Raw genomic sequence first — 120,660 nt, 5'->3', positions numbered from 1 at the left:
GGTGTGTGTGTGTGTGTGTGTGTGTGTGTGTGTGTGTGTGTAAGTGTAAGTAATTCAGAGAACTTCTGTGAGTTAATTCTCCCACCAGGTGTGATCTAGGGATTAAATTTAGGTCATCTCAGACTTGACAATAAGCAAGTCTGGGCCTTCTGGCCAGCCCCAAAGCCCTTATCTTTGAGGTCCAGCTCTCTGTGCTCACGTCTCAGTAGGTGCATTTGCTCTTCCGGCATCATATGCTCCAGCTAGACTAGAGAGAAGGATCCAGAGGCTTATGCCTGCTGAGCATTGTACAACTGTTGGCAGACAACTAGGGTGTGATGAGGGGCTCTATCATTTGAGGTCTTTTAGTTTTGTTTTTTGTTTTTTTTGAGACAGGGTTTCTCTGTGTAGCCCTGGTTTTCCTGGAACTCACTTTGTAGACCAGGCTGGCCTTGAACTCAGAAATCTGCCTGCCTCTGCCTCCCAAGGGCTGGGATTAAAGGAGTGTGCCACTACCGCCCGCCTGGCCATTTGAGGTCTTTACAGAGGTTGCCTCTTACTTAAAGCTATAGACAGATGGTTTATGATACAAAGAAACACAGTGCGATTACTACTTTACCTCTGAGGAGCTTGGCCAGTTTCCCTTGTAAGTCCTACTCTCTGTCCATTTTTCTTACTTATATTGTTCTATAGCACAGTGGGCTAGGACTATGGAGGGACTCTGAGAGTCAGTGAATGGCTTGGTGTGAATGAACCTTTGCATATAGTTGGTACCTAGGTTTGCCTCCCACTCCCAACTTCCAGAGGTGGTTGCCTCTTTTTCTGTTGAATGTTAATATATGCTGCATAATTAATATAACTAATTGTAATATTAATATATGTTACAATTTTAAAATTGTATTTTTGTAGTTTTTTGTTTTTCAGAGAGAAATTCTGTGTCTCTTACAGAACAACCTTCATCTTTCTGGCTAAATGACTTTTGTGCCAGTGATACCAGAAGCCTACAGCCATGTTCTTGCAGAGTTTGAGTCCTTGGATCCGTTACTCACAGCCCTGAGGCTGGACTCCAGTCGTCTGAGGGTGAGCTTCCATTTTGAAACAGTCTCGTGTAGCCGTTACTTTTGTTTTCATATCCCTGTTTCATGTGCTCTGCCATTCTTGCCCCTGCATTAGTTCCTTGTTTTGTGGGCTCTTGGGGCTCCTGCCTGTTGTGCCTTAAATAGCTCATTCTTTATTTTTTGAGCTATCATCTGAATTCTTTGTCAATTCTAGAATATGATACTGTTTACTTATGACTTATTTCCCCCTCCTTGGTGAGCTTGCTGTCTCCTCTCAGAAAGGAACATACTGTATTGGCATTGATAGTATACGTGAGCAGACCACATTATGTTTTGGAGCAACGTGAACTACTGCAGTTACTTCAAGCGGAGGATTTTGATACATCTCAGTATAGGGAATAAGGCAAAACCTCAGATTCTCGACTACACACAGGGATGTCACAGTGAAGAATAAAGTCTTAATCAATCTCAGTCACAAGTGATTTGGTTTATTTATTTATTTATCTTTGTTTTTTGGAGACAGGGTTTTTCTGTTAGTCTTGACTGTACTGGAACCTGCTCTGTAGACCAGGCTGGCCTCGGCCTCGAGAGATCCACTTGCCAGTGCCTCCCAAGTGCTGGGGTTAAAAGTGTGCACTACCACCACTCAGCCTTATTTCATTTTTAAACCTTTGCTGCTGCTTCAAATCACCCAACCTTCTCTCTTTTCTTTTTTTATCTTTTTCATTCTTTTCCTCTCCTTCCTTCTCTCCTTTTGTCTTCTTCTACTTCCTTCCCTCCCTCCCTCCCACTTCCTTCCTTCCTTCCTTCCTTCCTTCCTTCCTTCCTTCCTTCCTTCCTTTCTTCCTTCCTTCCTTCTTTCCTTTGTCTCACCCTATAGCCCAGACTTGTTGGAAACTGTGCAGCCTAGGCTGTCCCGATTCTCTCGGTGGCATGCCTGCCTCACCCTCCTCAGTGCTGGGATTGCAGGCGTAAGCCTGATGTCTCAATGCAGATTTCTGTCCTCTGAGAAAAGGGAAATACTAGCTAGGCTAGTGCAGTCAACAGTGGTGAAGGTCAATATCAGAAGTGTTTTCAGCTGCAAGACACAGCACAGCTTACTGTCAGATACAACAATCACTACATCAGTAGTAGAGTTGTGTGAGAATTTTGAATGCTTGTGAGAAAACCAAGAAACAAGACCTCAGTGTCCTCAAAATACAGAATCATTCTTGGAATGCGTTTCATGCTCATCCCAGGTATAGTAGATAGGTGTTACAGGATATTGAACCTGTTTCTTGTTAGGACGTGACTCAGCCCTTGGCACACAATTTAATACCTCTGGCTGGAATACACTCATGCCCTTAGTAAACACTTGTAAGTGAGCAAATGATTGAAGTAGCTGTTTTGTCCCTGGTAATTATTCTGTTTCCTCCACTGTAACTAGCACTGGAATAACCAGGTCAAGTTATGAAAATATGAACTGTTTAATAACTGGTTTTAACAAAGAAAAATTACACATTTATACAATTGAGCCTATTCAGGTTTTGGAGGTTCAGCTAAAAAAAGGGCAATGTTCTTTGTCTGGCATATTTCAGTATTCTAGGACTATAAAGGAGTGCTGTTACATTGTGTCCCGGGCAGGGGAGAGAAGGAAGCAAGTGAGCACAGACCTGCAGTACTTATTCCAAGTGGCTCGGTTATTTTTAAGTGTTGGGAATGCAGCCTAGGTTCTCGTGCATGCCAGGTGTCCTGTAACCGAGGGGCATCCCCAGTGCATAGCAGATCTCACGATTGTCTCCTCATGCTCTTAGTGTACCAGCATAGCTGTGTCTCGGAAATGGTTGGCGTTAGGCAGCACAGGAGGAGGACTCAATCTCATTCAGAAAGATGGCTGGAAGCAAAGGCTGTTTCTCTCTCACCGGGTAAGACCAAGGACATTCACCCACTTTCCCCACAATGTAATCAATTATTTAGAGTAAAAGGAGGATGAAAACGAACTATTCTTGTCTGATGTTCTAGGAAGGGGCAATCTCTCAGATTGCCTGCTGCTCTCATGATGATGATTATGTTGCTGTGGCTACCAGGTAAGAAACCCTTAAAGCTGATATGTGTGCTTGTCAGGATGACCAACCATCTCATCTCACCCAGCACTGGCCTGGTGTCAGTTCTGAAAGTCACATCCTGGGGATCCAAGTCTGCTCAGTGCCCAAGTCATCTGGGAGGGGTCGTTGGTCACCCTGGTGTTTGTGGAAAATGCTGATTTGAGGCAACAACATCTAAAAGGTCTTAAAAGAGAAAGGGAAGGGTCGTCACCTCTCCCTGAAGAGCTAGTACATATCTGGATGTGTCTTACGGTCCTCTCAGGACCTGCTTCTTTTCTCAATCTTCATGCGTAAGCCTGTACTATCTCTAATCTTGCTGAGAGAGAATGGGAGCAGAGGATGTGCAAAACATTTCAACACTTAAGTTCTCCTAATTTATTGGTTTGATGGCCAAAACAAGGAAGTGAATACTTTGATTTATAACTCCTTCCCCTAAGAACAGAAGTTTATATTGTATTTAATATGGCTAATATTTTGCAGTTGAGTTTTGTTTTTTGGTTTTTGGTGGGTTTTTTTTTTTTTTTTTTGTGGTAACTTTTTGTTGCTTGTAACTTGTCTACAGTCAAGGTCTTGTAGTTGTTTGGGAATTAAATCAAGAGCGTCGTGGGAAGCCAGAGCGAATTCACGTGTCCTCAGAACACAAAGGCCGAAAAGTTACTGCCCTCTGTTGGGACACGGCTGTTCTGAGAGTCTTTGTAGGTGACCATGTGGGCAAAGTGTCTGCCATCAAACTCAACACTTTGAAACAAGCAAAGGTGAGGAAACACTCCAGCTCCTTGTGTGGCTTGTGAGGTGAGGTGTTAACTTGTGGAGCTTTGAATGAAGGATACACTTTGATTTGCTGTATTTTCTAGAAGCCTTGGAGAATTTATCTGTTATTGGCCTGCTTCAGTGTAGAGTCCTGGGAGAAGAAACATAACTTGTGTTGTCCAAGTTACTCGAATGGACATACCAGAATATTCTGGTTCATTCATAATGACTGACCAAAGTTATTTGATTTCTGATACAAGTTTGATTCGAAGTACAAGTAAGCTGGACATGGTGGTGCATGCTTTTAATCCCAGCACAGGGGAGGCAGAGGCAGGCTAATATCTGAGATGGAGGCCAGCCTGGTCTACACAGTGACTTCTAGGACAGCCAGGGCTACACAGAGAAACCCTGTCTTGAAAAACCAAAAAGAAAAGTAGAACTGATACTACTCAAAAGGAGAAATATTGTCAGTAGGTGAAAAATTCTCCTGAATACATTATATGCTAATATATATATATTTTTCATTCTAAGTTCACAGATAATTACAAACAGAACTTTGAGAAATTTTTGTAGTTAAGTATCAAATTATTTCACAGATTTTTATTTACTTATTTTGTTTTTTTGAGACAGGTTCTCTCTATCAGTCCTGGCTATCCTGGAATTTGCTGCATAGACCAGGCTGGCCTTGAGCTCATAGAGATCCTCCTGCCTCTGTCTTCTGAGTACTGGAATTAAAGGTGTGTGCCGCCATATCCAGTCTCACAAATGTTAAGTGATGGAAACTTTTATATCCTTGTATGCAAATTAAGTTCTGGCTTATTTTATTTCACGTTTTTACATTTATTTATTTAATTGTACATGTATGAGTATTTTATTAAATGTATTTCTTTGTTTTACACATTTTGAAATTGGAGTTATGGACAATTGTGAAGTACCAGGTGGGTTCTTGGAACAAGAACAACAAATGCTCTAACTACTGAGCCATCTCTCCAGTTTTTTGTTTCTTTATTGACAGGATCTTTTTACATAACCCTGACTTTCCTGGAACTTTCTGTGTAAACCTGGCTGGCTTCAAAGAGAGGATCAGCCTGCCTCTGCGACCCAAGTGCTGGTATTAAAGGTGTGCACCACCATGCCTGACTTTTTTTTTTTTTTTTAAGTTTTTTGAACTTTTAAATTTTTTCTTGATTTATCACAGCAGACCTTGCTTTCATAGGAGTCCTCTGGCTCAGTTTCCCGAGTACTGAGAGTACACGTGTGTGCTTCCACTCCTGGTGTATTTTGGCTTATTTCAACAGGTCAAGCAGACGAGATGGTGTGTGTTGTAAATATATTTCCTTCTCACATCCCTTTTAGGCAGCTGCTGCCTTTGTGATGTTTCCTGTTCAGACAATAATAACAGTGGACTCCTGTGTCGTCCAGTTGGATTATTTGGATGGAAGATTACTTGTGTCTTCACTGACTCGATCCTTCTTGTGTGACACCGAGAGGTACTCATTAGCTGACCACGACATTAGCTGTGTAGAATTCCAGGCTTTTTGGGTCTACGTTCTGCTTGTCACTGAGCCAAAACCCTTTGAATAATTTTGTAGATGTAAATAAGGCGCCGTTTACATGCAAGATGATGTCAGAGAAGAGGAGACAGAGGTAGTCTGGTGGGTGACTAACACAGGCAATCAGTGAACCCTACCCAGCAGCATCACCTAAGAGCCAGGAGAGTGCCGGGCGCCTGCTTCCATGTGTGCGGGCAGAAAGGCTGCCTTGATTTCGGCTGTTGCTCTTTTTAAAATTTCTTGTCTACTTAATGGCATTTTACTAATGGAAAAAATTGGGTAAGGAATCACTGTAGGCTTTGCGAAGCTGACAAAATCTCACTAAAGTCTGAAGGGTGGGGGCGCAGGTACAGTGAATGGCAAAGGAATGTGCCAGAGGCGCTGTGCAATACCAGAGCAGATCAGGACACGGCTTAAATGAGTAGTATCCGTCTCTGACAAAGTTCTTCAGTCACTCTCCGTACTCGGCAGTGTTCAGTGGCCGTTGTTTTCATGCTGGCTCTGATTGGTTTGCTAGTCACCCTATTTCTTAGATTATCCCTTCTTTAAAAAATTGTTATGCAAAACCTCAAGCTTGCTCAAAAAAAAAGTGAGAATTCTACAATAAACGAGGCCATAAGTGTGCATTTCATGGGGTACAGCTAGAGTTGAATTGCAGTAATGTAGAACCTGCTATGGAAATAGCATGTAAGATTGCTCCCTTCCATTAGCTGCAGTTCAGTTTGGGGGATCGTGGATAGCATAATAACTTAAAAAGTTCACACAATTTTTTTGTTTAGTTTTAACCTACATTCTACCCAATAAATAGCGTTCTCTAAAAACTGGGACTCCTGAGCTGGGCTTGTTGGCACATACTGTAACTCGAGCACTGGAAATAATGGAGGTAGGGGGATCAGGAGTCAAACTTCTCATTGACAATCTAGTAAGCAGCCTAATAATTAAACTTAGAACTTCTTATAGTGCTTTGTATATTTCAAAGCTCCTTCTTCCCACCCCCAGCCCCCAACAGGTTTTTTTTTTTTTTTTCAGTGTAACCAGCTCTGGCTGTCCTGGACTGGCTTTGTGGACCAGGCTGGATTTGAACTCACAGAGATCTGCCTGCCTCTACCTCCCAAGTGCTGGGAGCAAAGGTGTCTGTCTCCATGCCCAGCTATTTCAGAGCATTCTTACATCATATTCTTACAGTAAAACAGTTTTTTTACAAAGGAAATAAGTGGAAGAATATTTATTGACTCACCGAGGGTCTTAGCAGACTCCTGTAAGAGAGCATATTAGGTCGTTCTCCAAGAAGAAGAGACTGAATTCATGAACTGAGTGAGTGGGAGCTTGCCTATAATCCCAGCTCTTGAGGACAGAGGTGTGGACTAGTGGGCAGAGTTTGAAGCTGGCCTGGACTGCTTAGTGAGACCCTGTCTGAAACAAAACTAAACTGAGTGCAAATACAATAACTAAGGAGGGAAAAGACCCCTGTGTCCTGAAAACCCACAATCTACCATTGACGCAGACACAGTTGCCATGTGTAATGTGGTACTTTCTGTGAAAACAGTCTAAGACATGGATAGTTGAGCATTTCTCAAAGGAAGAATGATGCAGCCACGTCATGAAGGATTTATCTGGAGACACATTTTCTTCCATATGTAGAATCTACATGTGAATAAAAATACATATACAAACATGCCTGTATACACAAACGACCTGAAACAAGGGGAATGTTCGAGGGGAGGGAAGGAACAAACATTGTATGTTGTCTGTCATGGAGATTCTGGAATTATAGAGAGATGTGTGTATAACAAGCACTTGTGTGCATTTGTTTAACTGTATGTGTACCAGTTGACCTGATCAGAGGGTGATGTCCAAGAGACGGGGAAGGGCTCTGGTAGGAGAGGAGAGAAGAAGATTGGGGAGGCGAAAGGGTGATGTTGGCAGTAAAGGGCTGATGGGGGAATTGCCAGTAAAGTCCCTGACATTCATGTATCAAATGCCAGAGCAAAACCCACTATTTTGTTTGCCAACTAAGAACAATTGTAAAAAGGAAGTAATCTGAGCATATGGGAGGCTGAGGCATGAGCACTGCTGAGAGTTCATGTCCAGCCTGGCTACATAATGAGTTCTATGTTGGCTAGGGCTGCAGAGGGAGACCCTGTTTCAAGCACACAAAACCAAAATTCAAACAGACAGGTAATGGAAACAGTAAGAGGAATTTTTAGGAAGGCGCAGCTGGCTATTATCCCCTCTGTGTCCCATGAGCTCAGCTCTCACATCTGTCCTGCTAAGGGAACAGAATGTCCCAAGACACAGAATTTCAAAAGAACCTGGATTTTAAGAAAAGGAGGAGTTCACTGGATGTTTGAAGTGGGGCGGGGCCCTGGACACAGTTGGAAAGTAACTGCCTGCATGGAGTGTTTAAAGAATTGTGTTTTACCGTGTCTTGGAAAGCAGTCAGTAGGGTTCCTATGTGAACAGAGTGGTGTTAGCAGTAATGCCTTTCGGATCTGAAACAGGCCTTCCTCGTTGTGTGGATAGTAAACAGTAATGATGTGAAGAGCTTGGCTTCCTGTTTCAGAGTGGTTACAGGGTAACCAGCCCGGTTTGGACCCATCCGTGCCATTGTTTTCTAGTGTAGTACTGACAGAGCAGAAAGAGGAAAAGGGCATTGTGGGTAGGGTTATATGTCCATGTTGAATGTGAGTGCTTTGACATTTCTATTTTTTGTAGGTAAACCACCTTTGTCTTTGTTTCTGGAAATTAGGGAAAAGTTTTGGAAAATCGGAAATAAGGAAAGAGATGGAGAATATGGGGCTTGTTTCTTCCCCGGGCGGTGTGCTGGGGGCCAGCAGCCTGTGATCTACTGCGCCCGCCCAGGCTCCCGGATGTGGGAAGTGAACTTTGACGGGGAAGTGCTCAGTACGCACCAGTTCAAGAAGCTCCTGTCAATGCCGCCCCTCCCTGTGATCACTGCAAGGTAGCCGCTACATGGGACTTCCTGGAGACACTGCGTTAAAATTGGTGGTATTGTGGGCTGGTCAAGATTTGATTCTACCTTCTAAGAGTGAGATAGAATCTTTATTAAAAGATTCAGAGAAACCAGAAGAGTCCTTAAACAACTGTCTTCCTTGTGATTAGAGTGACTTGAGAAGGGGAGATGTGATTTAGATGTGTAAATTTGGCAAGTTGGCCCTTCTTTATATTGCAAAAAGAATGCTTTTAAGTTGTGATTCCCTCGTTAGCTGGTGTGTTTACCTTCTAGATCAGAGCCTCAGTATGATCACACTGTTGGATCCTCCCAGTCTTTGGCATTCCCCAAACTCTTGCATCTCAGGTAAGTTTCTCCTTTGCCCCTTTCTCTTTATTCGGAAGCCATTTGCATTTATATTTAGTTTTCAATTTTTGTTGTTTGTTTGTTTGTTTGTTTTTCAAGACAGGATCTCTTCTGTGTAGCCCTGACTGTCCTGGAACTCACTTTGTAGACCAAACTGGACTCAAACTCAGAGATCCACCTGCCTTTACCCCCCCCACCCCCCCGAGTACTAGGATTAATGGCGTGCACTACCACCACCTGGCTTATTTTACAATTTTAAAAAATGATACTAGAGTTTGAATACAGGGCTGTGTGTAGCTAAGTTATTTCTCAACCCCTAAGCTAAACTCCAGGGGTCAGGTTAAAATTTGTTGTTGTTGTATGCTAGGTAAGCAGCCTACCACTGAGCTGAACCCCAAGACAGACTCTTGCTATGTTGCTCAGGCTAACTGTACACCATCTGCATGTCTGGTGCCAGAGGGCATGAGATCTCCTGGAGCTGGAGCTACAGACATTTGTGAGCCAGTGTGTAGGCACTGGGAATTGAACCGAGGTCCTCTGGAAGAGCTGGTGGTGCCTTTTACCACTGAGCTGTACCTCTGGCCTCATTACCAGATTTGAAGGTTGATTTTATGTTAAGTTATCTTTGGGATGTTTGGAGGTGACTGTGTTAATACAGTATTCGGTGCATAAGAGAAATGAAGAGATCTCTTTCCAAACCAGTAGGAGAGTTTGTAATAGAGAGCTTTCTGGCTATCAATGCTCACTGGTAAAGGACCTCATTCTTACACACTCCTACGTGGTGGGGTGCTGTAGTGATCTAGTATGCCAGTGTTGGCCTGCAGGACATAAGCAGTTGTGGAGCCTGTTCTTGTAGGCTCACTGGAACTTCAGCTCTCTGCCTTTTAGGTCCTCCAACAGGTAACTTGCATGAAAGCTCTGCTCCAGGCTGGCTCAGCTCATTCTCACTTTGGGTTTAGCTCACCTCATGGCACTAGTGCAGAGTCAAGTACTGAGCAGCACAGAGTGCCACTCCTGGTGTCAGCTGCGTGTCCTGCATAGGCAGATGGATATGAGCTTGAGCTCCACTTTATAGTGAGAAATTATTTATTAGTATCTCTTCTGCTACTTAATATAGCTGACTGAAAACTCAGAGAGTGACAGTGGTTTTTATAGGTATGCTGCAGTGTGGACACCGACTGGGCTTTTTCAAGGGGTACCGACCTTCTAAATATAGTAAAGATGTCAACTTAATTTCCCCACAGGTTAAAACATACTCACGTCACGATGTGTATATATATATATATATATATATATATATATATATATATATATATGGTGTTCCTTTAGTTTCTCAGACTCTATGCATGTTACTGTCGAAGATTGCCCTCCTCTCTTAGGTGCTGTGGTCAGAGGCAGGTGCTGTCAGGCCCAGCTTATTTGATTTTTTTTTTAATTTATATTTTTTTTCTTTGACTTCTTAACTGATTCTTTCAGCTTTGGTGTCCCAGTTTATTATCAGTGAAGGAATGACACCATGAAGAATGTATGAAGTATAAGCATGGGCTCTTAAGTCTCCTTGTCTCCTTCACTGAATCCAGGCTACTATGTCTTTTGTTTTGTTTTGTTTTGGAGACAGGGTTTCTCTGTGTAGCCCTGGCTGTCCTGGAACTCACTCTGTAGACCAGGCTGGCCTCGAACTCAGAAATCCGCCTGCCTCTGCCTCCCGAGCGCTGGGATTAAAGGCGTGCGCCACCACGCCCGGCTGCTATGTCTTTAATATTAATTTTATTTAGGTGTGCACACACACACACACACACACACACACCCTGTATGTAGTAGGTCCTGGTGAGGTCAGAAGATAATGTGTTGGACCTCCCATTGCTAGTGGTGGCAGCAGTGCTCAGCTGCCAGGCATGGCTCCTGGGAAGAACAGAACACTCATATCCACTGAGCCATCTTTCCAGCCTCTGGGTTATCTCTTCCTTCCTTCCATCCTTTCTTTAATTTTTCTTTTACTATTTTTAAAATTTATTTTTATGTTATGTACATTGGTGTTTTGTCTGCATGCATGTCTATGTTGAGGGTGTCAGATGCCCTGGAACTGGAGTTACAGACAGCCGTAAACTTCCATGAACTGGGAATTAAACCTGGGTCTTCTGGAAGAGCAGCCAGTATTCTTAACTGCTGAGTCATCTCTTAGTCCATGGGTCATTATTTCTAAGGCATTTTATAAATTGGGAGTCTGAAATGGCTCAGTGCGTAAAGGTACCTGCTGCCAAGCCTGAATACCTGAGTTTGGTCCTTAGGATCCACATGGTCAAAGGAGAGAACAGATTCTTGCACGCTGTCTTCTGACTTCCACAAATGTTCATGGCGCATGCATTCCTGTATACGTGGATACAAAAGAAAGAAAAATAGAATTTTTAGCCTGGGGTAGTGTCACATGCCTTTAATTCCAGCATTCAGGAAACAGAGGCTAGCAGATCTCTCAGTTCCAAGACAGCTAGAGCTACACAGAGAAACTTTGTCCCAAAAAACAAAAGCAAAAACAAAATGTAATTAAAATAATAAATTTTGAAAGTTGAATACCAAACTTATGATCATATTTATCTTTACCCCGTGGTTGTCTGTATCTTAAAGGTATCTTTCTAATTTTAGTGATTCTGAATTAGGACTTTTAACAGTGCCTTCATCTTTGTCACGTTGGCTGCTTTCCATTAGGGATAGAGAGAACTCTTGACTTTCGCACTGACAGGATGTTTAGTATTTATACATGCACTCAAACACTGTGGCTATCACTGTTGCTTTCCTAGCCACTTTCCAGCTTTAATACTGTTAGGTATACATAAAGGAAGCTCTGAGTGTGTTTGTTTCTGGAAAAAAATAAAACAAAACCCCAGTGAGGTGCATGGTAAAGCCGTGAGTAGGGCGGGTAAGAAATAGCCATGTGCAGGGCAAGCTGCTAGGCTGTCTGGGCTTTAGAGGGAAGTGGAACTGCGGATTCTTTGTGAGTGCCTAGAGTAGGAGATTTCCTGCTCTGACCAGGAGAAAGGAAGATGTGTGTGCACTGTAAAGCCTGCAGCTGTGACACAGTGAGTGACAGACATGAGATACATTCATACTTAGAAGAGAAAGATGAGAGGAACAGAGAGGCCAGTGGAGGACTGGGGCTGTGTAGGGAAGAAAGGACCAGGAGCAAGGATCAGTTTTTGCCTGGGGCCAAGGAAATGGGGAATGGTCAAGGACTGTGGGTTGTGTAGTTAGGGAGTCCATTGCTTTTTGAGAATTCAGTAAAGCGGAGTGATGAGGATTCCAGGAAACAGGGAGGGAGTTTCTGGGGATAAAGGAGGGAGAAGGCTCTGTGAGGTTGGAGGGAAGCTCCAGCAGTGGAGCTGAACTCTGCAGTCTAGTGTGAGGCCTCTGCCCTTATGCTGAAGGGCCCTGGCTTGTTATTTAAGTTCCCTGACAAAGCATACCTGTACCTTGATGGGCTCTTAGGTAATAGGGCTGAGCCTTCACAGTCCTCCTGGCATGGTTGGCTAGTTGTTCTCAGCCTTTGTCATCTACACACACTGAGAATACTGCCTTTCCTGATGGGGACTCCTGCTGCTCTGTTTAAATGAGTGTCTGTGTGTTATATCTGAAAGGCTGAGTAAGTGTCATGTAAGTCCCTCTTATGGGTATTTCTTTTTCCAGATACCAGCCTTTTCTTCCTCTAGAAACTATGTGTGTGTGTGTGTGTCTAAATCTTCCCATTTAGCACCATTTGATGCTGTGTTTTTATTGAGCTTAGAAAGGAGATGGTAAGGTTTGTTCAGCTGGGTCATTGCTGTACATAAAGTACTATGCGCTAGGAAACCTGAGGGCTTGGTTTGCTTTGGTTATTTGACTTCTTTTACTTTCTTTTCCAGTGAACACTGCGTGCTGGCTTGGACAGAAAAGGGAATTTATGTTTTCATTCCTCAGAGTGTTCAAGTTCTTCTTTGGAGTGAAGTCAAGGGTAATTATATTTTTCTTTCTAAGGTAACTTAGTCTCATAATTATGTGTGAAAATTAATTGTATGATGATTCTTTTATAATGAGAGAAGTTGAAAATGCAGGGAATAATTGTGTGTGACTAACACAGAGAAAATCCGTCCCTGTACTCTTGGTTAAAACCAGACGCATGGGAAAGTTTGCCACTGCTGCTAAGATAGTTCCTTGATCTTGGCTTTTGGGGTCTTCTGAGAAAGGAGAGGGTCATCATTGATCCACAGTGTTTTCTTGTAGTTTTTTTTTCCCCAATTGAGGATGCCCCTTGCAAACTAGTTTGTTAAATTCTTTCAAGGTGTTTAGTCAAGACAGATACCTCTTCATGTATGATTAATTTTACTCACTATATTTTAAAAGATATGTAACTTCACTCTTTTAAATACTTGTTAAAATCTGTTCATATAGCCGGGCGTGGTGGCACATGCCTTTAATCCCAGCACTCGGGAGGCAGAGGCAGGCGGATTTCTGAGTTCGAGGCCTGCCTGGTCTACAAAGTGAGCTCCAGGACAGCCAGGGCTATACAGAGAAACCCTGTCTCATAAAAACCAAAAAAAAAAAAAAAAAAAAAAAAAAAAAAAAAAAAAAAGACATAAAATCTGTTCATGTGAACACCAGGCTGTAACTCTCTGGAATGTTCTTTAGCTCAAAGCATAGTTCCTACGTTTTCACTCCCAATTCCTTTTCATGGGAAATAGTGTATTATACATAAGACTTTTAGATCAGAGAGCTGTGGGCTTTTGTTTTGTAATTTTAGAAAAGTATCTAAATATGATTTCTTTATTGAAGTACAAGTATAAAAAGGTGAAATTTCAGTGAGCCAAATCTTATTCACTTTATAAGTATGATTACAGTCCATGTCAAAATGGTAGCATTTCCCAGTTCTCTGCTGGGAATCTAATGTGGGGCTTGGTACATTGTGTAAGTGCCCTTTCACAAGCTGCATCCCTAGCAGGGGCCTTACAAAAGCAGTAAATGGTGTTTGATTAATATCCTATCTGTTAACCCTTGTGGGCTTTTTTTTTTTTTTTTTTTACCTTTGTTGTTTTTAGATATTCAGGATGTAGCTGTCTACAAGAATGAATTGTTCTGTTTACACTTTAATGGGAAAATCTCACATCTTTCCTTGTTGTCTGTGGAGCGCTGTGTAGAACGCCTGTTAAGGAGAGGCCTGTGGGACCTGGCTGCTCGCACATGCTGTCTCTTCCAAAATTCTATTATCACCAGCAGAGTGAGTTAGAGTTTACTTGTGAATGTTAATTATGGGTTGGTCACACCATCCAGGCTTTCAGGGTTGTTTTAAAATTGCTTGTCATTATTAACCTTTCTATATGTCTTACACATGTAGAGATAAAGTCTCCAAAAAAGCATGGCAGATATATCTAGGGTCGGTGAAGGGTAATAAAGATGGTGTGGTTTTGATTTTAAGAAAGTATCAGCTGAGCTGTGGTGCCATATGCCTTTAATTCCAGCACTTGGGAGGCAGAGGCAGGTGGATTTCTGAGTTTGATTCTAGCCTGGTCTACAGAGTGAGTTCCAGGACAGCCAGGGCTATCCAGAGAAACCCTGTCTTGTAAAAAACAAAAAACAAAACAAAACAAAAGAAAGTATCAGAGCAGGGCATGGTAAGACACTCCTTTAGACCTAGCACTTGAGAGGCAAAGGTAGGTGGATCTACATGAGTTTGAGGCTAACCTGGTCAACAGCGTGAGCTCCAAGACATCCAGAGCTACACAGAGAAATTTGGTCTTAACAAACAAAACAAAACAAAAATCAGATTAACTTATAAATATAGTTAAACTGTAGAGCTTGTTTTAAGAGGGCTGATTGCACATATATTAACTCTTAATATAGAATATATTCTAAGTCTTGCTAGCTTACTCAGCCTTCTCAAAACACCTGGGAAGGCTTCTTGTGGGTGTGCTTTTAGCCCTTTGGCTCTTTGGCTATAGATGCAGTAAAACAGTAAGCTGTTTTGTTGGGGTTTTCTTATCCTTTTATTAGGCAAGAAAAACATTGAGTGCAGATAAGTTGGAGCATTTGAAGTCTCAGCTGGACCTTAGCGCCTGCAGTGAACTAATTTCTCAGCTGGATGAGTTGATCTTAAGGCTCGAGCCTTTGGAGTCCGCGTGCAGCAGCAGAAGAAGCTCCATCTCATCGCATGTAAGTGCGTTTCTCTTCCACTTAATTATTTAGTGGGTGTGTGTTGTAGGGACATGGGGGACAGCTTCCAGTCGTCAGTTCTCTCCTCCTTCTGTGTAGGTTCTGAGGGGTGAACTCAGGTTATCTTACTTGGCATCAGGTGCTTCACCCACTGAGTCATTTGCTAGCTTAGTAACTTTTAAAGGTGTTTGAGATCTTACAGGGAAATGTAAGTCCAAGGATCTTTTTTGCTTTCCATGTAGTACTTTTTGGGGCGATAGTGGCACGGAGATGTCAGCTTTTTTGGTTACTTTGACCGACTGCAGGGAGCTAAATAGTTTGTAAGAAGGGAAGAGTTATTTTGGCATGTGGTTTGAGAAAGTTTAATACATGCTTGGTTGGTATTGTCCACTTTTCTGCTGAGCTCCACTTTAAAGGCTTCCCACCTCCCAGTAGCACCTTAGATTGAGCATCAATATAGAACACATTCAGAATCCAGCATGTAGCAGGGGAGTTTTCTTCCATGATGCACAGTGAAGGAAAAGCAGGTGTGTCTTGAAGCTGCATTTGTTCACACCACTGTTTACCGCTTGCCGGTCCCAAATGTTCTTCATAGTTTCCTGTCTAGGTGAGGTTGTGTTCAGTTTGTGATTTCAGATGTTTTATGTCACCTGAGGTCTCTGGACTATCTCATTCCAACGGCCTTCCTCCCTGCCTGCTTTCCAAAGACAGGACAGGCTGAGCAGTGTGGTGCGTGACATGGTGGCATTAGCTTATGTGACACCCCCACGCAAAGCGCTCAAGCTCTTCTTCCCCTGGTGTGTGCTGGGGAGCTGTAGCTGTTGCTGCCGCTGACCTTAGACTCTAGCACTGGTGTTATTTGAGAAAAGCTGTGTTGTGTTACCTGGGAGAACTTTGATTTTGAGGGGAATTCTTTTCATTTTTAGGAAAGTTTTAGCATCTTGGACTCTGGTATTTATCGTGTCATCAGTAGTAGAAGAGGCAGTCAGTCCGACGAAGATTCTTGTTCCCTTCACAGCCAGACCTTCTCAGAAGATGAAAGACTTAAAGAATTTGCCTCACACCAGGAAGAGGAGCAGCCAGAGCAGGGCTGTGGTGTCAATAGGAATGAAGGTGATGGCTGTGTCTCTTGTTGGTCACTGACAAGGAGCAGTTGCTCTCTGGGAATTGACAAGATAATGTTATACAAAGAGTTTCTGTCAGGTCTGAGTAAAGTTTACCATGTTAGAGACTAGCTGCCTGTAGACCTGCTGGTCACTAGAAGATGGTGACACATAGGTTGTCTTTTTTTTTTTTTTTGGTTTTCCGAGACAGGGTTTCTCTGTGTAGCCCTGGCTGTCCTGGAACTCACTTTGTAGGCCAGGCTGGCCTCAAACTCAGAAATCCTCCTGCCTCTGCCTCTCGAGTGCTGGGATTAAAGGCGAGTGCCACCACGCCCGGCACATAGGTTGTCTTTAACCTCTTGTTTGAACTAACATTTGTAAAGGGCCTAATTTGGGTCATGCATCAAAAATGCTGGACAGATGAAGACAGATGATTAGCCAGAATCATGTCGCTTTTTACCCTCACTAACCACATTATTTTCCACCAGGAATGAAAGATGGCTCCGGGTTTGGGAGCCATCGCCTTCCCTTTTCAATGCTCCAGCATTCCTGTGACTGAACTGTTGAGAAGAGATTAGTAGAAACTCTAAACTACCTTTGTGGCTTATGGGGATTCAGGGTTAGTAGTTGGATGAAGGTACCTGGCTCAGTGTTTCATGTGGACCATCCATGCATCCCATAAACCTGTGTTCTGTGCTCATTTGTATCTGGGTCAGTTATGATTTTGGTATCGAATCCTTCATTTCCTTTGGTTTATTCATTTCTGAATTTGTTTAGCTTTTTAGAAGTCTTCCATGTGATTAGATGTTTGTTTTTCCCTTCTTCCGTTTACCAGAGAGTGCTTCCCACAGTCCAGTGATGTCTGAGGTAGATAAGAGTGAAGCTTTTCTGCCCTTCAGCATTGCACTGCCATTTCGTTCTCCATCTCCTCTCGTGTCTCTTCAGGCTGTTAAAGACAGGTAAGTGAACCATCTTGCCCTTTAATCCCATTTCTCACTTGGCTTTAGTTGTCAAATGACGTATTGAGAAGGAAGACATTTTAAATGATTAAAAAGAAGGCCTCTTAAGTTACTTCTCTAGTAAGCAGTTACTATAAACTACTAATTTCTCCTTTTAACCTTGGGGAATTGAGTGTTCCTCTTCATTTGCATAGCTGAGTATTTAGGTTGTTGTAGATGAGCCCCCACTTCCACCCCAGACACAGCAAAGATGAAATACTTTGGTCTCATCTCTGGTGTATGCTGTAGTGTGTCCACGTAGAGGAAGAAGACCACCGTGTCTCATCAGTTCTCTGCTGTGTGGATTCCAGGGATGTCACTCGTCTTGTCAGGCTGGGCGGCCAGTGCCTTTACCACTGCAGCCGTTTTGCTGGCCCATTTGCTTTTTCTGTGTATGTGAGGATTTGTGTGTGAGTTTTATGTGTACTATGTGTATGTGGGTGCCTGTGGGAGCAAGACCATGCTGGGTCCTCTGGAACTGGAGTTAGAGGTGCTTGTGAGCCTTCACGTGAGTGCTAGAAGTGAACCCAGGTTCTCTAAAAGAATAGTAAGTACCTTTACTTGCTGAGGTGTCTTGCTGGCCCTTTAAGTCCTTGATCCTTTCTCACTCAATGGGTCAGAATTGGAGGATTTTTTTTTCCCTTCTTGAGGCATATCCTCATTACATAGCTCTAGCCGACATGCAGCTCCATATGTAGAATGGGCCGGCCTCAAGCAGAGATCCACCTGCCTCTGCTTCTTGAATGCTGGGGTTAAAAGTACATACCATCATCTGGGAGAAAGGAGATTTTTGAAAGTTTTTCCAGTCTTGGCCCTGAGAATGAATGAGAAGACGTATCTTCTGCTCGGCTACTTGCCCGAGTCCTGCTGAGTACACATTCCTCTTGTCTGTCCTTCTGTATCTGTTGTGAAAAGTTGGGAGCTAAGACCCAGGAGGTGATCCTTGTTTCTCTGACTAGAAAGTGGCTGATGGTCACATGTTTACCTTGCTTGAGTTGAAGGAGGCATGACATTGCAGGAACAACTGGATTAGAGACCTGCCCCTCAGCAGTGACTCACTGATCTCAGGACAGGGGCTTGTTGTTGTTGTTGCCATTGTTGTGTTTTTGTTTTTGAGACAGGATTTCTATGTGTACCTTTGGCTGTCCTGGACCTTGCTCTGTAGACCAAGGTCAGCATGGTCCCAAACTCACAGAGATCTGCCTCCCTCTGTCTCCTGACTAAAGGCTGGGATTAAAGGCATGTGCCGCTACCACCCAGCTTCAGGGCAGTTCTATAAACACAGTGAATCACTTTATCGTAAGTTTATATGAGACTCATGTGAAATGTGGTTGACTAGAGAAATTGTTACGGCAGAGTCTGTCTTTTTATTAAGTTCAAGCTGGCTTAATAGTACTAATGCAAACAGAAACATCAGAAACAAGTGTTAGAGCAACCATGATATATAACTAGTGTTATATATCAACTCTTGACAGTGTTGATATAATTTCATGTTAGATTTTTGGTATTTGACTTCCAGTGTTTCTAGCTTTGTGCGTAAAACTACTGAGAAGATTGGCACGCTTCACGGAAGCCCCGAGCTGAAAGAGCCATTTGAATCCAAGGATGCTGACCGAGCACATGAAGAGGAAGTGAGTGCAGTCACCTGCCCTCTGGAGGAGGACACTGAGTAAGCCTGTGTCTGTGTCTAGAATGCTAGGGCAACTGGCAGTGTGCAGAAGCCATAGATGGTACTGTGGGAGACCCTGTATGTGTGACGCTGCTCATCAAAGACTGTTGCGTAGCGCAGATTCTGCAAATTCCACAGTTTACAAAGAATTAATAACTGTTGAGACAGAACTTCAGTCTCATACCTCATTCACCTTTCGCCTCATCTGTCATCTTGTCACACTTCTGGAATGACAAAGGAGTGCTAGATTAAGAGGAGATGACTAAGATCAGGTTGTGTTCTAGCCTTCTGACTAGCTTGTAGCTTCACATCTTTAATGCTGTCTGGCCTGTCAGCTCTAGGATGTGCCATTGCTTGATGAATTAGAACAGAATAGTTAATGAAGATACGGGGTTTGTGGGGAGTGACAGGAAGACTCTTTAAGGCAATGCAACATGAAACATACTTGCCATTGAGTAAGTAGCAGAAGTCTTGGTCTTAAGAAAGCTTTGAAAAAAGAAAAAGGACAAAATAAGAAAGCTTTGGTTGCCCCTATTGCCTGTGAATAGGATTCTTTCTTTTTCATGCTTTTCTAGGGAGAAAGAAATTCATCAACCTCCTGAAGAAGACAGGCTTCAAGAACTCACAGCAGCGACAGCAGAAGCAATGTGAGTGTGGAGGGTCTACAGTGCGTGGGGGTGGCCTTTGCACTGCATTTGCACTGGTCCTGATGTGAGTGTGGAGGGTCTACAGTGCGTGGGGGTGGCCTTTGCACTGCATCTGCACTGGTCCTGATGTAAGTGTGGAGGGTCTACAGTGCGTGGGGGTGGCCTTTGCACTGCATCTGCACTGGTCCTAATGTGAGTGTGGAGGGTCTACAGTGCGTGGGGGTAGCCTTTGCACTGCATCTGCACTGGTCTTGACTGTCTAGGTCAGAGGTAGCCTCATTTGCAATGGCTGTTCCAAAATTAGTAACAAGCACCAGAGTCAGTGTTGTCTGCCTTGTAGGCTTGCGGGATAATTGTCATTTAAAATGCTCAAAAGCAACATTTATTCTATATGAGTATGCTTTAATCAGTTAAGTTTGTTTAAATTGTTTTAAAAAAACAAATGAAACAACTTTACATTCATCTCTTTTATATAGGACCAAGTTATTGGACCCTCTGGTTCTGTTTGAGCCCAAGGTGCTAAGAATGGTCTTACATGAGTGGCTTTCACAGTTAGAGAAAACATTTGCCATGAGAGACTTCACTGGCATTTCCAATACCAGCAGTCCAACCGTGAAATCAAACCTGGGTGCACACCTCCTCGGTGAGACAGAAAAGAGAGTATTAGATGAAGAGAGTGGAGAAGAAAGAAGGGTCTCTTTAGACACTGAAGAAACTGGAGGTCAGATAACCTGTGACCCTGTAAGCAGCCTCAGTGAGCCCTCGGCTGACCGTTTTCGAGTATGTTCTCCATACGCCATCGCAAACAGCCTTCAGAAGGACCTGGCGGAATTGACAACGTTGTGCTTGGAACTGAATGTGTTGACTTCAGCAATGGAAAGCGTAGGTGGGCATGTGGACCCGGCTTCACAGCAGCTCTCTCCAGAAATCCTGGCTTGTCGTTTCCTAAAAAAGTACTTTTTTCTTCTGGACTTGAAAAGAGCAAAGGAGAGTATCAAGCTTACTTACGACAGCCCTTGTGTTTGGGACACTTTTGTCGAAGGACTAAAAGGTAACTATCAGGTGGCATTGCCAAATGTAGAGGTATTTTATAATGTGGGCACTAGACAAAAGATTTGGATAGAACTCTCTGTCTGGCCAGACTGCCTTCTGTTTTCCACTCACTCTTTTAAAAAATATGTATTTGTATGTATGTGTGTATGCCTCTGATACATGGAAATACACACTAATAATAAGTGAAGTTACTTTTCACGTTAACATAGGAAGTAAGGGGTTTCACCATGGCATCTTTGTATGTACTTTTCCTCATTCATCCCTGGCCTTCTTTTTCCTCTTTTCAGCGGATGCCTTTTTCCCTCCAGTTCTCCTCTTCTGTTCTATTACTTTCTCTACAGCTGCGCAATAGAAAACATGCGGCATTTCTGAGTCTGACTTATTTTGCTTAACATGATTCCCAGTTCCATCCATTTTCCCACACAAGTCATGATTTCATTTTCCTTTATGACCACATACATTCCATATTCTTTATGTAGCACATTGTTTTTATCCATTCATCCTTTGATGGATGCACAGGCACGTTCGGTTTCTTAGCTGTTGTGAACATCGCAGCTAGCTTGGCTGAGCGGGTACCTTTGCTGTGCTGACTTGCGATTCTTAGCATGGATGCCTGGCTCACATGGCAGATCTAAACTCCAGTGTCACAGCAACTGTAGCAGTTTGCATTCCTGCCAGCAGTGGGAGCTCTTCTCTCCCACATCAGAGGCAGCTAGCTGTCCTGACACTGTTCTTTGGTGTGTGCCTTCAGGACCATTGAAAACTACCAGAAAAAGCCAACAACCACATTTTACTTAGGTCCCGAGTCATACCATTTTTGCTTTCTTTGTTTAGTTAGTTAGTTAGTTAGTTAGTTAGTTAGTTTATTTTGAGACAGGGTCTTTGTACAGAGCCCTAGCTGTTCTGGAAACTTACTCTGTAGACCATGCTGGCCTCAAATTCATGAGATCCACCTGCCTCTGTCTCCCAAGTGCTGGGATTAAAGGCATGCTCCACCACTTCTGACCGTTTTTGAAACCAAAAAAGTTTTTGTTTGTTTGTTTGTTTGTTTGTTTTGGTTTTTGGATTTTTCAAAATAGGGTTTCTCTGTGTAGCCCTGGCTGTCCTGGAACTCACTCTGTTCCTGGTCTACACAGAGTGAGTTTCTGGCCTCTAACTCAGAGATCCGCCTGCCTCTGCCTCCCGAGTACTGGGATTAAAGGCGTGTGCCACCATGCCTGGCGAGTTTTTGTTTTTCTATCTAGCTTGCCACTCACTTCATTCACTGAGGTTGGCTGTGAATGATTCCTGAGTGCTCCCAAAAGGCAGTTCTTCCTTCTTAGGATGAAGATTTGCTCGATTGCTGGTGTGTGTTTTGGTTTTATGTTTTAAAGGTCAACTATTTTTAAATCAATTTTACTGAATTTAAATCTAAAAGATGATATGGGATACAGGGGATACATGTTCTGTAAAACCTGAGCAGGTTGTCTTCAGTAATAGAGATATGTGACTCATAAGTACACACATGCATGGTACACACACACACAGTGCACACATACATGGTACACACACACACAGTGCACACATACATGGTACGCACACATACATGGTACACACACACACAGTGCACACATACATGGTACACACACACACAGTGCACACATACATGGTACACACACACACAGTGGACACATACATGGTACACACACACACAGTGCACACATACATGGTACACACACACACAGAGCACACATACATGGTACACACACACACAGTACACACATACATGGTACACACACACACAGTGCACACATACATGGTACACACACGGTATACACATACATGGTACACACACACACAGTGCACACATATATGGTACACACACACACAGTGCACTCATACATGGTACACACACACACACAGTGCACACATACATGGTACACACACACACAGTATACACATACATGGTACACACACACACAGTGCACACATACATGGTACACACACACACACAGTGCACACATACATGGTACACACACACACAGTGCACACATACATGGTACACACACACAGTGCACACATACATGGTACACACACACACACAGTGCATTCATACATGGTATACACACACAGTACACACATACATGGTATATACAAACACAGTACACACAGAGTCCTATAAACTTACTTTTTCAAAGCATAATAGTCCCTTCCATTTCCACTATTTGTGCTTTTGTCCTCTGACAGTTTGCTATATGTGAGTCTGACAAGGAGACTTAGAGGTTAGGAGCTGGCACTTGCTGCTCTTGCAGAGGACCTGAGCCTGGCTCACAGCACCCACATCAGATGGCTACCACTCCAGCTCCAGGGGATCCCGTGCTGTCTCCTGGGCTCTGGGTACACCAGTACACACATACACAAAAATAAAAATTCCATGGAGTTTTATCTCCCAGTTTAACTTATCATCTTTAAAAGTTGAGCTTAGATCCTGGTAGGTTTTATTTTTGTTTCCTGCAATGCTTAGCCAGTCTTGGGGTCTTGTACTGGTGGGTGATAGCAGGCCGTGATAAAGGCTGTTGAAAGAATGTGTCCATGGGTATTTGCAGCGAGGTGATGGGAAAGGCTATGCTTTACCTTTCAGAAATGGCAAGTTCTAATCCTGCCTACACGGAGCTGGAAGAAGGAGACCTGCCCACGGGGTTACAGTTACTGGATGGCTCCGTTCCTTCTGATAGTCCCTTGTTGATTGCATTTGCCACCCGGTAGGTTGCCCTGTATGTTGTTTATGGGAGCTAAAGCATCTGCAGTGTTTTTATGGCTTCGTATCTAGTGTTTGACTCATTTGCATATTGTGCATCTTCTTATTAGAATATTTGGTTTTATTTCTAATGAGTGCTAAGTATGACCGAGCCATATGATGGCACTGAAGTTGGAGACTGACGTGCTCTGTTTTCAAGTGCAGGTTGTATGATAGATTTGGGGAGTCTGCCCTTCGAGCTTGCAGCAAGTTTTATCCGTCCATTTCGCCCTCCGACATCGCGCAGCTTTGCCTTCATCATCCTGCTCAGTTCTTGGCCTATCTAGACAGTCTGGTGAAGTCCAGGCCGGAGGACCAGTGGTGAGAGGGCGTGTGTGGTCTCTGTCACCACTTGTCACGTTTTCACTGTCAGCTACTCTGGAAGATGGCGATTTGGGGAGTTTTAATCCCCTTTCTCCCACCATACACACCGCAGATGCACACATACCACACTTCACCGCCTCTCTCCGAGAAGGTCTCAGATTCTCTGTGGACGATTAAGTCCTTTGTGCTGTCGAGGTGGCTCAGCAGTTAAGAGCACTTGCTGCTCTTGCAGAGGACCCAGGCTCTACTCCCAACAGTCACATGACAGTTTACAGCAGTCTGTAGCTCCAGTTATAGGAGGTCTGAGGCCCTCTCGAGGGACCTGAGGGTAGTGCATACATGTGGTGCACATATAGGTAGGCAACACACATATAAAATAGAATAATTTCCAAAAAGGAAATACATTCTTGGCATAGCAGGGCTTCAGCTAAGGCAGACAAACATGTGTCAGTCCCCGCCCCCCCACCAGTGAGTGCTTTTCAGTGTAGTGGCCCAGCTCTCCTCAGTGATCGATTCCTGCTTCTCCTCTCCCAGGTGGGGCCATCATTTCTCTGCTCCATAGCAGTAAACTCCCATTTCATTATTAGACTGAGAACTTTTCCTTTCTGTTTGTCACACTGACCTCCTGGCACCTACCCCCCTTTAGCTTTTCCTCATTGTCTTACAGCGTGGTTACTCCTTTAGCAGACTGGTACTCTCAATAGCGGAGCTATCATTTTCTTTACATCCCCACACTTTGTTTTCTCTCCAACTTGCTCTCAGGCCATCCTTCCTTGAGTTCCTTCTACAACCAGAGTCTTTAAGACTTGAATGGCTGCTTTTGGCAGTGTCCCATGATGCTCCACCAAGCACAAGTACAGTGGATGATGAAGGGCATCCCAGGTAAGCAAGCAGTCTGACATGTTCACCCACTGTAGGAACAGCAGTAGGAAAGCTTAACCGCGTAGCGGGAGCAATGAGCGCACATAACCTTGTAAATCCTAGTGGTTCTAAACACTTGGGAGCTTACAGACCCTATATGGATCCCACAATTCCATTCAGGAAAATGCACACTCATGTAAAAATGTGCACATAACTTCAAAGAATTAAGCTAGCCTGTCTGCAGCTCTTTTACAGACCCACAGTGAACCCCGGGTTAGCCTATCTGAAAGAAAAATGTGTGTGTGTTTGTGTTTTCTTTCAAAAGACATGCTAATTAGTTTAAAAATGTACCAGTAGGATTTGAAAAAAATAGAATCTGAATAAAACAAAAACAAAAAACCCACCAGTATGTAACTCAGAGACAGTCCTTGTATTTTCCTCTAAAGAAAGCGCTTTTGAAAGCACTGCCTCCTGGCAAATGTCTGTTTTATTTGATTTCCTCCTTGGCAGAAAGCCTAGGAAGACCCATAGTGGCTGTGAGTGATACACTCCGGGTTTTGATTGCTATTATGATTAAACTCAGTATCTACATACTAGACAGGTACCCTAACACTGAGTTACACCCTCAGTCCCTATTTCTGGTGTGTGTTTGTTTGTTTGCTTGCTTGCTTCATTTCAAGATGAACAAGTTTTAAGAAAAGTAGCTCTTTTTAATGTTTTAAGAGCACGAGAGAAATATTTGGACATATTGAAATATGCTTCAACTGTAGTCCTACCTACTAGATGATTCTAAGGTACTTTGTAGGGTTTATTTCCTGTCTAATTGGCTGTATTTTTGTTGTTTTTGTAGGCCCCATTCACACTTGCTTTCCTGGGGTTATAGTCAGCTGATTCTTCTTCTGATTAAACTTCCTGCAGACTTTATGACCAAAGAGAAAATGACTGACATCTGTAGGTCTTACGGGTAAGTGAGGGTGTTTATAGATACTGGTGTGGAGATTGGGATCCACAGATAAGCCTCTAGTTAAGGCCCTGCATTGGTGGCTTTATTATGCAAGGATCCAATTTAATACTACAATGTAAATGCACCTTCTACAAAAGTACTAACATTTTTATTTTCTGTGTTTGGCTCTTCTGCCTTCGTGAATGTTTGTGCGCCAGAGACCAGGAGACGTAACTGTGTTACATCAGGTTGTAACGGAGTTAGCCATGACGTAGGTACTAAGTATGGAACCCAAGTCCTGTGTAAAAGCAGCCAGGAATCTTAACTGCTGAGCCGTCTCCCCAGCCACATGTCTTAAGTGATAGTAAACACAAGCTTGCTTTGAAAGTTTGTTCCTGTATTATACAAAGGAGTGAATGGCCCTGTGAGTTCTCTGTGTGCCCTTTGCCTAGTTGCTGTAGCTAGTGTGTAGGTTGTTATGTATTATGTCCATGCCAGTCACAGTAGCTAAAACATTTCCACGAAGGCAGAAATCAGATTAGGCTCCCTGGAGGAGGTGCTCAGGAGGAGGAAAGGTTGGGGGTCAGCCCTGGAAGCTGTTGGCTGGGTGGGTCTGCTGAGGGAAAACCCACACATTCCTGAGAGGGTTGGTCACTGTCCCTGAGCTTGGCTTCTGCTCCACCGGAAGCGGAATCTTTTAGAGGGACCTCTGTCTTCCTTTCCCCTTAGATGGAACTCACACGATGGCGACTGTGTGATACTTACTTGTTCATTGATATTGAGGGATGAGACTGGCCAGGTGGCAGGTATGGGCGGGGGTGTGTCCATGCCATGTCGTCTGTGTGGAGGTCAGACAACAGTCTTCTAGAGTTGGTCCTAGAGATTGAAGTCAGGTTGTCAAGCTATGCAGCAAGTGCCCCAACCTGCTAAGCCGTCTCTCTGGCCCCTTTTAGACTCTATGGAGATTGTATCTAGTGTCATGCAGGAGAAAGCAAAGCCTGCAGAAAGGGTTGCATTTTTTACTAAGGATGCTGGACTGCTGAATGGGGACAGTGCCAAGGAAAAGTCCATGGGTTGAGATTTGTTTTGAATGTTTAAACTCATAAAAGTAGGGCCTGGTTCAGAGGTTAAGAGCACTGGCTACTTTTCCAGAGGATCCAGGTTTGATTCTCAGTACATCCATCTGTAATTTCAATTCTTGTTCTATTAATTATTTAAACTCAATCGGAGGTTTCTACCCCTCCCCCACCTTAGATCATTTAGTTCCTAATAAAAGACACAGAACTTTTATATTTTTTTTTTAAAGATTTATTTATTTATTATATGTAAGTACACTGTAGCTGTTTTCAGACACTCCAGAAGAGGGCACCAGATCTCGTTAAGGATGGTTGTGAGCCACCATGTGGTTGCTGGGATTTGAACTCTGGACCTTCGGAAGAGCAGTCGGGTGCTCTTACCCACTGAGCCATCTCACCAGCCCGAACTTTTATATTTATATTTACTTTTACCTTTATATTTTATATTTATGATAAGCCTCTAATGTACTAGAGCTGGGCAGAGGTCTGTCCTGGAAGCTATTAGGATCTGCTTCCCCATCAATAACCTCACCTTATAACCTGCCACGTCTCAAGTTCCATCTGGGCAGCTCTTTACTGCAATTGGCCAGCTCTCATGGGCATATTTTCATGACTCACCTACCCAATGGTGTCTTCTCTCTCCACCTTCTCTCCTCTCCTCGTGGTCCCTGTCTCAGACCCCCAGCCTGGGAACCAAAACACTGCCCAGCCTGTTTTTCTTCTGCCCAGCTGCAGGCTGTAGGCATCTTTATTCACCAATTAGGGATAACTTGGGGGCAAGGTTACATAGCATCACTTGGTCTGTGTGACAATCTCCTCATCCCTGGGGGCGACCAGGGTCAGTATATTTGCATTACAGTCCATGGCAACAGACCAGCCTTGGCAATTTCTGGGGGATCTGACATTCTCTTCTAGCCTCCACAGGCACCAGACATACATGCAGGCAAAGTAGCCATATACATAAATAAAATTAAAAGCTACTAGCAAAGTACATAAAGCTTTGTTTCTTAAGTTCTTTAAATCAAGGCTATTGAACAGAAGTTTGTGTGATAGTGGAAATATTCTGCTGTACTAGCCACTAGGGACATGTGACCATCAATTTTTAATTACAAAACTGATTTTTGCAGACTGGAGAGATGGCTCGGTGGTTAAGATACTTGCTACTCTTGCAAAAGACCTCATTTCTAGCACCTACTTGGCAGTTCACAACTAATGTAATTTTAGTTTCAGAGGATCTGATGCCCTCTTCTGGCATTTGGGGGTACCAGGCATGTACATTATATGTAAACAAGCATTCACATGACAATTTACAACTGTCTATAACTCCAGTTCAAGGGGGTCTAGTACCTATTTCTCTCCCCCCACCCCCTTGGTCAGCAGGCATACATATGGTGCACAGACTCACATGTATGCAAAATGCCATATACAGAAAAAAAATGAAAGGTTTTTTAATAAATAAAAAATTTTTTTAAAAAAGGACTTATCTCAAAACAACAAACGAAGCCTGTGTTTTAATTTTTACTGACTTTTACCTTAAGCTTACTGAGCACGTGTGGCTAATGTGGGCAGTGCGGGTCACAGACACTCACTGTCCTTCCTCCTTTCATCAACTTCCGCCCCTTTAAGTTTCTGGCCTGGATATCTTACCCTCTGTCTGGAGCTGGAGAGGAGGAGGGAGGCCTTCACCAACATTGTGTATCTGAATGACATAAGCCTGATGGAAGGGGACAATGGTATGTAAACCCCGTGCTCACTCCTCTTTGTGCTGTTCTGCAAGCCTGTCCTCACTTTCAGTAAGCAACCCTGAACCTTTCAGTGGTTGTCTACATAACCATGATAGCCGTTAAAATTGTGGGGGCTTTACCTACTCTTTGGCATATTCTGGCATCTTTCCTATTTAGCAACTGCTTACTGTTTTAGGCATAATACGCCATGTTTCCCGTACACTGTTGTAAATGAGACAACAGACTCTTGGGATAGACACTCTCATGCCTGTACAACTGGCTTTTATTCTTGCCCACTTTAAAGCACTTTTTGTTTCAGCTGCCAGAATGATTCTTAAACAAACAGGCAGACAAATTTAAAAAAAAAAAAAAAAAAAAAAAGCCTGGCAAGGTGGCCCAGCAGGAAAGAGTTTGGTTCCCATGGCCCCATGTTCAGTGGATCATACTTGCCCACAACTGCAGCTCCAGGGACTCTTGACTCCCTCTTCTGGCTTCTCTGGACACCCGTGCACATGTTCTCACAGTAATGCATGTGTGTACATCTTGCATGCATGCATGCCTGTGAGCATGTACACACACACACAGCAGTAAAGTAAATCTTAGCAACAGTTGAGCAGTGTGGCTCCTGCCCTGAAGGCCCTTGCACGGAACCTATACGACGTAGTTCATACTGTTAGCCGGTGCTGTGGCCTGGCCTGACCTGTCATCCTTACCGCACTGCCACATGTCACATAGGCTGTTGTGTTGTGTTGTGTTTTGTTTTTTGTTTTATGTTTTTCGAGACAGGGTTTCACTGTGTATCAGCCCTGGCTGTCCTGGAACTTGTTCAGTAGACTAGGCCAGCCTTGAACTCAGAGATCCACCTGCCTCCTGAGTGCTGAGATTAAGGGCGTCTGCCACCACTGCTGGCTCAGTGTAGGCTTTTAAACATCCGCTTAACTCAGCTGGTTCTTTGCGGTGTCACATTACCTTCTGTGTCGCCTGTGACATAAGTACAATCCTCTGCACTCCCTGCCTGCTCCTACTCCTCGTTTGGACGCCATGCAAGACATAAGCATGCACCCTCCCGCCTGTGCCCTTCTGCCTGGCTTAGCTCTTGCTCACGTGTTGCTTATCGCAGAACGTTTCTCAGATGCTCTGAGCGATGCCCACAGTCCTAAAGTTCACCATTCTTTCCCTTAGTACACTTAACATGGTGTGTAAGTAGCGATTTGTTTATGTATGTAAGGCCTTTACTAACCTGATTGTGGGGTTGTGTCTGTTTTACTCCTCGTTGAAATTCAAGGAAGTTTGAGGATAAGTTTTAGTTCTGTGTGTCAGAGAGGTTTGCGCTGAGGTGAAGAGACCCCGTTCTTGAGTGTGCTTTAAGAGTTCTTACAGTTCTGAGGCTTCGTGGATGGAGCCTGTGTGCTTTGTGGCCAACACCACTGTTGTTTCTGTGTGCAGGGTGGATCCCTGAGACCTTGGAGGAATGGAAGCTTCTCCTACATCTACTACAGACCAGGAGCACAAGGCCAGCTCCCCAGGAGTCACTAAACGGGAGCCTCAGTGATGGGCCAGCCCCTATCAACGTGGAGAATGTGGCCCTCCTCTTAGCTAAGGCCATGGGCCCAGATCGGGCCTGGTCACTGCTACAGGAGTGTGGTCTGGCTCTTGAGTTGTCAGAAAAGTTCACCAGAACCTGTGACATCCTGAGGATTGCTGAGAGAAGGCAGAGGTAATGCCAGCCTGTCATGCACTCTCTGTGATGCCGGGGCGCCCAGACTCTCGCAGATTCGCAGAGGTGGACAGATGGGAGTGCAGAGGTCATGTAGCCTGCTCCCTCCTTCCCTAGCACACGAGGAGACTGAGGTGTGTCTGCTGACCATGGTGTAAAAGAGGAGGCCAAAGTACAATTTACTCATAATCGTGATCAAGATACTCTTCAGTTAGTTAGGACGAGGGCCCCAATACTGTACGTCCTCGGTTCTTTGAATGATTTTGACATTGCCAGGCCTGATAGCTTGGGCCTATGAGCTAGCTCCATAGAAGGCCAGGGCAGGAGAACCATGAGTTCAAAGACACCCAGGGTGATTTAGTGAAATCCTGTCTCAAAAGTGAAAAAAGGCTGGGGATGTAGCTTAGTGGCAGAACACTTATCATGCATGAAGCCTTGGGTTCAATATCCAGTTAATAAACAAAGCAAAGTATTTATGTATATATATGCATGCATTCGAGCGTGTACACACGTGTGCACACACACACAAATATTTTAATCAAGTTTTTCTTCTATTCGTGGTAAAATAGATATGGTGGAAACAACAAAAGCAAGGCAAGCATGCTGGCACACACCTGTAATCTCAGCCCTGGGGATAGATACTGAGACAGGAGGATCAGCAGCTTCAGGCCAGCCTGGCTGTATAGCAGTAATGACTGTGTTGTAAAAAAGGAAAGAAAAGGAAAGCAAACCCATGGGAAATTACTGTCTGGAGCATTTAGTCATCTAGTGCATGCACGCTGCTATGCAGCTGGTCTCCACTGTGTTCTCTTCTGTGAACTGGGGCACTATAGCTATGAAACAGGCCTTGCGTCCCATTCCCTGGCTACCTCCATTCTGCTTCTGTTGAGTTTGAGCGTCCCAGATGCCTCATCTAGGTGCACTGGTGACAGGATAGCTTGACGGTCCCCTCTCTGATATGTCTGAGAACAGAGGCATTTCAGCCTTCTTAGTCTCTGGACTCGGAACAGTTACTCAAGTTTAAAAGTTTTAGGATTTTGCAGTAGAGTTGCTTAGCTGGTTTGCATTTTCCTAATGACGATTGATGCTGAATGAACATTTGTGCTTACTGGTTTTGATATCTGTCTTTGGAGAAATAACTGAGTTCATTGCCCATTTTAGAATCAGGTTGATAATTTAGTTGTGGAATTCCACCACATTCGAAGTATAAGTACCTGTTACCAGGTAGGATTTGCGTATATTTTCTTCCATTCCAGGTTGCTGGTTCATTCTGTTGATCCCTTCCTTTTTCCCCCCCAACACTGGGCATTGAACCTGAGGCTCATCTGTGCATGGCCAACATTCTAATTCCCTGAGTCATGATGCCCCACCCACTCTGCTGGCTTCAGCCTGGGTCGTTGGATCACAGAACCAGTGTTTTGAATCCTCTTAAGTGTACAGAGTTTTTAATTTGTTATTAAGAACGCATGAGGACAACTGAATTTGTTTCTTTCTGTGGGATTTCAGAGCGCTGATACAAGGCATGCTTGAGAAGTGTGACCGCTTCCTCTGGTCACAGCAGGCCTAGTGGGGGATCTACTTTGACCAAGTGGAATCCTGCTCTCGACCCTGCAGAGGGCTTTGGCACAGAAGGGAAGAGGACACCCCAAACCATGCCATCTGCAGACCGCCGCGCTGCTGCAGCTGCTGATGTCTCATCACCGCCTGGCCAGCCCTTGGCTTTTGTGGCTCTGTGACCTCAGAGTTTCTCAAGGAAGCAGTGGGCTGTCCTTCACTGGAAGCAGCCTGGGGGCGCTCCCTGCTGGGTGGGATTCTTTGTGAACACAGTGAATCAGGGAATTGGTTTCTACTGATGCAGATCTGTAGGGGGCAGAAGCTTTGGTACAGGAAGACAGATAACTAACATTATAAACTGGAGTTCAATACTTTTTCCTACTGAGTTAGGACCTGGAACGATGACATCATCCTTGTTGGCTTATGTAATAAATCCTGAATCTCCAAACTAGAGTTTTAAATAAAACTGCCCATATCTGAGTTGAGCTCAGTTTCAAGTGTTTTTCCAGTATGTATTTGATATTTTCTAATCTAAGCCTATATGTGCTGACTAACCCCTGGAAATATATTGTCTGTAATTTTGAAGAGCGGGTGATGCCCTCTGTTTTATTTTTTTTTTTATTGAGTTATGCACTTTTTCCTTCATTCCTTTCTTTCTTTCTTTCTTTTTTTCTTTTTCTTTCTTTCTTTCTTTTTTTTTTTTTTGTGGAAACAGTGTCTTAATTTATAACCCTCGCTAGCCTGGAACATGTAGGTATACCAGGCTGTCTCAACTTTAAATATCTACTTGCCTCTGCCTCCTGAATGTTGGGATTAAGGGTATGTGCCATCACACATACTTTAAAATTTTATTTTAAAAAGCTATAGTAAGAGAAAGCCACGAACTAACATAAATTATAACAAATAATTGTATTAGCCAAGCCATGTAGCTAGATTGTCATTTATGAAGCTTTATGTAGCCTATTATGTTGGTGATAAATGATGAAGGTTTTCTTTAAGCAGAACATGGATATGAGATTTATTTTAGAGCAATTAGAAGGAAGATATTAGGTAAATCCAGTGTGGAGTAGTGTTAGATACACTGAATGAGTGACCTGTTTCTTTTTCCCAATTTATAACAAATCAGAGAAGCCACACATTCTGCCTTAATTACGCATGACCTTGGATATGGTCTGGCCTAGTAGACTGAAGGCTTCACGGGGTGGTTTCGAGTTTTGTGGGCTGTGGCAGTCCTCCCCACCGCAGCACCTGGCTTGTGGATGTGTAGGCTGAAGCTGACCATGAGACTGGACTGAGGTAACAGTAGAGAGCTCTCCTTTACTTTCAGCTTCAGTCACTAGGCAGTGGCTAAAAGATGGTCTACAGCACACCTCAAGGCAAGCAGACAGCAGGAACTGGCACGGCTGCCATCGATCGTGTCATCATATCCCCTCCGAGGGCAAGTGACCACAAGGCTCATTTCCCAAACAGTATTCCTAGCCCACGCCCACTGACTTAATCTTCCAAGGCAAAGAGAAAAGAAAATCCTCTTCAGCCAAACGTTCCCATCTGAACACGAGGCAGTGTTTTCAAATACAGCTGCCGTTTGCTGAGAAGTTCCAGGCACACTTGCTGGGTGGTTGCCTCAATGTCATTTTGTGTCCAGATCTGAACTCTGACCATGATGGAGTGATAGAGCCGCCAGAAGACTGCTAATGAGGCCGACTGCTTGGGTCTGGATATCTCTCCCCACCCCCACCCCAATGACCTAAGGGAAGGTTCTATATTTGTTTTTTTAAGTTTTTGATTTTGTGGGTTAAAAGGTAGAGAGCTCTGCCATAGGACTGGCTCCTTGAAACAGTGTGGAGCCACCTGTCCTGGCTAAGGGCTGACACTAGCATGTAGAACAGGTAGATGGGTCATGCTAGCTGCCGTTAGAATTCGGAATATAACTGTCTCCCCTGGCAGTCACCATACCAATAGAAAATGTGTTTAGGGAACTGGAGGGAGGGGCAAGTCAAACCCTGACGTGAGTAATTTCCTGCACCTGTGAGACTTGTCATTGTGTAAAGCCTTGTCCCTATGCCCTCCTTCCCCCTAGCCTCACTTTTAATGAGATTAGTTAAACCCTCTGATCGTCTGTCTGTGCTGTTCTCCATTGGTCATTTCCCCTTTTGCTAGTAATGTAAAACCCCCACTACTTCCTGCCTAGCCCGCCTGCTGGGGCAGCGCAGGGCCTTTTGAAGACCATCCTTTCTGCCAGCGGACAATCTGAGCACATGAATAGGGAAGCAGCTTTGGTCTCAGCCTAGCAATGTGACTGTCACCCCAGCAGCTCAGACGCTGACCTGACTTGGATTCTGTACTCTGGGGCTTATTAACCTGCTTCCACCTGGTTACATCCTATGTCATTCCTCAGTTCAGATACAGCGTTGTTGCAGGGGTTGGTTTATGGAGGCAGGGTTGCTCTGTATAGCTCTGGCTGTCGTGGAGCTTGTTCTGTGGAGCAGGCTGGTCTTGGACTCACAAAGACCCACCCACCTCTGCTGGAAAGAAAGGTCTGCACCCCCACTGCCCTGTGGGTGTTCTTTTTTTTTTTTCCTTTGTAAGATACATATTTTTAAAATATTATGTCGAGTAATTTGTATGCATATGCATCTGTGCTACCAGATGTGTGGGGTGCAAAGGAACCTTTGGATATCCTGGAACTAGAGGTACAGGAAGCTTTGAGCCACAATGTTGGTACTGGGATTTGAACCCAGGTTCCCTGGAAGAGCAGCCAGTGTTCTTCCTTTCACTGGGCTAGTTTATTGTAAACCCAGGACCTAAGCAGTGATCGCCTTGGAAATGTTGTAGGAGATACACAGCGTGATCCTGGTCCAGTCACACCAGCACTGGGCCCCCAGCAGGGTCCCCTAGGGCTTGTGTGCTCTATGTACATTGACATCCCTGGGTAGCTTCCTGTTCAACTCTAACAAGTCCTTTACCTTGTAAGTCACCAGCTCACACTGTCCGGATTCTGTCCTAGGTTCTCTATGATAAGGACCAGAAGACTGAAAATCTCTTTTACATCAAGGTCACAGGTAAATCTAGGATTTACCTAGGTTTTCCTAGTAAGGAAATGCAAAAGGCCTGCTTGGTTGTTCTTTGAAGGGGTTTAGCATCATCATGTTTTTACTGTAGAGGACTTGCCCAGTCGAAACCTTCCCATGCAAGTGACTCTGCTTATTGCCGTGGTGGCACAAGCCTCTTAGGGGCATAGAGCAGCAATATCACCATGAATTTCATGCCAGCCCAGGCTACATTGTAAGAGTCTTTCTCAAAAGCAATCTTAAAACCTCCACGTGTCTGCATTCCGCTACCCATTGGGCAGCCAAATCTGAGTCTTTATAGTATTTCCAACCCCGTGTATGTGGTAATTTTTCTTAGTGAATTGTCCCATTTCATAGATGGGTGAGGCTTTGTGGAGTCCCTCAGAAGGAGTTTGGGGATGCCTTGGAGCTCAGTGGACCTCCTCTGTGCCCGAGGAAGCCCTATGTGCACCTGTAAGAACAGAGTCTCTTGCTTGGGAAAGGCAACTGCTCTTGGCTTATTAATCTGTTTTCTCAGTCTTGAAATTCTAAATACTTTATATACTGGGGCACCCACATTTCTGGTTTTCATGGTACCCACAAATGACACAGCAGATCTGGTGGGGAGCCTGAGTTTTTGTATATCTGGCAGGATCCAAGGTGACCCTGAGGCTTCTGATCTTCATCACTTGCTGGGACTCTGTGGGTTCAGCTTCCCAATGACTAAGGAAAGTGGTAGCTGAGGGGCAAGGCCTGGGAGGTGAGAAGGGGGTGACATGATTGGTGGGTTAGGTGGGAGCCTTGAGATCTGAACATCGCTGTGGAAATAGCCACGAACTAAGTGCACAGGTCTCACGCAGTACAACAGGGTAGAGGCTGCTGGGGTGGGCCCCTGGGGGTATGAGATCTGGGTTGCCAGAGGCAGAAAGTTAAAGAGCTCCAGGAAACCCTTCTATCAGTGAAGGGACAGGTGGTAGAAAGCAGACCAGGAGATGAGCAGCTGCAGGAATGAGTTAGGGCATACCTCAGTAGGATGAGGGTGCCAAGCATATGATGTAGGCCGCTGATCAGAAGGGAAAGCCCATTAGGGGTCACGAGACAAAGGCAACACACTGAGGTGTCAGTCAAGGGTTTGGAGTCTAGCATCCAGCTAAACCCCATGGCAATCAGCTCAGCTAGGGTTCCAGCAGCCTCTGGACAGGGCGCTCTGCCCTGCTGTGGCAGTCAGCGCAAGCCATGGACAGGTAAGACAGGTAAATCTGAATCCCTTAGGTAATCTAGCTGGACTACCACTGAATCTGTGCAGCAGACTTGGATTTTGCTACTCCTAAAAATTGAGAATGAGGGATTCTGGGGTGTTTCAGCAACACCATCCAAAAAGAAGCCAAGTAGACAAAATCAGTCTCATTCTGCCCTGTCCTTACCGCACCCTCTGCGGGGAAACCAGCTGGATCACAGCAGGGCCAGGACTCAAGTTGATAACTGCTTTTCACCTGGGAAGTGTAACTGGGGAGGACTCCTAAGGCGAGGACACTTGTGATGCAGTCACATTTACAGAAGAAAGACAAACAAGGAAAGGAACCAGGAATTGTGGTGCATGCCTTTAATTGTAGAACCTAAGAGGCAGAAGTAGCCAATCTCTGAAAGTTTGAGGCCAGGCTGCATTACATAGTGAATTCTAAGACAGCCAGGGCTACATAGTGAGACCCTGTCTACAGAAAAACTAAGGCGCAGACAAACGAATGAACGAATAAGGAAATCTGAACACGACCATGTCAGACCCAACAGAATGTCTGTAGTCCCTGGGGGAGAAGTCTCAGACAGAGGCGTGGGAGAGGAATAAACTCTGTCTCAGAGGGGTGACAAAGGAATTGGGGACGCAGCAAATGGAAGAAAGGAGACAGAGGTGGCAGGGTGGCTTCTCAGAGCAAGCACAAGCCACTGGTCTTGAGGGGAGTATGGCCTCGGCAGGAGATTGTACTACTGAGGGGATGTGCCATGGTGAGTTTGCTGAGGCAGAGTCAGGGGACAAGTAACTTCTAGATTTTTCATGGACGAAAGGAAACCAAGGATCAAACAAAGGAAGAGCTGTGAGGCGGAACCCAGCCTTCGAAGATTTTATACATATGAGAAATATTAAAGTCAGTGCATTTCAGGGGAAGATTGCTCAGTGGGTAGTGCTTGTCTGAGCAGCATGGAGTTAGGATCCCCAGAGCCCACAGAAAAGCTGGGCAGCTGTGGTAGCTGCCTGTAGTCCCAGTGCCCAGGAGCAAGGGCAGAGCTAGCAGGAGGCATGCTGCACTGTGAGAGACCATGCTGAGTCACAAGATAGCCATGCTGGCTGGCTTTGTCAACTGTACACAAGCGAGAGCTAGGAAACTATGTTCCTCCATGCTCTCTGTTTCAGTGGCTGCCACGAGCTTCCTTTGAAGACTTATAATCCTAGTGACCCTTTCCCCACTACTTAGTGTTTATTACAGTGAGTGAGAAGCAAAGTGGCACAATAGACTCTCCTACTCCACACACACGCCAATAGGAATCTCCACACGCTAGGGCTACTATTGCTGTGATGAAACACCACGACAAAAGCAAGCTGGGGAGGAAAGGGGTTGTTTGACTTACACTTTCACACCACATCTTTCCTGGCCGGCAGTCAGGGCCTGTCCTGACTCAGAACAGGATCTCGAACAGGGTGGGAACCTGGAGGCAGAGGCAGATGCAGAGGCCATGGAGGGCTACTTCCTACTCTTACTCCTTACTGCTTGCTCAACAGGCTTTCTTATAGAACCTGGGACCACCAGCCTAGGGTTGGCACCACCCGCAGTCACCTTCCCGACACTCCTCAAGCACTGCCATAAATCATGAACTCAGAAAATGCTTTAAGGGGTTGGGGACTTAACTCAGTGACAGAGCACTTGCCTACCACTGACTACAAGGTGCCCTGGGTTCAGTCCCCAACTCCGGCAAGAAAAAAAAGAAAAGAAAATGCTCTAAACCCAGATCTTAAGGAGGCAAGTTCTCAATCAAGGCTCCATCCTTTCTCATGACTAGCTTGTGTCAAATCCACATAAAACGAGCGAGCAAAATATACTCTCAAAATGCATACCCTTGAAAAACATTTTAAAAAGCACCTGGTGTGGTGGCACGTGCGAGTAATCTCAGAATTTGGGATTCTGAGCTGTTGTCTTTATCTCCTGTCACGGTTTGCTCTGGGATATTTCTCTGGACTCAGTGCAAGTCAAACAGACGTGTGCTTGCTGGTATTGTGTCAACTTGACTCAAGATCAGATCATTGGGTGAGAGGGAACCTCAACTAAGAAACTTCCTCTGTAAGACCCGATGTAGCCAGGCCGTAAGGAAAGGTTTCCCTCTTTTCTTATTGATTAATTTATTTATTCACTTTGTATCCCGGTCACTGCCTCTTCTTCTGGTCCCCCACATCACAGTCTCTTTTCCCAATCCTCCCTCCCTTTCTCTTCTGAGAGGGTAGAGCAACCCTCTTCAGTATCCCCCCATCCTGGAACATCAAGTAATGCAGGGATAGGTGCATCATCTCCATTTCCTTCAATACTGATTATTGGGGGAGGCCCCAACCAATGGTGGGTGGTATCACCCCTGGGCTGGTGGTCCTGGGTTCTATTACAAAGCAGGCTGAGTAGGCCATGAAGAGAAAGCCAGTAAGCAGCATTCTTCTTCTAGGACCTCTGCATCAGCCTCAGCCTGCAGCTTCCTGACCTGTGAGGTCCTGCCCTAACTTTCCCCAACACTGAGCCCACCTGTACAAGTCAAACGCTTTGCTCTCCAAGATGCTTTGGTCATGGTGTTTCCATACAGCAACAACACTCAAGAGGAAAGCCCTCCTCAATATTTCTTAGGATAGAGAAGGTGAGTAGCCTTGGGATTGTGTGTTGTAGAGGAAGGAGCAGGACCACGTTGATAGCTGCAGCACACCAGGTATGAGGTGGCCCTTGGGTGTGTCCCTGGTCCCTGGAGGCAGCACCACTGAGAACTAAGACTGGGGCACAGGAACCAGTCAGTGCATGCACTTGACAGGGAGTGGGGGCCTGGACACAGAAAGGCCAAGAAATAACAACAAACACACACAGACACAGGGCCCGAGAAAGGGGCTAGAGCGACTCATGTCAGAGTCTAGAAGAGTGGTGTCTGCCCCAGTGTTCCCCAAAGCGTCGTCACTGACAGATACAGAGGCTCAGATCCACTTCCAAGTTTCTGTTTATTACCCTCTCCCCATCAAGCAGTTACTACTGCGAGAGTAACACACTTCTGAAACCCCTGTGGGATACACACATGAGAGGTATACTGTTTTCCCAGAGAGCATCTTCAGTGTTCCTAGGTAGGAAGAAGCCTAGACCCCACCCTCAGGCCCCCAGCACTGCCTCCTGAGCTAGTAGGAGGACGCTCAGTATTTGTCAGGCAGGCCAGGGGGTCTGTAGTAATTGGGGTCCTTGCCACTGCGGCCATGTCTGTTGGCTTCCTGGTCAGCCATGGTGTCCTCGTGTCCTCTGCCAAAGAATTCCTGAAAGCCCTCTCTTGCATCACTAGGAGAAGCAGATACACAGGAGATCAGTCAGTCACCAAGCTGTGTGGACACAGTCTATCCTCCCAGTTCTCCCCTTTGCATGGGCTGGCTTCAGGAGGAACCAGAAAGTGCCAGGAAGGAGAAGCTGAGACACTGGGCAGCCCAGGCTAGTCCTCTCACACTAGATAAACAAAGCCAGAAACACAAGGCTGAGAGTCCCTCCCTGTCTACATTTGGGAGCAGGCTCACAGAGCATGGCTGTGTGCTGGATCTGCACACAGCCCAGGGTGTACACTGGGCATAGATGGACACACTAGCCTTGTGAGCAAGAGGAGGAGGGACCTTAGAGTGGCAGGATCTTCTCCAGAGTTCACCTGCCACTGCTTTCTCCAGAATAGTTGAGCCCTGCTACCCAGCCTTCTGAGTTACCTGATTTTCTCAGCAGCCCAGACTCCCCCGGGACCTCTTTGGGCAGCATCATAGTTCCCCCGAGCATGGAAGTATTTGTCTCCATCTTTCCAGCCAGCTTCCTTCATGTCAGTGTAGGCTCGCCACATGTCCCCAGCCCCTGCATGGGAAAGACCACAGGAACATGACCCTAAAGACTGCCCATGCCTTTGAGAGGACAGAGGCATTGAAAGGACTCCTGGCCTGAGTCTGTGCTCAGAGCAGCCTGAGAGCTTGAACTGGAAGATCATGGCCTGGTCCCCTCTGGCTTCTCAGAGTAACTCAGGAGAGCCCTTAGGGCATCTTCTATGGTCTGTGTTTGTTTTTCTGCCCACNGNGCTGCTGTGAGCTGCCCCTCACCTGGGTGGGAAGCACTCCACAGAGGCAGGGCAGTGACATCACAGATCAGGGCCTGCCAGCTGCAGCCCTGGAAGCTGTTTACCACAGGCTAACCACTTCTGTGCTTTCCAGCTCCTACCACAGACCCCACAGCACATTTCCCTAGTAGACTCACCTAAAGTCCTACAGCCATTGACAATGCCCCCAGGGAACACACTGCCTGTAGCCAAGGGACAGTGCTGTGGATGTAGCTCCCCTCATCTAGGAAGTTCCATCATGAGGTGACAAAAGGCAGAGGAGGGCTGCATACAGAGAGCATCTGCTCTGATCCCCTAGACTCTGTCCTGACAGAGAACATGCGCAGCGCACCACCGTGACCTGCTGACTGCCCTTTGAGTAGAATGCATGGGTCCTGTGCTGTCTTGCAGAAAGAAACTTAGGAGCAATGACCTCAGCTGTGGGTGCAAGTTCTGACCTCCTGAGGAGACATGGAGAGTCTCCATGCCAGGCCACATGCAAAGCCAGTCCTGAGACTCTAGGTGCAGGGAGGACTGTCTGGACCTCTGAGCTATCACAGCTCTTTAGGTGATGCCAGCAGTAGCTCATGTTCTTCATAAATGAATTTAGGAATTGCCAGGCCGACTTGTCAGTCAGACAGGATTGGCCTCAAGCATTCTGGGTCATAATCCTGTCTGCCTCCTGCTGTATGCAGTGCATAGCAGGAAGTCTTACAGGAACCCCTGGTCCTTCCAGCCAAGCAGAGCAGTGAGTCCAACCCCCCCTGAATGCTCAGGACACCCCTAGAGGTAGTGTCCCTCTCATCTTACCTTGGAAAGCCTCTCTAATAAATGAAAAAACCCCTCCATGGCAGACTCCCAGGAGCAAGGAGCAGAAGAGCAGGCTGGTGAGTAGCTTCATCCTGCTGGGGTGAGAGGAGAGGCTGCAGGAGACCCTCACAGACTGGCGCCTCCCCCTTGGCCTCTCATCCACACAGGCTCTGCTCATTTCTCCTTACTGCTGTTCATGGGTGTCCTAGCAGTGCCTCCTGAGACCTCTCAGCAGGACCTCCCCACCTCAGAGCCACAGGCCTCAGTTCTCATCCATCCATCCTGCCTGCTCAACTACCTCTGTCTAAGAAGGCAGGCAGGCAGGCAGCAGTGAGGGGTCTGGAGGGCAGGGACCACCCAGGTCACCACTTCCTCCAGGAGCCCCTGATTCAGTAGGAAGCATTTCCCATGTGTCCCCTCAGCCTGGCACAAACCCCACAAGTAAGCAGAAGCCAAGAGGTTCCACTGAGAGGAAACACAGCAATCAATCAGTTTCTGTGCCCGGGTCTGCCTCTCACCTGGTGTCTGCTGGGCAGATCTGGTGGTCTGTGGGTGTAGGTGAGAGGAGGCAGGCATTTATGCTGAGCCTCCCTGCTCAGGTGAGGGGCAAGGACAGCCTAGCACCGCCCTTGGGAAAACTCCAGGCAAGTCATTTCTTGTAAAGACTGTGACAGAAATCTTCCCGGTGTCCTGTGAGCTCTTCATCCACAGGTCATTCTCCCTCATTGTGCAATGGGAGCCCAGGAGACAGTTTTCTGTGCAGTGGCAGTCTTCTGGGGCTTAGTAGCCTGGGGTCAACACTGAGGGGAGAGAGGGTGCCAAGAGGAAGGCAGTGTGTGTCCTGGGATGGAATAGGAGCTCCTAGGAAAGCAGTCAGAACTGTTACTGCAGAAAACACTGGACTTTCTAATCAATGCTCAGGCTGTCCCTGGTTTTGTTTTGTTTCATTTTTTGTTGTTTTTGTTTGTTTGTTTATTTAGGACTGACACTTTAAACATTTGCTTCTTTCTGTCTGTCTATCTCTCCCTCCCTCTTTCTGTCTCTGTGCTACCCTTTCAATGGACCTGAGTTTTGGATTTTATACAATAAAATGACTAAAACACCAACTACCTTATTACTGAGCACTGAGCTCATTAGTGAATATTTTGTTCACAATGCAGACTAATATGGAGAGGGGAGGGCTAAATCTACCTTACAATTATGCAACAATTATGAAAAGCTATTAAAAATATTAAACATGAGTATAAAACTAACATTTAATTAATTAACTAATTAATTAATTAGGTTTCCTTTTTTTTTTTGAGACAGTTTCTTTGTGTAATAGCTCTGGCATTTCTAGAATTCTCTTTACAGACCTGACTGCCCTCAAACTCACAGAAATATTCCTGCTTTTGCCACCCTAGTGCTGGGATTAGAGGTGTGAGCCACCATGCCTGTCTGAGTTTAAACATTTTTAATATAACCCAAGGTATATACATTGCAGAGATGGCCAAGGGAAAATGCATATGTAGAGTGTGTTGCTGTTCAAACTGAAGGAGCCAAGTGACTATTCACTGTTTTTCACACAGAGGTGCCTGTGTACCAGGCTCCAAAGCTGGAGGTGATTCAATTCTCAGAACAGGGATGTGTGGGTCATTGGTGTGGTGCGTTTCTTTATGATGTGACGTCATTCTGTGTGTCCAACAGACTGTAATGTTTGGTGTCGATAACATTCTGAAATACTGGGTCACCTCTGTCTATGTGAACCAAACACAAAGAAGGGGAGGGTAGGCCTGAAGGATTGGTGTGGGCAGAGTCTGCGAAGAAATACCGGCTGGCTGGTGCCTGTGGTGGTGGGAACCTTTGTAAGTGTGTTTTTGATGGCTTCCTTTCCCCCCTGAAATAGAAAGCAAGACTGTGCTGAGAGGAAGGCAAAGGGTGTTAGTATGTTAGGAAAGAAAGGAAGAGAAGCTAAAAGATCTAGAATGTGAGATGAATGAGCTGCAGGACCCTGGTAGGTCTGTGGGGCAGTTTAATGTCATGATTTTACTGTGCGAATAGGCACTGGAATATTCATTTTCTGATGTCTTTCAGCAGCTACACTGAGGGTTAAAGACAGGGGAACTGGGCATGGCTGCTGGGTAAACTCTTGAATTAGTAAAGTTAAGGGTGAGTGAGGACCGTGGGGTCTAGAGGGATGCTAGCAATGGTTGGTAACTAGAGAGGAGCCACAGCATGAACAGCCAAGCTGGGAGCACGGGGAGCCCTGCACTACTGGGTATGCGGTTAACTCAGTACAGCAGGACTAGGTTTTGCTTTCTGAGGAGAGGAAGAAGACAAGGAAGAAGCAGTGTGAGACAGGAGCTAGAGAGCCGGAAGGAAACCCAGAATGCTGTCCTCTTGTGGACCAGTGGCTCCTCCTGTTGGCATTTGTGAGTCCTCTTGTGGACCCGAGGAGGACCTCTTTACACTGGTGAGTGCAGCTATGGGGCACACACAGTAACCAGGCAGACTTTTGACAAATTATCTGTGTGGATCACCTAACACAGTACCCAACTTCTGTCACATGAGATCTCAAATGAGACCAGCGTGAAGGAGAAGGGAATGGAGTGCCTGGGAGTTTCCAGCTCGCTCAGAAGGATGGAGAGGCCGCAGAACTAGAAGTATAGCATTGGCCAAATAGATGAGAGAGTGGGCAGTGTTCATACGAGAAGGTTCTGATCTATTTAAAATAGTTAAATTTATTATTTAAAAAAAAAATCAGCCGGGTGTGGTGGCGCACGCCTGTAATCCCAGCACTCGGGAGGCAGAGGCAGGCGGATTTCTGAGTTCGAGATCAGCCTGGTCTACAAAGTGAGTTCCAGGACAGTCAGGACTACACAGAGAAACCTTGTCTCGAAAAACCAAAAAAAAAAAAAAAAATCAGTGTGGGCCGGACAGTGGTGGCGCACGCCAATAGTCCCAGCACTTTGGAGGCAGAGGCAGGCTGATTTCTGAGTTCAAGACCAGCCTGATCTACAGAGTGAGTTCCAGGATAGCTAGGGCTACACAGAGAAACCCTGTCTCGAAAAACCAAAATAAAATAATAAATAAATAAACAAATAAATAAATAAGTGGGATCATCTCAAGTGCCCCTAACTGACGAGTGAATGAAAAAAGAAAAATGGTTTGTATATAGCCAGTGGAATATCACCTCACCAGAAATAGACAGAACATGCTTGTGAGATCAAGCCAGACTTACAAAGACAGTTACCAAAAGATCTCATGTGCAGAATGTAGAGACACCAATGCCATGGAAGTAGGGAGTAGATGTGTGGTTACTGGAGGCCGAGGAAAGGAGGGTCAACAGGTACTAAGTGTTGTATTATATTTTAGTGGATCCCGACACGGGGCTAATACCTGCCTCAGTGGTTTATGCTCCTGAATGAAAGACACACACACAGAGACTATATTTTAGTATATCTTAAACAGCACAATAGCAGGGCCACTGCTTAACCTCCATGTTGTTAGAATCTACCTCCCACCAATAACTCTGAGTTACTAAACTAATATCTGTGTTCCATCTTGACTGCTCTTGACCCAATTGAGTGGCGTGCTGGGCCTCGTTCTCTTGGCCCCTTTACATGGGGGCTCTGGTTATACCTCCTGCAGGTTTGTACCCTTCCATGGCCATTGTCTTCTCTCCTCTGCTGCACACACTCCTAAGGCACTGCAGCCTCTCCCTTCTTGGATCCCAAGCCTGGGAACCCTAAATCCCACCTCTCTATCTCCTCCCCGGCTATTGGCTGCTGCCATCTTTATTTACCAATCAGAATTAACTGGGGGCAGGTTCCCAGAAGCTACGTGAAGACGCTCTCTTGAAAACAGTTTTGGGGCCAATTAGCATTAGCAGCTACAGCTAAGCAAGAAGTAAAAAAAAGCTTGCTTCCTCTGCTAGGGTGTCCCCGGAGGATTCACAGATGACGCAATAATACACTGAGTACTTCTCAGAGGCTAGCGGGAAGGATTTTGAATGTGGTTTTTTTTTTTTTTTTTTAACACAGAAGACATGATAAACGTTAGAAGAGGTTAGCATACTTATCCTGATGAAAAGGCACAGTGGCCATGAATTACAATAAGTCATGTGGTCCTCCATACATGTTACAATTGTAGTAATTGTAGTAATTTCAAGAAGGGGATGCAGAAAGCAAACTTGTCTGCCACTGCCCTGTTTCTGCCTGCTCACAGACACCATCCCCAAGATCTTTAGAATTCCTCAGTGGCTTTTGAGTTTCCTCCTTTGCTCTCAACCAGTCCTTCCAAGGAGAAGTAACAGCCAACTGTGGAGACCTCAGACAGGGGAGACACTGTGTGTCAGGTCCTGTGGAGACCTGAGGCAGGGGTGACACCATGTGGTAGGTCCTGTGGAGACCTGAGGCAGGGGTGACACTGTGTGTCAGGTACCGTGGAGACTTGAGGCAGGGGTGATACCATGTGGTAAGTCCTGTGGAGACCTGAGGCAGGGGTGACATCATGTGTCAGGTCCTGTGGGGACCTGAGGCAGGGGTGACACTGTGTACCAAGGCCTGGATGAGGAGGTGGCTTCACTCACAAGCAGTACCCAAGCCTTCATGCTGGCTTCAGAGGCTGCTCAAATTGCTTCCCTCACTGTCTCTCTCCACTCCTAGTTCACTCCACTCATCCTTCTAGCTCCAGCCACACTGACTTCTTGTGTGTTCTGAAACCCCGTCATTAGGCACACCTTACCCAGGGGCCCTTGGCTTAGTGGCTTCTTCCTTCTGGAAGATACTTCCCTGTGTATTTTTGTATCAAGGCTCTGAGCAGAGCCTCATAAGGCATCTAGGTGTTGGAAGTTTCAGAACTGCTAACACTGCTAGCAACTAACTTTACTAGGGTCATTTGCAGCATATATGTTGGAAGGAATTTTTCTGCTTTTCAGTAAAAGTTGGGGAGCAGTAGAGGGTTTTGTTTATACATTGCAAACAGAGATGTGTTGGTCTCTAAATTCTACTGAACAGATGTTCAACATCAGAAGTATATGGTAAGTGTATCCGAATATAGATTCTTGGGCCAGAACTAGAAGGTCCTAGGTTGGCATGTTTGGTGGCCTCCAGTAAGGTCTGAATTTGAAAATGTGGTTTATAAGTTGCCTCTAAAGAGAACATTGGTGTGATGGGAAAGAAGCTGATAAAGAATCTACCAGGGAATTAAAATAGGTCAATTCAAAAAGACTGTTTGCACTCTGTCAGAAGAGGAGCCCAAAGCCCGAGGGAAAGTCTGCTTTGATTTTTTTTTTCCACATAGAAGAAATCAATAGAGATGAAGGAGAACATCACACAGAGCCTCCAGCATTGGTGATATGGTAACAGTAAGATGTAGGTGAACATGATCCTGAAATAAATGAGTGCTGTGCAGGAAAGCATGGCCAGGACGAGAGGACAGGGAGATAAGCAAAGTGGGGCTTCAGCATACTCAACAGGGGCAGCAGCCTGAGTGTGGGCCGCTAGGAATTCTGGGAGACACTCCAGGAGCCATTGGACGTGAGATGAAACCGTCTGATGCCTTCTGATCTCCAAGGAGTGTTCAGTCTACCATGCACAGGAGGCTAGAGACGGTGCAAGGCAGACAAAGCCATTTTAGTGTGTATGGTGCAGAGCTATATATCTGATAGGGGTGTTTACATATCTAAAGGAGAGATGTTTAGAACTGAGAAGTTTCTGAAGTTGTCAGACAGCGTGCAAATGTGAATTGAGAGAGCTTCCTACGCCAGGTCCCACTTTCAAGATCTCTACTGCACACTCAACTCGCGATTTCTCCAGCAGAAGCCCACTTTCTTTGTGAATAAATAGATAGAGTCATAGCCAAGTTATTAATCCTAAGGTTGATGCAGTTACTTAAGTACAAAAATAATCTTCCTCCAGCCTCCAGCCTGAGGGAGAGGCTGGAGAGGGCTAGGTGGGTTCTCAAAGGCCAGCACCCAGGACACACCATGATCTTTCTGGTAACTCACACCCCTTGAGAAAGGTTTATGGAAACTCCAGGGTGGATGATTTGGTTTGGGAGAAAGCCATGGATCACAAAAATCCCAACATCTGGCAGCAGAAGCCTGGACATTGTCCCATGTCACCACAACACACTGATTTCTAAGAGAAAGTCATGTTACAAAATTCTGGAGGCTCTTCCCAGGAGAGGCCATGACCCCGACTGAGTTTCCATTATAGACCCTTAAAATCCAGATGTCTGGACTTGGAAACTGCATAGCCTTGAGGCAAAGCACCACCTTGGCCCTAAGACCTCAAATGACTCCAGTTCTGACCTACATGGTTGCTGTGGAAAGTACTCCATGTCCTGGAGGAGAGGAGATGAGAGCTAAGGAAGTGTACAATGGGACGTGGCCCAATTTTTGTTTAGTCATGTTCCTATACTGAAGTGAATCCTGGAACCACATAACACAATAGATGTATATGTATCTATCATCCTTTTCAAGCCTACCCTGTAAACATATGGGCTACATTACCACTTTTATGTATCCAGGATTGAGCTGAGGAAATGTAAAGGCCCCTCCGCACATCTGAACCATGTTAGTCCATCTACTAACGTGCTGTGCTTGCAGAGCTAGCTGGGGACACATGTCCTAAGAACAGCTTGTCAGTTAGTGGATGCTCCTTTCTTGTGTCACCACAGCCACCACACACTGTCACCAAGCAGCAAGTATCTAGCCAACCCAAGAGACTGCCAAGGCCGACAAAACTGTCTCATGTGTTCCCGTTGCACAATTAGTGGAAGTGGCCCGAGGATGAAGAGCTCACTGGGCACCGGGAAGATTTCTGCAATCTTTACAAGAAGTGACCTGCTGGGAGTTTCCCCAAACACCATGCACAGTTATATCATTTTATTGAATAAAAATCATCGATGGGTTGCTGAATGTTTTCAAGAGGATGTGAAAATATTTATAAAGCTTAACAAAACTAGGATTATGTTTTATAGTTGTATATGTTTCTTACAGTTACTTATGTGTACATACATGTGTCCGTGTGAATTTGTCTGCATCATATACATGTAGAGACCCATAGAGTATTTCTGTCCTTTGGAACTGAGTTAGGGGCAGTTGTGGGATGTCTACGGTGGGTGATGGGAAGCAAACGCAGGTCCCATGAAAGGGCAGTACATGCTCGCTGCTGCCGGGCCATCTCCACAGCTAAAGACTACTATTTTTTTTCTTTCTTTTTTTTTTTTTAAAGATTTATTTATTTATTATATGTAAGTACACTGTAGCTGTCTTCAGACACTCCAGAAGAGGGAGTCAGATCTTGTTAAGGATGGTTGTGAGCCACCATGTGGTTGCTGGGATTTGAACTCCTAACTCCTGCTCTTGAACTCCTAAGAGCAGTCGGGTGCTCTTACCCACTGAGCCATCTCACCAGCCCCCTATTTTTTTTCTTATTAATAGTGAAAATAATTGGTGCTCAAATAGTTGCTATGCCTCATCACAAAAAATTCTTCCAAACATGCTCCAGGGCTGGATTAGATTCCGGCTCTGAGGGTCCATAAATAGCGATTTGTGCTATTCGTTTATTTATTGGCCCCGGCAATGTAAGCACTACGAGGCTGGACCTTTGGTACAGGAGATGTGTCCGCCTAGTGGACACCTCTGCAAGTCCCACTAGAGCAGACATGTTATCCCAGGTGATATGGCAGGCACCACACATCAGTCCCATGGAGACAGTGTAGCCCTAACCTCTGCTGTCACTGTGAAGTTACAATGTTAAAACTCCTTGGAATCGTTAGCTAAAGCAAAGTCTCAGAAGGTAACTAGACTGCAGCAAGCTTTGGTGCTTTGTTTTTCTTTTCTGAAACTTTAACGTTTAAAAAATAAGGGAGACTGGTCAGATGTGTAACTTGCTAGCCAGGTCACATTGGCCATAACTGCCTTCATTTGTTTGCTAATGAATGTGTGCCTATAAGACACCTGTAACAGACCTGTAGCCCGGCAGTGGTGGTGCACACCTTTAATCCCAGCACTTGGGAGGCAGAGGCAGGCGGAGTTCTGAGTTCAAGGCCAGCCTGGTCTACAGAGTCAGTTCCAGGATAGCCAGGGCTACACAGAGAAACCCTGTCTCGAAAAAACAAAAAACAAAAAAAAAACCAAAAACAAACAAACAAACAAAAAAGACACCTGTAGGGCTGGCGAGATGGCTCAGCAGGTCAGAGCACTGACTGCTCTTCCAAAGGTCCTGATCCTAGCAAACATATGATGGCTCACAACCATCCATAATGAGATCTGATGCCCTCTTCTGGTGCATCTGAAGATGTACTTATATATAATAATAAATAAATCTTTGGGTCGGAGCGAGCAGGGACTGAGTGATCAGGGCCAACCGGAGTGAGCGGGGTTGACCAGAGTGAGCAGAGATCCTAAAATTCAATTCCCAACAACCGCACGAAGGCTCACCATCATCTGTACAACTCCAGCGTACTCACATACTTAAAAAAAAATCTTAAAAAAAAAAAAAAAGACGCTGGGCGTGGTGGTGCACGCCTTTAATCCCAGCACTGGGGAGGCAGAGACAGGTGGATTTCTGAGTTCAAGACTGGCCTGGTCTACAAAGTAAGTTCCAGGACAGCCAGGGCTACACAGAGAAACCCTGTCTCGAAAACAAACAAAAACAAACAAACAAACAAACAAACAAAAGACACCTGTAAAGTCAACTACACTCTTGATACCTCTCTTATCTCCTTCAAAGCTATATTACCCTGGGGAGTTTGAAAGTCTGCTTCTCATTCATACCAAGAGAGAAGAGCAAGACGACAGGGGTGTGAATGGCAGAAGGAGGAGAATGAATGAGTTTGTCTGCTGGGATGCACAGAGCCCAGCAAAGGGAGGAAGAACAAGAAGCTATTTTCAGGCGGAGAATCAGCCTGCCTCCTCCATCAGTCTTCAGTTGGTAATGACATCATCTTGTCTAGACTGGCTGGGGTATGGAGAATCCTCTCCCTAGAATGTTTCTGGTTAAGAAGCACAGGACAGATTGTTTTCTGGATGGCATCTGTGTGTATCCCTATACATAGAGACTGGTGTGACACCAGCCCTCATCCGAGAGCTACCCTCAGCTTTCACCTGCCTGGCCCAGCCTTCCCCTTGGGTGTTGTTCCTTTGAGACACAGTGCCTCCTTCCTTGCCTCTGCTTGTGTGGGAGTTTCTTACTCCCATAAGCCTTGGCACTAATTTCATGATTCTAGGATTGTGCTAAGGAAGAAGTAGAGCACTTCTAATGCCTGTTCCCTGTGGGGCCAGTTTAATTCATCTCCTTGTCACATTAACAAGCAGGTGGGGTAGAGTTGTCTTCCCCAAGAGCTGAGAACTTATGCTAGTAAAATGCTAGTAGAAGCCTCTTCAAAAACACATATTGTCTGGTGGGTCTGGCTGGTCAGTTTTGCAAATCTAGTTTAGACATGCATTCAAAGAAATTTTAGATCAGTCAGAGAATGGTGATGCACACCTTTAATCAGAGACTGGGGGGGGACTGAGGCAGGCAGATCTCTGAGTTTGAGGACAGCCTGGTCTACAGAGTGAGTTCCAGTACAGCCAGGGCTACATGGAGAAATCCTTTCATAACAAATGAAAGAGAGTGAAATTGGCGGTGGTGGTGGGGGAACAGAGACAGACAGAAAGAGAGAGAGACACACACACACACACTGCCTTCCCTTGGCATCTTCTATCTTCCCTCAGTATTGACCCCAGGCTACTAAGCCCCAGAAGACTGCCACTGCACAGAAAACTGTCTCCTGGGCTCCCATTGCACAATGAGGGAGAATGACCTGTGGATGAAGAGCTCACAGGACACCGGGAAGATTTCTGTCACACTCTTTACAAGAAATGACTTGCCTGGAGTTTTCCCAAGGGCGGTGCTAGGCTGTCCTTGTCCCTCACCTGAGCAGGGAGGCTCAGCATAAATGCCTGCCTCCTCTCACCTACACCCACAGACCACCAGATCTGCCCAGCAGACACCAGGTGAGAGGCAGACCCGGGCACAGAAACTGATTGATTGCTGTGTTTCCTCTCAGTGGAACCTCTTGGCTTCTGCTCACTTGTGGGGTTTGTGCCAGGCTGAGGGGACACATGGGAAATGCTTCCTACTGAATCAGGGGCTCCTGGAGGAAGTGGCAACCTGGGTGGTCCCTGCCCTCAAGCTCCCTCACTGCTGCCTGCATGCCTGCCTTCTTAGACAGAGGTAGTTGAGCAGGCAGGATGGATGGATGAGAACTGAGGCCTGTGGCTCTGGGGGGTGGGGTGGGCGGGGGTACTGCTGAGAGGACTCAGGAGGCACTGCTAGGACACACATGAACAGCAGTAAGGAGAAATGAGCAGAACCTGTGTGGATGAGAGGCCAAGGGGGAGGCGCCAGTCTGTGAGGGTCTCCTGCAGCCTCTCCTTTCACCCCAGCAGGATGAAGCTACTCACCAGCCTGCTCTTCTGCTCCCTGCTCCTGGGAGTCTGCCATGGAGGGGTTTTTTCATTTATTAGAGAGGCTTTCCAAGGTAAGCTGAGAAGGACCCCACCTCTAGGGGTGTCCTGAGCATTGGTGGGGGGGGGTGTTGGACTCACTGCTCTGCTTGGCTGGAAGGACCAGGGGTTCCTGCAAGACTTCCTGCTATGCACTGCATACAGCAGGAGGCAGACAGGATTATGACCCAGAATGCTTGAGGCCAATCCTGTCTGACTGACAAGTCGGCCTGGCAATTCCTAAATTCATTTATGAAGAACATGAGCTACTGCTGGCATCACCTAAAGAGCTGTGATAGCTCAGAGGTCCAGACAGTCCTCCCTGCACCTAGAGTCTCAGGACTGGCTTTGCATGTGGCCTGGCATGGAGACTCTCCTTGTCTCCTCAGGAGGTCAGAACTTGCACCCACAGCTGAGATCATTGCTCCTAAGTTTCTTTCTGCAAGACAGCACAGGACCCATGCATTCTACTCAAAGGGCAGTCAGCAGGTCATGGTGGTGCGCATGTTCTCTGTCAGGACAGAGTCTAGGGGATCAGAGCAGATGCTCTCTGTATGCAGCCCTCCTCTGCCTTTTGTCACCTCATGATGGAACTTCCTAGATGAGGGGAGCTACATCCACAGCACTGTCCCTTGGCTACAGGCAGTGTGTTCCCTGGGGGCACTGTCAATGGCTGTAGGACTTTAGGTGAGTCTACTAGGGAAATGTGCTGTGGGGTCTGTGGTAGGAGCTGGAAAGCACAGAAGTGGTTAGCCTGTGGTAAACAGCTTCCAGGGCTGCAGCTGGCAGGCCCTGATCTGTGATGTCACTGCCCTGCCTCTGTGGAGTGCTTCCCACCCAGGTGAGGGGCAGCTCACAGCAGCNCNGTGGGCAGAAAAACAAACACAGACCATAGAAGATGCCCTAAGGGCTCTCCTGAGTTACTCTGAGAAGCCAGAGGGGACCAGGCCATGATCTTCCAGTTCAAGCTCTCAGGCTGCTCTGAGCACAGACTCAGGCCAGGAGTCCTTTCAATGCCTCTGTCCTCTCAAAGGCATGGGCAGTCTTTAGGGTCATGTTCCTGTGGTCTTTCCCATGCAGGGGCTGGGGACATGTGGCGAGCCTACACTGACATGAAGGAAGCTGGCTGGAAAGATGGAGACAAATACTTCCATGCTCGGGGGAACTATGATGCTGCCCAAAGAGGTCCCGGGGGAGTCTGGGCTGCTGAGAAAATCAGGTAACACAGAAGGCTGGGTAGCAGGGCTCAACTATTCTGGAGAAAGCAGTGGCAGGTGAACTCTGGAGAAGATCCTGCCACTCTAAGGTCCCTCCTCCTCTTGCTCACAAGGCTAGTGTGTCCATCTATGCCCAGTGTAAGCCCTGGGCTATGTGCAGAGCCAGCACACAGCCATGCTCTGTGAGCCTGCTCCTAAATGTAGACAGGGAGGGACTCTCAGCCTTGTGTTTCTGGCTTTGTTCATATAGTGTGAGAGGACCAGCCTGGGCTGCCCAGTATCTCAGCTTCTCCTTTCTGGCACTTTCTGGTTCCTCCTGAAGCCAGCCCATGCAAAGGGGAGAACTGGGAGGATAGACTGTGTCCACACAGCTTGGTGACTGAGTGATCTCCTGTGTGTCTGCTTCTCCTAGTGATGCAAGAGAGGGCTTTCAGGAATTCTTTGGCAGAGGACACGAGGACACCATGGCTGACCAGGAAGCCAACAGACATGGCCGCAGTGGCAAGGACCCCAATTACTACAGACCCCCTGGCCTGCCTGACAAATACTGAGTGTCCTCCTACTAGCTCAGGAGGCAGTGCTGGGGGCCTGAGGGTGGGGTCTAGGCTTCTTCCTACCTAGGAACACTGAAGATGCTCTCTGGGAAAACATAGTATACCTCTCATGTGTGTATCCCACAGGGGTTTCAGAAGTGTGTTACTCTCGCAGTAGTAACTGCTTGATGGGGAGAGGGCAATAAACAGAAACTTGGAAGTGGATCTGAGCCTGCGTGTCTGTCATTGACGACGCTTTGGGGAACACTCATGGCAGACACCACTCTTCTAGACTCTGACATGAGTCGCTCTAGGCCCTTTCTCGGGCCCTGTGCCTGTGCGTGTTTGTTGTTATTTCTTGGCCTTTCTGTGTCCAGGCCCCCACTCCCTGTCAAGCGTGTGCACTGACTGGTTCCTGTGCCCCAGTCTTAGTTCTCAGTGGTGCTGCCTCCAGGGACCAGGGACACACCCATGGGCCACCTCATACCTGGGTGTGCTGCAGCTGTCAGTGTGGTCCTGCTCCTTCCTCTACAACACACAATCCCAAGGCCACTCACCTTCTCCATCCTAAGAAATACTGAGGAGGGCTCTCCTCTTGACTTAGGAGTGTTGTTGCTGTATGGAAACACCATGACCAAAGCATCTAATGGTGTATTTGACTCGTGTATGTCTGCTCAGTATTAGAGAATAAGTAGAGTCCCTTGTATGTGATGGTTTCAACTGGGCAAGTCCTCTGCAGTAAAAACTTGGTGGTGCTGAACCCCTTCAAAGAAAAACCAAGCAGGCTTTTGCATTTCCTTGCTACGAAAATCTAGGTAAAGCCTAGATTTACCTGTGACCTTGACATAAAAGAGATTTTCGGTCTTCTGGTCCTTGTCATAGAGAACCTAAGACAGAATCCGGACAGTGTGAGCTGGTGACTTAAAAGGTAAAGGACTTGTTAGAGTTGAACAGGAAGCTACCCCAGGGATGTCCATGTGCATCGAGCACACAAGCCCTTGGTGACCCCGCTGGACCAGGATCACACTGTGTATCTCCTACAACATCTCCAAGGCGATCACGGCTCAGGCCCCACTGTTATGCCCCCATTCACATCAACCAGTAGTCCCCCTGTAGTCCCCTACATTCTGTACAGGATGTAGCATGTACTAATGGTACAGGATGGCTCCATTCCTGGATTATAGTATCAGTAAGCCTTCTTCTACTGCTTAAAGCAGTTTGTGTAGAAGACTCTCCTGTTGTGTTGGCAGCAGTTTCATGCACCCCATAGTCACTCTTTCTTTAAGGTCCCTGGGGGAACTTGGATGAATTCCCATCCTGGTAATTTGGATAAGAAAAGTCCCTTACTGGCTGTGGTAGTTGAACAGTTGGTTCCCTAATTGAAAGTGTCCTTGGGACAGTTGTTGATCCCTTGAGAGGTGGAGCCTTAAGAGAAAGTATGTCACTGAGGGTGGGGGGTGAGTGTTTATATACTCCTCCTACCTCCTGTTTACTCTCTGCTTCCTGCCTGTCTTTGAGCTTCCTGCTCCCTCTGCCATGACAGCCACTTGCTGCTATGCCTTCCCCACGATACCATTATTCCTCTGGAACTGGACGTCAAAAGTAAAGTTTTCTTCTGTAAGTGTCCTTGTTTACTGTGTTTGTCATGGCAACAGAAAGTAACTAAGAGCCTGCGTCTCTCACAACACCAACACGTGACTGTCTGTAATGGGCCGCAGGCTTCGGTCCGACTGATGGTAGAAACATCATTCAAAACATAAAACTCAGCACACTGCCAGCATCACCTGCCAAGAGCAATACAAAGACCTAATCCACCAAAGTCCATAGTTCCGGGAATGGCTCTAAATGTACTAACCTTGCCTTTTGGCCTCTTTAGCTTGCTTTATATTAATGGTTCTGGTGAACTGAAGTCTGTCAACCAAGCGTATGTATGGTCTTTCTCCTCAAAAGCTCACCCTAAGAAATGCTTGGGGCTACACGGCAATCCTGAAAACCAAGTGTACTTGCTGGCAATTTGATAAAGACTTTTTTTTTTCTTTCTAAATTTTGTCTTCCATGTCAGTGTCTCACTATCAAGACAGAGTCTCACTAAATAGCTCTGTAACTCACTGTGATGTCTAGGCTGGTCTCAAACTCACAGAGATCCACTTTATCTGCCTCCCATGTGCAGGTTTAAAGCATGTCCCCCACCCAAATCCTGGTTTAATAGTGAGGTTTTTTTGGCTTAAACTTGTGTGTAGTTACTCTTCTCTGGTGGGCACCCCACAACAGCCTCAAAGCAATACAGGAGTGTAGGTGACTATATCACTGGAGAGGCAGTGAGCAACCAGGGAAAGAGAAGCATGGATCCATTGCTGCACGATTTCCTAGGTTGTGGATCACAGTAGGATCGTGGCTGAACATATGGGGCTGCATTCCATCCCACCTTTACTGCACGCATTGTCTCTTTTACTGTAGGACATTGAGTGTCTTCCCAGAGCTTCAACATGGAGCACAACAAAAGCCAGTCTAGGTTCTTACAAACCAATGTGGCCCTTCACCTCAAGACCACGCTGTTTTCAAGTCCAAGTGCCTGGACTTTTAGATCAGGGCCCTGTTACAAAACACCAGAGAACATACCCAGGCCTTGCCTGGACACACTCTCTGGTGTTTTGTAACAGGTTCGTTTCTTAGCGATAAGCAAGACTGGGTATGTTAGGGACAATGTCAAGGTTTGTGTGTGTGTGAGTGTGTGTGTGTGTGTGTGTGTGTGTGTGTGTGTGTGTGCCTGCCAGAAGTTGGATGACTGTGATCCATGGCTTTTTTCCAACCTGAGGCACCCATCTTAGAATTCCAATAAGCCAGCCACCCTGGATCTTTCCAAGGGTGAACCAATTACCAGAAAAATTAGTTCATGGAGTTCTAAGGTAGAGAGCTGGGGTAGGGAGAACGCTGGCTGAGGGCTGCTGCTGGTCCTTGAATGACTCCCACACATTCCCTTATGCCTCCATAGACTCCCCACAGGATCTTTGACCAAATGGATTTTGAGATAGATTTGTTTCTTCTTTCTGTGTAATAACATCACGCCTACGACAGGTTGTGCTCATGACAGAAGTAATGAGTTGACTGTGATTCTCTGACCCATAAATTCCAGTCCCTATGGTGAAACTTGAACTCTCTGTGCTGTGTTTAAGCATTTCTGAAGGCTGAACTTCCCTTAAATTCCTAAAGTATGTATTTTTGTTTTGTTTGTTTGTGTGGTTTGAAACTACTGACGACTCAAAGCATAGAAAGCAAGGCTATACCATTGAGCCACGTATCAGGCTCCATGTTCATATTTGCATGCTGACTGTCATCTCTCAAAACAAAATCTTGTTCATCAACACTTTCTGTTAGAGAGGCCTCAAGAATATATCAGAGCTAAGTGCATCTTGCTAGTCAGCCTTTCTCAGCCTTTCTCTTTTCTTCACTCTGGGCCTTCCATTCCCTCCAAACTGCTTTTGAAAAGTAGTCGGAGCCCTGTTGGAGACTTACACACACATTTTTTTTTTTTTTTTGCTCTTTCTCCTTTCTCAGAGTGTGGTTTCCTCTTAAAGAATACTTACTTGTCTCCTATATTTATATGGTTTGAAGTTTGTGCTGGGCTGAGGGCGCAGGTGGGAAATGTCTCTTAGTGACCTGCAAGTTTCAGTAGTGGGTGGTAATCTGGTCTCTGTCTTCCTCTATCAGAGCTGCCTTGGTGTCCTCTCAGCAGACTTGGTTCAGGGCTGAGGGGATCAGAACTGGTCCTTGTGTTTTTGAGGAAGGTCCTGCTGCAAGGATGTCTGGGTATCCCACTGAAATTCTAGTGAGCAGCACTGGGACTGGACAACCATCTTCTTCCTGGATAACAGATGCTCGAGAGGGTGGTGAAAATCTGTGCATGTCTCTTTGAGCCTCTCTTTTCATTTCAGCAGGATGATGCTTCTCACCAGCCTCATTTTGTGCTCCTTGGTCCTGGGAATCAGCAGTTGGTTTTCATTCATTGGTGAGGCTTACCCAGGTAAGGCTGATGCCCGAAGTATGGCTTGCACGGTTCAGCCAACCCTTTCAAAGAATGGGGACCATCGACTTGGGATGCGATTGATTTCCTTTTGTGTTTGTGGAGGGCCATACAGATACACATCTGGGAGTTCTGATTGTAATGGCTTGAATGTAGCAGGTGGCAGAGCAGTTGTTTGAATCTTACTGTGCCTGAGACCAGTCTTGCCTGGTTGATGTGTGAGCTCACTGTCTCACTTGTGAGTTTGTTAGGTGTATGAGACATCCCCCACGGACCCCTCCCCCAGACCCCGCCTTGTAGTCTTCAATACTGCTAAAGCCTGTGTCCTCTTACTCCTAGAGTCTTAGGAATTGGTCTTGGGTATGGCTTGACCTAGGGGCTTTCAGTAGCTCCCTAAGGGATGGAATCTGGAGCCACCACTGAGGACTGTGGCTCTACTGCCTCTTCAAGCAACCACCATAATTCACAATTGGTTCAAAAGGACCAGAGGCGACACTAACACTGATGCGCAGCCTTCTGTCATGATGAATTGCCTAGGAATGAGGACAGAAGTCTTTCCATCTGCAGCATTTCTCTCCCTTTCCTGTCTTTCCTCACACCTGGGAGTCCCTAAGAAATGCAAATTCATCCTTGAACACTCATTCTGGATCAAGGGTAATGTGACAGTGCCTCCGTGGATAGTTTCAGTGTCTGGAAACTAGTAACAGTGCCCAGATATGTTAGATGACCCACTAGGGGATTATGCTGTAAAAATCTGTTGAAGGCATCAGGGATGCTGGAAAACATAGTGGTCAGATCAGCCCTAGAAACAAGGGGCCCAGAATTCCAATAGGGATGACACTGTGCAGTTGTGTTCTGTGATGACATCTGCCGTCTCTCCATCCCACATTTCCATTTGAGAAAGAACAGGGAGCTCATGGGTACACAGTGATGGTCATACTAACACAACACAGGAGTAGCCCCCAATGAGTTCAGCTTCAAACTGGAGAGACCATGTAGAATCAGACAACGTTCTTCTCTATCATGATCTCAGGCTGCTATGATCACAGGGTCAAGCCATGAGTGCTTTTCATCTTTTTCAACATTTCTAAGACATGGGCAGAGTCTTTAGGGTCATGTTCCTGTGGTCTTTCCCATCCAGGTGCTTGGGGACATGTGGCAAGCCTACTCTGACATGAAGGAAGCCAGCTGGAAAAATTCAGACAAATACTTCCATGCTTGGGGGAACTATGATGCTGCCCAAAGGGGTCCCAGGGGAGCCTGGGCGGCTGAAGTCATCAGGTAACACAGATAGCTGGGACACTGGGCCTGGTTTGCAGGGTTGACTCTCCTCGGAGACCAAATGAGCCCTAGAGAAAGTCTTGCCAGCTTGTGCCCCACCCCTTTTTGCTAATGCAGTTACTTCCTCCATCCATGCTCCGCGTAGATCCTGTGTTATGGGCAGAGCCAGCACACAGCTCATGCTGGGCAGGCCTGCCTCCAAATGCAGACAGAGAGTAATTCTCAGTCCTGCCTACCTGGTGATTCACAATAGGGTGACCAGCCTGACCTAAGCAGGACTGTGCCTGGCAAGATCAAGGTTCCAGCCCTCCTTTCCTGGCAATTTCTAGTTCATCCTAAAGCCATCCCATGCAAATGAGGAAACTAGGAGGGTAGACTGTGCCCACAGAGCTTGGTGACCGATCTCCTGTGTGTCTGTTTCCTCTAGTGATGCAAAAGATGGCATTCCGGCATTCTTCAGCAGTGGACACAAGGACTCCATGGCGGATCAGGAAGCCAACAGACATGACTGCAGTGGCGAGGACCCCAATCACTACAGACCTGCTGTCCTGCCTGACAAATACTGAGTGTCCTCCTATTAGCTCAGGAAGCTGTGCTGGGGGCCTGAGGACACAGCCTGAGTTTTGTATCCACAGCATTTATTAGATGACACATATTAGGTGTGTAATAAACACATATAAGAATGAAAACTTGCAACTGTGTGATTTTTCACACAGAGGGGAGGGGGGATGTCTAATACAAAAGCATATGGAAGAAAGAGCAGCTTGGGTTCAGCCTGTGCCTGATACAGTGAATAGGTGACATTGTGGAAATGTCACAGGGGACTGGTACAGTGATTCCCCACAGGGTTCAAACCTCAGGGTCTGCCATTCACACTCCGTGTCAACCGTCCTGTTACTTTCTCTACTTACAGTGTGTTAGTCTGATTACCACTAGCTGAGGTGACAGAGGATACAACCACAGGAAGACGACACTATGGAACCTTCTCTAGGCCACTGCCACTGTGTGTGGTCTTCTGTCTACCTCCTTGAGCTTAGAAAACCAATTATCTACCAGCTTGTATCTACCAGCTTATTATATATATATAACATATATATAATATATACATACATATATATACATATATATGTGTATATATAAGCTTATATCTTAAATATATTATATGTGTGTTTATGTATACCAACTTTATCTCAAATATATTATATATACGTATATATACCAGCTTATACTCCACCAAGAGACTCCTTCAGTCTTTCCCTCCCTGTCATTTTGCATTTATTTATTTGCTAAGTTAACATAAGATTCTTTTGTTGTGTATGTTTTGGGGAAGGGATTTCCTGGTCATTGAATACAGGAACTTGTCCATGCTAGGCAAGCAACTGTATAATTGAGCAACATACTTTGTATATTCTTGCTTTCTGAGACAAGATCTCACGAGGCATTACAGGCATGTCTTCACCTTGCTATATAAACAAAGCAGGACTCAAACCTGCCATCCTCCTGCTTCTGCTTCCAAATGCAGGGATTGCAAGTGTACGTGAAAGCACCTGGATAGGACTCTATTTTTTTATTGCTTATTTGAAGTGTAAATTAAATGCTATCGATCTACTTCCTCTGTATTGAAATGTGCCTTCCTGGAGGGAGAAGAAAGTAAATGAAACTTACAAGGCTCAGGAAGCTCCTGAAACTTAGGGCACTCATAAGCCATCGCCAAAGCTATAGAAGCAGCGACAGTTGCTGCAGAGAGGCAACCCTCCACTCAGCTGGGCTGAGTACTACTATGACCTTGACTCTACCCTAACACCAGATTTTGCTTTCAAAGAAATGACACTGGTCTTGGCATTTGCTTTTTCATGAGATAGGGTCTCACTCTCAAGACAGAGTCTCACTCTATGTCTCTGGAATACACTATGAAGACCAGGTTGGCCTCAAACTCACAGAGATCTGATAGACACCATTGGGAAGAGCTATAGTGGGCAAGGAACTTCCTGAATACAGCCCACGATCTTGCATGGCTGTGATGGTGAACCCTGGAAAGGCATGGCCCCAGGGGCTTCATGCCAGGATTGTTCTTGCAGCTGATATTTCTTCTCATGTTTGTCATTGCTGTAGTCCTCATTTTTCTCATATGGTGTGATTGGGGAAATAAAAAAAGACCCCTTCTGAGGCTGAAGAGATGGCTTAGTGGTTATGAGCACTGACTGCTCTTCCAGAGGTCCTGAGTTCAATTCCCAGCAACCACATGGTGGTATTACCATCTGTAATGGGATCTGATGCTCTCTTCTGATGTGTCTGAAGACAGCAACAGTGTACTCATATACATAAAATAAATACATAAAATAAATCTAAAAAAAAAAAGAGCCTTTCTGCCTATACTCTGTTATGATTGGCTCCTTGGTTTTTGTCCACCCTCTTTGGTCAAAATGAAGATGAACAAGTTGGAAAGGTTTTATTTCAGCTCACAGCTTGTAGTGTATTACTCAGGGAAATTGGGGCAGGGAGGTAAGAATTAGAGAAACTTGCCAAAACACAAACATTTTAGCTAATCTGGGGGGGGGGGGACCTACTATGGATGAAGAAATGCTCTACTCAATCTGCTAGCTTTTCCTTTCTTCCTGGGGCTGGCTACTGAAGTTAAGGTCTCACCACTCGGCAAGCACTAGGCCACTGACCTGTAGCCCCAGCCTGTAACTGTTTATTTACCAAGAAGGATTAAGCAAGAGGGATTCTGCCAAGGCTTGCTGGATTTAAAAGCACTCTTCTCATTAATGCTAAAGCCAGGAGAGAGAAAAAAGCAGGCGCTCCACAGAGAGAAGGTCCTAACCGCCCCAATTCCTCTGAAACTTCCGCCAGAGAAAGGGCCATCCATCGCTGTCACACTTCTCCAGGGAGGTCTTGCTCGTGACTCACTCCTGAGATCCGTTTCCTATAGAGTCGGTAAGTTCTAATTGGGAGAAATTATGTTTCCTGATCTTTTTTTCCCCCTCTTTGGAGATAGGGTCTTATGTAGCCCACACTGGCCTGGAAGTAGCCTTGTAGCCATGGAGGGTCCTAAACTCCTGGTACCTCTGCTTCTACCTCCTAGCGATGAGATTACAGGCCTGTGCTACTAAGCTTGGTTTTGAGGTGCTGGGGATGAAACCCTGGGGCCTCAAAATCATTAAAAAGGCATACGATCAACTGACTCGTGGCCAGAGTTTTCTGCATCTTTGGGGGTCTGAGCTAAGTGGACTAGAACACTTAGGAAAGACTTATTGTCAGCTTTAGACAGCGTCTCTAGGTACGAAGGGGCTATAAGCCAGCAACACCTTAGAAGGCTTCTTATCCAGTGATTTGGCTGGCTGAAACTCCTAAAGCCTGTTTCTGTTGTCTTTGTAGTAATAATTCAGAGATGAACAAATGGTTAATGCAGGACTAGCTTGTCTTTAAAAATCAAAGTGTGAGTCTGTTTTTGTTTGTTTGTTTGTTTGTTTGAGATGGGCCCTCACTATGTAGCCCCGGGTGGTCTGGAACTTGCCACATAGACTAGGCTGGCCTTAGAATCAGAGATCATCCACCTGTCTCTGCCTTGAGAGTTCTGGGAATGGAGGTTGTGTGACACCACCTCCCGGCCTGTAGGTCCGTTGTGACTGTTCTTTCTGTTCCTGCAGCACCATGAGGCTTGCCACCGTCATTGTCCTCTGCTCTTTGTTCCTGGGAGTCAGTGGTGATGGCTGGTATTCATTCTTCAAGGAAGCCGTACAAGGTAAGAAGTCAGGAGGAGGGAGGCCATGTTTAACTGACTCCCTCTGAGCACATGCCACATGCCCGTCTGGCACAGGGACCCCTTAAAAAGCTACAGATGAGTCAGGGCAGGAGTCTGGCTTTCTGCGGCTTTCACCCTACACTGGTCACCTGGCACCCTCTGAGGGGTCTTCAGACATGGTTCACAAGGTCCAGCCTGCATTTTTGATGCAGACACAGAGGGATCAGGATTTCCAGAGTCAGCGAATTCCCCAGTCTTAAAGAGTAAGTGGACACTCAGTATGTCTCCAGAGGCACAGGCGCTTAGTAAATGTGCACATGCCTTCAGATAATATTTTCTTGAAGAAATCCCATCCTATTCCAGACAAAGAGCCAAGAGCAAGGATGCAGAACTCCTAGAAATTTGGCACTGCAAGTTGTCACGTATTTTGACACCAACGTTTACTTATTCATGCTGCGCTGGTCTGGTCTTTTCATTTGAGGCCATTACAGGGAACTCTAAAATGAACATCATAAAACTGTGTTTTGGTGATTGCTCATTTCTGTTCGTTGGGGATAAACACTCATTTCTTCCAGGGATATACATACAGGAGCAGGATCACAGGGTTGGGAGGTATGCCTCATTAAAGGGTCAGTAGACTCCGGCAAGCAGTGTCCCAATGGCCTACTATTTTACAATTCCATAATTTGCAGTTATAAAGTTCCAGCTTCCCTATGCTCGTGTCAGCGTGGATACCAGTTGTCACCTGGCTGGTTACATAGGTCTATGCCTTTGTTACCCCTCAGCAATCGGGGAGGGTGCAACCTTTGCAGCGCTCTATTAGGCATTTCATGCGCAGCACCTCATCCTGTCTTCTCTTTAATCTACTAGGAGGTGTGTGTAGCTCCCCAGCTGAAGGGACCAAAGCTCAGCCGCCCGTGGTGGTTAGCCTTCTTTGCCAACTTGGCTGGATTTAGAGTCATCTGGGGGACACACCTCTGGATGTGTCTGGGAGGGTGTTCCCAGACAGGTCAAACTGAAGAAGGGAGAAAGACCCGTCTTCTACATGAATACACATGTCACCATTCCATGGGCTGGGGTGCCTAGACTCGGGGATGGATCATATTGTCACCAGCCCCCTCACGCTGCCACCATGTGTTCCCCTCAAACGAGGCCAAAACACAGCCCTCTTCACTAAGTAGCTTGTCAGGGATTTTTATCCCAACGATGAGAAGTTGTTAACACAGTCTCTGTTGTGCTTTCTTAGGGGCCTGTGATAAATGTCCATTCTCCACCTCCTCTGACTGCGTAGCTATCCCTGGATCTTACCCCTGGGATGTTATTGTCTGTGGTTATCTCTCTCACAAGATGGCCCCATCTCTTGTTGGTGCATAGCACACACCGATCCATATAAGGGCACAGCCCAGGACACTGTAACTGTCAATCAACCCAACCCAAGCCAACCCACGGAGGTGCACCCTTCTTATGGTCACCAGGGAACCTATCCCCAGCGAGGAACACCCACTTTCAAAAGATTATCCTGTCAAGGGACAAAATGTGGAGATCCACAGAAAGCTTTCACACACACACACACACACACAAACACACACACACACACACACACACACACACACACACACACACACACACACACANACACACACACACACACACACACACACACACACACACACACACCATGGTTCTCCAATGAACCACTAGGTTCACTTTTGAACCCTTTCTTCCTTTGTAGGGACGTGGGACTTGTGGAGAGCCTATCGGGACAACCTAGAAGCTAATTACCAAAATGCAGACCAATACTTCTATGCTCGTGGGAACTATGAGGCCCAACAGAGGGGATCTGGGGGCATCTGGGCTGCTAAAATAATCAGGTAATGGTCTGGTGCTTCATGCCTTTCACTGTTCCTGCCTGTGGCCTCGCCTACTGTCTATGCCTCCAGAGTCTGGGAGGCCTGGAAAGCAGGGTGGTGGTGGTGGTGAAAGCCTCCACAAGGAAAAGGTGAAAACCAAGACAGGGGTCCCAAAAGCATCCTGTAACTGGATGGAAAGGACCAGCCATGGGAGGGCCTTGACCAAGAAACTAGTATTTTTCTCTTTTCTGTGTCTTAGCCTTTACTGCTTTGGTATTTCTGGGTCATTCTTTGGTAGGAGAGGAGGAGGGACTTCAGAGGTCAGCTGTCTCAGTGTGGGATGCATCTCCTGTCTCTCTTCCTCGGATTTCAGCACCGGCAGGAAATACTTCCAGGGCCTCCTAAACCGGTATTATTTTGGAATCAGGAACCATGGATTGGAAACTCTGCAGGCTACCCAGAAAGCCGAGGAATGGGGCCGCAGTGGCAAAAGCCCCAATCACTTCCGACCCGAGGGCCTTCCTGAGAAGTTCTGAGCCTGCCACTCAGGCAGCACTCAGTGGACTAGGCTGTGAGCCACAAGCCTTTCTCTGTGATAGTCACTCGGCTTGGTGTCCACAAGAAGCTAGAGATGCCCAGTAAACACTTTGCAGATTAAATTTGTCGATGGAAACAGGGAACTCTCAGAAATACTTTCTGGGGAGAAAGAGTTGCTATGGATCACAGAAGATAAGCAGAGGAAAAAGGTGTGACCACCAGGTAATGGCCTCAAACCATGCAGGCCCCTCACACAACCCCACCAGATCTGCTCTAGCCTTTAACCACACCAATGTCTGCTAAGCAGGCTTGAGCTAGCAAAGCATTGCCCACCATGCAGGGGCTTCTCTGAAAAGTGGAGTTTGCTCTGAGATAAGCCCTGGGAACCTGCCCATCAACTTCCCCCTGGACACTGGTCAGGTGTCTCCCTATCCCGCCATCTTCTGGTCACAACCAGTCTCTATTTTATTGTTGCTCCCACGAATTTCTGTTTACTGGTGCACCTCTGCCTTATCAATCATGCCCTCTTCACTAACTGCAGGCCTTGTCCCCTGAGACCTCTTTCAAGTAGGGAACGCTATGTCGAGAATGCCTCATCTTAACCTTAGGAACTCTAACTTGGAAACTGCACTGGGGACCAGGGATATAGTTTGGCATAGTGCTTGCTTAGCGTGCATGCATATATCTCTAGGTAGATTCTCAGAACTGCATAAATCTGGTGATGGTATACATTTATAATCCTAGTACTGGGGAGGCAGACAGAGGCTGGCAGACCAGAAGTTCAAGGCCAGCCCTGGCTATGTATTGAATTTGATTTTGAGATCAGTTTGGGATACATGAGACCCTCTGTCCCCATAAAGTGTACATACACACACACACACCACACCACACACACACACCCCACACCACACACACACACCCCACACCACACACACACACCAGTGCCTAGCTCAGCTCAGGTTCTAACTAGTCTTGGCCAACGCTACCTAAGAAGTGGCAATTGCATCACTATTTCTTGGCTTTATTCTCATTGTCTTTTGATCTAAACAAAAGTCTACTTTCCGTTCTAGAAGGGAAGCAAGACACAACATCACTCACTGAGCGGGAGTAAATGAATTGGTTCACTCATAAAGCAAAGGCATTGTTCTAGTGAAGATCAATCTGGTTTGTAGGGACAAGAAGGCACGGATGAAGAGGGAGATTCTGGTCGTACAGGAGCAACGGCTATGCCAAAGCCAGGTCCCTAGGTGGAAGACTAACTCCATAAGAGCAGAGAAAGACATGTGGGGAGGATGGATGGAGCCTGTGGGATGCAGGATGAGGAACTTTGGATTCATCCTGCTCTTGTCACATGTTGTCACATGTTGTCACATGTTGCCACTTTTAGAGTGTGGCATACTTCACTATATTGCCCCATCTGCCTATCGGTCTGCAGGGAAAATATATTTAAAAAAAAACCCAAAGGATAAAAACGTCTGTCTTGTTGTATGTCATCTTTGTGCCCTTACCTGTTATAACATCTGCCCTGAGTAGATGCTCCACAAACATGAACTGAAAAAAGAGAATGAGATTGCCTGTGTTCCCCAGAAGACAACACTCCTGGAGAAGTATCCACATGCCAGACTGTACAAAGCATGGATGGTCTACTCCAGGGTTAGTCTGCAGAATGGGGTAGTGAGTCACTCTGAGATGACTGTAAATCTATCCTCACATCGATGCTCAGATGTCAGCCCATGGATAAAGTCTTACTGTGCCATAGGAATTATTTAATTTTCTCAGCAATGCTTTGCAACTCTCATAGAAATGGAAATATGAAATATAAATAGACTATGAAAGCCTTGGGAGGAATTAATGCACATTGCATGTGTGTGGTGGCACATGCCTGGAACGTCAGCACTCAGGAGGTAGAGACAGGGCGAATCACTGCAAGCTTGAGGCCAGCCAGGGCTACATAGCTGTATAGCAGACCTTGTGTCGGTCTATGTCTCTGTGTCTGTCTCTCTCTGTTTCTCTCTCTCTCTCTCTCTCTCTCTCTGTCTGTCTGTTTCTCTGTCTCTCTGCCTTTATCTCTCTTTGTGTCTGTCTGCCTGTGTCTATTTCTCTGTGTCTGTCTCTTTCTGTGACTGTCTGTCTGTCTATCTGTGTCTGTCTCTCCTGTGTCTGTTTCTGTCTCTCTGTTTCTCTGTCTCTATCTTTCTGTGTGTGTGTCTGTCTGTCTGTCTGTCTCTGTCTGTCAATCAGTCTCTGTCTCTCTGTTTCTCTGTCTCTGTCTTTCTCTGTGTGTTTGTGTGTGTGTCTGTCTGTCTTTGCCTGTCTGTCAGTCTCTCTCTCTGTTTCTCTCTCTCTCTCTCTCTGTCTCTCTCTATGTCTGTCTGTCTGCCTCTTCCCCTACCCCCACACTAAAGTACTGTTTTCTCACGAGGCAGGTTAGTAGGAACCATACCATATGATGACACACTGTATTTCTTTTAAGTGTGAAACAAGATAGCTTGAAAGGTGCACAGTTACGCACATGCTTCCAAGAAAGCCAGTTTCAATTAAATTAAAATAATAGTTCTTTATCACTCAGATCCTTTATATTGTACTCAGTGAGAAGTTGTAGACTTATTAAGATGAGAGGGTTTTCAGCATTTGGGAGGCAGAGGCAGGTGAATCTCTTGAGTTTGAGGCCAGCCTGGTCTACAGAGTGAGCTCCAGGACAGCCAGGGCTACACAGAGAAATCCTGTCTCTGAAAAACCAAACCAAAAACCAAAAACAAACAAACAAACAAAGATGGGAGGTTTTTGTCTCAATCATATTTGTGTCTGTTCAAAATGAAAGCAAATATTTTCATTTTTACAGGAGTGGCAAGTTTCATCAACAGTGTTTGGTTATTCGTAAATTTAATGCATATCCTGATTTAGGAATTTATAATTAGTAAATGTGTGTCTGAGATGTGACGAAACATGAAATTTAAACTTAAATGATAAACTTTCAGTTATGGTGATGGCTACTTACGATTCCACTTGATTCAGCACAGATGTGCCTTGGGGGCAGGGGCTGGGAAGATGGCTCAGCCTGTAAAGTGCCTTCTGCACGCGTGTACAGACCTGATTGTTGGACCCACAGCACCCACACGAACTCTGGGCATCTGGCAGTGTCTATAACCCAGAGGGGAGATGGAGACAGGCAGGCAGACTCCAGGCACAGGGAGAGAGGGAGAGGGGATGGAGGCACCTATGTATCCTTCACATTAAAATAAATAATAAAAAATGAATATCTAGGGTACTGGGGGTGTAGCTCAGTTGATAGAATTCTTGCCAATATGTGTGAAGCCCTGGGTTCAGTTCCCAGCACTGTATAATCTGGGTTTAGTGATTCGTTGGAGGTGGAGGAGGGAGGATCAGAAGTTCAAAGTTATCCTTGGCTACATAACGAACTGCAGACTAGCCTTCAATATGTGAGCCTTCAATACACGGCCTCAAAACCAAAATTATGCCGTTAAAGAAATGGGGCTGGAAACAAGCATCCAAGCGAGGTAGTCTGGAGTCAGAAACACAAACACCACAGGCATTCTCTCTTCTGTGGCTGTTAGCTTTGAGTTCGTAGATTTGTGTCTCACTTAGAATTCCCACAGAGGGTAGGGATTTGTGGGGAGCGATAGGAGAGAGGGAAGCTTTCAAGGGAGAGGGGGACTGAGTTTTCTCTGAGGGTGTAGCCCCAGGTAGGTGGATCACACTCCTGTGGAGGGCCATCCAAGACTTGGATGGCACAAAGTAGACTTGATGAGTTTAAAAGAGACAGTAGGAGGTTGGGTGTGCAGGAGGGTGGGAGGTGGAGATGGGAGAAATTGTGTGTGTGTGTGTGTGTATGAATATTTTCCAAATGCGCTGTATGAAATTCTCAAAGACTTAACAAAAACTATTATTTAAAAAGGGAGACGCACAAAGGAGAAAAGTGGGTAAGATGGACGCGCAGATGAAGGTGCCAGTCACACAAGTCTGACAGCCTGAGCTCTATCCCCGAAGCCCACGTAAAGGTTGAAGGAGAGAACTGAACAAGGCCACAGAGATGTCCTCGGATCCACAGGTGTGTGGTGGTACGTGCCTGCACATACACTGATCACCAGCAAGTAATTTGAGGGCTGGAAAGATGGCTCAGCGGTTAAGAAGGTAGCCTGTTGCTCTTCCATAAGACATGAATTTGGTCCCCAGTACCCACACTGGGAGGATCACAGCCACCTGTAACTCCAGCTCCAGAGATCTGGCTTCCTTCTGGCCTTGGTGAGCACCTGCACTCAGGTGTCCCACCCTGCATACATATAATTAAAAATAAAACAAGGATAAAATAAAAGCAAAGAAGAAAACGAAACTGCTTCAGCCATTAGTGAGGCACATTTCTGTGTGTGTCTCTAAGGAAGTTTCCAGAAGAAGAGGGAAAGATCCTCCCTAAATATGGTGACATCATCCCAGGATCACACATAGACACACAGAATAATAAGCAATGGAATGAATCTGTTTTTAAGCTAAAGAAAGCTTAGTGTGTTTTCTGTGGCTGCAACGTATTACTGCCTGGATACTTTATGAAATACAGAAGTGTATTTGGCTCATGGTTCAATAAGCTAGGGATGTCCAACAGTGGATTTTAGTACCTTGTATTCTATCACTTCTGAGAATGCCACACGGAAAGGCAGATCAAGCCTGGTAGCTTCCTCTTCTAACAAAGCCACTAATGCTCCCATGGGGGCCCCTTGTTTGTCACCTTTTCTGACTCCTACATACCTTCAAGCCTCTAAAACCCACTGACGCTTGAATTTGGGGATTAAATTTCTAATGTGTGGACATTCTGGGGGAGGCATTCACACCACAGTGGTTTCTTTCTGTCTCTGCTGTGATTCTGGCAGGAAAGAACCCAGTCAGAAGAGGTGGTAGGAGTAGAGCAAGCAAGCGGCCGGCGCCAGGTGCTGATGCAGGGATGCCACGAGGCACCAATGCAGGGTAGGGAAATCAGACCAAGCAGCCTGTTCATTGAACCAAAAATTATCTGTGGGTGGGTTGGCAGCATCTCCTCTAAACACCAAGGAGGAGTGGTTCCTGAAAGCAATGTGGAGGACAGGGAAGGGGGAGGGGGTGACAGGCAAAGGCAGATATTTTGCAGTGAGGTATATGAGTTAGGACCTTTGGATGAGGGATAAGCCAGTTTGTAGTGACACATCTCTGAAGGAGTTATGAACAGATCACAAAATCTTACTCTCTTCCCTTGCCCCAGTCCTGGCCAGGGCTCCCCATTGGCTAAACTAAATGGAAAGGGGGAAGTCAGGGCACTGTTCAGGTCAACTTCTAGGGCAGACAGGCTCTCGGGGAAGCTAGGAGGAAATTCCCTCAGGCTGGGGCAGAGTCCACAGTCAGTGCTTGGCCTAGCTAACCACAGCCAAGTGTTGCTGAAAGACTGGGATAGAAGGGCACAACCGAGCCTCCTCTCCCGGGTCTCAAAGTCCATCACTAAAAAATGTCTCCATGTTGTGGGACTCTAGGAGGGCAAGATGTGTGTGTGTGTGCGTGCGTGTGTCTGGTGAAGCTAGAGGAACAGACTTAAACTGAGTTCCTCCTTCCTTTTATTATTTCTTCCAGAGTTTCAAACAATATGCTTTATCATACTCGCCCCATCCTGGTTGGCTTTGTGTCAACCTGTTACAAGCTAGAGTTTCCTGAGAAGAGCCTCAACTGACAAATTTCTCTCTCTCGCCCTCTCCCTCTCCACACACACACACACATACACACACACACACACACACACACACACACACACACACACACACTTTCAAAGAGGGTTCTCGCTATGTCGCTCTGGTTGGCCTGGGTCTGGCTATGTAGGCCAGGTTGGTCCCAAACTCATGTTCTCCTGAATGCTGAAATTAAAGATGTGGGTCACCTTGCCCAGTCTTATAGAATGTTTTCTATTAATGATTGATGTGGGAGCGCCCAGCCCACTGGGACAGTGCCACCTGTGGGTACTGGGTTGTAGAAGAAAATGGGACTAAGCAAGCCACAGAGAGTGAGCCAGTAAGCAGCATTCCTCCGTGGCCTCCAGTTCCGGGTTACTGCCCGGAGCTCCTGCCTTGGAGTCCCCGATGATGGGCTATGTGGAAACTATGAGCCAAATAAACTTTTTCCACCACAAGTTACTTTTGATCATTGTCTTAGTTGCTTTCCCATTGCTATGACAAACGTACTTCCACCATGTCACGGAGCATGGCAGCAGGCGCCTGCATGGAGCTGGAGCAGTATCGGAAAGCTTACATGTTGAGATAACAATCATGAGAAGGAAAGGAGAAGAAGAAGAAGAAGAAGAAGAAGAAGAAGAAGAAGAAGAAGAAGAAGAAGAAGAAGNGGAGAAGAAGAAGAGGGAGGAGGAGGAGGAGGAGGAGAAGAAGAAGAAGAGAGATCGAGAGAGCAAGAGAGAGAGAGTGAGCATGAGAGGGAGCTAACAAGAAATGCTGTGAGCTTTTGAAACCTCAAAGCCCACTCCCGGTGACACACCTCATCCAACAAGGTTACACCTACCAATCCTTCCCAATCACTTCTACCAACTGTGGACCAAGTATTCAAATATATGAGAGTATGGGGCCAGTCTCATCGAAGCCACCCCAGTCATTGTGATTATTACAGCAATGGCAACCAAGTTGACGTCTTCTTCTCCAACTCCTCCCAGATCCACCCTGCCTTCTCTACCAGCCCAACTTTCTGTGCTCTTGGATTATTATTTTTTTAATGAATCAAGCCCCATTTGCTCTGCGCATATACCCTTGAATGTGTGGCCTTGTGCTGGAATGTGGCTGACTTAGTGGGGCTGAACCTGTAAAGAAAACCCACTCTCCCTCACCCAGCAGCTCTCAATTGCTGCTCCTTGGCTTGGGGTGGTTCTTTGTGCCCACCTCACCTCTCCCTGTTTGGATTTTGTCTGGCTTGAGCCTATGCAGATATTGTGCATGCAGTCACAATTGCTATACTCACTTTGAGTCCATATGTGCAGTTGCTCCTATCGCTATATGTCCAAACATGCAAGCAATGTGTGTCTGGAAAACAGTTTCCGTGGAAGACTACACAGAAACTGTTTTCCAGACACACATTGCTTGCATGTTTGGACATACTTCTGGCTCTTGCAGTTTTTCTGTCTCCTCTTTTACAATGATCTCTGAACCTTGCAAGGAAAGGGTGTGATACAGATGTCTGAGGTGCAAAGGAACTTAGTCCTAAAACATGACACATGCTACCTAACCACAGCCAGTTTTGAGCATTGACTTAGAAGGCCCGTGTTTTCCCCAACCCTGGCTTGACAATGAGGGTAAGGTCCCCATCTCTATTCTCACTTCGGTCACGGTTGGTTACTGAGAGTCCCTTCAGTCCTCTTTCAACTCCAGTGGCAGGTCCGCTTTAAGGTGCTCCTCCCACATCATGGGCTAGCTGGCTGTTGGGACCTGTGGAGGAGTGAGGGCTCTGGTCCTCCCGTGCAAGTGACTTGGAGGAGTCTTTCCACCAGGCCTCCCAACCTCAGGACTGGGGGAATAGAGCATTGTTGGGAGGGAGTATGATAGGGCCCCAGGGGGTCTGAGGCATTCCTAATCACACTAGCATTCTCTGTTGGCCTGGGGGTGTGGGGTGTCTCTGCAGAGATAGTGCCCGTGGCTGCTCTTGAGAGGAGTTTCACCTTCCCATCAGCCTCTGCTGCAACGGAGGCTATCCCCGGAGAGAAGAACAGTTGCACCCACTGCCTCCTGGGTAAGGCGTTGCCTTCCTTTACCTAGCCAATGCCTTCACTTGAAACTTTCCAACCCGAGTGGCCACGTGACAGAAATGAGAAAGACATCACTCCATCTGTCTGGCAGACTCTGCCAACACACTTCAAACTCTGATGGTGCGGGCTATTCCATCCTTCCAAAATACCAAGATGGGGAGCAAGCAGCAAGGCAGGCATCCAGGGGCTTCCCCAAGACCCCTCTCGCCATACTCCTGTCTGCAGGCAGGATATGGGGTCAGCTGGCAGGCTGTGCAACCTGCTCTGAGCCCTGCTGAGGGCTGAGGAAACCCTTTCTTCTTTTTGTCTTCTTTTCTTCTGGGCGCCTGAAGCCCGCGTGAGAGATTTAGCTTAACAACTACTTTTTTTTTTTTTCCGCAGAAGGACAGCTTTGCTCCTGTTGGCTACGAAAAGTCCCTGCAGCCCTGTTTCAACTTCAGTGGCTTTAAGGAGCCCCTCAGGCGTTCTGGGTTAGCTGTCCCATCCTCTTCCACCTGTGGAAGGTTAAGGAGTGAGGCTGAGGAGAGGTTGGGACTGAGGGCTGGTCGCTCTGCCTCCTCACAGACCTCGGGGACTCTGAGGTATGGCTCAGCTCCTTACTTTAACTCTCCAGGATATGGGGGCAGTTAGAGGCTCCTCGCCTTCTTGGCTGTAGGCACCAGGGAAAAAGAGATTAGTTAGCAAAATTCCAAACCAGGTGCTAAAGAAGACATTGTGCAATTCTTGAATTTCCAGACTCACATTTTGAAATTTCTACTTATGAGGAAGATAATTTAGGCTCATGCTCAGAGAACGTGCTGTGCTGTATTTAGACTTACGGCTTTATTATTTGCAGTGTCCTGCTTAACTTGCAGGCAATGATCCAGTGCTGTGAAGTAATCTCTGGGAGGGTCAATTTACTGTAAGTTTATGTTGGGTCTGCTTGCAGCTTCTTCCAGGATGACCCGGAGCATTGCAACACACCGTGGCCAATCTGTGTTTACTCACGTGGTGCTAGGCTCAGTACCATCCAAACTAGCATGCTGTTCTCAAATATTTGGAGTCCTTTAGAGTACTCCTCCAGTGCGATCGTTCAGCAAGTAAGCCCCTTGCTACTATTCATCACCTGCTTAAGGAACCAAGAGAAGAATCTGTGCGACAGTGAGACAGATGGCACAGTCCTCATAAGATCCCAACCCACAGACACACATTATCAGTGAACACAGGGCAACCTTATGTGATACTAAATAAAGATGAACAATAAAGAAAAATATCCTTGGACACACCATCACACCCATCCCCCCAAGGTTCGAGGGTCCTTTTGGAACAGGGGGCAGAAAGAACGCAAGTGGTAGAGGTCATGGTTGACTTCAGGGAAACTGTTTTCCAGACACAAGAGGGTGGACTCACAAGGACTGTGACAGCATTGCATAAGACCCGTGTGAGCTCAAAGCAGGTAAAATCTTAGCATGGATGGTGTGGGGTCACACCCCGGGGTGAGAAGCTATTGGCATTTGATAGCTGCTATCAGAGGAAAGGTTGGTTTTCTTTAATGGCTGACCCCTTACTGACCACACTCCAGGCCCCATCCATAAGAGCAGCTGGCTCACACACACTGGATTGGATGGAGGGGAAAGAGAGAAGAAAGCATCAAGCTGGGTGGCTGGGAGATGAGGGTGGGGTTGGGAGATGTGAAGGAAGTTTGTTCAAAGGATAAAATTCTCAATGCTCCCCTGGCAAAGGACAGAGGCACCTTGATGTTGGCATTGTTCTTAAACCAGTCAGGGGCAGAGCAGATGGCAGGCCTCTGTTTATCCTATCTTGAAGCCAGGCTTGGTGGCCAAAGATATAGTTTTATGCCCAGAACTCATAAAAATCAAATCATATCCAGGCAGCACAGCACTGAAGGGGGAAGATAGACACCTGCAGACTGCCATGCCATGGAGCACAGATGGAGATTGTCACCCAGGGGTTCGCCAGCCACATTGGAGTGGCTCAACCACAGTGTGCGAGTCTGTGCTGGACAGATGAGAAAGACAAGTGGAGCAGCTTGAGTATTATGAAAACAGATAGAGCTGGAGACTCCAGGGTGGAGAGGAGTAGCCTGTTGTGAGTGGCCAGCCTGGCCACTTGGGACCACGGTGAAGTCCCAGCCTGAGATGCTGGTGAAGAGCATGTCTGGGTCTGTGGATATTTAGCTGCAGGGGTTATGTTATCACTAGAGGACATGGAGATGTCCCTGGTCAGGGCATCCTTAGAGGACCATGTGGATGTCCAGGGCCTGTGCGGATCTGGCCCCACTCCTCACTGATTGCAGCATTCTGGAAAACCGATCTCATCTCTCACCAATAGCAGCAGCATTCAGGAGAACAGGCCTTGTGCATAGTGGAGCTGGCCTTGGTGGCAGGAGTGTGGGAGAGTTGACCCTTCACTTGTCTGCCATAGGGGTGGTGCTGGCACAGAGGTGATGTCCCTCCTGTGTCCTGTCACTTCTGGCAATCGGGAAAGCTATCCCCAGGGTCATGAGCTCGGGAGGACTAGTTCTGCACCCCACCTAGGCAGCACAGTAGAGCTGGTCCTGGTGGAGAGGGCATGTGGGCGCCCACAACTGGAGGTATGAGCTTGGGAGAGCTGGTCCTTGCCACTCATCTGTCATGAGGTGGTGCAGGCACAGGGGTGATGATGTCCTTCTACTTGCCCCATCTCCACGTGTGAGAGTTGGCCCCAAGGGCATGAGAGCTGGAGAGCAGGCCCTGCACCTCACAGGGCAACACAGGAGCTGGCCCTGAAGGCTGAAGCACAGATGAGCCAGCCCTAAGGGTGTGAGAACGGGTGAGCTGGCCCAGTCCCTTGCATGTGAGAGAGTGGGCCCCACTCCTTAACTGGGCAGCACAGTGGAGCAGGCTCTGCAGGCAGGGGTGTGAGTGAGCCAGCGTTAGGGCATGAGAACAGGAGGGATGACTCTGCCTCCTGCTGATGGCAGCACTGGATGGCCTAGTCACCCTGGCAGAGTGAATATGAGACCAGCTCAGCGACCACCCAGGCCCAGATCCAGGGCTCTGAGTTGGCCCAGCCCACAATCTATATCATCTGAGAATGGCTGGGATTCAAGGGACAGTCATGCTGACCCAAAGCTGTAGAATCTCCAGTGACATAGGGCAGCAACAGGATAGCTGGGGGAAATCCCCAAAAAGGACCCAGTATTGGTGCTGTCACAAAAGCCAGAGATCTGGAACCAGACCAATGGACTTGTTATGAGGAACATTTTCAAGTGAAGATGTGTGGACAGAAGAATACATTGGAGACACACAGTGACACACTCTAGCTTCTATGCTCTGCTGTTGTTGTTGATGTGTGTTATTTCGGGCAAGGTTGCAAAGGGTAAAGGGTGGATATGAGGAGATGGGGAGATGAGCGGGACTTGGGTGTGCACTTCAGATTTCACGAAGAATCAATAAAAAGCTTAAAAGAATTCTCAATGGATTAGTTAAACCATTGTTAGTAAAGAAAAAGTCCATGCGAAGAGCTTTTCTTAATGTCTAGGAAAAATACCCACTTGCCTTCTATCAAAGAAGGGGGTTGGGGCTGGAGAGATGGGTCAGCAGTTAAAAGCACTCGCTGGTCTTCCAGAGGACCTGGGTTCAATTCCCAGTACTCATGGTGGCTCACAACCATCTATAACTCCAGTTCCAGGGGCGCTGACATCATTTTCTGACCTCTACAGGCACCAGGCATTCATTCATGTGGATCACATGCATCCATTTGGGCAAAATACACATAAAATAAAGCCAGGTTAAAAAGGGACGAGAGGGAGGGGGGAGGACGGGGAGGAGGAGGGGGAGGAAGGGGAAGAAGGAAGGGGAAGGGGGGGGGGAAAGAGAGGGGTTTGAAAAAGTAGATACTTGGGAAGTGAGTTTTGAGTCTAGAGTGGCTGAGGAAGTCAATACATAATCCCGGAACCAAATGTTTATGCCCAGGAAGTCAGAACAGAGGAGGCGGCAGGTTTCACACACAGTTCTCTGTGAAGCACTTCCCCAAAGAGGTTTGCAAGCAGGGCTTGTGGGAAGTTGTAGCTGCTTACTGCTAGGACAACGTGAGCCAAGCCAGCCACGGAAGAATCTTTTTCCTAAGCCAAAGGCAGCTTGGGCAGTGTCTTGGCTGAGGACCAAGGGACGAAAATCTTTGAACAGTTTTTTTCCCTTTCAATCACAGAGCTCAAAATAACCAAAATAAAGGCCAAATCTAGGAAGAGGCGTTTTTTTCTTTTCAAGGCTTTAATGTATGACAACAATTCTCTAACATGGTGTCCACGCTTGGTCTGCTCCATCCTGCGTCACGTGTATCAACGTCCGCCACAGCACCATAGCATCCTCTGGCTTGTAGTACGACTGAAAGGTCTACACGCAAATTCTTCTAGGCTGTTACTTCTTCTTCTCGGATATTATTCACCGCCTTCCAGCTTACGAGGTTTATCTACATCAGCTTGTTTCTCCAACGAGATAGCCACAGTTCTCTGCTTGTAGCAAACAATTTGGGGAACACCCCTGAGCTATTGCTTCCGGGGTGGGCTCTTTTTAGCCCCTCTGCTTTCCTCTGCTTCCAGCCCAGGGCTCTTAGAGCAGGAGGCCAAATGTGATACCTTCACCACACCTACCATGCCGCAGCTATACCGTCCTTCCTTCTCTAGGGAACTCAATACATTTAATTTTTCTTTTGCGTAAAGGGGTGGGGATAGTAAAGGAGAGAAGACCATGGTCTGAATGTCTTTCTTATAAGATAAACTCCCATGGCAAAACCTAGTGCTGCTTTTCTGGCTCCAGCAGCTGTTTCCTGATGTCATTTCCCAGCATTCCTGTGTCTCCTCTTGCCACTTTCTGCCTGAACCCACTGTTAGGATAATTTAGCATCCAGGGGGCCTTCCTCATGTTTATGGTGTGTTATTTCTTTGTGACTTTGAAGCAAATTGTTTTATTGTTTAGTGTCCCTGGTTGATCAGAGTCTCTAGATTTAGTCTGCTCTCTGACCTTCCCTAGCAATATGGAGTATACTGGAGTCTGGAGGAGATCTTCGGCAGCGTTGGGTGCTAAACGCCAGCTTCTGCCTCCCATCCTCCTGTCCCCTAAGGCTTCAGCTTAAACCTGAACTGAGCTTTGAAAGGGCATTAGCTTAGCCTTTGGATTGGATCCCATGATTTATCACACATTCATATTTTTCTTTCTAATATTGCTTTCCCCTCCCAAGAAGCTGGATATAAAGCATTTGTCCTGATTATTTCCAACCAGGATGGGGAAGACTTCAGAAAACCCTAACTGGCCACATTTCTGGAAATGCCTAGATGATGCAATCTGGGGAAAGAAGATGTGCATGAAGGAAAAGTTATCTTCTGAAAGAGAAATTATGGGCAAGTGGGATTATGCAAGATCAAACAGGGGTTGTTTCATTAGTGGAGTGACAGTATATATAGATATCCCCAGCCACATCTCCTCAGCAAGGGACAGAAGCCACTCACCTGGGGTCCCAGCGGGAGCTCGCAGCACGGGTGAGTTGCCAGAACTTTCCAGCATTTCCTCTTTGCAGATTCTTTTCCCCGCCAGCATTTGCTTGTTGTGTTTAATGTTCTGTCTCTATCCTGAATCCACTAGATGGTTAGAATTCACTGGATATTATGCTTTCTGCATGGAACTTGTAGTGTGCTTCTGTGTGAATTCAGGGAAGGGTTCAATAGCCTTCTACAGATACAATGCAGGGAGCTATGTTGGTTAGAAAGCCACCACAGAGCCCTCTGGAAACTTCCTTTACAGTTGGGTTTCAGCTGGCATGATTGGAGTGCAATGTGCTTTATATCAATGGTCCCTTTGCAGTGGGATTCTAATGCAATACGAGGAAATGGAGAACCAGAGAGTTCCCTGGAACCCCCTTACCTATAATCTTGGTTTACACGTGTGTGGGTTTATGTATGAAATCCAGTGGGGTTTGTTACCAGTGTGCAAGGATAGATAGCTCAGCACTGCAGAAGCATCCTCCATCCCATGAAATGGCACGCTCATCTTTGTTTTCCTGGCCCTACAGCAGGATGAAGCCTTCCATTGCCATCATTCTTTGCATCTTGATCCTGGGAGTTGACAGCCAAAGATGGGTCCAGTTCATGAAAGAAGCTGGCCAAGGTAGGCTTCAAGGATGGGGGCTGGAGGCTGTATTACTGAGTTTTAAGAATTTACTTGAGCAGGGACCACATAATCAAGAGCAAACATGCTTGTAAAATCCCCATAGAGTGATGGTGTGGCTCTTCCTGAGAAGTTTGTAGCTTTTCTGCTCAGTATCGACCTTTTTCTGTGAGGATCCCAAGTCTCGGATCCTGTAATGTTTGTACAGCAGTCTTTCCACGGGAATGTAGGTGAAATCTGTAGGTCAAAGATGTAGACGCCCCAATAGAAGTGGGGAAGTGGGCCTCTACTGCCCCCTTGTGGAGAGTGATGAGCAGTTCACGTCTATGTCTGGTTCCAGGGAAGGTGCGGTGGGGAAAACCGGGGCAGCAGGTGACAACCCACAGTGACAGCAAACAAGGCTAATTGAGTTTGCCACCCAGAGTGGGCATTGTCCAAGGAGCATAATGAATATAGCATATGGAAATGAATAGCATATGGAAATGAATTCCATACATTAAAATTAATCTTGTGGCGTAGGTGTCACCTTTAAGGAAACCAATGTACAAAGAGCATACGTAAGTTATCTTAGAAAACCCCTGGAAGAGCAGAATTTAGCCCAGGTTAGCCACTATACAGCTCTGAACACACACTTACTTATTTACCTGAGAAGGAATAGATCATGGCACGGGTGGAAGGCAGCTCCACCGTCAACAGGAGACAGTGACTTACTTACCTGGGACATAGGTCTATTGAGGCTGAGACATAGACAAGAAACTGTCATCAAGGGAAATATAGCCCACCAGCCATAAAACAACAAAAGGCAGTCAGTCAGTCAGTCAGACTATTTATTATTTATTTATTTATTTATTTATGACAGAATTTCTCTGTGTAACCGAGCCCTGGCTGTCCTGGACTCACCTTGTAGACCAGGGTGGCCTCCCATTCACAGAGATCCATCTGCCTCTGCCTCCTGAGTGCTGGGATTAAAGGTGTGCGTCACCACAACTCAGCCTCACAATGAAAGTTAAGTGAACCTAGGCTTCCCCTTTCTCCCTAACTCACTACCTTTGATATTTCCCATTTATCATTAGCTGGATCTGATCCCTTCAGTGTGCAGCTCACTCTCCTGGTCCTTAGTTTAGATCTTCCTTCTGTTTGTGGCACCGTCCTGAGGAGCAGGGGGGCGGGGCGGTAATAAATGAGCAGACGGGCAGGGGGCGGGGCGATAATAAATGAGCAGAGGGGGCAGGGGGTGGGGCGATAACAAATGAGCAGAGGGGGCAGGGGGTGGGGCGATAATAAATGAGCGTTTTCCACGGACTTCCACGTGCGTTTCCCTCAGCTTTTCTGCATAAGTGGATAACACTCTTCCCTGTTCCTGGAGAGGAAGTAGGGGTTTTAAACCTAGTGTGTCCATTGCCACCCAGAGTCTCGATCATCCTGTTTGTGGCAGTCTGTATCCCCCTTGTTACCTCCGAAGGAGTGCTGAGAACTGCTTGGTGGAAATAGATCCTGGACATCAGGGTGGACTCAGAACAGAGCTGCGCTCACTCTCTCTGCCTGGAGAGCAGTTTCTTCCATTGCTTTATGCTAGGCAAGAACTGTGGCTGCAGTGGTAACTGTAGCGCTTGGGAGGCCGAGGCAGAAGGATTCTGAGTTTCAGGCCATCCAGGGATACACAGAGACTTAGGCTGTCTCTAAAGGAAAAGAGAACACAAGAGAAAGGAAAGGATCGGAAGCAGAGGGAGGGGAGAGGAGGAAGGGAAGCGATCTCATCTCACACCTTAGACGTTCCCCTGGACCATTTCAGAGAGAGCTTCTTATGGTGGCCGTTGTCATATGATGACACACTCCCTAGAGATCACCTCTCCTCTTCTTACACGCTTTTTGAACAGCCAAAGACAAACAGCAACAGAGCTAAGATGGGAGTTCATTGCGATAAATGTACTTCTTTGGGCAGTAAGAACTATTTATTTTAAGCTAGCAACATTTCTGTGGGTTTTGGGAAAAGCTGGGATGAGTTGGCTAGACATTGTAGCCCTCTGTTTTACCTCAACAACAACCACCCCCATCACTCTTTTCCCTCTCCAGGGTCTAGAGACATGTGGCGAGCCTACTCTGACATGAAGAAAGCTAACTGGAAAAACTCAGACAAATACTTCCATGCTCGGGGGAACTATGATGCTGCCCGGAGGGGTCCCGGGGGAGCCTGGGCTGCTAAAGTCATCAGGTAACAGAGGTCTGGGTGAACAGAGATTGACTGCCTTGGACAGCCAGGAAGGAGCTGTCTCTTCTGCAACCTGTGCATACTACTCGTTACCTCTTTATCTTCCTCATTTCTGTGCATAGTACTGGAAGGGGTTGGTGGTCATGTGATTACTTGGGGATGACCCCCACTTCCTGCTGCTGCTGCTGCTCATCCAGTGTGAGGCCGACAGCCTGGGCAGGGTCCTACCAGCCTCTCCCTCCCCTCACAGCCAGGAGGAGAGAGTCCTGAGGGTGGAGCTACTGCCTGTCGTTGGCTTGGTTAAAAATCTTCTTGTCCATCCTAATTCCAGTGATGCCAGAGAGGGTATTCAGAAGTTCATGGGACATGGAGCAGAGGACTCAAGAGCTGACCAGTTTGCCAACAAGTGGGGCCGGAGTGGCAAAGACCCCAACCACTTCCGACCTGCTGGCCTGCCTAAAAAATACTGAGTTTTCTCTTCCTGTTGTTCCCAGTCATGCTGCCCCTCCGAGAAAAGGGGAAACTACTGGGTTGAGATATTTCCTAAAATCTGGATCCCTAAACATCCCAATGTGCTGAATAAATACTTGTGAAATGCAGTTTGTCGCTGTCACTGTTGTTTTGAGAGCACAGGGCAGTCACACTGAGGGTTGAGGGCCTGTGGGTGAGCAGGGGACATCACTTGCTTTTCTTTTCTTTTAAAGAAAGAGACAAGAAGAGATGGGAATTGGAATATGACATGAGATAGCAAGAAAGCACTGTGCATGGTTTCAGTTATGAAGTTGAAAACTAGATAAAAACCACTGCTATGGCCCAGTGCTAAGCATGACTGCCAAGCACAGGTGAGGCCCCAGCTTTCAATCCCCTGTGCCCTCCCTGTGAGAAAATCAGTAAGTTCTGACTCAGTAAAATACGACTTACAAAGGCTGACGGCAAAATCAGAACCACCCTGAAATTGTCTTAAAGTCTGACACTTCCCACTGAGAAAGCATCAGCTCTAGATGCCTCTCTGCAGATAATCTCAGCCCTTCAAAAGGGCCAGCCACTCCCATTTTGTAAAAAAATAATTGTAGAAAAAAAAAAAAGGTATATTCTGAAATCATTTCCCCTGGGGTAGAAAGGCTTTAACACCAAGCTGGGTGGTTTGCAGTCATCATGGTTAACTAAACTAAGTCTTCAAGGTTATAGTTGAAAATCACACAAGACTGTTGATTACCTATGAGTAACTAGAGAAACATGAACTGACTTGTGTTTTGGGGTATGCGGGGCAGGGGAGGGGGGAGAAAAAATAAAAATAAATAAAGCTACTTTCTGGTTATAAAAAGTGAGTCTGTGAGAGAAGGACCAGGGAAGCTTGGGTGGGTGATAACTCAGAAGATTCCATAAACACAAGACACAGCTAACTCAATTTCCTGCACCTGAGATTTTAAGAGAAAAGTAAGTTTGCAGAGCATGTATGCACACTTCAGTGTACTAGGATGAACCTCAGATAAAAGAATTAAAAACAAAAACCAACCAAACAAGAGTTTCTGGGCACCGTGGCACCTGCCTATAGTTCTAGCTGCTGGAAGTGGAGGCATAAGATGGTGAGTAGCAGGCTAGCCTGGACTACAGAGCTTGACCCTGACTCAAACAAAGAATCAAATCAAAGAAAGATTAAATCCCACAAGTGTGTGCTAAAATTTAAGTTGATGTAAGGTATAAATCAGCACTAATGAATAGCTAACATAGCTAACATATCTGGACATGGCAGTTACTAAATACATTCCGCTGTGTGTGTGTGTGTGTGTGTGTGTGTGTGTGTGTGTGTGTGTGTGTGTGTGTTCTGTGCTCACTCCTAGCCCTGGGTGGAGAAGAAGACCCCATGGATCCTACACGCGGGAGCTTGACGGCAGGGGGCGCTGTGGGGGAGCTGCGCCGTGTGCGTTGGGCTCTCTGGCGCGTCCTCTCGCCTCCTCCGCGGCTTCCGGTATTGTTGGCGCGCACCGGCATGGATCGAAACCCGTCTCCTCCGCCGCCTAGCTGTGGTCCGGAGGATGAAGAGGACCTGGGTGGGGGAGACCGCATCGGGAGCACGGTCTACAGCAAGCACTGGCTCTTCGGCGTCCTCAGCGGGCTCATCCAGGTGCGGAGACTCGCGCAGGCGCCCTCCGTGCCGAGGGAGTGGATGGGATGCTGGAGGCTCGCGGGTGCCGATTGACTAACTTGCCAGAACTACACCGCGCACGTACTTTACTCGGCTTCTACTCCCTAACCCCACTGTCACGTACGAAGTCGAGACCCTACCATTCGTGTTTTGTCGGCTGTTGTTCTACTGGAATACATAGTTTGGAGCCAGACAGCCCTGATCTCCGAGACGCGAGCTTATCCCATGCTGGAAACGGGACTCCTTAACCCAGATCCTCCATTTCTTTCATACTTTCTATAAAACAAGATAGTCAGTATTATCGTAAACAAGATTTTGTATAGATTGAGATTATAATGAGGCTGTCAATAGATGTTTTCTGCCCATTGCTGTCCATACCGCCAATTTCTGTTTTCTCTAAGCCATTTTTTACATTGCCAAAAAAAAAAATCTTCCTTTTTATTATTTTTAAAGGTTGTTCTTGTTGCTCATAGGAGAAAACTTTCTATTTCCTAACTGGGGACCCAAGGTTGGTTGTACCTTCTTCAGCCATTTTACGGTACATTGTGTTTCATCACCAGTAGACAGTTGGCCATCTCCAAACATGTCTTATACTTTCTGAGCACTTGTAGTCACCTCTGAATGCTTACCTCATTTCCCCAGGACAATCCTACCCTTCTCATAGATTTAGATTTCTTCTTTTAAGAGAAATGTGTGTCTTCTCCCAGGAGTAGGTCATTGGTCCCTAATTTTTTCTCCCATAGTTCTTTCACCAGTTCAGCGCAGTCAGCCTCTTTCTGTTGTAATTGCCTAGTTATATGTCTTTCCTACGTTAATGCTAAACCGTTTGAAACCAAAAGGGTTATTTTGTTGTTTTAATTTTTCTGATGCAGCACCTACAGACCATATTTACTTGAAGAGTGTTTAATGTGTAGATCTATCTAAGGCTGTGGAAAGCTTTTGGAGCCCCTTGGCAGGAATCTGACATTGGGCCAGGACTAGGAAGTGGGCCATGACAAGTTGGTTCAGGCAGGAATCTAATTTTAGGCTAGAACAAAAAAGGCATGAGTATGGCTTTGGGCTGGGACGGGGAAGTAGGCTCAGTTATCTTGGTCATCCTGATAAGCCCCTAGAAACAGTGCTCACAGGGGTGATCGTGGGACTTTGTTTATTGCCTTGCTTGTTCCTTGACTTTGTGTTTATTGTGCCGCTTGTCCTTATTATTTGCATGTCATTAAAATGGTATAAAAGCAGATTGGGAAAAAATTAACCTGCCGCAGCCTCAGAACTGCCTGGGGTCATGCTTACAATGTTGTCTGTCTTTTTTCTTTTTAATCCTCACTCCTGCCCTGGAGTCAGAACCTGCTGACTGACTGAGTTGGCTTGATTACAAGGTGCTAGATTTTAGAGACTGTTTTGTCTGAGGAGATACTTTTGAGAGACTGAGACTTCTACGTGATAATATTTTACCTGAAGACCTATGAGTATTTTAACTGATTTTTTTTCCTTTATGTTTCTGAAGATTGTCACACCTGAAAGTGGCACATCTGGCTCAGCTGATGAGGAAGAACAGGCAGGTCTTGCTGAAGAAATGGAGAATGAGATTTGCAGAGTCTGGGATATGTCCATGGACGAGGTATGCGGATGGAAGTGAGATTCTGAACAGACTCAGAGTGGGGAGGTGATGAAGGGGCTGGAGAGATGGCTCCATGGTTAGGAGGACTATCTGCCCTCCCAGAGGTCCTGAGTTCAATTCCCAGCAACCACGTGGTGGCCCATAGCCATCTATACTGGGATTTGTGGTATACATGCAGATAGAACACTCATATACATAAAATAAGTAGAAAGGATCATTCCTCCACTGTTGGCGGAAAGGCCTATTCAGTGATTGCAGAACAGGATTCAGCATCAAATTTGGTAATCATTTCTGTTTGTAGGATGTGGCTTTATTTCTCCAAGAATTTAAGGCTCCTGACATATTCATGGGCGTGCTGGCCAAATCCCCATGTCCCCGATTAAGAGTAAGTATATAGAGTCCTTTCCTCTTGCTTTGCTTATTAGCTATAAGCCAGTGAACCACTGTGCCTCTACTTACTGAACATTCTTAGGTAGTGCACTCCTTGCAATGACTAGATATGTAGAATTTTAGATTTGGGCTAGATGAGGGAGATCAATGCTTTGCTTTAACAGCTGTGGAAACCAGCCAGGCACAGCCATGCTAGGCTGCTAATGCGTGACAGAACAAGGGACAGTGGAAGCGCTGGCCCGCCATTTGTGTCTCTTGGTCCTTTCACTCACAAAGCCCTCCACTGCCTAAAAACATCCTAAGGTCATTGTCGCTCAGGACTTCCACTGTCTGATTGTGAGAACTTCCTACATGCTCTTCCTGGTCAGGGCTGCCTGTGTCCCTTCTCACCAGCATGGCGCCCGTGCTGTCTTTCCCTTCCCTTTCTGTCTGTGCCAGTACCACAGTGTGGCACTTTTCTGCCTTACCAAGTAAGTTGTCTGTGGTTATTGCTGAGAGCAAGCTCCTAAGAACAGCAGATGGAACAGTGAGCGTTGCAGTGTCCTGAGCATTACTGCCGTTTATGGCTCTGTGCAGTGCACAGGATGCGTGATTCTCAGTACGTGTTGCTCCTATGAGACACACTTAATAGATGAAAGAAGGAGTCTCAGAGACTGTGTCCAAATCTCACAGCTAGTTAAAGACAAACTGGGGTTTGACCCTAAGCCCAAGTCCAGTATAACCTTATTGTTGCTTCTTTTTCTTTGAGATGAAGTGCAAAGTTCCATATGATATTTTATAAATTAAAAGTTGAAGTAAGATATTTTTTAAAGAAGATTTATATATTTATGTATAGGGGTGCTTTGTCTACATGTATGTCAACACTAGAAGAGGGCACCAGATCTCATTATAGATGGTGTGATATACCATGTGGTTGCTGGGGATTGAGCTCTGGACCCCTGGAAGAGCAGTCAGTGCTCTTAACCACTGAGCCATCTCTCCAACCCTTTGAATTAAGATTTCATTTAGTGGAGTGCTCTGCCCATATTGGATCCTTACATTAACTTGAAATGTTGGCAGTTTTGTGGGGTTGTCTCGTGGATGTTACTATTTTAAATAAATTGAGTCGTGATCAGTTCAGGAGTTAGCCACACGGTTGTAAATGTGTCCTAATCACAGTCTCCTAAGGCTGTTCCTCAGCCTGTCTGGATGGTGGAGTCACTAAACCACCGGTCTTACATTAGCACATCCCAGACTACTGGTACTGAGCCCACCTCAGGAGTGTCTGAGCCAGCAGGGCAGGGCAGGACCCAGGGTCATACCCTTTTCAAAAGCTTTGTCCTACAGGACCTTCAAAAGTCAGGCCACATCTCCACGTGAAATTCTAGGCACTGTTGACATCTGCCAGGGATTCTCATGAGCAGCCCAGTCAGGAGGTGGTCCTTTGGCAGAAAGCTCACTCATCTCTCTCTGTTGATAAGAGAATGTGTGTCTTCTGCCCCAACACTCTTGATTTTTTCCCAAAGTTTGCGTTCTACTAGAACTCTCTTTAGTCCCTCTCACACTTTTGTCAGCTTTTCCCCTTCCTGTTTCTTCCTGTGTCTCAGTCTGGACTCTGTCCAAGTGCAGACCCTTTACAGTCATTGCTGTAGTGAGTCCCTGCGCTGTACAATACAGGTTGAGATGGCGATCTCTGTCTCAGCCTTCAAAGCTGGGGTTCCAGGCACCACTGCCACAGCCAGCTTAGCTCTGTGATTCTTACTCTCATACATTACAGCTCTCCTCTAGTGATACCACAAAGCCCTGCCCCTGCGCCCCCCCCCCCCCCCCCCCCCCCCCCCCCGCAACTGGTGCAACATCCAGCTTTGTTGAGGAATTTTCGACCTGCATGCTGTATTTTCTAATCCCATGTTCTCCTCTCTAATTGAGTGATTATCACACTGATCAGTGTGCCCTTGGCAAATGCTGGCTCCGGAGGCTTTACTCTGGAGATTCTGATTCGGTGGAGGTGATGGGACTTGAAAAGTGTTGACAAACTCCCTAAGTGTTGTGTCTCAGCAAGCGTGGCAACCCTGTCCTGTGCACATACACTGGGTCCTTATGTCTTCGTTTTTCCTGTAGGTGTGACTAGTACCTGTGACTGGGAAATAGACGTAATTTCAGATCTAGAGCCAAGCCTGGTGCTCTCTCTTCACCTTCTGACAGACTGTCGGCCAAACCTCTGGAGTCTTTGGCTCCATGCTTTTTCGTGCGTGCCACCCCGCCTCTGGTAGTGGTTCTGTCTTCTTGGGCTGAGCATCCTGGTACCTAACATCCAGGCTCTGGATTGACACAGTTTCCCAATTGGAGATCTTGGGCAGGTTGCTTGACTTTCCTGGTTTCCAGGTTGCTTCAGTTTCCTCATTTGAAAAGTGGGGACAGTACAGTCCCCATTGTGTACTGACTGTGTTAAATGCTACACGAGGATTCAGTGTCTCGTTCCCTCCTTGAGAATCTCATGGCCCCAGAGACACTGTCCTGTATTAAGTCTAAACTCTCGAGCGAGGCAGTCAGATGCTTTCAGTCCCGATCCTTTTCCTCTGCTGTATTTTTCTTACCTTTGCTTGGGTTTCCTGCTGCTCTCTCCATTCGTTGTCTGTGTTAAGAATCCTTTCCGCTGTAAGAGTTCCTCATCTGTAACTTCCACCTTCCAACTTCCTCTGTGTCTTTTGTTCCTTCTCAGCTACATGGGCTGTATGAGCTAAGTATAGGTATGGATGCTGGCAGTACACTTTCATAGTCTGCCTCCCCATTCCTTCCCCTCAAACTTGGTACAGTAAAGGGTTTTGTTCAAGTTGTTATTCTTTGTGATTACCTTACAGCCATTGTGACCTGTGAACTTTGGTTTGACAGGAAATCTGTGTGGGAATTTTAGGGAATATGGCTTGTTTCCGGGAGATATGCGAGTCCATCAGCAAGAACGAGGATCATGGGTAAGTACTACTACCCAGTAGCTGTGTCTCCCAGGATGGGTTCTAAGTTTCTATCCCAGGGGACTCCTGGTTCCTAGGAGAAGTGAACTGTGCAGTGCTCCTTGTCTCAGGGGCAGCTTGTGTTGATTAGCTGAGGCATCTGTGCAGCTAGGGACACAACTCAGGGCAGAGCCTGTGCATCCATGGGAAGGCCTGAGTCAGCGGAGTAAGTGGGCTAGTCAGAGAGCACGCAGAGCCTAACTTGGAGCTGGGTGCAGCTGGGCAGAATCCAGAACAATGTAAGCATAGAGAATCCAAGGACTCGGAACTCGTCTGGGAAACTCAGTTGCTGAAGTGTTGCTCTGTGAACGTTTGACTTAGATCGCGAATGGGCGATTGTATGGTGGGGGGGTCACCATAACGTGAAGAACTGTCCTAAGGGTCGCAGCATTCTGCATCTTGATGGGGTTTTCTGCATTTATTCTTTGTCTTACAATTTAAACCATGTTGAAATGCAATGAAAAGTGGTCTTTGCAATGCGATGCTTTACGCTCCCGCTCACTGTGGCTCTGCAGGCAGGTGCTGCTGCAGTGTTTGTGTGACTCAGACCCACCCACCCTGCTGGAAACCTGCAGGTAAGTGTCTGTCATGGTGGGACCTGGGAGGCAGCGGGAAGTCCCCACTGCTGTGGCCTTACCTATGGTCCATGTCGACCCTGAGCTCACGTTTGTCACGTAGGTTGTTGCTTACTTGCCTTTCCCAGACAGAAGTGGCCAGTGTCTGGGTTAGAAGGATCCGGGAACACCCATCTGTCTACGCTAACGTTTGCTTCATCATGTCTAGTTCAACAAACGGTAAGTCACCATGCAGCCTAGGGAGGGAGAGTAGCGCATGCGTTAGGGAACTTCTGTGGACGGCTCACTTTCTAAATCTTGTTTGTCAGTTTATGTTTTCACTTGTAAAATTCTTTTAGGTGTTTGCCTGCATTTGTGTATCTCTCACATGTTGGTGTGTGCCTGGTGCCCACAGAGGCCAGAAGACGGGGTCAGATGCTCTAGGACTGGAATTATAGACAGTTTTGTGAGCTGTTTCCTGTATGGGTGCTGGGAATCAAACCTGGGTGTGCTGGTGGTGCTCTTCGTGGCTGAGCCATCTCTCCAGCCCCAGGAAGCCACTTTGCATTGCAGGAGGTTTAAATAGGCTCCTGGAGACACCCTGGGAGGAAGTGAAACCTCGGTGGGTGGATTTGGCTGTGGGAGCAGCTTGGGGTATTGTTCTGGGATTCTCATTTGAACACCTGTCTCCGCTGCAGTTGACTTGCTGGTGAAGGTCGGGGAGGTCGTGGACAAACTCTTTGACTTAGATGAAAAACTCATGTTGGAATGGATTAGAAAGGGGGCTACCCGGCTTCCAGGCCAACCCCAGGAGGACTCTGAAGAGCAGCCAGTGTTTTCCATTGTACCCTGTGTGCTGGAAGCTGCCAAACAAGTGCGGTAGGTGAACTCCTGTCCAGACTGTTGTAGGGAGACCCAGTCGTTCAGAGCATCGTCAGATGGAAGCGTCTTAGTTTCATTCGGTACGCCCTTCTCTCGGGGGTTGTGGTGGCAGGGTAGTTTCTCTGCGAGAATCGTGTGCTGAAGCATTTGATCCGGTGTGGCTTGCCTGTTGCCAGTGTTCTTAGTCACCTGGGTTGACGAGAGAGAGAGAGAGAGAGAGAGAGAGAGAGAGAGAGAGAGAGAGAGNGGGGAGGAGAGAGAGGAGAGAGAGACAGAGACAGAGACAGAGACAGAGGAGAGGAGAGAGAGAGAGAGAGACAGAGAGAGAGACAGAGAGAGAGAGAGAGAAAGAAAGAAGAAGAAGGAGGAGGAGAGGGAGAGGGAGAGAGAGAGAGAAATGCTGCGGGATGAATTTAGGCTCTGCGAATCCTTCGGAAGAGCAACTCTATGCGTAAACCTGAGACCACCACAGTCACTGACTAGTTACTAAGGGCTGCTTCAGAGCCTAGGAGACATCCCTTAGGGATTCATGCCAGATCCGGTGGCTCTGTTAAAATTCTGCTACAGTGTTTAGCTTGCTGTGGTTACCGACAACAATCTTATCTATTTTAAATAATCAAAGAGAAAAGGTTTCTTGCTTTATTTTATGTCAAACGTGAAACAGCTCCATTGAGCATGCTTGTTTTCTCCCGCTTCCTCCTTGCGTCTGTATACCTGTCTGCATCGGTGGGTGACTTGGGGGCTTCAGTGTCTTGTCATGAGAGGCAGGAGTTTATGGGTTGTTAAAACAATGTATTGCTAATGACAGCGATATTAACACTTGAATGATCCACTTAGTTGTTGGCATAGTTTCAGAACTTACTGTAGTATGCTAAAAGCTGTTACTTTTATACCTTTTACCAAATCAAGTTTAAACTACACACACACACACACACACACACACACACACCTGCTACTTGAGTATTCCCAGTGTGTAAATTGTGCTGCTGTCATCTTGTCTGGAGGATGGGAGAGAACTGCAATGCCCTTACTTTTCCGTACCCAGCTCTCCTCATGACCAGTCAGCTTCGGAGCCATGCTCCTGGCTCTTACTGGGATCCCGTTCTGCCACGCAGGCCTGTTCTCTCTGGCCTGGGCGAGTACCACACTCTCCCAACCTTCTGAGCTGCCTGGCTTGTCTCTTCCAAGACTAACAGCTGCTTTGGTGGGGTGCACACCGTCTTACTTCATGCAGCAGGCTTGTCAGTCGCCTTCTTAGGAACTGATCCAGATTTGCAAGGCTGGCACACAAGCCTCTCTCCAAAGCCTTGCGTAGAAGCCCCGACACAAAGCCTGTCCATCTGTGTTCTTACTTCCGCTGAGTAAAGTTCTATTCTCCAGATGGACAGGGCCCTTTTGCTTACAAGCCTTTGCTCAGGGCGCCTTTCGTCCGTGCCTCAAACACCCACTCTGCAGATTCCACGCACCATTTCTCTTAAGATTTCTTCCCTGACTAAATTTCTGTGTGGTCTTTTAGTGCCTGGGCCCTCTAGTGTTAAATTCATTTCATTTTTTTTTTAGGTAATTACCCTTTTAATTACCTTCTTTCCTCCCAGACGGGTATACTTTATGAAGGTAGGTGTAGCATCTTAACACCCTCTGCCTTCCTGGCCCCTGGCCTTAAGTGCCCCAGATGACAGACATTGCGTCCACACGGCTGAGCCAGTACATGTCACTCTTTTCACTTAATCGGCTGGTGGAAGAAGCTGCATTTTGAGTTCTAAGAATACAAAATGTTGAGCGAAAGCATTAGTTTTGTATGGTTCTAGTGTTCTCAGCGAGGGAGCTAGGATGGTCTGTGAAGGCTGGAGAGCGTCAGTACCAGGGTGCTGTAGGCCTCACACCCCTCCCATGCATGTCTCAGTATCACGAGTACATACATTCACACACTTCCCATGTATTCACATGCTCATTCACACACGTACACTCATACATATACACTCACACACATTTACACACATATTCTCACTTGTACACACTTAATCACACATTCATATATACACCTCACACATTGACACACTCCCATACATAAAGACAGAGACACACCCACTGTTTTCTGTTTTCCCCATTTAATGGAAACGCTAGTGAGCAGAGTCTATTCCGTTGGCCATTCCATCCCACGCCTGCTGAGAGAGGGAGCAGCGGCTGCTCTCGAGCCAGTGCAGTTACTGAAGTTACTTTTCTGTTTCTCTGCTCAGCTCTGAAAACCTGGAGGGGCTGGATGTTTACATGCGCATCTTACAGCTGCTCACCACGGTGGATGACGGCGTGCAAGCCATCGGTAAGGCGGCGCCTTGGAGCTCACTGTTGTTGCTCACTTGAGTATTCACTAGCTCTAAATTACTTCTTTTTTTAAAATATTTAAGTGCAGTGTCCTGATACTGGAAATGACACGTGGCGTTTACTCTTTGACCTGGTGTGCCATGAATTCTGCCAGCCTGATGACCCGCCCGTCACACTACAGGAACAGAAGACAGTGCTAGCGTCTGTCTTCTCAGTGCTGTCGGCCATCAGTGCCTCACGGGCTGAACAGGAGCACCTGAAGATAGAAGAAGGCAAGTGTAGTGTCCGTTCACCACATTAGATTGGTGTCCTCCAGATAGGAAGTGCCATGCCGCTGTGTGCTCATCACTGGGTTTCTCTTTCACGTTTTCTCTGTTTAAAAAGAAAATACCCTTATTCAGTACCCTAGTCATGTAAAATATTAGATACAAACATAGGATAATGTTTATAAAAGGCATTGAGGAGAGGCTCGGGGTGCAGCTCTAATGGGGAGCATGAATGCATTCCTCGTCCAGTCCCCAGCACCAAACAGTGTGGCTCCATCCAGAGGTACCACCCTGCTTTATCATGAGTGCCTCCTAAAGTCCTCTGTAAGCTACTAATTCCACTGCTGTGCTCACGGAGGATCAGCCATACTGAGTGAGGACAGTGTCTCTTCACTCTGGCTTTGACTTGTTTAATCCTGAATTAGGGTGAAGAGTTCACAGCCCCAAGTGCTTGCCGATGCTTCATCGGGTCTGCGTTGAGTGTGTGCAGTGTCGAGGAGTGTATTGGCAGGTCTGCCCATCTCAGACTCGGTTTCTGCGTCTCAGCTTACATGTTATGCTTGTTCCAGGCATTTATCTTCTGAATAGCTGTTCTCTGTTACATACTTTCTTCTACTGACTGTTGTTGGGCTTGATGATTTGCATATTAATATCTTGATTCCAGCATCTTGATTGACTTGCCTGTAGTTTGATTTTGCTGTGCTTAGGGTTCAGCACGGGGCCTTGCACACATAGGTAGACATCCTGTTGCTGAGCTGTATCCACTTCCCTGTCTTGTTGTTCTTGCATTCTATCTGCCTCCACATCTATCTGTCATCTCTGAGCCATCTCTCCAGCCTTTTCTTACTGTGAACTTTATCTGATATTAAGTTACATGTACTTTGTCATTTTTCTATCTCTGACTTCTTTTTTTTTAAGATTTATTTATTTTATTTATATGAGTACACTGCAGTCTTCAGACACACTAGAACATCAGATCCCATTACAGACGAATGTGAGCCACCATGTGGTTGCTGGGAATTGAACTGAGACCCTCTGGAGGAGCAGTCAGTGCTCTTAACTGCGGATCCATGTCTCCAGCCCTCTGACTTGTTTTTGCTTTATCTACGTGGGTTGCCTAGTCTCTCTGGTGGTTTAAACACCTGACAGGAGGCTCTCTTCTTCTCTTGACTCTCTAGGTAATGTCTCAAGACCCTCACTATTTAGTGTTATTGGGCATAAGGTACTTGTTTTTTCCATTCAAGGATGTTTTGATATCTTCCTGTTTTAAGTTTTTCTTTTTATAAGGAAGCACTGTTTCTATATTTAAGGAGGGGTTACTGGTAAGTTATTTCTCCTCAGGTGAAATGCACCAGTACAGACCAAATTAAATGTTGTTGTATTGGGAAGCTGCTCTCAGACGAGTTCACTGACCCCAAGGACCAAGGCCAGGGAAGTCACCACTGCGGGGAGAGAGAGGTTGGGGGAAGAAAAAGAGAAAGAGAGAAAGGATGTGCATGTAGAGAGAGAAGAGGAGAACAAGAGAGACAAAGAGGGAGACCAATGTCTGGATTACATAGGGAGGAGCCTCTGGGGGACGGGCAGCCAAGCCCCTGGGCTGAAAAGTTCAAAGTTGGGGACAGAATGTGCCAGGTAGGGACTGAGGGATGCTGGGAGAACTTGGAGGCCCAGTCTGCTTTGGTACGTAAGATAGGCGTGTCAGTCCCCTGTTTCAGGGTCTGACACCAGTTACCTTGCTGACAAGTGACACTGAAGAGCCTGGGGGAGCTGGCAGAGGTCATCATGTGAGAGCTTGGGAGGGAGTCTAGTACGCATAAAATCACGCACGGCACACCGTGTGTTGGAGGAGGAGGGGTGACGCTTCATACAGCTAGGGTGGCCTGTGAGTGATGGGAAGGAAAGTAGCGCAGCTGCCGGGGAGTAGAGTGTGGAGGGCAGGGACTCTGCTGTGGGTGACGCAGGGAGCCATGGAAGGCTCCAAGCACAGGTTGGATAGATATGGGTAGCCGTAGCAGCCCATAGGCTGGTAAATGTAGGGAGCCATGGGTAAAAAGGGAGAAGAGTAGCAGGCTGTGTGGCATCAGGACAAGCAAGGCTCTAGCTTTAATCAAGGCAGGAACAGTAGCAATGAGGGAGGATACTCCCAGACTGTTCACTTAGGGATAGGAAGAGTGGTGTGTGTGTGTGCGTGTGCGTGTGTGTGTGTAAGGGACGACTGGCTTTAAACATGCTGCCCGTTGGTGTCCTGGTGGAGGTGGGGAGGGGCAGTTTAATTCCGGAGCTAGGGAGAGGCCTGAGCTAAAAATGCAGATGTTGGGGCTGTCAGCTGTTGAGTTGCTCATCTCCTAAACCTCAGCGATTTCTTAGACTTGCTTTGATGTGAGAAGCTGGGGAGACCTTATCTCCTACTGCAGATGTGTTTATCTTGCTCTCTGTTGTCTCTGTTGCTCTGCAGTGTGACCAATGTGGGCTGCTATGCTGTGTGTGTGTATGTGTGTTTGTGTGTGTGTGTGTGTATGTGTGTCTGTGATCTTTCTAGTGGCACAGGGAATTTTTCTGTGTGAGACTAGCAATATCTTTTTTTTGTTTGTTTGTTTTTTTCGAGACAGGGTTTCTCTGTGTAGCCCTGGCTGTCCTGGAACTCTCTTTGTAGACCAGGCTGGCCTCGAACTCAGAAAGAAAAAAAAGAAGGGAGCTGGGCCCTGGTGGCACAAGCCTTTAATCCCAGCTCCCTTCTTTTTTTTCTTTTCATTTTTTTTATTGGATATTTTCTTTATTTACATTTCAAATGTTACCCCTTTCCCAGATTCCCTCCCTCCTGGAAACCCCCTATCCCATCCTCCCCTGCTTCTATGAGGGTGTTCCTCCACCCATTCTCACCTCCCCGCCCTCCATTCCCATATACTGAGGCATCTATCAAGCCTTTATAGGACCAAGGACCTCTCCTCCCATTGATGTCTGACAAGGCCTTCCTCTGCTACATATGCAGCTGGAATCATGTGTACTCCTTGGTTGATGGCTTAGTCTCTGGGAGTTCTGTGGGGTCTGGTTGGTTGATATTGTTGTTCTTCCTATGGGGTTTCAAACCCCTTCAACTCCTTCAGTCCTTTCTCTAACTCCTCTGTTGGGGACCCCTGCTCAGTCCAATGGTTGGCTGCGAGCATCCACCTCTGTGTTTGTAAGGCTCTGGCAGGAGACAACTATATCAGGCTCCTGTCAGCATGTACTTCTTGGCATCCACAATAGTGTCCGGGTTTGGTGATTGTATATGGGATGAATTCCCTGGTGGGACAGTCTCTAGATGGCCTTTCCTTCAGTCTCTGCTCTACACTTTATCTCCATATTTACTCCTGTGAATATTTTGTTTTCCTTCTAAGAAGACCCGAAGCACCCACACTTTGATCTTCCTTATTCTTGAGCTTCATGTGGTCTGTGAATTGTATCTTGGGTATTCTGAGCTTCTGGGCTAATATCCACTTATCAGTGAGTGCATACAATGTGTGTTCTTTTGTGACTGGGTTACTCAGGATGATATTTTCTAGTTCCATCCATTTGCCTAAGAATTTCATGAAGTCATCGTTTTTAATAGCTGTAATAGCTATTAATAGTGTAAATGTATCACATTTTCTACATCCATTCCTCTGTTGAGGGACATCTGACTTCTTTCCAGCTTCTGGCTATTATAAATGAGGCTGCTATGAACATAGTGGAGCATGTGTCCTTATTACATGTTGGAGCATCTACTGGGTATATGCCCAGGAGTAGTGTTGCTGGGTCCTCAAGTAGTACTATGTCCAATTTTCTGAGGAACTGCCAAACTGATTTCCATAGTGGTTTTACCAGCTTGCAGTCCCACCAGCAATGGAGGAGTATTCATCTTTCTCCACATCCTTGCCATCTGCTGTCACCTGAGTTTTTGATTTTAGCTATTCTGACTAGCGTGAGGTGGAATCTCAGGTTTGTTTTGATTTGCATTTCAATGATAATTAAGGATGTTGAACCTTTCTTTAGGTGCTTCTCAGCCATTCGACATTCCTCGGTTGAAAATTCTTTGTTAAAAAAAAAAAAGAAAAAAGAAAATTCTTTGTTTAGCTCTTTACCCCATCTTTTTTTTTTTTTAAAGATTTATTTATTTATTATATGTAAGTACACTGTAGCTGTCTTCAGACACACCAGAAGAGCGCATCTGATCTCATTACAGATGGTTGTGAGCCACCATGTGATTGCTGAGATTTGAACTCAGGACCTCCAGAAGAGCAGTCAGTGCTCTTAACTGCTGAGCCATCTCTCCAGCCCTACCCCATCTTTTAATAAGGTTATTTGATTCTTAGGAGTCTAACTTCTTGAGTTCTTTGTATATATTGAATATTATCCCTCTATCAGATGTAAGATTGGTAACGGTCTTTCCCCAATCTTTGGTTGCCGTCTTGTCCTATTGACAGTGTCTTTGCCTTACAGAAGCTTTGCAATTTTATGAGGTACCCTTTGGCGATTCCTGATCTTAGAGCATAAGCCATTGATGTTCTGTTCAGGAAAATTTCCCCTGTGCCTATGTGTTCAAGGCTCTGCCCCACTTTCTCTTCTATTGGATTCAGTGTATCTGGTTTTATGTAGAGGTCCTTGATTCACTTGGACTTGAGCTTTGTACAAGGAGATAAGAATGGGTCGATTTGCATTTTTCTACATGCTGACCACCAGTTAAACCAGCACCATTTGTTGGAAATGCTGTCTTTTTCCACTGGATGGTTTTAGTTCCTTTGTCAAAGATCAAGTGACCATAGGTGTGTAGATTCATTTCTGGGTCTTCAATTCTATTCCATTGACTACCTGTCTGTTGCTATACCATGCAGTATTTATCACAATTGCTCTGTAGTACAGCTTTAGGTCAGTGATGGTGATTCCCCCAGAAGTTCTTTTATTGTTGAGAAGAGTTTTCGCTATCCTAGGTTTTCTGTTGTTTCAAATGAATTTGTAAGTTGCTCTTTCTAACTCTATGAAGAATTGATTTGGAATTTTGATGGGGATTGCATTGAATCTGTAGATTGCTCTCTTCAATTTCTTTCTTCAGAGACTTGAAGTTCTTGTCATACAGATCTTTCACTTGCTTGGTTAGAGTCACACCAAGGTATGTTATATTATTTGTGACTATTGTGAAATGTGTCATTTCCCTAATTTCTTTCTCAGCCTGTTTATCCTTTGAGTAGAGGAAGGCTACTGATTTATTTGAGGTAATTTTATATCCAGCCATTTTGCTGAAGTTGTTTATCAGCTTTAGGAGTTTTCTGGTGGAATTTTTGGGGTCACTTAAGTATACGATCATATCATTTGCAAGTAGTGATATTTTGACTTCTTCCTTTCCAATTTGTATCCCTTTGACCTCCTTTTGTTGTCTAATTGCTCTGGCTAGAACTTCAAGTACTATACTGAATAGATAGGGAGAGAGTGGGCAGCCTTGTCTAGTCCCTGATTTAGTGGGATTGCTTCAAGTTTCTCTCCATTTAGTTTGATGTTGGCTACTGGCTTGCTGTATATTGCTTTTACTATGTTTAGGTATGGGCCTTGAATTCCTGATCTTTCCAAGACTTTTAACATGAAGGGATGCTGAATTTTTTCAAATGCTTTTTCAGCATCTAATGAAATGATCATATGTTTTTTTCTTTGAGTTTGTTTATGTAGTGGATTACATTGATGGATTTCCGTATATTGAACAATCCCTGCATTCCTGGGATGAAGCCTACTTCATTATGGTGAATGATCGTTTTGATGTGTTCTTGGATTCAGTTGGCAAGAATTATATTGAGTATTTTTGCATTAATGTTCATAAGGGAGATTGGTCTGAAGCTCTCTTTCTTTGTTTGGTCTTTGTGTGGTTTAGGTATCAGAGTAATTGTGGCTTCTTTGTTTGGTCTTTGTGTGGTTTAGGTATCAGAGTAATTGTGGCTTCATAGAACAAATTGGGTAGAGTACCTGCTGTTCCTATTTTGTGAAATAGTTTGAGGAACCCGAGCCACTGGTTGGGCAGGGTTTTGTGTCCCTGGATCCCGCTGGTCCCAGTTACTCCCTGTGGTGTTAGGACAGATGTTGTGTCCTCCTCACCTCCATCCTATGATCCTGGATGTGTTAGAGCGCCTGGGAGTGGAGCTTCCTGAGGGTGTTGTGGGACTGCTGTGGAGTTTGCACCCAAGGTCGCAGCAACCCTTCTTGATGTTGCAGGGCTAGACATTCTTACTGTGGAGGCCTCTGTGTGGTCCCCAACGTTATGTAGTTTCTGTGTTTAGGCAGAACATGGACATACTTGTTAGCTCCCTGATACAATTAGCTCTCTCCTTTGTACGTCAAGCCTTTCAGGAGGAACTCTGTGGAGTTGGGGATTACTCTCGTTTCCTGAGCTACCGTGATACAGCACTGAGCAAAAGCAACTTGGATGTGGGGAAACAGTTTATTTGAACTTACAGGTTACAGGCCATCACTGGTAAAAGTCAGAGCAGGAATGGGAAGCAGAAACCACTCTATCCACAGACGCTAAAGGATAGGTGGCACTAGTTCAGGATGGCTGGGATGACAGACAAACCAATGAATACTTGGCTGATTTTACTACCTTGATTTCATGCAGGGGATCTTCCTCTAATTGACAGCCTAATTCGGGTATTACAAAATATGGAGCATTGTCAGAAGAAACCAGAGAACCCCTCAGAGTCTGATAAAGAAGAGCCTACGATCTGTGGTCCCACCCAAGACGACTTCCATATGAAGATCTTGAAGGACATTTCATGTGAATTCCTTTCTAATATTTTTCAGGTGTTAACAAAGGTAGGAGGAGTATTAGTGACTTCTTCAGCAAAATCAAAGGTGTAGATTACTTGGCGTCCTGAACTTGAAACTTTTAGGGAAGGAGTGGCTGTACAGGGGTAGAAGGGACAAGCGGGTACCCTGGGAGAGATGACTGGGCAAACACAGGGCTCCTTGTTGCAGCCTCGGCTCCACCGTTATTTCTTATGGTATTAAAACAATTTCTTTCCTCTTCCCTTCTCCTCTCCTGTCTTGTGTGACTTGGAGTTGGGCCCTGGGACCTTGTGCTTGATAGGCAAGCAGTCTCCCTCTGAGCTGTAACCTCAGCCTGGTCTTAGCTTTTTGTTTTAAGTGGGGCAGGTTACACATGCGTGGAACTCACAGGACAACTTGCAAGAATGTTCTTTCTCTCCACCATTACTTTTTATATATAAAAAGTATGACTATTTTACTCAATTTGGGCGATTTTTATGTTGTTATCTGTATTTTTAAAATAACTGATGTGGTTTTTGTGCATGTGTGCATGCGCACACGATCAATAAAAGGCATATAGACAGCCTACATTACTAAAGTTTATATGGATTATTTCTGATATATGAAAATGTTGACTTTGTTTGGCTCTTTTTATGACTATTATGATTTTATGTTAAACTCTACAGGTGAAATTTGTACCCTATTTTGATTTATATTTTTTGTTATTAGTGAGCCAGATTATCTTTCCATATATTTGTATATTATTTACGTTTCTTCTTTATAAAGATCTCATTTTTTAAAATTTTGTATTTTGGGAGGCTAGTGAGGTGGCTCAGTGGTTAAGAGCACCGACTGCTCTTCCAGAGGTCCTGAGTTCAATTTCCAGCAACCACATGGTGCCTCACCACCATCTGTAAAGGGATCTGATGCCCTCTTCTGGCATGCAGGTGTACATGCAGACAGAGCACTCACACATTAAAAAATATACGTAAATAAATAAATAAATTTAAATGTTTGTATTTTTGTGGTGCTTAGAGACAAACCCAGGACTTTTCAAATGCTTACCAAGTGCTTCACCGCTGAGCTACATCCCTGGCCTGGTGTAGTTATTCATGTTGACTGTTTATTCTTGGCTAATCCTTATGTCTTAGTCACTCTTTTTTTATTTTTATTTTTATTTTTTTGGTTTTTCGAGACAGGGTTTCTCTGTGTAGCCCTGGCTGTCCTGGAACTCACTTTGTAGACCAGGCTGGCCTCAGAAATCCGCTGCCTCTGCCTCCCAAGTGCTGGGATTAAAGGCGTGTGCCACCACTCCCGGCTGACCAAATCAACTCTTATAAAAGAAGGCATTAAGTTGGGGGCTGGCTTCCAGTTTCAGAGGTTTAGTCCATTATCATCATGGCAGGAACATGGCAGCAGACAGGAGTGGAGCTGGAGAAATGGCGGAGGGTTCTATATCCTGATCTACAGGTGGAGAGTGAGACACTGGACCTGGTGGGCTTCTGAGACCTCAAAGCCTACCCACAGTGACAGCTTTCTCCAACAAGGCCACACCTTCTCCACAGCCACACCTCTTAGTCCTTATCCTTTCAAATAGTGCCACTCCCTCGTGACATTCGAGTTTGTGAGCCTGTGGGGGCCACTCTTATTTAAACCACCACAGCATCTTTTTTATATTGCTTTCAGTTTTTTGTTTTTTTTTTAATTGTTTGTCATTGCTTTAAGTTTTGGGAGGAAAAGACAAACATGGTTCTTTGTTTTTTAAGTTGCAGGAAGGTGGATTGATTAAAAACCAGCGAGGACACATTCCAAAACTTCTTAGATAACACCGTCAGGGAATTTGGATTTACTCTTGAGAAAACTGAGGAGCTACTGAAAGTTTTTTCTTTTTTTAAGCAAGTGATAGGATCAATTAGGGCAGGAATAAAGGAATAGAGATGAGGGCTGGGGCCAGCGAACGGGCTGAAGGTTGGTAACCTTCAGGACAGTTCGGAAACGAGAGCCTGAGTAAGGCTGGAGCGGGTAGAGGCTTCACCCGGAACCCAGCAGTGGGTCGGGAGGAAAGACGGAGAGCAGGGCAGGGCTTAGCGGTGCCTCAGCTCCTGGCCCAAGAAGCATGGTGAGCTTTGCCTTTCACTGAGATTGGCTGTGCGGAGGTCACAGAAGGCTCAGCAGGGCTTTCAGGATGCTGCTGAGACCAGCTGTGATTCTAGGTCCTGATAGCTGTGTTTGCAGATACAGCCTTAGTCCCTTTCCTTTTCTGATGTTACATTTTTCTTTTGCTTGTCACAGGAAAAGGTGGCTCAGGGACTGAAGGAGGGCCAGTTAAGTAAGCAGAAGTGCTCCTGCGCCTTTCAGAGCCTCCTGCCCCTCTACAGCCCTGCAGTGAGTATGGGGAAAATGATAGCATAGCTCCCGGGATTTAATGCTGTATGGCAGAGCCGCCATAGGGGGCTTGACAGCAAGGGGGAATTAATAAAACGCCAGTGAGCGACCTACGAGGAAGCAGTGGGCGTCTGTAACGGCCGGGAGTGAAAGGAACTAACTGGTTAGGGTCGTCACTTCTAGGGTCGTCACTGGAGTATTTCAAGTGACCTGCAGGAGGTCTCTTGGCTCACACTGTTTTTATATTGAGTCATTGGAAGGGCAGGAGGATGTTTTCATAGGTAACCATCGATGTCTTTAAAAAACACCTTTTCCTCTGCTGTAGACATTGGTTCTTTGTGTGACTCACAGGTGGAAGACTTCGTTAAAGTCGTACGTGAGGTCGATGAGGCTCTTGCTGATGACCTAGAAGGCAGCTTCCCAAGTGTGAAGGCACAGACTTGAGACCCAAGTTGGAGCTTCTGCTGTCCAAGGAATAAACTTTGTGTTTTCTATGGTTCGAAGTCGGCATTGGGATGATGGCGTGAATGAACATTGTATCAGACCTTGATTTCGTAGTCTGCCCTGATGCCCGTCTCCTCCCACTTGTGTTTACCGCTGTCAGCCCCCTCTCCTCTGCATTGAGCCCATGTTACTGATGCTTGGTTGAAGAAGAGGAAATCCAAGCTTGTTGTCACAGTTAAGGTGCTGCTGGGAAGAGACCCCATGGCCATGACAACTCTTACAAAGGATGACGTTTAATTGGGGCTGGCTTCCAGGTTCATTATCCTGGAGGGAAGCATGGCAGGGTGCAGGCACCATGGGGCTGGAGAAGGAGCTGAGAGCAGCTATATCTTGATTTGCAGGCAGCAGAAGGGGACCGGATCCCACACTGGGCAAAGCTCGAGCATAGGAGACCTCAAAGCCTGCCCCCACAGTGACACTTACTCCAATAAGGCCACACATCCTATTAGTGCCAGTCCTCATGGGCTATGCATTCAAGCACCCGAGTCTAGGTATCACCGTATTTGTCAGAGCAAAGATTCTTTTTCCAATATTGAGTTGTAAGGACTGTCTTCATAATCTTTAATTGGGCTTTTATATGAGAATTTTGTATCCATTACAAGTACATTTAGTTGCAGTGACAGAAACCCCTCATATGGTAGCTTCCTCCATTATCCTTGTGTATTTCATGCAATATATACAGAGACAAGTGCAGACTGGGGAACCGTCTGCCTCCTTTCCCTGTCCCAGTGGCCTACCATGCAGACCTTTGCACACACACACTTATTTGTAACAGTGAGGCCTGTGCTGTGTCTTCCATCCACATTCAGGGGTGAAAAGAAAGAGGCAAAGAGGTGCTCTAGGAGGTTCTGCCAGCCTTCCCTGACCTCCTCTGTTCTGTGTTGTATTTAAAGTCCAGGTCCTGCCCACTCTCCATACGAGGGAAGGTGTGACTGGCTTGGAGAGCCAGCCTGCTAGCACACAGTAGCTGCTCTGAGCCTCAGGTGTGCTAGCTCTCAACATCAGGTGTGTGGACTCCTCCAGATTGTCAGTCACAACCTGGAAGCAGTACTTACTGTGCCATGGTTCCACTTGCACTTTCCTGTTTCACAGACACTGGCATTCGGTGTGAGTGCGTTGGCGAGACTGTTCTCAGCATGAGCGGCAGTTGTGCTTCAGAACATGATTTGCTTGAGAAGATTTTAAGTAAAATTCAGGGACTGCCACAGCCGCTCTCGCCTGTGACTCCCTGGAGCTTCTCGCTGTCCCCAGTGCTTCCTCGCTGTCCCCAGTGCTTCTTGATGAAGACATTCCTGGAACCATCCAGGCACTTAGCATCCAGTCTGCATTACTTCACATACCAACCAGAATTCTTACTTGTTTAAAGAGAATCTCAGTTACTCACAAGGCCAGCTTTATAAACCCATTCCAGTTTCCCCCAGAATCTTTTTTAACATAAGGGATTGGTCTCCATTTATACTTAAGCGACTTTTATTGATAAAACACAGATTCTGTATTGGGGGGATAAGAACTCACTTTCTGATCTGTGGATGTTGCTGAAAAGGATTGGAGAACAGGAGCGCACACTCAAACTTGACCTGACAGGCGGATTTACCTTATACCTTCCTGTCCCTGGGGCTAACCGTAATGCTAGACTGTAAGGTTATGTGTTTGTAGTTAGGGACCAGCTCTTATGTGTGCCACACTGGATGGGAATTCCGAATCCTGTGTCCTCTGTGACTGACGCGGGGTTTCAGCAGCATGTTGAAGTCACTCATGCTACGACGAGGTGTTCTCTCATGTAGAAGATGGAGCCTGCTGCACTCGGAACAGCACTCGGATCTCTTGCTTTTGCTTACCGTTGTGCATGCGTGGTTCATGTTGCTTTTATGAGAACACAAGGACTTCTGAGGGTGAGGCTGCCCCTCAGAGGACAAGTTCTAGAGGGAGAGGATAAAGGGTGTGGCGTGAGAGGGCCAACATGCTGTTTCCTGCTTCTCGGTTCTGGCTGGCCGCTAACTGTTTACTCTGTTGCTCCTGTCTCTCAGGCCCTACAAACTTCACATTGGTTTGATATGCATGAAAACATCCTGAGTCTGTAAAACTAGAGAAACGTAAAAGAAAACATGGTCAGGGCTAAAACTTAAGTGCTCTGTGATTCAAGGAAGTAACACACCAATGCGGCCATCTTTAAGGCTGGCACTCTGTAAGCGTAACATGAACCCGGGGAGTTCGTGGGCACGTGCATCCTGTGCTACATGCAGGTGCAGGAGGGAGAGAACTTAAAAGAGGAACAAGAGCTAGTAAACCTGCACGTGTGTAAATACCTGCATTTCAGCCCAGTTTCTAAGGAATCTGATCATCTCAAAAGAAGAGACGTTTTCTTGCTTTTTGTAAAGGATATTTCGTATCTGAGAGCTGAGGTCCAACTTCACTCTCGTGGGCTCTATTTTATTTTATTTTTCTTTCATTGCCTTGTCTGCTCTAGCTCCTTCAATTTAAAAGGGTTTTCCCCTCCACCTTTAATATTTCTTATTGCTTTGACTTGGGTTACTGACCTTGAAAACGCTGGCATGTATATAAATGGGGAAAGGTTGATAAGCTACCCCTCAGCATATATACTTCTGATGAAGTACATACAGAAACCATCTGCATACATCGAGAACTAGCCTGTGTCTGGCGCTCGGTACATCTTCAGCGAGCACCATTTTCTGCTCTGTAGAGTTGAGCTGTGTGTATGCCAGCGAAGAAATCACTGAAGCAAAGAAAGTGAGTGCTACCTGCTCTAACCGGTATTCTTATAGGCTGCTTGGTAGCCTAGTTCTTAAAAGGGAAGTTTTATACTGACAGAGGGCTAAACTGTCAGACGTTTCAGCAAAAGGAAACCAGGTAGACATTTCTCTGAACTAGCCTTTTTCTATATTTTTCTTGGTGCTAGTCCAAGATGGTGAATAAATTGTTGTCTTGGCTTTTACTCTAGGCCTGTCTGGCCCCAAAGCCTGCCCCCTCATCACTACACAACACTAGTAGCCATGGGAAGTCATGGGTCAGCTCTGGAGGGCTTTTTAAAGGTAATTGCCTATCCATGTGCCTGTCTCTGTCTCTGAGCTGTCTACGTTCTCCCCTGTTAGCATGTCTGCCTGAGAAAGGAAGTGATGTCTGAAGAAGGTTGGCTCAGGACATCTAGATTCTACATCACGAAGTCGTAAGGCTGGGGGTCTGATTTGGGGCAGCCAGTCAGTCACTGATTGTCTACTATGTATCCTTTGACACCAGAAGACAGATGCCCCAGTGAGGCTCCTACTTGTAAGGTATGGTGTAAAGATGCAGGATGATGCTTCTGGCTGCGCAGAGGGACAGAGGAGGTTAGGCAGCTGGAGGCAGGTCACTGTACTGTTCACCTCTCTCTGTGGCCTTGCTATGAATGGCCTTGCTGAATGGAGCCTGCTTTCCTGGCCCTTCACTTTGAGCTGGACCAAGTCATTAGTCAACAGGGTGTTAGAATAGGATGCTTTTGTGCATTCAGCCTCTTGAGTTCCTGCCATTCACTGTGAGGAGATCATGTCCTGGGTAACTCAGTCCCATCAGGGTACAAAATCAGCAGAGTAAGTGTGCATTCAGTCTGTGGCCATGAGTCTGTAGTCCCCCTGATCCATATGCAAGGGAAGAAGAACTGATGCTTGCTTTGGAGTGGCCTCTTTCTCAGCATCACTGTGTAGCTTTCTGAAACAGCCCAAGGGAGAAGCTGCTACCATGACGTTTAGCAACTTCACATCTATGTTCTTTAAAAATATTATTTTTTATTTTTATTTTTTTTAGTGCACATTGGTGTTTTGCCTGCATGTGTGTTTGTGAGAGGTTGTCAGACCCTCTGGAACAGGAGTTAACTAACAATTGGGAGCTGCTATGCGGGTGCTGGGAATTGAACCCAAGACCTCTGGAAGAGCAGCCGGTGCTCTTAACCACTGGGCCGTCTCTCCAGCCCCTTCATATCAAATCGTATGCCATCAAAGTAGTTCCTGATTCAAGTGTGTGGGTATCACAGGCCGGTGGTGTAATTTTACTTGGAGAGAGTTCTGTTCCAGACAGTCATTTGCCTCCCCATTCGTTTTTTGCTTTAGCCAGTCAAAGAGCTATAGTCCCATCCCTCTGGAGGCCAAGGCAGGAGAATCACGAGTTCAAGTCCAGCCTGGGTTATAAAGCAAGATCCTCTTTCGAACAAAGTATAATTAACACATTATTGTGTGTGGTTCAGGGTAGTTTGTGGTACATTTATATAAACCACACAAATGAGTAGTTATTTTGTCTCAAATGTTTATCATTGCTTTGTCTTGAGAATATTAAGAAAAATTCTTTTGATGAGGTAATTTGAAATATGCAGTTAAACTGTTACCCTGCTGTGTCATAGAACATTAGACATTATTTGTCCTACCGAATAGTACCCATCCATGAACCCTCTGTTTCTTACACCCAACTCCCACCACCTCTGGGCACCATTATTCCCTTTGTTTTGAAGTCATTTTGTTTTCTCCCATGTGTTCTTTGAGAACTTGTGGAATTTGCTTCTCTGCATGTCTTGCTTATCATGATGGCCTACATTCCATTCTTGATAGACATAGGAAATAGCCACAAGAAAGCACCCTGGGGAAACGACAAGGCAGATGGGGAAAGACTCCCAGTTCTGGATAAGGTGCCACCTGACTATGATTCAGGTTCTGAAGAGCCACCACGGGCTCCCCTGTCCTCTGGGATACATTGCTTCAGTGGGTGTGACTGACAACAGTAAGAAGCAAGGCATCTCCATCCCAGACCTCCATCCCACCATGGAAGCTCTAGTGACAGACAAGGGCATTGCCATAAACAGGTCCAGCAGTCAAGAATCAACAGGATTTGGTCACTGACTCGAGGCAAGGCAGACTGGAGAATCAATTCCAGATTTGTGGATTGGGCAACTGAAGGGGAGATGGCTTTATGCACTGTGGTGGGGCAGTGACTCCGGAGGAGCAGGCATGGGGGTCAGCAGGAGAGGTTCAGTTTTGGACTTGTTGAGCTTCAAGTCCCTGTTAGACATCCAGGTGGATGTTCAGTGTCCACTTAGGCCTGGAACTCTGGTGTGAGAATGAATGGGACTCGGGAAGGTCCAGGCCTTAGGACAGTTAAGGGCCGACAGTTGTAACAAATGAAGTAAGAGTTGTTGAGAACGGTGGACTAAATCAAGAGAAGCTTCCAGTGACCGGGGAGGTCTCAATGAAATGGTATTTGATGTGCATTAAAATGATGTCTGAAAAAAAAATCTCAAAAAACTTGAATGTCTTTCCTACCAGAGAGGAACAAAAAAAAAAAAAAAAATGTCACGCTCCATATTCCGTTGTGAATCACACTTGTAGCAGAAAATCAAGCGCTTCTTAGCTGTGGTCTCACATGCATTTCTCTGTGGCCCCTAACACCTACACCTTTCCTTGTGAAACAGCATGAAGGAATCCTCATTTATTATATACATATATATATATGTCACACATACATTACATCCTGACTGAAGTTTCCCCTCTTTCTCTCCCCCCAGTACCCCCACCATCTTTCCTTTCTCCTCAGATCCACTCCTCCATTTCCCTCCCCCACAAAAGAGCAGGCCTCCCGGGGATATAAACTGACCACATCATAACAAGTTCCAATAAGACTAGGCACAGACCCTCACATCAAGGCTGGATGAGGCAACTCAGGTGGAAAAGGGTCCCAAGTGCAGGCAATAGTCAGACACCCCAGTTTCACTGTCAGGAGTTCCACAAGAACACTAAGCCACTCAACCATAACATATATAGAGAACCTATCTCAGACACATACAGGATCCATGATTCTTGCTGTAGACTCTGTGAGCCCCTTTGAGCCCCACTTAGTTGATTCTGTGAGCCTTGTTCTCAGCGTGTTCTTGACCCATCTGCTGCAATCTGAAAGGAACCTTTAAATGCCAGCTTCCTGTTCCACTGCTCAGGATACAGAATATGTTTATGAAAACTCCCCTGCTTGCTAGGCACCCATTAATTACTTACCAGCCTTGTATCAATATTGGACCTGTTGACCTATGGGCTCTTTGGAAGTGGAAGACCATCTGCCCAACGCTGCCATTGTGGCGGCTTTTCCTCCATCCATAATGAAATCACTAAAATCATTTCCTGCTCCCAGCCCTTATTCAGATCTTCTATCTACTGTCAATAAGAGGATATTAAAATGCTCAGTAAAGCTCACATGTCCTTTTCATTCTGTCCCACAAGGCTTTGTGTTCTAGTGATGGAAACAATAAATAACAGGTGACGTCAAGCCTATTGTAATAAAAGAAGGCTGCTTATTAAACTGTCTACTCCAACTGTTTTTCCTTTGACATCATGGGATCTGTTTATAATGACTTTTATGGCGTTCCCCTTAGCGCCCGACACTCATGATTACAGGAGAAATTAGGGTTTTGGAAACAGTCTATTCAACAGAAGTGGCGTCTTCCTGCTCAGACCCAGTTGCACACAGACTATGGGGCAGGGAAGAAAGGGCAGAGAGGCTATGTGTTTTGGAGGAGTTTGACTTCCTCACACACAGGTTTTCAGCTGGAAGGAGAGTGCAGTGGGCGCTTGGGTGCTCAGAGCATAGGTAGGCGGGGCATGCATATGTAGCCAGAGGGTGAATCTATATTCGCTGATTCTATGATGTCAGTCACCACTTCTGTTGGAGCCAATCAGCACTAGATCATGAAGCTGCTTTTAGACACCTCCACATTTGAAGAATTCAGCATCTCTCTTCCTCGAGGCTGTATTTGGCAAGGGGGTGTGCAGGTCATTTTTCCTTTGGGTCTGCATTTGGAAATGATGGGGACAATTGTTAATCCAGGAGTCTGCTTTCTTCAGACTGTGACTGCTGGTGACCAGGGACAGTATTGACAATCAGCAAGCACATTTCTGGAACAAACAAATCCATTAACTTGCCCTCACATAGACGGGAAGAAAAACCCACTGATGCTATGGACCCCGGAGCCAACTCCCTTAAGTGGCACTCTCACTTCTTTTCATGTCTGTTTTAGTTTTGAACAAAATAGGTGGTTGGGTTGTTTTAAATGCCCTCTGGAAGTTCTCTCCATTTTTGTGTGTGATTGTAGTGTTCAGTTTGCAAAGAAATATAGACAGCTTGCTCCAGTTACACTCAGTGACACATGAATGGGCGTGTTAGGTGGATAGACAGCTTGCTGCAGTTATACTCTGTGACACACAGTGCACTTGATAGGTGGAAATTTCACGTTTTTCATTCAATTCCTGGGTGGCCTGAATATGGGTAGTGAGATTTCCTGTTTGGACCTGTTTCCATTTGGATTGGCTGTTTATTTAGAGCAGTTGAGGGGATGCTCCCAGAACAAATACCAATTTCTGAAGTTGTGTTTATCTTTAGGTCAGTGCTGACGTCTTGGAAGGGTGAGCACCGTGGCCCCCAGAAACCCTTTGGAGGAGCGTACCAGCTGCTCTGTAACCACGAGCCAGCTGCCCTTCCTTTGATGGGAGATTAATACTTTCCATAATTGTATCATCCTGCTTGCTCTGGGCCCAGCAGTCACTGAGGCTGGAAAGAAAGGGAAATTAATTGAAAGAGGAGAGAGAGAGAGAGAGAGAGAGAGAGAGAGAGAGAGAGAGAGAGAGAAATTATTCCTTATTTCTTCTCTGAACTTATCTAGAAAAGTGATTGAGAAGGAGACTGGAGGTTTACTGCCAACAGGAGCTAATGGATTTGTTTCTGAAGCCATTAGATGGTGGCAAAAAGGTGGGCGTGGGAAGAGCCAAGCTCATTTATCTCTCAGTGAGTGCACGCAGGGAACTCCGTCCCACAGAGGCAGACTTCTGGTTCTAGGGACACAAGTGGAGGGAGCAGAAATGGTGTTACAGCTGACACCCATCACCAGATGGTTCTAGAGACTTCCTCAGTCTGGTTCTCCCATACAGAAACATTTATGAATTTACTTGCCGTGTGCTGGGGTTTTGGGAAAACTTAACTTTGGTGGTCTTGGCTTTGTGTCTTTTTTTCTTTTTAAAGCTTCTGTCAACAGTTTTTTTGGGGGGAGGTGAGGGGGGTGGTAGGGATCAGGGTGTTGAGACAAGGCCCAGCTACATACCCCAGGCTGACAGGACCCCCAAATCCTGCCTCTGTCCACTGAATGCTGGGGTCCTGCAGTGTCTGTTTTTCTCCAGCTGTACACTCGTGCTGGTGCCCATGTGGCCTCGCCGTGAGTTTCTATGGGGCTGAAGGCTGGTCCACTGTGGGAGACCTGGTTTATTTACAGAACATGGATTAAGAGAGTTAAGAGTGCCATCCCTTCAGAGACTCTTTCAGTATGCTGCCCCAAAGTGCTTTGTTGATGTTTACAGAACCAGTAAGACGGAAACTGAATCGTAAGGTTCATTCATTCATTCATTCATTCCTAAGTCTGTAAGGACCTGATTTGACCATGTGTGAAGCACTGTGCTCAGTTACTGGGACTAATTGGTAGGAAATCAAGACAGGAGAGAGAAAAAGGAGGCTAGTCCCCACCCCATCAGCCTTTGAAAGCTGAGGATCTTGCCACAGTCCCTGAAGCAGGAGCCCCTCACTCCTCCAGCTTACACATCAGTTGGTTATTTGGGGCTCTAAGAGATCCACAGGTCCTTTTGTAAGGGGGATCTTCCTGCAGCTTATGTGCAACCCCAACTATTACCTTCAGTCTTCATGACCAGCAGCTAAATGCCCCCCCCCCCGTGCATTACAAAGAAATCACCCCTCTACCTGCTCCCCAGGGCTCAGCTACATCTCATCTGCAAAGGGGAGCTCCCAACTTAAGCTTTCCATAAGTTCTCAAGCTGTATCACCGCTGAACTGAGGCATGGTGGCGATGCCAACAAGCCTGCCACAGCGGGGCATGGTGATGCCACGATCCAGGTCATGTGCAGCAGACTCTGGACTAACTGGGGAAAAAAAAAAACGTCAAAAATCTGGAATGTATCTCACTGGCAGAGCACAGCCGTAAGTGGTCAGAACCCTAGAAGCCAGGAGAGGATGAAGGAGAACATCTCTCATGAGCTGGCGCTCATCTCTCTCCTGCACCTGACACCAACACAGAAGCCATTTGAAACATGAAGTCTTTCTTCTCAAATTAAACACAAGACTGTTCTTAAAGGGCATGTTTAAATCCTTGGATTAAATTTAAATTTAAACATAGCTGAACCTCTTGTTTTATTGGTTTTGCTCTCGTTCACAGAGAAAGGCTCAAAAGAAATATTTGATGTGTTATGAACAAAATATGCCTGTTACCTTGAACCCCGACACAGAGGCCAGCAGATGGAGTGCCCAGACCCTGCAATATGGGTAAGAAGATGGAGGGAGATGCCAGTGTTGGAGCAGAGAGGTGAGAGTCCTCCAGGCATCCTCTGGAATCTCTACACTCTGCCTCCCCACCCCCCNGACACACACACACACACACACACACACACACACACACACACACACACAGATTCATTCCCAAGAGAAAGAGACAGATCCAAAGGCAGACCGGCATGCCAAGAGGCTTGCTGGCTTCCTGGTCCTTTCCTCCTCTCCTTCACTCTTTTCTAGCTCCCAGAACCTGTGACAGGCGAGCTTCCTGTGTACCTCCAGCAAGCACTTAGGGATTGCTGGCTGCATGTCAGGTAGGGCACTTCATGCTGGGAGGACAGTGATTGGCATATGACATGCCCTGAAGTTAGCTAAACAAGCGAATGAACACAGTGCCTCTTGTCCTTGGAGTCAAAGATGCTAAGCTTACGGCAAATTCTGAAACCCCTTTAGTGCCGATAGAGCTGGACCCAACCCCTCCTGGGGAGCCAAGAGCAGATGTTGACTCTACCCCCGACCTACCAACTTAGTTGTCGTGGGACACAAACTGGACTTAACTATTTTTTAAGACATTCTCTAAACTTGCTGTATGGCAGAGGCTGGCCTTGAGCTACCAGACCTCTGTCTCCAGCTGAGTGCTGTGATTGCAATTGTGGGTCACCCTCTCTGGCTCCCTAGGTGTTTAGCAAAGTTTGGGGGGGGTCACTGGTTTAAGAGCCTCTTATTTGCTGGAACTCTTAAGACCTGGAAAGCGCCTTATCACTTTGAGCTTGCAGGTTTACGTTAGTCTCCTTAAACAAGGCACCGACATTAAGTAAGGTTCAGATGGCACTGGTGGCTCTGACCTTCCCCGTTCTTGAGTGCTTAGTCCAGAAGCCGGTTACTCAGCCAGCGTGAGATTTTCAGAAGGGTGACTTGGCTGTAAGACACAACTTTACATCCTCTTACGGTGCCACCGTGTGGAGCTAAGCCTTTACAAGCAACAGCTTGTCCTTTCTCGGATCCCTGGCCCCGTCTTTGGTTGATGACCTTGACAATGGTTTTGGCAGTGCTTTCCGAAGGAACTTAACTGCATTAGAAGACTTGGTGGCTGCAAGCAGTGGGCTTTACAGCTTCGTTGCATGTGATGTTATAGGAATTGGATCGTGTGAATAAACGAGGATTCGTTTTTCAAAGCATTTCAAGTACAAAAATCATTGTGAGCAACTCGTGGTCCCTTTTTGTGTCCCCGGAGCTCTCCTGCACCTTGCCCAGCCCGCCCCCATCTTTCCTGGGGGAGTTCCATGGTGACACTTATGAGACTGATTTAAAGTACTACAACAGGCATTTCAATGACTTCATGACATGGGCAAACAGCCATTCCTGTTGCCCTTGTGGGCAGGTTCCAGACAGGTTGGCCAAGTGTGGAACTTCCTCTTCTGTGCCTTTGGACAGGTGCAGTGCACTTGGGTACACGTCCCTGGCTCTCAGAGCGGGCATGGCATAGCTGAAGAGAGAAACGTTGGAGCTTGTGGCACAGGAGCCGCCAGGAGACTCTCAGTGGCTCTGAGCTCACAAAATGGCTATGTATTTATTTATCCACTTCTCCCGCAAGGCACAAAGGTCTCCCTGGGATACCCTGAAGATTCCTTTTCTTGGCCACGTTTGGTTATGAATCCTCTTGGCCCTATTCTGAGTATCAAACACTTACTTGGCAAGTTATGTTTAGGTTGTGTGTGCATCTGATTCTTCGTGACTCTGCTGCCTGGTATGTCTCATTCAGGGCCTTGCGCTAGAACTCCTTCAAAGGAAGAAAGAAACAAGACAAGACCCAACTGTGTGGAACATGAAATCCAGTCTGTATGCAGCGCTATGAAACTAGACCCCTGCCATGCCTATCAGCCAATCCTAGGCACACTGGCTTCCCTCCTGAAAACACTGCAAATGTTTCAAAAGCTAGAGTCCCCTCTCTAGGGATCAATAAAGGTCAATTAAGGGTGTGGCTACTAACCCTCTGCAGGGAAGGGCCGGGGCTGTATCGATTTACTTTCCCCACACGAGAGTCTGTAAAGTCTCCTAACATCTGGCACAGCTGGGAGAAGTACCCCCTGAGCCTCTTCCAGTTGGGGTCTGGGGGATAAGCCCTTGTCGGAGGGATTTCCCGGGAGATGAGATGAGAATCTTTTTCCATGCTTGGCTCTCTGGGTCTGGCCACCTTTGTCTCCACAAGGCACACTTTCTTCTCTTGGCCCTTCCATAGGGTCACCTTTTGCTTCTCCTGGAGTCTTCCCTGATTGCCGTGGAAGCCAGACTGCTCCCCCTTGAGCTCAATTCCAGAAACAAGGAAGGGAGGTTGCTCACTTTCCTCTTCCCCGGCCCCATGTAGACTCAGTGATACTGTTTTCTAAAAGGTTCTCTTCAGAGATCATTAAATTAGACAAAGGGTCCAAGCTTTATGCTCAGTGGCCCCAGCAAACCCTGTTTGACTTGCTTGCAGGAAGGTTTGGCAGCCATGAATGAGACGGTGATAACGCCTCGGTACACAGCACAGAGCAAACAAGACTGCAGACACTGGGGGCAGCAGCAATTGATTCTCATAGGGTAGCCTCGCCCATCCTAAGAGCCTGGACAACCACTTTCCTGATGATTCCTAACAGTGCTGAGCACTGTCCTTCCCTGGGCAGAGAGAGACACGTTCTCCATCTGTTTTGTTCATCTGAGCAGAGAGCCACATTTCCCTTCTGTCCAGTAAGGGCACCCTTCTTACTGTCTGCTAACCAAATGGGGCATCCTAAAGCATTCGACTTGGCTCTTCCAAGTGGGACTGAGTCCTTAAAATTCGTTAAAAGATTTATTTATTTTTATTTTATGTGTATGAGTGTTTTTCTTGTGTGTATGTCTGTGCACTGTGTATGTGCCTGGAACCTGAATAGGCCAGAAGAGGACATTGGATCCCCCTGGAACTGGAGTTGCAGATGGCTGTGAGCCACCATGTAAATGTGCGGAATTGAATTCAGATTCTCTGGGAAGAGCAGTCAGTACTCTTAACTCCAGCCCATTAAGTACTTTCATAATAACTATCTCAGTAATTTGGGGGGGGTCTGTAAGATTCAAAACACTAAGTTGACACATCCCTCAAACCCCCACAGAACTAAAAGTGAAGTCATTCTTTGTGTTCTTTAGTCTGATGTTTGAAGCACACTGAGATAAAACGTTTACTGGGCTAGGGGGAGGCCTTGGGTTCTGCCTCCCCACCAATGTGTCTTTAGGCAAATGCCAAAGCACAGCTTTGGCATGACCCATACTAGCTAGGCTAACTTCTCAGTGAGTATGAGATGACCCTCAGTCAGGGGGTTTGAGGTGATGGAGCAGAGATACTCATGTGGTTTTCAGTTACATCTTTTTTTAAACTACTGAGAAGTGAAGTGGATTTAAAACGAAACGTGCACAGCACCATGTTTACGCAAACGTGTCCCCAGCTCTTCCCAGAAAGCCCTGAGGTGTTATCTGCCCCGAGAGCTTGCTGAAGGCATCATGTGAGTTTACTGTACTGGCCTGTGTGTTTGGTAGCACAGGGGAGATTTGCATCTTGACTCTGGTGTCTAAGCACATTCGTGTCTAGCTCTCCCCAGAAAGCCGCGGGTGTTATCAGACACAGGCCCAAAGCATCATGTGAGGGTGACAGTCTTTTCAGGGTGGGGACTTGGTAGATTTGGATCGTGAGGACTCCAGAGAGTTTGTCTCGGCCTGACTTCTCCCATTAACCGAGTTTCCTCTTCAAGTTAATGTCTAGTTGAATCGGACAAGACTTGGAGCATCTGTGGTGCTTTCTGTGGAAGTGTGTCTGCTCTGTGCTCAGATCTTCCTGGTGACGAGCAATGAGGAAAGTCTTGTGTCACCGCACCCCTCATTTCTCTCACATACACATGTGCTGATTGTATTCTTTCTGAACAAATACATATGGAATAATTGTTACCTTGAGCTTCGTCTCTCGCAGGACGTGCTGGCACCTGGGCCTTCTCAATGAAGGGATCTTTTGTATGTTTTGTTTTCTGCAATAGTCATTTTTTATCTGAAGAGATGTTTTTTTCCCTTAATTTTCAATGCAAATCACATTGTAATATTAAAAATACTTTTCTTGAACCCAATTCTCAATACTGCATGGATCCTGGACTCTCAGTCTCTCTGTAACAATGCCATTACATGCTCATCAGAGAGCTACAGAGGTGGCTCAGCAGCACCGGCTGCTCCTGCAGAGGACCCAGGTTCGGTTCCCACCACCCTCATAGCTGCTTACAACCATCTCTAATGCAGTTCCAGGGAATCTGATGGCATCTTTTGGCCTCCACATGTATGCACTTGGTGTGCACAGACATAAATGTAGACAAGCATCCATCCGTTCATAGGATCTTTAAAAAAAAACTGACTAGATCAGCCTGAGAACGGCCTCCTACAGTGATGGTCCTGCATCTGAAGGATGCGTGGCAAGCTGCCACAGTGTGCTCTCTGCACACCCACATTCCGTTGTTGAATAACTCGGTGCTCAAAACTCAGCAGGGCTTTTGCTGTGGACTGGAGTGAATGATGTGAAATTCATAAAGTATCAATAAAACGTTATAAAAAATCAGCATATATGGGGGAGAGGGGCCTGAGAAACTCCCACCCTGAGTTGCTTTTGCCAGTGGTGGCTGGTAGGGCAGCGGGAGTGCAGGCCACCTGTGCTCCAGTGGATGACCCCACACTCACCGGCTTATGAGCAGCATTAGTAGGACTCTGTGTTGTTTAAAAAGAAGAGAACATCAGGTTGGAAGATGTGTTGGGGGCTGGAGGTGATCTGAGTGGAGGGTGGATCTGATAAAATACATTGTATACATGTAAGAAACTAAAAACAAAACAAAACAAAACAAAACAAAAAATCACTACCACCACCACCACCACAATAACACAATAACAACCCCCCCCCCAGAAACCCAACCCAAAACTTATTTGGGGATTTACCTCATTAGTCAAAACTTGCCTGACAAGTGTGGGGCCCTGGGTTTGATTCCTAACTCACACTAAAACAGAAAGGTAAGTAATGACAAAGCCAAGGACAGTATCTTGACTATAACTTAAAAATTATTGTACAAGACAGTGGGTCTCACCACGATTGGCTCATGCATGTATATAATGTACTTTGATTATTTTTATATTCTCCTCCCCCTCCCCCGGACCTTTTCTCTTCCTAATTAATTTAAAAAAAACCTAATTAATCATTAATATTAATTGACTTGCTTGGATTAGAAAATGCCCAGGAGATTAGGAAGAGTGTGACTAAGCATGTATCCAAGAGGCGATTAGATCTCTGTTGGGGGCTCTGACCTGCTCAGGGGTTTACTGTGTCAATGCATTTCAAGCCTGAATTTCCTTTGGGGGAGTAATAGAACTGTGTAGGGTGGGGCTTGGTGGAGACAGTGGGTAACTAGGGTGTGACTTCGATGGGTATTTGTTGGCCCTGGCTCCTTTCTCGGCTTCCCAGCTAGCCATGAGGAGAGCACCTTGGCTCCCTTGTACCCTTGCAGACTATGTATTCTGTCTCTCTGTGGTCCAGAAACAATGCCTGGCTATTTGAGGCTTGGAACTCCCCCCCCCCCCCTTTGAGCCACAAGCCAAGGGGACACTCTTGCACCCAGAAGTTCTTTCCCTCTGGTGTTTGTCATGATGGAGTTAAACTATGGATATTCTTGCTGGATATGGGTGGGCTACTGCACATCATTACAGGATGAATGTTTTCCTTGCTACTTTTATGCCGATTATAGGAGAAAACCTTAAAACATAACTTGAGAAGGCATTTCATAGATAGAGAAACCAAAGTATGGAAAAGGTAAGCTGTCTGTGTTGCAAAGCTAACGAAGTGACTGCGTTGGGCTCCAGGGTCACCCCGGAGTCCTTATGCTGTGAGCGCATACGAGAAAGACCTTTGCATCCTAGAGAGATGATTCTGGACGCTCCACAGTTGCTTCGCATCTTCTTCTTGGCTTATGGGAAGACGGTTTACAGATCTCTCACAGTAAGGAAGAGTGCTGTGAGGAGGTGTAGCTAGGGAGTCCCGAAGCATTTAAAACCTGGCATTACATCTCAAAATTACTATCCATTTGGTGACCACTGGATTCAGATGGCAGAGCCCTAAGGTAGAAATTTCCCAAATCTCCGAGTAACCACACAGATCACATGGAGAACAGCCCTGGAGGGTCACTCACTGGCTGCTGAACAAGAACAGGTGAGAAATAAACATTCCCGAGGCCGGCATAACAAAGGGACAATGGGTCACTGGAGATAGCTGTCACCAACCTTAGCACATATTAACCAGATGGGGGGAAATTCCATGTTCTTTTACATTTAAATGGGACACCCATAAAACAGGTGACTCAGACTCTCTCCCCCCTACCCTGCACCGGAAATCATATGTGCACGTTTCCCACCTCCTATGCAATAAAGCAGAGGAAGAAACACACACACACACACACAAATACATAATTGAAAAGAAATTAATTTTAAAACTTTAAAAGAACCGTGTCTTCTCTAAGTATCATATGAGCCAAGGTTTTCCCTCTCCTCTCCAATCTACAAAGGAGTTTTTTGTTTTGTTATTTTTTCCCCCAAAATACATGTTAAATTTTACTGAACGTGCTACTGACATTCCCTGGAATGGTTGCACAGTTCATTTTCGTTAGGGGTACAATACTTTTACCTTTCTGGGATGAAGCTCATCTTGGTGTGGAATAAGCCCAGCAATGCTATACCCCGGAGGAGCTGGTGTTGGAGGGATTCAAGACCAGTGAGACAGGGATGCAGGCTGGATATGATTGAGAGACTGTGTCTGTATATAAAATTGTCAGAGGATAAAAGAGAGTTTTAAAATTGCGATAGAGACAAGAGTGGTCTTTGTGTGGCATTTTCAATATTTGGATCTCTCCCTTGGTTCCAGGCTAGTTAGCTACTATTTTCTCATCAAAGTATTCACTATGACATTTCTCATGAGGTTCTCCTCTCCCCACTCCTTCCCTCCCCCTCTTTCTCTCTGTTCACACTTCTAAAAATGTGCGTGTGACGCTGCGTGTGCTAGCACATTCCTGTGGTTTCAGCTACTTGGGAGACTAAAGCAGTCTTGCCTGGTCACTCAAGGCCAGTCCAAGCAATATAGTGAATCTCAAATTGCTCTGTGTGCATGTGTGTGTGTATGTGTGTACGCATGCACGCGTGCAAGCCAAGGTTTCAAGAGAGGCCAGAAGAGGGTGTCAGATTCTCTGGAGCATGAGTTACAGGTGGCTGTGAACTGCCTATTGTCGGGGCTGCAAACCAAACTCAGGTCCAAGAACAGCAAGTGCTCTTATCTGATGAGCCATCGCTCCAGCCCCATGCCCAGCAGACATGGGGGCTGTTAACTGAAACATTAGAAGTATTTCCACGGGCCTCTCCTTTTCTGAAGAGAAAGGGAAGAGGAATGAATGGAGGAAAGAGAAGGTGTGGAGGAAGGACTGAGAGGAGAGGAAGGACGGAAAAACGCCAGTCTGGTGTAAAAGTAAATAAGTGAATTCATTAATTAAAATTTAAAAAGAAACACTCCCACAAGAAGCTGGGATAAACAAGGATGCTAAGGACCATGTTCCCCACAGCCCTAACACACGCTTCTGTGCTTATTCCAAATTCCCTCTCTGTGCCTCCGTCACACTCTGCCTTGCCTGCAAGCCACAAGTCTCCATGTTTATCAGTGCCACTTGCCTGGAAAGCTCTGACACTCTTCAGGGATCTTCAGATAATCTGATTTACACACCCAGGAAGCCAGGGGACTTTCCAACAGACCTATTAGAGCTGATGAGGGCAGCCCCTCCTCTGCCTTCCTTATCCACCTTATCTTTCTTCTCTAAGTGGGTTGTTCCATCTCTAGTCTGCCTTACCTTTAAGAAACAACAGTCTTTAAAGCCCTCCTCACCCTCGCAGCCTATCCACCCTGGTCCGTTTCCATTTGCCATCTGTCAGCAACCTCATCATCCAAAGATATCTTTGGCTGTAAAAACCATCAGAAATAAATTGTGAGGTATAAGAGACTTTCTGTGAGTTTAAAGACAAATAGAAGGTTTTGGTGGCAGCTGCTAAGGTCCATAACCTCTAGAGCCTAAGCATATGTCCCAGTCCCTCACTCCAGGGCTTGAGAGGCTGAGACTTGAGGCATCTGGAGGCTTGAAAGGCCTGCCCAAGTGTTGTAGTGAGACCCTTCTGGACATTTTTTTTTTTTTTAAATGTGAGAAACAACCTGCTCACGAGAGGCTGCACATATGAACATTGTCTAAGGTCTTAGCTTGACTAGTGATTGCAAAGGGCTGCTGAATAGTGAGTGACTCCTCTCTGCTGTCACATGGCCAGGAGTGCGGGGTGGGGTGTGTGTGTGGGGGGATGCCTGCTGCTGGTGACAGTGGGCAGAGCCCTAGACCCCTTTGAGTGGGAAAGCAAGTTGGTATAGTACTTTCAGAAGGCAAGAGGCCCTTCTGAATCTGGAAGTCATTCTTCAAAAATGCTGGGAGATGAAAGCATTTGTGTTTGAGGCAGGGTTTCACTGTGGAGACCAGCCTGGCCTCGAACTCACACTCCTCTGTTTCTGCCTTCCCTGTGTGGAGATTACAGGCATCACGCCCGGCACATCTGCATGTACTTAAACATAGTCCTGCCTAACACATCTGCATGCACTTAAACATAGGTCCTATCAGTTATTTGGCCTTCATTTTATGTATGTGTTTATGAGTGTGTATAGGTATGTATGGTGTGTGTGTGTGTGTGTGTGTGTGGTATGTGTTTGCTGCTGGATCCATACACCAGGGTAGCTGGCCACGAGCTTTGGGGATTCTTTGGTCTCTGCCTCACCCCGAAATATTGTGGTTACAGCCATGTGCTGCTCAGCCTGGCTCTCCTGGATCCCAGGATTCACACTCAGGCCCTTACGCTCGTGCCAAGCACCTCGTCCACTCGGCCATCTCCTCAGCCCACCACCTTATTTTTCTGAAACAGACGTTCTTTTTTTTGTGACTTGGAACTCCCAGTTCAGCCGGGCTGGCTGGCTAGCAAGCCCCAAGGATCTTCCTGCCTCTCCCTCCCCAGAGCTGGGATGTCAACCGTGTGCCACCACAGTTGACTTTTTACTTGAGTCCTATGAGCTGAACCTAGCTCCCCATATTTGCAGGGTAAGTGCTTAACTGACTGGCCCATCTTCCCAGCCAATATTAATGATGATGATAATAATATTATATAGCACATATGATATATAATAATATTATATACTAATATGTCATATAATATAGTTAGTATGCATACTAATATTTTATATAATATAGTCAATATTTTATATTTTTATTACATAATAATATTGTTACTATTTTAATATTTTGAGATATTTGATATGTTGTGAAGATAGATCTTGAGCTACTGGAAGCAAATGATTTTCCTGCCTCAGTTTCCCAGGTTGCTGGGATTTCAGATGTGCACCACTGTGTTCAACCTCTCACAGATAGTTATTGAGACATAACTGCATGCCTCCGTGCCAGGCACTGGGCTAGCCAGGGAAGATTTAGCATTAAAAAAAACCCCAAACCATTGTTTCTCCTGTGGGAGATTTAAGTGAACAAATAATCACATAGATAACTCTGAATTGACATATTTACAAGAACTTTGTGGCGAAGGATGTAGGAAGGAGTGTGGAGTAAGAATGAGGGCCCTACATCTAACAGGCAAGTCAGTGCAAAGCTGGCTCCAGATGGTAGGATTCTCCAATGTGTTTTCCTTTAAAACTGTCCTGACAGCCCTTAATACATGGACTTCTAGACACAGTGTTGCTATTTAGAGAGGTTAAATAAGGGGCATCTAAGAAACTTGGCAGAGGGGCTAGAGAGATGGCTCAGTGGTTGGGGGAACTGACTGCTCTACCAAATGACTAGGGTTCAACTTCCAGCACACACATGGCAGCTCAAAGATATTTGTAACTCCAAGATGTGACAGTCTCACATGGACAAACATGCAGGCAAAACGGCAATGCACATAAAATAAAATAAAAATTGAAAAGAAGAAGAAGAAGAAGGAGAAGAAGAAGAAGGAGAAGAAGAAGAGGAAGAAGAAGAGGAAGAAGAAG

At 46.2% G+C, this 120,660-nt stretch overlaps 8 protein-coding genes across 14 annotated transcripts in view; 7 read left to right on the top strand and 1 right to left on the bottom strand.

Moving 5' to 3' along the window:
* Hps5 (HPS5 biogenesis of lysosomal organelles complex 2 subunit 2) overlaps nt 1–31,847 on the top strand; it is a 36,043-nt gene extending 4,196 nt beyond the window's left edge. For both annotated transcript variants that reach the window (XM_021166117.2, XM_021166115.2), the window contains exons 2-23: nt 928–1,059; nt 2,831–2,941; nt 3,039–3,103; nt 3,684–3,876; nt 5,228–5,361; nt 8,174–8,386; nt 8,672–8,743; nt 12,637–12,725; nt 13,807–13,985; nt 14,759–14,917; nt 15,844–16,030; nt 16,856–16,979; nt 18,538–18,687; nt 19,263–19,334; nt 19,811–20,385; nt 23,008–23,128; nt 23,329–23,484; nt 24,250–24,369; nt 25,199–25,312; nt 27,994–28,100; nt 29,538–29,808; nt 31,315–31,847. In XM_021166117.2, the coding sequence (XP_021021776.1) occupies nt 952–1,059; nt 2,831–2,941; nt 3,039–3,103; nt 3,684–3,876; nt 5,228–5,361; nt 8,174–8,386; nt 8,672–8,743; nt 12,637–12,725; nt 13,807–13,985; nt 14,759–14,917; nt 15,844–16,030; nt 16,856–16,979; nt 18,538–18,687; nt 19,263–19,334; nt 19,811–20,385; nt 23,008–23,128; nt 23,329–23,484; nt 24,250–24,369; nt 25,199–25,312; nt 27,994–28,100; nt 29,538–29,808; nt 31,315–31,375 (3,381 nt within the window). In that variant the 5' untranslated portion in view covers nt 928–951 and the 3' untranslated portion in view covers nt 31,376–31,847. The remainder of the gene's footprint in view (nt 1–927; nt 1,060–2,830; nt 2,942–3,038; nt 3,104–3,683; nt 3,877–5,227; nt 5,362–8,173; nt 8,387–8,671; nt 8,744–12,636; nt 12,726–13,806; nt 13,986–14,758; nt 14,918–15,843; nt 16,031–16,855; nt 16,980–18,537; nt 18,688–19,262; nt 19,335–19,810; nt 20,386–23,007; nt 23,129–23,328; nt 23,485–24,249; nt 24,370–25,198; nt 25,313–27,993; nt 28,101–29,537; nt 29,809–31,314) is intronic.
* Nucleotides 31,848–38,627: 6,780 nt separating this feature from the next.
* Nucleotides 38,628–41,120, bottom strand: LOC110298809 (serum amyloid A-2 protein). 2 transcript variants are annotated; one of them, XM_021168287.1, is made up of 4 exons: nt 41,084–41,120; nt 40,566–40,660; nt 39,382–39,520; nt 38,628–38,971 (listed from the first exon to the last, which is right to left on the bottom strand). In XM_021168287.1, the coding sequence occupies exons 2-4, from the start codon at nt 40,654–40,656 to the stop codon at nt 38,833–38,835; spliced, it is 369 nt and encodes a 122-aa protein (XP_021023946.1). In that variant the 5' UTR covers nt 40,657–40,660; nt 41,084–41,120; the 3' UTR covers nt 38,628–38,832. The 2 variants fall into 2 exon arrangements, with proteins under 2 accessions (XP_021023946.1, XP_021023947.1); XM_021168288.1 differs by having other exon boundaries at nt 40,566–40,657; nt 41,084–41,109.
* Nucleotides 41,121–50,519: 9,399 nt separating this feature from the next.
* Nucleotides 50,520–53,023, top strand: LOC110297772 (serum amyloid A-2 protein). 2 transcript variants are annotated; one of them, XM_021166744.1, is made up of 4 exons: nt 50,520–50,556; nt 50,989–51,083; nt 52,129–52,267; nt 52,678–53,023. In XM_021166744.1, exons 2-4 carry the CDS (start codon nt 50,993–50,995, stop codon nt 52,814–52,816), a joined length of 369 nt encoding a protein of 122 aa, XP_021022403.1. In that variant the 5' UTR covers nt 50,520–50,556; nt 50,989–50,992; the 3' UTR covers nt 52,817–53,023. The 2 variants fall into 2 exon arrangements, with proteins under 2 accessions (XP_021022403.1, XP_021022404.1); XM_021166745.1 differs by having other exon boundaries at nt 50,533–50,556; nt 50,992–51,083.
* Nucleotides 53,024–56,734: 3,711 nt separating this feature from the next.
* LOC110297774 (serum amyloid A-5 protein-like) lies at nt 56,735–58,666 on the top strand. 2 transcript variants are annotated; one of them, XM_021166749.1, is made up of 3 exons: nt 56,735–56,824; nt 57,961–58,100; nt 58,528–58,666. In XM_021166749.1, the coding sequence occupies exons 1-3, from the start codon at nt 56,735–56,737 to the stop codon at nt 58,664–58,666; spliced, it is 369 nt and encodes a 122-aa protein (XP_021022408.1). The 2 variants fall into 2 exon arrangements, with proteins under 2 accessions (XP_021022408.1, XP_021022406.1); XM_021166747.1 differs by having other exon boundaries at nt 56,735–56,839; nt 57,973–58,100.
* Nucleotides 58,667–60,886: 2,220 nt separating this feature from the next.
* Nucleotides 60,887–73,074, top strand: LOC110297771 (serum amyloid A-4 protein). Of its 3 annotated transcripts, XR_003837097.1 has the most exons (5): nt 60,887–61,037; nt 61,751–61,845; nt 63,578–63,716; nt 72,388–72,587; nt 72,935–73,074. XR_003837097.1 is itself a non-coding variant. In XM_029479029.1 (4 exons), the coding sequence occupies exons 2-4, from the start codon at nt 61,755–61,757 to the stop codon at nt 72,479–72,481; spliced, it is 324 nt and encodes a 107-aa protein (XP_029334889.1). In that variant the 5' UTR covers nt 60,887–61,037; nt 61,751–61,754; the 3' UTR covers nt 72,482–72,697. The 3 variants fall into 3 exon arrangements, 2 of the variants coding, with proteins under 2 accessions (XP_029334889.1, XP_021022402.1); XM_029479029.1 differs by lacking the exon at nt 72,935–73,074 and having other exon boundaries at nt 72,388–72,697; XM_021166743.2 differs by lacking the exons at nt 72,388–72,587; nt 72,935–73,074 and adding an exon at nt 64,069–65,113.
* A 4,403-nt stretch (nt 73,075–77,477) lies between these two features.
* Nucleotides 77,478–80,951, top strand: LOC110297773 (serum amyloid A-3 protein). The gene is made up of 4 exons (XM_021166746.2): nt 77,478–77,524; nt 78,055–78,149; nt 80,223–80,361; nt 80,690–80,951. Exons 2-4 carry the CDS (start codon nt 78,059–78,061, stop codon nt 80,826–80,828), a joined length of 369 nt encoding a protein of 122 aa, XP_021022405.1. The 5' UTR covers nt 77,478–77,524; nt 78,055–78,058; the 3' UTR covers nt 80,829–80,951.
* Nucleotides 80,952–82,323: 1,372 nt separating this feature from the next.
* Saal1 (serum amyloid A like 1) lies at nt 82,324–101,704 on the top strand. Its single transcript, XM_021167454.1, has 12 exons — nt 82,324–82,483; nt 84,006–84,119; nt 84,421–84,504; nt 87,381–87,460; nt 88,015–88,074; nt 88,178–88,293; nt 88,752–88,932; nt 91,173–91,255; nt 91,341–91,529; nt 98,137–98,333; nt 100,578–100,670; nt 101,022–101,704. Exons 1-12 carry the CDS (start codon nt 82,349–82,351, stop codon nt 101,112–101,114), a joined length of 1,425 nt encoding a protein of 474 aa, XP_021023113.1. The 5' UTR covers nt 82,324–82,348; the 3' UTR covers nt 101,115–101,704.
* A 15,923-nt stretch (nt 101,705–117,627) lies between these two features.
* Tph1 (tryptophan hydroxylase 1) overlaps nt 117,628–120,660 on the top strand; it is a 27,838-nt gene continuing 24,805 nt past the window's right edge. The window contains exon 1 of the mRNA XM_021167843.1: nt 117,628–118,065. The gene's annotated coding sequence lies outside the window, so the exon portion shown is untranslated. The remainder of the gene's footprint in view (nt 118,066–120,660) is intronic.

Source organism: Mus caroli, chromosome 7, assembly GCF_900094665.2.
Source record: "Mus caroli chromosome 7, CAROLI_EIJ_v1.1, whole genome shotgun sequence".
In the NCBI taxonomy this organism is placed as follows: Eukaryota; Metazoa; Chordata; class Mammalia; order Rodentia; family Muridae; genus Mus; species Mus caroli.
This window is presented reverse-complemented; position numbering and strand designations above follow the sequence as displayed.

Excerpts from the sequence above, each read along its gene's own strand:
- LOC110298809 (XM_021168287.1), bottom strand. The coding sequence starts at position 40,656 with ATGAAGCTACTCACCAGCCTGCTCTTCTGCTCCTTGCTCCTGGGAGTC. Across the intron at positions 39,521-40,565 it reads TATTAGAGAGGCTTTCCAAG|GGGCTGGGGACATGTGGCGA; the intron begins GTAAGATGAGAG and ends TTTCCCATGCAG. Across the intron at positions 38,972-39,381 it reads TGGGCTGCTGAGAAAATCAG|TGATGCAAGAGAGGGCTTTC; the intron begins GTAACTCAGAAG and ends TGCTTCTCCTAG.
- LOC110297772 (XM_021166744.1), top strand. The coding sequence starts at position 50,993 with ATGAAGCTACTCACCAGCCTGCTCTTCTGCTCCCTGCTCCTGGGAGTC. Across the intron at positions 51,084-52,128 it reads TATTAGAGAGGCTTTCCAAG|GGGCTGGGGACATGTGGCGA; the intron begins GTAAGCTGAGAA and ends TTTCCCATGCAG. Across the intron at positions 52,268-52,677 it reads TGGGCTGCTGAGAAAATCAG|TGATGCAAGAGAGGGCTTTC; the intron begins GTAACACAGAAG and ends TGCTTCTCCTAG.
- LOC110297774 (XM_021166747.1), top strand. The coding sequence starts at position 56,735 with ATGATGCTTCTCACCAGCCTCATTTTGTGCTCCTTGGTCCTGGGAATC. Across the intron at positions 56,840-57,972 it reads GTAAGGCTGATGCCCGAAGT|ATGTGGCAAGCCTACTCTGA; the intron begins ATGGCTTGCACG and ends GTGCTTGGGGAC. Across the intron at positions 58,101-58,527 it reads TGGGCGGCTGAAGTCATCAG|TGATGCAAAAGATGGCATTC; the intron begins GTAACACAGATA and ends TGTTTCCTCTAG.
- LOC110297771 (XM_021166743.2), top strand. The coding sequence starts at position 61,755 with ATGAGGCTTGCCACCGTCATTGTCCTCTGCTCTTTGTTCCTGGGAGTC. Across the intron at positions 61,846-63,577 it reads CTTCAAGGAAGCCGTACAAG|GGACGTGGGACTTGTGGAGA; the intron begins GTAAGAAGTCAG and ends CTTCCTTTGTAG. Across the intron at positions 63,717-64,068 it reads TGGGCTGCTAAAATAATCAG|CACCGGCAGGAAATACTTCC; the intron begins GTAATGGTCTGG and ends CTCGGATTTCAG.
- LOC110297773 (XM_021166746.2), top strand. The coding sequence starts at position 78,059 with ATGAAGCCTTCCATTGCCATCATTCTTTGCATCTTGATCCTGGGAGTT. Across the intron at positions 78,150-80,222 it reads CATGAAAGAAGCTGGCCAAG|GGTCTAGAGACATGTGGCGA; the intron begins GTAGGCTTCAAG and ends TTCCCTCTCCAG. Across the intron at positions 80,362-80,689 it reads TGGGCTGCTAAAGTCATCAG|TGATGCCAGAGAGGGTATTC; the intron begins GTAACAGAGGTC and ends TCCTAATTCCAG.
- Saal1 (XM_021167454.1), top strand. The coding sequence starts at position 82,349 with ATGGATCGAAACCCGTCTCCTCCGCCGCCTAGCTGTGGTCCGGAGGAT. Across the intron at positions 87,461-88,014 it reads AGCAAGAACGAGGATCATGG|GCAGGTGCTGCTGCAGTGTT; the intron begins GTAAGTACTACT and ends GTGGCTCTGCAG. Across the intron at positions 88,075-88,177 it reads ACCCTGCTGGAAACCTGCAG|GTTGTTGCTTACTTGCCTTT; the intron begins GTAAGTGTCTGT and ends TTTGTCACGTAG.